Genomic DNA, 144,179 nt, shown 5'->3' with positions numbered 1-144,179 from the left:
CGAATACAAGGAATCCTCAATAAGAACAACAGCCAATTTCTCATCACAAACCACGAAGTCAAGAAAGCAGTGAGATAACATATTTAAGGTGTTAAAAGAAAAATAAAACATGTCAAGCAAGAATTCTAAAAACAATATTTCATAAATGAAGGATGAATTAAGACATACCCAGGTAAACAAATGTTGAGACAAAGTTTATTGCCAATAAGTCTGCCATATAACAAATGTCAAAGGGGGTCATTTAGGTTCAAATAAAATGACACCAGACTTCATTAAAAAGACTAGACTTGATTTAAAATACAAATGCATAAAAAATAAATCAGTTATTGATTACACAATGTAGAAAGATGTAATTTGTGATGAGAACAACAAGATAAAGAGGGGAGATGACAGAGCTATATAGGCGCAAAGTTTTTATATGCTACTGAGGACAAGGTTATATCAATTAAGACTACATTGTTATAAATTGAGAATGTGAATTATAATTCCCATGGTAATCACTAAGAAAATATTTTTTAAATATACATGAAAGGCAATGAGAAAGGAATCAAAATTCCCTATAATACAATTAAAAAAAAACAAACAAAAACAAATGAAGGCACTAATGAAGAGATGAGGGACAGAAATGCTATAAAATTTATCAAAACAAAAACAAAAATGTCAGAGGTTTTATTTATCAGTAATTACTTCTAAATGTAAGTGAATTAAACTCTCAAATCAATAGGAAAAATTGGCAGAATGGATTAAAAACATGGTCCATCCGGGCGTGGAAAAATGGCTGACTAGAAGTGGCTAGTCTGAGTCACTTTCACGGAGAGATGAAAGAGTGGCAAATAAACACTAGCTCTTTGCCGGGCGCGGTGGCTCAAGCTTGTAATCCCAGCACTTTGGGAGGCCGAGACGGGCGGATCACGAGGTCAGGAGATCGAGACCATCCTGGCTAACACGGTGAAACCCCGTCTCTACTAAAAAATACAAAAAAACTAGCCGGGCGAAGTGGCGGGCGCCTGTAGTCCCAGCTACTCGGGAGGCTGAGGCAGGAGAATTGCGTAAACCCAGGAGGCGGAGCTTGCAGTGAGCTGAGATCCAGCCACTGCACTTCAGCCTGCGCGACAGAGCGAGACTCCGACTCAAAAAATAAATAAATAAATAAAATAAAATAAACACTAGCTCTTCAACTGGAACATCCAAGTGGACAAAATGGGATTCATCAAGGAAACAAAACAATCCACAGAGAACGGAGAAGAGTAAGACGGGACAACTCGCCAGGGAATGGCATCCTTGGGCTCAGGAGATCCCGTGTGAGCCCCCACCCCAACGACCGACCCACCCCCCCACCCCCACGACCCACCCCCACCCCCACCCCCACTCCCAGGCCTCCAGATCAACACAGAGAGCTACCAGGACTCTTGGCAGGGCTGCTGCTCAGGCGCACATGGAGTTCCAGAAGCCTTGGATCCCTAGGAAGCCTGGAACCAGTAGCTGCAGCTCATGCAATGGAGGAGGGCAGGCTCTCTCAGACACACCCAGGAAAGGGGCCAAATCCATGGGGTTGAGCAGGGACAGACTGCAGGCCTCTGCCCGGCATCTTGCAGAATAAGAACCACTGGCCTGGATGCTAGTGAGGCCACCCCAGCCCTATATAAGTCTTTGGGCCAAGAGCTCCGTGCACTTCCCTGGGACAAAGCTCTCAGAGGGAGAAGCAGGCAGTCATTTTTGTTGCTCTGCAACTCTCACTCCTGTTGCCCTCAGGCTCAGGAAGGTGTGCAGTGATTAGGGACTAATATGGATCCCCCAGCACAGTGCAGCTGCCTTATGGAAAAGTAGTCACACTGCCTTCCATGTGGGTCCCCCACACTGCTACTACTCACTGGGAACGGCCTAAGGACCTGGGACCCGAGCCACATCCTGCCTGGGCTCTCCGGCTGTTAGTAGTTCTGCACTTCCCTGGAACAGAGCTTCCAGAGGGAGAAGTCAAGGAGAAGCCAGCCTGCAATTTTGCTTCTGCAGCCCTTGCTTCTGTTGCCCTCAGGCTTGAGAGGGTACACAGTGATTACAGCCTAATGGATACCCACAGCATAGCACAGCTGTGTCAAGGAAAAGCAGCCAGACTGTTTTGCCCGTGAGTCCTCCACTTCTGCTACTCTTCACCAAGCAGTGCCTCTCTACCTAGGCACCAAGCACAACCACCCTGTCCCGGCATCAACACTTCAGTCGGTGGTGCCTCTGCATTTATTTGAGGAGAAAATTCCAGAAACAACTCACAGCCACTCTGCCATTGCAGCTGCTTACTGTCCTTCCTTACTGTAAGCTTCCTTACTGTCCTTGGGCTGGGGAAAAAACAAAGGGCCTGATTGCTATGCTGGAACCCCCAGCATGCCATGCCACTATATGGAGAGAGGTCCAGTCTCTCTTCCCTGTGACCCTCCAACCCCCAGTCCTCACCAGGCAGGGCCCTCAACACAGAACCATAGAATTGTCACCCCACTCCTAGCTGAGCATTCAGCCACTGTGATCCTGACCCGCCTCTAGTGGCTTTGTGTTTCCCTGGGGACAGGCTCATAGAGGCAACCAACATCCAGCAGTAGGTCTGCCCCTGATACCCTCAGACTAAAGAAGAAACAGAGCCTGAGAGCTTTGATGGTGCTTCCAGCAAGACACAGTCACCCCACAGGGAGAGGAGCCCAGTCTCTTCTCCCTGTGAGCCCTCAGCTCAGGCCAGCAGCACAGCTGCCCCACTCCTGGCTGAACATGCCCAGTAGCAGTGGCTCTTCATTTTTCTGAGGTGGAGTTTCCAGAGGCACCCCAAAGCACCTCTGCACTGCTGCCAATGGTACTGCCCTTACTACCCTTGGACTGGGGAAGGAGAAAAGAATCTGCATGCTTTAACCACACCTCCAACAAGCAGCAGCTGCCCTAAGGAACAGAGGCCAGTTTGTCTCCCCATGAACCCCCCAACCACTGCTTATCATCAGACAGGGCTCTCCAGCTTGGGCCTACAATGCAGCCTCCCCACCCCAGGTCAGTCACACCTATTGACAGTAGCTCTGCATTTCTCTGGGGTGAATCCCCAAGAAACAAGCAAAAAGCCCTCTGCCACAGCCATTGCCAAGTTCCCTCTCCCTGCTGGATCAAAGCTGGGAAAGAAACATAAACCCTATTCGCCCCAGGGCTGCAGTGTGCGGCTCTGGACTGCCAAGCCAAGATCTGGAGTCAGCACTCAAGTGAGAGAGGAGTCCACACTTTCAAAGAATCTGAAAGGGAGAATGGCTGCAATTATGAGGAAATGCATAGGAACCACGTAGCTGAGCAAGAGCCTACCTGCTGGCCATTACACTTAAGTGTTATCACTGGATCAAGCCTGCCTTTAAACACCAGAAACACTTTGCTATTATGACCCCCTGTGAAGCCAAGGAAGATAACTCAGCAACAAATAAGGACGCCACACAAAGCTGTAGCCCTCTGAAAATATCGAGAAAAGAAGTTAATAGACTGTACTCAAATTATACCACACTGAAAGGAACATCAGTCCACACCGATGAGAAAAAACAAAACAAAACAAAACAAAAACAAAAAACAGTGCGGTAACTCTGGCAACCCAAAAAGCCAGAGTGTCTTCTTCCTTCCAAATGATTGCACTACTTCCTCAGCAAGGGTTCTTACCCAGGCTAAAATGGCTGAAATGTCAGAAATAGAACTCAGAATATGGAGAGGAATGAAGATCACTGACATTCAGGAGAAAGTTGAAACCCCATCCAAAGAATCTAAGGATTAGAATAAAAAGATACAGGAGCTGACAGACCAAATGGCATTATAAGAAAGAACCAAACTGATCAGATAGAGCTGAAAAACACACTAAAAGAATTTCATAATGAAATCACAAATATTAACAGCAGATTACAAGATGAGAAAAGAATTGCAGACTTAAAGACGGGTTTTCTGAACTAACTCAGTCAGACAATGGTAAAGAACAAAGAATAAAAAATGATTAACAAAACCTCCAAGAAATATGGGCTTATGCAAAGAGAGCAAATCTATGACTCATTGGCATCACTGAAAGAGAAAGAGAAAAAGCAAGCAACTTGGAAAACATATTTCAAAATATTGTCAATGAAAATTTCCCCTGCCTCACTAGAGAGGCCAATATTGAAATTCAGGAAATGCAGAGAACCCTTGCAAGATATTACCAAAAAAGACCATCCACAAGATACCTAGTCATCAGATTCTCCAAGGTTGAAATGAAAGAATAAATGTTAAAGGCACCTAGAAAGAAGGGACAGGTTACCTACAAAGGGAACCCCATCAGGATAACAGCAGACCTTTCAGCAGAAACCCTAAAATCCAGAAAAGTTTGGGGACCTATATTCAACATTCCTAAAGAAAATAATTTCCAACCAAGAATTTCATATCTAGCCAAACTAAACTTAATAAGTGAAGGAGAAATAAGATTCTTTTCAGACAAGCAAATGCTAAGGGAATTTGTAACCAAAAGACTTACCTTAAAAGAGGCCCCTAAATGAGTGCTAAATATGGAAAGGAAAGACTATTACCAAACACTACCAAAGCACAGTTATATACATAGACCATTGAAACTATAAAGCAACCACACAAAAATCACTGCATAATAACCAGCTGACAAACTGATGACAGGATAAAATCCACACATGTCAACATTAAACTTGAATATAATTGGGCTAAATGTACCAATTAAAAGGCACAAAATATCAAGCTGTAAAAAGAAGTATGACCCAATGGTACGCTGTGTTCAAAAGACACATTTTACATGCAGTAATACCCATAGGCTCAAAGTAAAGGGATGGAGAAAATTACACCAAGCAAATGGAAAACAGAAAAAAGAAGGGGCTGCAATTGTAATTTCAGACAAAACAGACTTTAAACCAACAAAGATAAAAAAAGACAAAGAAGGGAATTACCTAATGGTAAAGGGTTCAATCCAACGAGAAGACCTAAGTATCTTAAATATATATGCACTCAATGCAGGAGAAGCAAGATTCATAAAAAAAAGTTTTTAGAGATCTTTAAGGAGATGTAGACTCCCACACAATAACAGTGGGGGATGGTAACACCCCACTGACAGTATTAGACAGATCACTGAGGCAGAAAATTAACGATATTCAGGACCTGAACTCAGCACTGGATCAAATGAAACTGAGACATCTATGGAACTCTCCACCCAAAAACCACAGCATATACATTCTTCTCAATACCACATGGCACATACTCTAAAAATGATAACATAATCAAGTCTTCTCAGCAAGTGCAAAATAACTGAAATCATAACAGAGAATCTCTCAGACCACAGTACAATCAAATTAGAAATCAGACTGAGAAATTCACTTAAAACCATACGATTACGTGGAAATTGAATAACCTGCTCTTGAATGACTTTTGGGTAAATAACACAATTAAGGCAGAAATCAAGAAATTATTTAAAACGTATGAAAATAAAGATACAACATACCAGAATCTCTGGGACAGAGCTAAAGCAGTGTTTAGAGAGAAAGTTATAGCAGTATACAGCCACATCAAAAAGTCAGAAAGATCTCAAATTAATAATCTAACATCACACATAGAAGAACTAGAGAAACAAGAACAAACAACACCAAAGCAGGAAGAAGACAATAACCAAAATCAGAGCTGACTTGAAAGGAATTGGGACACAAAAACATACAAAAGATAAATGGATCCAGGGACCAGTTCTTTGAAAGAACTCATAAGATAGATAGATCACTAGTTAGACTGATAAAAAAGAAGAAAGAGCCAAATAAACACAATTGGAAATGACCAAGGGGACATTTATCATTGACCACACAGAAATACTAAAACCCTCAGAGACTACTAAGAACACAAGTATGCACACAAGATGGAAAACCTAGAAGAAATGAATACATTCCTGGAAACATACAGGCTCTGACTACTGAATCAGGAAGAAATTGAAACCCTGAACAGGCCAACAAGTTCTGAAATTGAATCAGTAATTAAAAACCTACTAACCAGAAGCCCAGAACCAGGGAAATTTACAGCCAAATTCTACCAGATGAATAAAGAAGAGCTGGTACCATTCCTACTGATATTATTCCATAAAACTGTGGAGGAGAGATTCTTCCCTGAGTCATCCTATGAGCCCAGAATTATCCTGATACGAAAACCTGGCAGAGAAACAACAACAACAATGAAACTTCAGTCCAATATCCTTGACGAACACAGACACAAATTCCTCAACAAAGTACTAGCAAACTGAATCCAGCAGCACATAAAAAAGCTAATCCACCACAATCAAGTAGGCTTGATCCCTAGGATGTAAAGTTGGTTCAACATACACAAATCAATAAATATGATTCATCACATAAACAGAACTACAACCAAAAATGACCTTGTCATCTCATAGATGCAGAAAAGGAGTTTGATAAAATCCAACATCCCTCCATGTTAAACACCTTTAACACACTAGGCATTGAATGAACACACTTCACAATAATAAGAGCCACCTATGACAAACACACAACCAACATCATACTAAATGGGCAAAAACTGGAAGCATTCCCCTTAAGAACTAGAACAAGAAAAGGATGCAATCTCTCAACTCTCTTATTCAACATAATACTGTAAGTCCTGTCCTGAGTAACCAGGCAAGAGGAAAAAAATAAAAATAAAGGTCATCCAAAAGGGAAGTCAAACTATCCCTGTGTGCAGATTATATGATTCTATATTTAGAAAACCCCATAGTCTCTGACCAAAAGCTCCTTGTAAAGATAAACAACTTCAGTAAAGTTTTGGGATACAAAATTAATGTATAAAATTCAGTAGCATTCCTATACACCAACGACATCCAAACAAAAAGCCAAATCTAGAACACAATCCCATTCATAATAGCCACAATAAATGGTGCTGGGATAATTGACTAACCATATGCAGAAAATTCAAACAGGACTCCTTCCTTACACAATATGCAAAATCAACTCAAGATGAATTAAGGACTTAAATGTAAAACCTAAAACTATAAAAAGGCTAGAAGATAACCTAGGAAATACAATTCTGGACATAGGACCTGGCAAAGATTTCAGGAAGATGTGAAAAGCAATTGCAACAGAAATACAAATTTATAAATGGGACCTAAATAAAGAACTTCTGCACAGCAAAAGAAACTATCGACAGAGTAAAGAGGCAACCTATTAAATTGGAGAAAATATTAGCAAACTATGCATCAGACAAAGGTCTAATATACAGAATCTATAAGGAACTTAAATTAACCAGCAACATACGTCCAGGTGCTGTGGCTCATGCCTGTAATCCCAGCACTTTGAGATGCAAAGGTGGGAGGATCCCTTGAGCCCAGGAGTTTCAGATCATTTTGAGCAACATGGTAAAATCTGGTCTGTACAAAAAATACAAAAATTAGCCATGTGTGGTGGCCTGCAGTTGTAGAACCAGCTACTCAGGAGGTTTATGTGGTAGGGTCACCTGAGCCCGGGGAGGTGGAGGCTGCAGTGAGCCAAGATCACACCACTGCACTCCAGTACTCCAGCCTGAGCAGGAAAGTAAAACCCTATATCAAAAAAAAAAAAAAAAAAAAAAAAAAAAAAAAAGGCAAAAACCAAACAACCCTATTAAAAGGTGGACAAAGGACATGAACAGAAATGTTTCAAAAGAAGACATACACATGGACAATAAGGATATGATGGAAAGCTCCACATCACTAATCAGTAGAGAAATGCATATCAAACCCCAAATAATATTCCATCTTGCACTAGTCAAAAAGGCTATTTTTAAAATGGAAAAGAAAAAATGATCCTATATCTAGAAAACCCCATCGTCTCAGCCTAAAAACTCCTTAAGCTGATAAACAACTTCAGCAAAGTCTCAGGATACAAAATCAATATGCAAAAATCACAAGCATTCCTATACACCAACAACAGACAAGCAGGGAGCCAAATCATGAATGAACTCCCATTCACAATTGCTACAAAGAGAATAAAATACTTAGAAATAGAGTGAAAAGGGGAAATGAAAGACTTCTTCAAGGAGAACTACAAACCACTGCTCAGGGAAATAAGAGAGGAAACAAACAAATGAAAAAAGCATTCCATGATCACAGATAGAAAGAATCAATATCTTGAAAATGGCTGTACTGCCCAAATTTATAGGTTCAATGCTATTTCCATTAAATTACCACTGACATTCTTCACAGATTTAGAAAAAAAAAAAAACTTTAAAATTCATATGGAACTAAAAAGAGCCTGTATAGCCAAGACAATCCTAAGCAAAATGAACAAAGCTGGAGGTATTATGCTACCTGACTCAAACTATACTACAAGGCTACAGTAACCAAAACAGTATGGTACTGGTACAAAAACCAGACACATAGACTAATGGAACAGAATAGAGATCCCAGAAATAAGACCGCACATCTAAAACGATTTGATCTTCAACAAACCTGACAAAAACAATCAATGGGGAAAGGATTCCTTATTTAATAAATGGTGCTGGGAGAGCTGGCTAGCCATTTGCAGAAAACTGAAACTGGACCCCTTCCTTAAACCTTATTTTAAAGAAAAACCTCAAGATGGATTAAAGACTTAAAAGTAAAACCCATAACTATAAAAACTCTAGAAGAAATTCTAGGCAATACCATTCAAGACATAGGGAAGGGCAAATGTTTCATGGCAAAGACAACAAAAGCAATTGCAACAAAAGCAAAAATTGACAAATGGGATCTATTTAAACTAAAGAGCTTCTGCACAGCAAAATAAACTATCATCAGAGTGAACAGACAATCTACAGAATGGGAGAAAATGTTTTCAATCTATCCATCTAACAAAAGTCTAATATTCAGAATCCACAAGAAACTTAAACAAATTCACAAGAAAGACACAAACGACCCAATTAAAAAGTGGGCAAAGGACATGAACAGAACCTTCTCAAAAGAAGACATATATGCAGCCAACAAACATATGAAAAAAAGCTCAACATCACTGATCATTAGAGAAATGTAAATCAGAACCGTAATGAGATATTATATCCCGCCAGTAAGAATGACGATTATTAAAGAGTCAAGAAACAACAGATGCTGGCGAGGCTGCATTTCTCTATGTTTTACTTTATCTCTGGCTAAGATATCTATTTTTTAACTGATAAATAAAAATTATATATATTTATGGTATATATGATGATTTCTTAAAGATGAATTTTCTGGTTTGGTTCTGGGTTTTCTGGAATTTTTTCTCTAATCAAATTAAAGATATCACAGACTCTCTTTCAAGTGGTAAACAGGGCACTCTGTCCATGGCATGATGTGTCAATAGAGATATGCAAAATTTGACCATTGGATACTTCTAATTAAATACTTATAAAGGCAAGGTTCTGGGTTACCTTGTATTTGATAGCTTAGGACATTTTTTGTCAAACTAGTGGTTATAATGACATTGACAGGCTACTCCTAACTGCACTGGAGAAAGTAGGACAAGCAAAAAGAAGTTTCATTAAATTTATTTTCCAATTACAGTCTTTATGGGGAGATAGATATACATGCTTATAAATACGTATATAGTGACTGATGTAGATAAAGTCTTATATACTTATAGATCTATATTTACTTATTTATTGAGTCATGATTTAAGGTACACTTCTCACTGGAGATCATAACCAAAAAGTTTGAAGGCCATTATTATAATGGGTTGAAAATAAATGACTCAAGTTAAGGCTACTTTACATTATTTCAGATTGTGTACGTGAAGGGTGTGACAAGCTAAAGAACATTTGGGACCCGGAGTTTTCTGACTCCCTCCCTTCTATGTCAAGAATACTTAGCTGAGACTTTATTTCAGGTTAATTTTGAAAACTAATAGCGTTGTGTACAGCATATCTAACACAGAATAAGTGCTTGTAATGGTAGCAGTCCAAAGGATAAATAGTATATTTCATTTATTTATCCATAGATAGTCTCTTGTAGTATCACTTGCCTGATTTAATGATCCAATATGAAATCTGCTTATTTTAAAGTACATTAAAAATGAATCACTAGTTTGTTATATATATGAAGTCCATTGGCATAGTTCAGGGAAATATCAGTCTATGACACTTTGTGTTTGAAAAATAGATATGGTATCTGAGTTGAAAAAATATATTTTAAATTATGAATATATAATATTTACAGTTCCTTTAGGCAGAAACATTTGTTCCTCAAGTGTAATGGCTTTCAAACTGTTCTTTAAAAAGGCTTAGGGTGTCCCAAGAGTTACTTGGTGCTTGAGATGGAGTGGGGGAGAGAACAAATACACACACACACTTATTTCACTCAGAAAAGCTTCACTTACAAATATTTCATACTGGGCTTATATATTGTTCAAATAAATAACTCTTTCTGGTGTTTTCTAAGACACTAATCGTAATCAGGGTGGATTAGCATTGAAAACAGAAATGCACATTTTTCAAGAAAATCTTGAAGTATGCACTTTATAGTAATTTTCCTGTTACTTCAGAAAATTTCTCTTTCAAGATGACCTTAAAAGACATATAGTAGAAATACCACTGGATTGAGTAAGAAGTGCCAGAATTATTCTTCCTTTGCATGCTACAAGTTTTGAGTCCTGGGGTATCATTTGATTTTTCTATATTTCAGTTTCCTTGTTGGTAAAATGAGGTTGTCTAGACTAGATTGAAGTAGCAAATAGGTTTTAACTCCTGTGCCAGATGTAATGACTGGTAGCATCTTCCTAAAGTAATGTGTTCAGAAGAATTCTGAGACTCCATAGGAAAGCTCACTATAATAATTTAAACAGTATCTGGCACAGACAAGGGAATAAGTGTGGAAGCTTTTATGCAAGATATTTTATATCCCTGGGCCAGATGATCTCTTAAATTCCCTTCCAACTGTAAACAATGTAACATACTTTAAATAAAAAGAGCAAGGAACACATCAAATAAAATGTAAAGCACATTAATAAATGACAAAGAACATTTACTACTATAAGAATAGCACCAAGCCTTTCATGAAGAATCCTCCCCCATGTCCCAAACACCTTTCACTAGGCCCCTCCTCCCAACACTGCCACACTGGGGACCAAATTTCAAAGTGTTGTGGTGGGACCAAACCAATCATCCAAATGATACCCAAACCAAAGCATTCTCCCCCCTCCCCCCCGCCGCTCAACTCATGTTCTTCTCACATATGTCATTTCATCTCAGTAGTCTCAAAAGTCTTAATTTGCTCCAGCATTAACTCTAAAGTCCAAAATCCAGTCTCACTCAAGACTCAGGCAAGTTCCTTCCAGCTACGAGCCTATAAAATAAAAAGCAAGTTTTTCGCTTCCAAGATATAATGGTGGGACAGACATTTGGTAGACTTTCCCATTCCAAAAGGGAGAAAAAGGCCAAAATAAAAATGATAAGCCCCATATAAATCTGAAATCCAGCAGGGCAGACACGCAGAAATAAATCCCCCCCCCCTTTTTTTTTTTTTTTTTTTTTTTTTTTTTTTTGAGACAGAGTCTTGCTCTGTCACCCAGACTGGAGTACAGTGGCATGATCATGGCTCACTGCAGCCTCAATCTCCTGGACCCTACTGACCCTCCTACCTCAGCATCTTGAGTAACTAGGATCACAGGTGTGTGCCACCATGCCAGGCTAATTTGTTTTACTTTTCACAGAGACAGGGTCTCCCCATGTTGCCCAGGATAGTCTTTAACTCCTGGGCTCACGTGACCTTATCGCCTTGGCCTTTCAAACTGCTGGGATTACATTACATCCTAAAGCTCCAGAACAATCTCCTTTGACATCGATGTCCTACATCTTGGGCACACTGGTGTGAGGGGTGGGCTCCCAAGACCCTGGGAAGACCTGCCAACATAAGTTTCCAGGATGTAGCCCACGTGACTGCTCTCACAGGTTGGAGTGTTGAATGCCTGTGACTTTTCCTAGCTGGTATTGCACACCGCTTGTGGCTCTATCATTCTGGGGGCCCAGTGGTGGCTCTGCCCCTATGGCTCCATTACGTAGTGCCCTAGTAGCAGTTTCCTGTGGTGGCTCCACCCTGTAGCGAGTTTCTGGATGGGCTCCCAGGCTTTCAGATACATCCTCTGAAATCTAGGTGGAAGCCACCTGGCCTCCATGACTCTTGCATTCTAGGCACTTGTAGACTTAGTACCATGTGGAAACTATCAAGGCTTACTACTTGGGCCTTCTGGAGCAGTGACCTGAGCCATACCTGAGGCTGTTAAAGTGATGGCTGCTCTACCCAGAGTGGTTGAGAATTGGGGAGCAGCATCGTGAGTTGATGTAAGGCAGTGGTGCCCCAGGATTATCCTAGAAAACCATTCCGCCCTCCCAGGCCTCTGGGCTCGTGTTGGAAAGGACAGCCATGAAGATCTTCAAATGCCAGTGTAGCCTTCTTCTAATTGTTTTGACTATTTGCACCTGTCTCCCTTTTAGCCATGCTAACTTCTTTAGCAACAGGTTGCTCAGCCAGTCTTGATTCCTCTCCTGAAAATTCCTTTTTATTCTCTACCACAAGGCCAGGCTATGAAATTTCCAAATGTTTATGATCTGCTTCGTTTTTAATTATAAATTCTGGCTCTTAGGTCATTCCTTTGCTGCCTTAACTAATCATAAGCTATTAAAAGTAACCACACTAATTCTTGAGCACTTTGCTGTTTAGAAATTTCTTCCATCAGATATGCTAGGTCATAATTCTTAGGTTTCGCCTTCCACAAAGCTGTAGATCATAGACACAATGCAGCCAAATTCTTTGCAACTTTGTAACAAGAGTGACATTTGTTCTACTTTTCAAATAAATACTCATTTTTATCTGAAATCTCATCAGAATGTCCTTTATTGTCTATCACTACCACTTACCCAATCTCTAAAAAGTTGCAAACTTACCCTCATTTTTTTAGTCTTCTTTTGAGTACTCACCAAAAGTACCCTAATGCTCCCATCGCTGCAATACCATCTCCTTCTAGCCTGCTCTTTCAAACTCTTCCAACTTCTGCCCTTTACCCAGTTCAAAGCCACTTCCCCATTTTCAGGTATCTATAACAACCCACTCCTTGGTACCAATTTTATGCCTTAGTTAATTCATTGTTGCCATAACAGAATACCTGAGGCTGAGTAATTTATAATGAAAAGAGGTTTATTTACTTCTCAGTTTTGCATGATGGGAAGTTCAAGGGCGTGGCTTTGGCTTCTGTTGAGGGATTTCATACTATGTGGTCATAACATGGCAGAGAAGGTCAAAGGGGAAATAGACATGTACAAAGAGGCAAAACCCAAAGGACATTATGGCTTATATTAACAGCCCAGTTTTGAGGTAATGAACCCATTTCCATGAGAACTAAACTAATCCATTCCCATAAGAAATAATTCAGTCTCACCAGAGAGAGAACTCATTGACTACTATCAAAATGGCACTAAGCCATTCATGATGGGTCATCCCTCATGATCTAAACACCTCTCACTAGTCTCCACTTCTCAACACTGCCACATTGGAGGTTAAATTTCAAGATCAGTTTTGTTAGGAACAAACAAACCATATCCAAACCATAGCAATCAGTTTCTAAAAGTAGACATAATGTTTTGTTCACAATAGTATTCTCATTCTCTAACAAAGTGCCTGCTACATAGTATACAGTTAAAAATATGGGTGAAATCAGTGAATAATTATAATCACTATTGACAGTAGCACTTTACAGCTTAAACGTTACAAAATGTACAGAATTTGATTTTTAGACTGAGTTTTTTGATGACCCAGAATGTCTTCTTCCTTAATTATATATTCCCAAAGCATAGCATGGTGGCAGATACATTGTAGGAAACAACAAAGAAAAGTAGAATTGAGTTGAAATGTCCATTGGCCATTAACCAATATCCCATTTGCTGAGGAGTCAGTCATTAAACCAGATGCTAATTTGTGTTTTTCCCACCTCCACTCCAAGCTAGTTATTATAAATTTAGTAAACACACGCTTCCCCAATTCTTCCACTTAACACTTTACTAACACTTAGAAATAGTTTATATCACATGTGATCTGTATATATTTCCAATATATATAGTAAAAAAAAAACTGAAAGGAAATAAAACTATCCATTATTTCGTTCAAGTATCATCAACATAAACAAACCTGTTTGATTATTTTAACTGACTTCACCTCTTCTAGCCAGTCCAGAAACTGCCAGTCCAATTCTTCATTTCACTTATTTTTACTGATGGAGCTGATAAAACCAACATAAGTATCAAAATTCTTTGTGAATAAAGAGCTAGATTAAAATTATACAAGATAAATAGTTGAGGTAAAATATGTACCTTCTCTGCTTTGTTTATCTAATTTACTTGCTTGTAGTATTTGCCTTAAAATTCTACTTCAAAGTTTAGACTTTCTGCTGCCACAGAAACTGCAGCATTCAGTAAGACCAGGATGTAATTTTTAAATTTAATTAAAAAAAAGTGTTTGTGCCCAAAAATTTGACTTTATAGTCAGTGTTCAGGAATGTATTTATTTTATATATGGTCATCTAAAGAGAATTCAGGGGTAGAGAGAGGCAGGAAAAATGGTTCCTTTCAGCCTCACTTTAAGAGGAATGGCAGTGAGTGGCAAAAACATAGATTTTAGAGTTATTAATATTTAGAGAACTACTATTTCCCAGCTGTGTAACCCTGGGAAGGTTGCATAATTTCAGTTTCTCCATCAAAACTGTAGAGATAATAAAATCTACAGTATTAGTCAAGGTTCTCCAGATAAACAGATAGATATGTAAATAGCTATATACATATAAATCTCTCTCTCTATATATAAATATCGATATCTATATATCTATGGGAATAGATATATAGAAAGAGATAGCTATATCTATCTTCATATATGTGCTATACGCATATCTATGTTCATATAGATATCTATGCATCTATAAAGACATACATCTATGCATCTATGTATATTGATCAATATCTACATATCAAAAAGGATATATATTTATGTAGATATACATAGATATGCATGTATTTCTATCTGTATTTTGTATACATGTCTATATATACATATATAGCAAGAGAGAAAGAAAAGAGTGATTCACATAAGAAATTAATTTAAAAGACACATTTTAGGCAACTGGCTTACACAATTGTGGAGGCCGGCAAGTTTGAAATCTGCAGAGCAAGCTGATCAGCTGAAAATTCCAGAAAGAGTTTATGTTGTAGTCTTGAGTCTGTAAGCAGTCTGGAAGCAGAGTTGCTGCTTCCTCACTGGGCCTCAACCTTTTTCTCTTAAAGCTTTCACATGATTGAATGGGGTCTGCTCACCTTTATGAAGGGTAATCTGTTTCACAAAGTCTATTAATTTAAATGTTAATCATATCCAAAGAACACCTTTACAGGAACATCTGGACTGGTGTTTGACCAAACTACTAGGCATCGTAGTCTAGTTGGCACATAAAATTAACCCTTGTACCTACTTTTCAGGGCTATTGTGAAGATTAAGTGAAATTACGTATGCAGAGTACCTAGCAGAGTGCCCAGAGTAGGCGCACAACTTTCGTGATGCCCATTCACGATAACACAATTGGGAGTTGGATTTTAAAAAATGGAGAAGAGAAAGGTGTTCTATATAAGTTCTATAGCCATTGTACTTTACTCAAAAGTAGGAGAAGGAAAATGAAAGTGCTAAAAACATGTGCCCGTTACTGTCTCTCCGCCCCTTCTGCTACATTACTCGAGTAGTAATACAAATTAAAAGCTCAAAGATTTTTAAAATATCAGTCAGTTAAATGATTTTGTAGGTCAAAACTTTTAAATTTGTATATAAAATAAGATTTACTTTACTGTAAAAGGCAACCATGCTGAGCTTTTGTAATGGAAGAGTGAGGAACATGGCAGTCTTTGATACAACAAAACAATTCAACAATGAAAATTATTTAAAACATAAGTTAAAGTTTCTGGAAGTTTTCCCTAAGGGTGTAGAGCAGTGCTGTCATAAGGAAATGACACAAGATGGTAACTCAATTCCACAGAAATAAATGGAAAGCCAAAAGGGTAAATAAGAGTATACATATTATAAAATCCCTATATTTGTGTTCTGCTCTCTTCTCATAGTCTCTTTAAAAGACATAATATATAATGCTATAATTAAAACAATGTACTTATGGATTTGTAATATATATAGATGCAATATGTATAATTATAATAGCATGAAAATGGTAAAAGGGGACAGAGTTTATAGGAGTAAACTTTCCATACTTCACTGAAATTAAGTTAATATGAATCTGAAGGAAATTTTGATAAATTAAAATGCATATTGTAAGCCCTAGACAGAAACACTAAGAAAATAACTAAAAATATAATTTTAAAATAATCGACAGAATTAAAAGGTTACACTAAAAATATATCCAATTAACTTAAAAGAAGACAGTAGAGAAGAAACAAAAATGACATGAGACAGAAAACGAAAAGCAAAATCACAGATGTCAATCTGACTATATCAATAATAACATTAATGTCACCAGATTGAACAATCCAATCTAAAAGCAGATAACATCACAAAAAAAACACAACATCCAATTTTATATTTCTATGACACACACTCTAAATTCAAAGATAATAACTGGTTGAAAGTGAAAGGATGAAAAACAACAATAAGATGAGTGACTATACTTATATCACAGAAGATAGATTTTAAACTAACAATAAAAGTTATTTAGAGAGAAAGAGGGACATTTCATAATGGGTTGTTACATAATGAAAAAGGGTTCAATTCAACAAGAAAACTTAACTATTCTAAATATATATATACCCAAATTCGGAAAACTCCGATTCATAAAACAGGTACACAGAGACTTATGAAGAGATGTAGATTATGATACAATGATATTAAAAGACATCAACACCCCACTGACAATGTTTCAGACCATCAAAGCAGAAAACTAATAAAGATATTTTGGATTTAAACTCAACGCTTGAACAACTGAATATAATAGACATCTACAGAATATTCCACCAAATAAGAATGGGATGCACGTTCTTCTCATCTGCATGCAGTACATGCTGTAAGATTGATCACATGCTTGACCATAAAACAAGTCTCAACAAATTAAAAAAAAAATCTAACCATATCACCCACATTCTAAGACCAAAGTAGAACAATAATAGAAATCAACACTAAGAAGATCTCTCAAAAACAAACAATTACATGGAATTAAACAATGTGCCTATAAATGACTGTGGGTAAAAAACAAAATTAATGGAGAAATCAATAAATTATTTGAAACTAATGAAAAAAGAGTCACAACATACTAGAATTGTTGGAACAGAGCTAAAGCAGTGTTAAGAGGTAAGTTTATAGCACTAAACATGTCAAAAAGTTAGAAAGATCTCAAAGTAACAACCTACCATCAAACCTGGAGGAACTAGAAAAACAAGAGCAAACCAACCCCAAAGCTAGCAGGGGAAAATAAATAACCAAACTCAGAGGAAAACCAAATAAAACTGAGATGCAAAAATTCATACAAAGATCTAAAAATCCAAAAGTTTGTTCTTTCAAAGAATATGCAAGATTGATAGTCTGCTAGTTCAATTAACAAAGAAAAAAATTAGAGAAGATAAAAATAAGTTTGATCAGAATGGAAAAAAGTGACATTACAACTAATCCCATAGAAATATGAAAAAAAAATCAGAGATTATAACAAACACTTCTATGCACATAAATTAGAAAACCTAGAAGTCGTTTCTGGAAACACACATCCTCCCAACATTGAACCATGAAAAACTTGATACCCTGAGTAGACCAATAACAACTTCTGAAATTGAATCAGTAGTAAAAAAACACCTACCAAGCAAAAAACAAAGCCCTAGATCAGATGGATTTACAGCTGAATTTGACCAAATGTGCCAAGAAGAGCTAGTACCAATCCTACTAAAATTATTCCAAAAAATCAAGGAGGAGGGGCACCCCTCTAACTCATTCTATGAAGTCAGCACCATTAAGATACCAAAACCTCGCAGAGACACAATAATAGAAGGACACTTCAGGTCAATACCCTTGATGAACATACACATAAAAATCCTCAACAAAATAGTAGCAAACCAAATTGAGCACCACAACAAAAAGTTAATACCTCATGATTAAATAGGCTTCACTACTGGGATGCAAGGTTGATTCAACATATGCAAATCAATAAATGCGATTCACCACAAAACAGAATTAAAAACAAAACCACGTAATTATCTCAATAGATGCAGAGAAGACTTTTGATAAAATACAACATCACTTCATATTAAAAATCCTCAACAAATTAGGCACTGAAGGAACATACATCAAACTAATTACAGCCATCTATGAAAAACCCACAGTCAACATCATGCTGAATGAGCAAAAGCTGGAAGCATTCCCTTGGAGAACTGGCACAATGCAAGGATACCCACTCTCACCACTCCTGCTTAACACACTACTGAAAGTTGTAGCCAGAGCAATTAGGCAAGAGAAAGAAATAAAAGGTACCCAAATAGAAAAAGAGTAAGTCACACTATCTCTCTTTGCAGATGATTTGATTCCATCACTAGAAAATGCTAAAGACTCTGCCACAAGGCTCCTAGAACTGAAAAATGACTTCAGTTGAGTTTCAGGATACAAAATTAATGTACAAAAATTAATAGCGTTTCTATATGACAATAACATTCACGATGAGAACCAGATCAATAATGCAATCCCATTTGCAATAGCCACAAAAGAATAAAATATCTAGGAATACATCCAAACAAGAACATGAAGGATCTCTACATTGAGAATTACAAAACAGTGCTGAAAGAAACAATTGGAAAACACAAACAATTGGAAAAATATTCCATGGTCATGTATGGGAAGAATTAATATCATTTAAATGGCCATACTACCCAAAGCTATCCATATATTCAATGCTATTCTTATCAAACTACCAATACCATTTTCCACAGAAGTATAGAAAGCAATTTCAAAATTCACATAGAACCAAAAAAGAGCCTGAATAGTCAAAGCAGTCCTAAGCAAAAAGAGCAAAGCCATAAGCATCACACTTACCAACTTGAAACTACACTACAAGGCTAATGTAACCAAAGCAGCATAATACTGTTACAAAAATACATCCATGGACCAATGGAACAGGAGAGGGAACCAAGATATACAGCTGTACACTTAAAACCATCTGATATTTGACAAAGGTGACAATGGCAAGTAATGGGGAAAGGACTTCCTATACAATAAACTGTGCTTTGATAACTGGATAACTATATGCAGAAGATTAAAATTGGACCCCTTTCTTTAACCATATACAAAAATCAACTCAAAGTGGATTAAAGATTTAAGCATAAGACCTCAACCTATAAAAACCCTAAATGAATACCTAGGAAATACTTTTCTCAACATAGGCCTTGGCAAAGATTTTACGACTAAGTCCCAAAAAGCAATTGTAACTAAAACAAAAATTGACAAAACTAAAGAGCTTCTGCACAGCAAAAGAAACTATCAACAATGTAAACAGACTACATACAAAATGGGAGAAAATATTTGTAACTATGCATCTGACAAAGGTGTAATATCCAGAATCTATAAGGAACTGAAACAAATCAAGAAGCAAAAACCAAATAGTACCATTTTAAAAATGGTCAAAGGACATGAGCAGACACTTCCCAAAAGAAGACTATTTAAAGCAGCTATTAAATATATGAAAACATTCACAACACCACTAATCATCAAAGATCTGCAAATCAAAACCACAGTGAGATACCATCTCACACCAGTTAATATGGCTATTATTAAAAAGTCAAAAAATAACAGATGCTGCCTAGGCTTGTAGTGAAAGGAAATGCCTATACATTGTTGGTGGGAATGTAAGTTAGTTCAGCCACTGTGGAAAGCCATTTTGAGATTTCTTAAACAACTTGAAACAGAACTAGTATTCAAACCAGCAATTGCATTACTGGATATACATCTAAAAGAAAATATATCATTCTACAAAAAAGGCACATGCACTCATATGTTCACTGCAGCATTATTAACAATAGCAAAGAAAGGAAATCAACCTAGATGCCCTTCAACAGTGGCCTGGATTTAAGAAAATGTGGTACATATAGACCCTGGAATACTACACAGTCATAAAAATAATTAAATCATGTCCTTTGCAGAAACATGGATGCAGCTTGAGGACATCATCCTAAGTGACCTAACACAGGAACAGAAAACCAAATATCACATGTTCTCACTTGTAAGTGGGAGCTAAACACTGAGTATACAAGGACACAAAGTTGAGAACAACAGACACTGAGGACTAGTAGGAGAGGATAGTGGAAGTGGGTTAATAGTTAAAAAACTAATTATTGTGTACTATACTCACTCCCTGAGTGACAGAATAATTCCTTCAGCAAACCCAGTTAACATGCATTTTACCCAGGTAACAAATGGGTAAACCACATGTAGCTCCTGAACCTACTTTAAAAGTAAAAAAAAAAAAAAAAAAAAGAAAAAGCTTTCAGGTAAAACCAACTTAATACATGTGGAAAACATATATGTCAAACTAATATTTCACTTAACAGCAAAAGATTGACATGAGTAAATAAATAAATTGGGAACAAGACAAGGATTTATGCTCTAGAAACTTACTTTCAACATTGTAATCGAGGTTCTAATCAGGCCAATGAGGCAAGAAATACAAGTATCCAGATCAGAAAGGAAGTAAAAGTTTCTTCCTTTGCAGATGACAGGATTTTGTATTAATGTATAAAATATCTTAAAGAATCCACAAGAAAACCTATGAGAAGTAATAAACCAATTCAACAATGTTGCAAGTTACAAAATGAAAATACAAACATCATACGTAAAAAAAGTGATCACGTGCGTTTATGTACACTGGATAGATATGAAGAAACCTAAATTAATATTAATAAAACAATTCTACTTATAATAGCAGCAAAAAGAATAAAATGTTTAGAAATAAATTTAACAAAAAAAGGTGAAGTATAAACTCTGCAAACTAAAAACCATTGCTGAAAGCAACATAAAAAGATGCAATTAAATGGAAAGGCATCCGTGCTTATGAATTAAAAGAGTTAATATTTTAAAGAAGACACTGCTTCCTATGTTCAACTAAAGACTCAACAGAATCTCTATCAAAATCCCAGCTGGGTTTTTTGCAGATACGGTGCTGATCCTATGAGTCATACAGAAATGCAAGGGATGCCAAAGAAAAAAAAAGAATTTAAAAAGAAAGAACAAAATTGGAGGACTCACACTTCCAAGTTTCAAAATGCACTACACAGCTACAGAAATCAAAACTGTGTGGAACTGGCAAAAGTACACATATAGTACACTGACTTACAGACCATAGAAAGAGAACCGAATGCCCCGAAATATACCTTTACAGGCAGCATTATTTACAATAGACAAGTTATGGAATCAACGTAAGTGTCCATCAATGGATGAATGGATAAACAAAATATAATATGTGTGTGTGTGTGTGCGCGTATATATATAGCATTATAAATAAGAATTATAAATAATTCTTTATAAAGATATATGTTCTTTATAAAAACATATATAAAGGAACATATATATATTCTTATGTTCTTTATATATGTTCTTCTTATGTTCTTTATATATGATCCTTTATATATGTTTCTTTATATGTGTTTCTTATATAACGTTTCCACTATATATGTGCGTGTATATTTTATATATATTACAAATACAACATGGTCTCGCTTATATGTGGAATCTAAAACAATGTTGGTTAGCAGAGGCTGGGTGGGGTGGAATAGGGTGATGTTGATCAAACAGTAAAAAGCTGCATCTGAACAGTAGGAATAAAGTTAAGTTACGGATATATTAATTAGTTTGATTAGATCATTTCACACTGTGCATATATACACATATATAATATATATTATACATAATGGCATCACACTATTTGTAGTTGCAATTATAATTTGTTAAAATCATTAAAGTATCAAATATATAACTACATATTTACGATTATCTTATTTTTGACAAAGCTGTCAGGAAAATTTAATGGGGAAAGTGTGGTCATTTCAGCAAATGGTGCTTGGACAACTGAATGAACTTAAATCCTTATCCCATATCATATACAAAAAGTAACTCAAAATAGATCACAGACATAAGTGCACAAGGTAAAACTATTAAATGAAAACAGAGAAGTAAATCTTTATGATCTTGGATGAGGCAATGTTTCCTTAGCAAAAACAAGACAGTAAAAGTAAAATATAAGCAACAACAACAAAAAAGATGAATTTGTCAAAATTTTAAACTTACATACTTCAAAGCATACCCTCAAGAAAATAAGACAACCCATAAAATGGTAAAACATTTTCAAACCATATATATAATAACAGACTTGTAATCAGAATATATAAGGAACTGTTAAAATTGAACAATAAAAATACAAATAACCCAACTTAAAGATGGACACAGGATCTGAAAAGACATTTCTCCAAAGAAGATACACAAGTGGCCATAATCACATAAAGAGATGCTCAACATATTTAGCCATCAGAGAAATGTAAGTCACAACTGCAATGAGAAACCACTTTATAGCCATTAGAATAACTGTAATCAAAAGGATAAATAACAACAAGCATTGGCTAGAAATTGGGGAAATCAGAACAATACTCATACACTGTTGGTGGGAATGTAAAATAGTGAAGCCAACTTGGAAAAGTCTCACGTTCCTCAAATTGTTAAATACAGAACAATCATGTAACTCTTCTACATATATATCCAAAAGACACAAAAACAGGTGTTCAAACAAATTGGTACACCGATGTTCATAGCAGCATTATGCATAATATCCAAAAAGTGAAAACGACTCAAATGTCCATCAACTGATTAATGGGAAAACGCAATGTGCTTTTATCCATACAGTGGAATGTTATTCAATAAAACGTGAAGTACTAATGCATGCTACAACATGGATGAAGCTCAAAAATGTGGTAACTAGAAGACACAAACCACAAAAGACCACATATTGTATGATTTTAGTTATATAAAATGTCTAGAATAGGTAAATCCACAGAGACGGAAAGTAAGTTGGTGTTTGTATAGTGCTGAGGGAGTGGGGCATGGGGAGTGACTGCTATTGGGTAGAGTTTACTTGTTGGGTGATGAAGCATTCTAAACTTAAATTGTAGTGATGGTTGCACAATTCTGTGAATATACTAAAAGCCACTGCCTTATACACTTTAAATGAGCAAAGTTTACAGTATGTGAATTGTATTTTAATAAAGATGTTAAAAGGACAATCATGTGAAAATAGGAATTATGGTAACATTGTAGTACTGTTTACAAAGGATTTCAAAATTTTGTTTGCTAAATAAAGGAAGGTGATAATAGATACAGGAGAAGAATGACGGATGGGAGCAGAAGACTAGAAGGTTCAAATTAATCAAATGTGAGTTTCTTAATCAATTTTGTTGGAATTCTTCAAAAGAAAGAAATACGTATTTTACAGTAAAAGATTAGACCAATGTCAACCTTTCAATATTTTTCAGCATCCATACCTGGGTAATAAAATCCATGTGAATTCTCATTTTTCCTTTTGCTGAATGAATGGAATATGTGCAATGAAATCTGACTTCACCAAAATTTTCTGTAAACTTTCCCAAGCAAGTAATTAACAACTTCTGTTTTAAAATTCTGTTTACCCCTACACTCAGATTCCCAAAGAAATGTTGACATTTAACAATGCAATCAACATCCAATTTGCATTGTTTGGTCAAAATGAAAATCTTCCCGAGGGTCAAATATTCCCAAGAACAAACCAGCTCAATAATTGAACATAACAAATAAGCAAGTCTGATTTACAAACAGAAACAATCTGAATGAAATATAACAAGTAGCAAAGATTATATTTTCCAGCCAAATATTTTGAAAGATTTTTTAAAATAAAATTCACCTTAATATTCAGAATTTCACTTGCATTTTTGTATCTACCAAACATATTTCTCAGCTGACAAAATAAAATATTTCAATTTAGAAAGACTCAATTCAGCCTTTTACTTTACATATGCTATGTTAATTTTAAGTTATATAAACATGGCAAAAAAATACATCCATTTTTAAAGAATGCCTGTTTTGCCAGCGTTGACTTATTTGACATTAAAAGAAAAGTTAAAATGACCACATAAAATATTGCAAGTATCATCAGCGACATTTAATAAAGCTTAGGAGAAAATATTGACTAATTTTTTTTTTTTGCGTTTTCTGGAGTGTATTACAAAGCACCCTGTTTTCTCTAGAGTTCTTTATATCATATTTTTGTAAACCCAATGAAATTGTTCATTTGATCCCACGTGTATTGTGAGAGTCCTAAAAAAATATAGAAAACGAAAAACTGGAATTGAATTCAAATAGTTTTCTTTCTATTATTTTCTCTTTTTGCATATACAACCCTCTAAAAAAAGATATTACTCATCTAAAATTACTATTATATAAACTCCAAGAACACATAAGTTATGTTTCTAAAAGTACTGAGTTTATTTTAAAGCATAGCATCAAGTTTGAATCTCATGAAACAAAGCCATCTCTTCATTGTGTGTTGATTTTGGCAAAAAGTACAGACCAGCATACAATAGATATCTATGATAACGTAGTTTAAAGTAAGAGGTGTTTGCTTTTGGTAATAAAGTAGTATGAAACTTACTATATAAATCTGTGCAGTTATTTAGGCCATATTTCTTGTCTTTTTAGAAGTCTTCAGACTTAATATTTTAAAAGTTGCCCTTTTTATTTGATACTTCTACTTTTTGCTGGAATAGAGGCACAGAAAATATTCTCACTGCTGAGACTAATACACTCATACAATACATGGCTAAACTGAAATTAAAAGGTAAGATATCTTAGGAATAGTAGCATTTACGATTGTGAGTTGTTTTAAACGGGCAGCACTACTAAGATTTGTTTTAGCAAAAACTCAAGGGAAACCAATCTTGGAAAATGATCGCCAACCTGTTTTATAAGAGTTATTTAAAAGTCGAATCTCTTTGCTAGAGAATGCCGTTTTAAGCTTACTTGGCATCCCACTTTCATGATATACATATGCATATTTCACTGAGGGAAGGAACTTGGATATATCATTCCATCATAGCTGTGTAGTTAAACAAGGAAATTGTCCACTGAATGAATCTATTGCTTTTGTGTGTGTAGAAAGATATCTATTCTGATCACTGAAATGTGCAATGAAAGGCTACATTTAGAAGCTCGGAAAATCTGTGGTTCAATACATAGAAGTTTCATCTACAAAAGAATGGGAATGTTATAATTACCATAGGAAATCACAATGTTTAACGTATCATAAACATTACCTGCAAGTACTTTTTAATCACAATAATATAGCATCAAAAAGGTACATATTCTTGTTCACCAAAATTAATGAGGCAACTTAGGAATGAAAGATAGGTTATTTCTCTTTCTCCTTTTTAATGTAGAGATGCAGATACACTTAAGTTGCCATAATAATGGCAAAAAAGGAGGGAAGGGTGTTTCTTTGTAAAATCAATGGTGTACACAGGATGCCTTGGCAGGTAGCAACACTATTTCTATGACATCTACTTACTAATATAATTTTGTGTTAATATACCATTCTCCTCACCATAATGTTCAAATTTTAATTTCATATTCGTTTTGAATGTTTGCATGTGAAAACACCAACTAATCTATTATTTCAACATTAAGCCTATTTCTTTTGAAGCAAAGCTGATTCTGCTATTTTAAAAAAGCAATGGAGACTCATTTTTCAGGACGTTTAAAGCACAGTGCTTAAGGTTCATGCTTGCTGCTTTGCTTGCACTTCTGCTTCCTGAAATGAAAAACAAACAAAAAAAGATAAGTTTAAACATCACAAAGCAGACATGCATGTGTATTTTAGTTAGACTACATTAGTTCCAACTACTAAGAATATACAAAAGCCCCCAGAAGAGATTTCTTTAAAAATTTTAGTAGAAAAACTATATAATACAAACAGATTTCTAGAAACAGATATACTAAAAGACTACCTAATCATTCCTAATGATTTGGAATACTTCCATGAAAGCAAGTGATATACAGTTATAATTGATATTTTACTTAAAATAGTCAGCTAGTTTCCTTTTTGTGTGATTTTTCATGAAAATTGAGTATATAAAAACATGGTCACTTAAGTTTAAAATTAGTTGAGTTTTGGTTAATTAAGGTTTAAATTACTTAGAAAATGTGCTATCCATTAAAATATTGTAGTTTTCATGTTTTATGATGGTATACACACCAAAAACTCAGGTTGTCTTCCTTCTCCTCTGGATAGTGAGGTACTCACCTCTAGCACAGGAACTCTGACCTACATGTGTGCTCTGGTGCTCAACATAATACTTGACATAAAATAAACTTCAAGGAAAGTTTGTTGAACTAAAGATGAGTGGCAAGACTGACTCTGGAAAAGGAAACATCAGACTTTTTTTTTTTTTTTGAGACGGAGTCTCGCTCCGTCGCCCAGGCTGGAGTGCAGTGACCGGATCTCGGCTCACTGCAAGCTCCGCCTCCTGGGTTTATGCCATTCTCCTGCCTCAGCCTCCCAAGTAGCTGGGACTACAGGCTCCCGCCACCTCACCCGGATCGTTTTTTGTATTTTTTAGTAGAGACGGGGTTTCACCGGGTTAGCCAGGATGGTCTCGATCTCCTGACCTCGTGATCCGCCCGTCTCGGCCTCCCAAAGTGCTGGGATTACAGGCTTGAGCCACCGCGCCCGGCCAGGATCTTTTGTATTTCAGTGGTGTCAGTTGTAATATTTCCTGTTTCATTTCTTAGTGAAGTTATTTGAATTTTCTTTATTCTTTTCTTGGTTAATCTTGCTAATGGTCTATCAATTTTATTTATCTTTTCAAAGAACCAGTTTTTTGTTTCATTTATCTTTTGTATTATTTTTGTTTCAATTTAATTTAGTTCTGTTCTGATCTTGGTTATTTCTTTCTTCTGCTGGGTTTGGGTTTGGTTTGTTCATGTTTTTCTAGTTCTTTGAAGTGTGACCTTAGATTGTTCGGGCTCTTTCAGACTTTTTGACATAGGCATTTAGGGCTATAAACTTTCCTCTTAGCACCGCCTTTGCTGTATCCCAGAGATTTTGATAGGTTGCATCATTATTGTCATTCAGTTCGAAGAATTTTTAAATTTCCATCTTGATTTCGTTTTTGACCCAATGCTCATTCAGGAGCAGGTTATTTAATTTCCATCTATTTGCATGGTTTTGAAGGTTCCTTTTGGAGTTGATTTCCAGTTTTATTCCACTGTGGTCTCAGAAAGTGCTTGATATAATATCAATTTTCTTAAATTTATTGAGGCTAATTTTATGGCCTATCATATGGTCTATGTTGGAGAAAGTTCCATGTGCTGTTGAATAGAATGTGTATTCTGCAGTTGCATAAAATGTTCTGTATATATCTGTTAAGTCCATTTGTTCCAAGGTGTAGTTTAAATCCATTGTTTCTTTGTTGACTTTCTGTGTTGATGACCTGTCTAGTGCTCTCAGTGGGATACTGAATTCCCCCACTATTATTGTGTTGCTGTCTATCTCATTTCTTAAGTCTATTAGTAATTGTTTTATAAATTTGAGAGCTCCAGTGTTAGGTGCATATATGTTTAAGATTGTGATATTTTCCTGTTGGACAAGGTCTTTTACCATTATATAATGTCCCTCTTTGTCTCTTTTAACCACTGTTGCTTTAAGTTTGTTTTGTCTGATATAAGAATAGTTGCAACTGCTCTCATTTGGTGTCCATTTGCATGAAATGCCTTTTTCCATCCCTTTACTTTATGTGCATCCTTATGTGTTAGATGAGTCTCCTGAAGGCAGTAGATTGTTGGTGAGTTCTTATCCATTCTGCAGTTCTGTATCTTTCAAGTGAAGCACTTAGGCCATTCACATTCAATGTTAACACTGAAATGTGAGGTACCATCGTATTTGTTGTGCTCTTTGTTGCCTGTGTACTCTGGGTTTTTTCATTTTTTTTTTCTTTTGCTTTCAAGCTTGCATTTCTGTTTTATAGGTCCTGTGTGATTTATGCCTTAAAGACGGGTCTGTTTTGATGTGTTTCCAGGATTCCTTTCAAGATTTAGAGCTCCTATAGTGGTGGCTTGGTAATGGCAAATTACCAAAAAGATTCTTTCCTTTGTCTTAACCTTAGATAACCTGATGACAATGTGCCTAAGGCGAAAATCTTTTTGCAATGGATTTCCCAGGTGTTCTTTGCGCTTCTTGTATTTGGATGTATATGTCTCTAGCTAGGCCAGGGAAGTTTTCCTTGATTATTCCCCCAAATATGATTCCAAGATTTTAGGATTCTCTTCTTCCTCAGGAATTCCAATTATTCTTAGGTTTGGTCGTTTAACATAATCTCAGACTTCTTGGAGGCTTTGTTCATATTTTCTTATTCTCTTTCCTTTGTCTTTGTTGGATTGGGTTAATTCAAAGATCTTGTCTTAGAGCTCTGAATTCCTTCTACTTGTTCAATTCTATTGCTGAGACTTCCCAAAGAATTTCGTGTTTCTAGAAGTGTGTCCAAAGTTTCCTGAATTTTTGATTGTTTTTTTCTTTAAACTGTCTATTTCATTGAATATTTCTCCCTTTACTTCTTGTATCATTTTTTTGGATTTCCCTGCATTGGGCTTTGCCTTTCTCTGTTCCCTCCTTGATTAGCTTAATAACTAACCCCCTGAATTGTTTTTCAGGTAAATCAGGGATTTCTTCTTGGTTTGGATCACTGCTGGTGAACTAGTGTGATTTTCTGCAGATGTTGAAGGGCATTGCTTTGTCATAGTATCAGAGTTGGTTTTCTGGTTCCTTCTCACTTGGGTAGACTCTGTCAGAGGGAAGGTCTAAGGCTGAAGGCTGTTGTTCAGATTATTTTGTCCCATGGGGTGTTCCCTTGATGTAGTACTCTCCCCCTTTTCCTATGAATGTGGCTTCCTGTGAGCCACACTGCAGTGATTGTTGTCTCTCTTCTGGGTCTAGCTACCCAGTGAGTCTACCCAGCTACGGGCTGGTACTGGGGGTTGCCTGCACAGAGTCTTGTGATATGAACCATCTATGGGTCTCTCAGTCATGCATACCAGCGCCTGGTCCGGTGGAGGTGGAGGCGGGTGCAATGGACTCCATGAAGGTCCTTAGTTTTGGTGGTTTAATGCTCTATTTTTATGCTGGTTGGCCAGGAGGTGGTGCTTTCCAGAAACCATTAGCTGTAGTATTGTGGAGAGGGACCAGCAGTGGGCAGGGCCCTAGAACTCCCAAGATTATATGCCCTTTGTCTTCCACTACCAGGGTGGAAAGGGAAGGACCATCAGGTGGGAACAGGGCTGGGCATGTCTGAGCTCACACTCTCCTCGGGTGGGTCTTGCTGTGGCTGCTGTGAGGGGTGGGGATGAGATTCCCAGGTCACTGGAGTTCTATACTTAGGAGGATTATGGCTTCCTCTGCTGAATCATGCAGATTGTCAGGGAAGTCCTGGAAAGTCAGCAGTCACAGGCCTCATCCAGCTACCAGGCAAACCGAAGGGTTGGTCTCACACCCACCAAGCCCCCCTCCAACAGCCCTGAGTCTGTTTCCAGGTGGCGGGCAAGAGGGGCTTAAAAATTCCCCCAAGGCTATCCACCTCCCAGCTGTGGGAAAAAAAGGGCTTTAGTTCTTCCCTTGCCTGTGAAGTCTGCAAGTGGGATTTGCACCCTCCCCCCAGTTCTGGCCAGGAGGCTTCTTGTCCCGTTCAAATTGTTACAAAATTTGGCTAGAGAATTTCTTCTTTCTGTGGAGTTTTAACGCCTGCTCCTCTGGACACACTCCCGATGGATCCCTGTGGTGCCAGGCAGAAATGGGCTGCTTGGGGACCCAGCGAGATCCCAGGGCATTCCTATTGCTTCCTCTACCCCTGTATTTTGCTGGGCTCTCTAACTTGACTCAGCTCCAGGTAAAGTTGGAAACTTCTCCCGCGAACAGACCTTCAGTTTCTCCAGTGAGGGTATGTGTTCGGGAGAGGAGGGTCTCCCTTTTCCACTTCCTCAGTTGGGGCACTCACTGTATTTGGGGTGTCTCCTGAGTCCTGCAGGAGCAGACCGCTTCCTTGAGAGGGTCTGTGGGTCCTCTCAGGATTACTGGTTTGTTCTTGCAGTCTATCTGGGGCTGAAATTCACAATGCAAGCCTCCAGATGCTGCTCTGTCTGGATTGCAGATGCTGCAATCTAGTCCTCTTACTATCTTATTTAAAGAAAAGTGTCTTCAGTCACTTTTCTTATGGCTCAAATTACACAAAGCCTAAAATATAACATTTTATCCATGAGAAAAGAAAGTTCGGCAAGAAAACCATTTCACAATGATATAAACATAGTACTAGTAAATTTTTGTCTAGTGAAAACAGACAGTAACACAGACTTTTAAAATAGGAGAGGGAATTGGAGTTCAAAGAATCTGTCTAACATACAATTAGTTGTTAAGAGAAAAACATAAAATGACACAGCGACATAAAATGATTGAGGCAATTTGTATGAAGAACTACTATAAAAGGCAAAGGTATGTTTAAAGTTGATAGTTTGGGGACATCTCATTAGATAGACAATTTTATTGTTGCTTCCTTTATTTGGTCTGTCCTGAAAATGCTGCTACTTAAAAAAATTAATTTGTGTTGGCAGGAAAAAAGCTTCAAATTTGGCGAGCAAGTTAGTGACCAGTTTTGCAATGCAGATGCTCTTAATTAACTTGAATGGATGACTCTATCATTTGCTCTCACACAAAGACAATAAATGCCGCCAAGGAGATTACCATGAACTAAGATGCTTACTGTCGTTGTAGAACCACGCAGGACAGGACGGCTGGAATAATGAAGGCTTTAAAATTGCTAAGCACTTATTTGTGAGTAGGTCAATGAGAAATTTGCTCCCGTGGTCAGCTTGACGGGGAAATCACTCTACCTACCTGCTAAACACATAGTTTATGCATTTGGTTATGCACATCTTTCTGCCCTAATAGGAATTAAGTGGATGCAGAGAAGGCACTTTTTGCTGTAAAGGACTGTCTCTGACTTAATTTGAATACTTAACAGAAGTGAAAATCTTACTAACTAAAAAAGCTCAGCAGCAATAACATGATCTATAAAGCAGGAAAAAAAGGGTATCATACCTTTGAACCAGGTGGGGCTGTCAAGCCTAAGAAGGCATACACTGCATTATTTTCTCTGGCTTCAAAGAAGGCATCATAGTCCTTGATGAAAAGAAGGTAAGATGAATTAGCAATATGCAACCAATAAAAGAAACAAAGGAGATTTATTCGACCGAGTGCAGTGGTTCACGCCTGTAATCCCAGCACTTTGGGAGGCTGAGGCAGGCGGACCACCTGAGGTCGGGAGTTTGAGAACAGCCTGACCAACATGGAGAAACCCAGTCTCTACTAAAAATACCAAAATTAGCCTGGTGTGGTGGCACACGCCTGTAATCCCAGCTACTCAGGAGGCTGAGGCAGGAGAATCGCTTGAACCTGGGAGGCGGAGGTTGCAGTGAGCCGAGATCACGCCACTGCACTCCAGCCTGGGCAACAAGAGTGAAACTCTGTCTCAAAAAAAAAAAAAAAGAGAGAGATTTATTCAGAATGACCTGACTAGTCGACATAATCATCTGCTTCCTTAGGGACAGGCAGACTACCTTCCATAATACTAGAATTCTGGAAGGAGTAAGGAGTAATAAAGAGGCAAGGCTTCCAGATCTTATTTAATATAGGTTGAAAAGTAGGTATTCTATGGCACAAAAACTGCAGAACGGTTTATTCCACATCACATCAAATTTAAATCTGCCTGCAGCTTCCTCCACTATGCAAAACAGCCACCTATTTCCCAGTAAGAAGATACTTATTTCTGGTCAGACACTGTTGTTTCCATTCACCATATTTCTATTCCATTATTCATTTAGGTTGAGATTTTCTCAGAGCCCACAGTAGACTAGATATTAGCTAGATATGCTAAGGCCAGAAGAACAGTTAATCTTTGCTGTGTTTTGAGAAAGGCAATGAGATGTCCATGATGCATGACCAGAAGAGCAACCAAATAGTAAGAGGTTTCAACCTGGGGAATGCAAGATAATCTTCACATGACTAAATTTGGTTGGGATACCTACTGCCATCTTGTAAGCCACAAAACATTCTCAAAAAGTAACAAATAAACTTGCCTAAATTTGACTGTGATGCATAATCAATAGCAAACATATTTAGAAAATGTAGCCATTGTCTACATCCAGCCTTTGAGAGGATGCAAAGGACAAATGACTGTAAGCAAGCGATATAACTATATATATGCAGGTTTGGAGGCAGAGGTGAAAATAATGGATAGATTTGGGGCAATCTGTTTCAATAAACAAGAATTTACATTGTTTTCTTACCCCGCGATACTGGCTTTCATTGAAAATCTGAGGTGGCAGGGGATACCCTGTGGCTGGTCGACTATTTTCAGGTACATTTTCTCTCATCCACTTCCGATTCTCTTCATTGGCTGCAATATCTTTTTCCTCAAATCCTATTTTGTTGGCTTCTAGGAAACCAAGTACATCTTGCTGTTTCTTCTTAATCTAGGACCCAAAGAACAAGAAACCGTATTTTCCAATATTCGACAAAAGTCAAATGTTTGTGAGCTGGCAGAAATGAATTCAGACAGAACAAAGATTGTGGTTTCACAGAAGTTATATGATTTTCCCTCTTTATTACTGTATTGTTAATAATGCCTCACAAGTGTATTGAAGAGCTTTTGGTCCACAGGTCCTTTTATCAAGGACTTTCTCTTTTTTTTCCATTGAAAATTCTCATTATTTAATGATGTACATGCAAAACTAACTGATGCATATCAATACCTAAAAATGCAGTTAACCCCAAATTGTGTGTAGTGAAAAGTTATGTTTGCTGATCCTCTACAAGCCTCTCTTAGTTTCAGCCTTTCTAGAAAGTTTTTCCAAATGACACAAGTCTGCTTCCCATCTTAACAAGAATAGTATACGCAATAGAAATGAATCTTTCCTTGACAAACTGCACAAGCTGCAAGAGTCATTCAAGGCTCAATTTTCATTGTTCAAAACAGAAACTGAACAAGAAGATATTAGCCAATCCTACAAACTATAAAGTTTGCAATATATCTGTACCATTCATTAGCCCTTATCATGAGCTGCTAAGGTATCTTTTTTTTTTTTTTTTTTTTTTTGAGACGGAGTCTCGCTCTGCCGCCCAGGCTGGAGTGCAGTGGCCGGATCTCAGCTCACTGCAAGCTCCGCCTCCCGGGTTTACGCCATTCTCCTGCCTCAGCCTCCCGAGTAGCTGGGACTACAGGCGCCCGCCACCTCGCCCGGCTAGTTTTTTGTATTTTTTAGTAGAGACGGGGTTTCACCGTGTTAGCCAGGATGGTCTCGATCTCCTGACCTCGTGATCCGCCCGTCTCGGCCTCCCAAAGTGCTGGGATTACAGGCTTGAGCCACCGCGCCCGGCCTGCTAAGGTATCTTTTATGTGTATCATGTATTAGGTTAGTGAAAAAGTAATTGCAGTTTTGGTCATTACCTTCAATGGCAATTACCTTTGCACTAACCTAATATATTCATCTAGATAACCAGGTAGAGATGACACATGTATTCTGTCTCCTTATCACAGCTAGGAGAGAGCTTTGAAAACAGTAAAATTAATACTATTCAGTTAAGTTTCTCTTCTGATATGCATTTCTTTTAGAACCTGAATTCACACATCAATGGTAATTAACCCATATTTAAAACCATAACTTAACATTTCTGAGCTATAGGATCGTAATCAATAAGCAAGTTTCTTCATGGAATCACACTAAAAAGACACATGGAGTGTTGCCATCAAAAAATAAAATAAAATAAAATCTGTCCTGCCAATGAGAATAAAAATGCACAATAAGAAACTCACAGAACAGAGTCCTCAGAAATAATACCACACATCTACAGCCATCTGATCTTTGACAAACCTGAGAGAAACAAGAAATGGGGAAAGGATTCCCTATTTAATAAATGGTGCTGGGAAAATTGGCTAGCCATAAGTAGAAAGCTGAAACTGGATCCTTTCCTTACTCCTTATACGAAAATTAATTCAAGATGGATTAGAGACTTAAATGTTAGACCTAATACCATAAAAACCCTAGAGGAAAACCTAGGTAGTACCATTCAGGACATAGGCATGGGCAAAGACTTCATGTCTAAAACACCAAAAGCAACGGCAGCAAAAGCCAAAATTGACAAATGGGATCCCATTAAACTAAAGAGTTTCTGCACTGCAAAAGAAACTACCATCAGAGTGAACAGGCAACCTACAGAATGGGAGAAAATTTTTGCAATCTACTCATCTGACAAAGGGCTAATATCCAGAACCTACAAAGAACTCAAACAAATTTACAAGAAAAAAACAAACAACCCCATCAAAAATTGGGCAAAGGATATGAACAGACATTTCTCAAAAGAAGACATTCATACAGCCAACAGACACATGAAAAAATGCTCATCATCACTGGCCATCAGAGAAATGCAAATCTAAACCACAATGAGATACCATCTCACACCAGTTAGAATGGCAATCATTAAAAAGTCAGGAAACAACAGGTACTGGAGAGGATGTGGAGAAATAGGAACACTTTTACACTGTTGGTGGGATTGTAAACTAGTTCAACCATTATGGAAAACAGTATGGCGATTCCTCAAGGATCTAGAACTAGATGTACCATATGACCCAGCCATCCCATTACTGGGTATATACCCAAAGGATTATAAATCATGCTGCTATAAAGACACATGCACACGTATGTTTATTGCGGCACTATTCACAATAGCAAAGACTTGGAATCAACCCAAATGTCCATCAGTGACAGACTGGATTAAGAAAATGTGGCACATATACACCATGGAATACTATGCAGCCATAAAAAAGGATGAGTTTGTGTCCTTTGTAGGGACATGGATGCAGCTGGAAACCATCATTCTTAGCAAACTATCACAAGAACACAAAACCAAACACCGCATGTTCTCACTCATAGGTGGGAACTGAACAATGAGATCACTTGGACTCAGGAAGGGGAACATCACACACCGGGGCCTATCATGGGGAGGGGGGAGGGGGGAGGGATTGCATTGGGAGTTATACCTGATGTAAATGACGAGTTGATGGGTGCTGACGAGTTGATGGGTGCAGCACAGCAACATGGCACAAGAATACGTATGTAACAAACCTGCACGTTATGCACATGTACCCTAGAACTTAAAGTATAATAATAAAAAATAATTAAAAAAAAATAAATAAATAAAAATAAATTAAAAAAAAAAAACTCACATACAGTCAAGTTCCTCTCTGGATTTACACACCTCCATCTACTCCCACATACATGCATATATGCATAAAGGTCGTGTTTTTGTCTTTCTCAGTTGCTTGTGATTGTGATTCAATAGTTTTCTCTATCATCACATAACCTCAGGAAAATAATTCTCAATTTTTCCCAACAGAAACTGAAAGTTTTAAATGCTATTTCGATCAGAATACTGAATGTCCCTCTTTAAAGATCAGTTAGAATCTAGCAAAACTTGCTACACGGTAATTTTTCTACTGGGAATTCTGTTTTTTAATTGGCTTATAAAATCAAACGTTCATTCCTAAATATAACATATGCCCTCTTTTGAACTGAGAAAAATCAATGTAAAACTCAATAAATACGAGTGTCTAGTGGACTAATGCACTTGATGAAAGGTTCCATTAAATCAATGATTTTGGCCTCTGAAATACAGTACGTGGGTTCAGTCAATGTCAAGTGTGTCACATAATTTGTCGATCATTAGCATATTTACAAATTTGAGTAGATATAAAGATGTCCCATTAAGATTGTACTTTGAAGCCTGGGCACGGTGGCTCACATCTGTAATCCCAGCATTTTTGGGAAGCTGAAGCAGGAGGGTTGCTTGAGCCCAGGAATTCGAGACTGGCCTGGGCAACATGTGAAAACCCTATACTTTAAGGGAACTTGCATTCCAACAGATTTTTTTTTTTTTTTTTTGAATGAGTGAAGAGACATGCTAAGAATTTTACATACATGACCCTGGCAGAATGTCATCAGTCACATTTGCATGAGCAGAGGACCTTTAAGAAAATTATTTTTTGAGGCTTTTCCTACCTTATCGAATGCTTACTTTGTTGAGAACGTGACTCACTGTGCTAAGTTAAAACGGTCGCCAGGCCTGGTATCACTAGGCATGATAGTGTACCTTCACTGAAGTAATTACTCTCCAGCCATCAGTTGGAGAGTAATGACCAAGTATTTCGCCCATGCCCTGAGATTGCCTGATGACAAGTACACATACCTACTAGTGTGTTCCACGTCTCCATAAAGTTGAACAGAATGGGCCGTAATCACACTTTGCTAATAGGTTCTGCCATGTCAAACATGAACTTTTGTTCAGCTTTCAATCTTCATGGAAAGTTAAAAAAAAATTATTTCCTAACTTGATCAAATTTTCATGTCCAAAATTTCACATATGAAGTTTATTTCCAAGAAGGAATCTATTCCTTTAATTTTTTTTTTTCCAAATAGGGTCTTGCTCTGTCACCCAGACTGGAGTGCAGTCGCGTGATCTTGCCTCACTGCAGCTTCAAACTTCTGTGCTCAAGTGGAGATTTCTAATATACAAATAATTATTCCCTTTTTTTTTTTTTTTTGAGACGGAGTTTAGCTGTGTCACCCAGGCTGGAGTGCAGTGGCGTGATCTCGGCTCACTGCAACCTCTGCCTCCTGGGTTCAAACGATTCTTCTGCCTCAGCCTCCTGAGTAGCTGGGATTACAGGTGCATACCACCACACCCAGCTAATTTTTGTACTTTAGTAGAGATGGGGTTTCTCCATGTTGGTCAGGCTGGTCCCATGATCCGTCCAACTCGGCCTCCCAAAGTGCTGGGATTACAGGCGTGAGCCACTGCACCCGGCCAATTATTGCCTTTCTTATACACCTATAGGCACATGTTCACTCTAACACACCCTCATAAGGGAGTATCTGGTGATGGTAATTTCCTAATTTCCCTAATAAGACTTAAAATAAAGGGACACAGTGAACACATGAGACTGCAAACCATATATTGCCAGAACCAAGAGGAATAGGTGTCATAAGCGTTCATTTAGAAATAAAATTTAAATTTCTTCCAGGATAAAAATGACTTTGGAGTTAAAAGGCTATTGATACCCTTTTCAGCAAATAAATGCATTTGCAAGTGGACAATGCACTGTCCAGGAATTTAAATAAATATTTTTCAAATAGTAAACCACAACCCTCACCTCTACCCAAAGAATTCCAAGACGTTTCTGCCCGCATGTTACATTTTTGAGATTCAGGATATTCTTCTCTCCAAAGACACAGAGCAGGTAATTAAACAATTGTTTCCTGGAGTAAACAGTTGTCTTCCCACAAGCCTTAGCAGGCTCCCTTTTTGTCATGCTAAGGGTCAAGTTTCTTTCAAAGACAGGGGAGTGACAACGTTTTTGCTTTAGAAGATGCCAGTGTGAATGTTGCAAATACCAAAGAATGATCAAAACTTCACTAATCATGCTTCCAATGGGAAAATACCCTTTTTATAAAAGAAAGTGTCAACTTTTCAAAAAAAAAAAAAAAACACCCGTTTAATCAAAGTGGGAATTTTGCCTTTTGTAATGATCAAACTCTATCACACTTTCTCTACTAACAGTTAATTAACATTGATAGAAGTTCTTGACTACGATGTGCTAAAATATAAAATGATTGTCAGAAGTTATTCAACAATATTTCTTGAGTGTCTCTTAAATGACTCTCAATGAACTTTGTTAGACTCTCTAAACTAGCTAAAGATAAATAGCCGTGATCCCTTCCTAACATTACAATCTACTGGGAGAGATTAGAAATATATGTATTTAAAAGTTCAATTACAATAGGTTATTTAAATAAGAAGCTAAGACAGCAATACAAGGTGGTTAGGTGAGAGGAGCCAAGAGAAAGGCAACACCAATAGAGAAGAGAGAACAAGCATTTATTGCTATTAGCAATGCCACTTAGACTAAGCTTAATAAGGGTAGCACAAATGTTAGATTTTTAATCCTTCTATACTGCATACAATCTATAGTTCTGGTGAAAGGATGACATGCTTAATAAAATTTAATATAACTGGCCAAGGGTAAAAACTGAGCTCACAAAGTTGACAGCATATTGAACTAGAACAATGAAGATATAGTATTACAAAATAAACTTGGAAACTTTCTAAATGGATACTCACAATTTCTCCTACTAAATTATTACATATAATTGAACTCTATAAATAAATCATGGTTTGTATGTGTATTTATTTGTTTTTTTTCAAACAGGTTAAAATTTTTGACTCAGTCAACATCCTCAAAGAGAAATTCAGATACGGAGTCTCTCTTCATTTGGCTCCATTTACTTCAAATGCTTGTATGTGTATTTATTTGTTTTTTTTCAAACAGGTTAAAATTTTTGACTCAGTCAACATCCTCAAAGAGAAATTCAGATACGGAGTCTCTCTTCATTTGGCTCCATTTACTTCAAATGCTTGTATGTGTATTTATTTGTTTTTTTTCAAACAGGTTAAAATTTTTGACTCAGTTAACATCCTCAAAGAGAAATTCAGATACGGAGTCTCTCTTCATTTGGCTCCATTTACTTCAAATGCTACCCCAGGAAGGGACACTCTTCATTTTAGAAAAGTAATGAGCCTGGGCCTGGCCCGGTGGCTCACGCCTGTCATACCAGCCCTTTGGGAGGCCAAGGCGGGCAGATAACAAGGTCAGGACTTTGGAGACCATTCTGACTAACATGGTGAAACCCCGTCTCTATTAAAAACAAAAAATTAGCCGGGCGTGGTTGCAGGCGCCTGTAGTCCCAGCTACTCAGGCGGCTGAGGCAGGAGAAAGGCATGAACCCTGGAGGCGGAGCTTGCAGTGAGCAGAGATTGCGCCACTGCACTGCAGCCTGGGCGGCAGAGCAAGACTCCATCTCAAAAAAAAAAAAAAAAAAAAAAAAAAAAAAGAAAGAAAGAAAAGTAATGAGCCTGTCTCTGTCTAGTCTGTGTCAAATGATTTAAAAGTGGAGTGGACGAGGAGTGAACAAATAGCATTTAAAGCTGCCAATTCAGTCTTTTACTAAATTACTTACAAAATACCTAAAGGGAACATCAAATCTGAAACTCCAGTTAGTCAGTTTGGCAATAAACGAGTGCAGTATTGCCACTGTGTAGTCTTTCAGTAACCAAACAGATCTGTGTCCATTTTTAAATGAATACTCCCACGTCTTCCTAAACCATTGGCTTCCTTTTTTTTTTTTTTTTTTTGAGACGGAGTCTCACTCTGTCGCCCAGGCTGGAGTGCAGTGGCACGATCTCAGATCACTGCAAGCTCTGCCTCCCGGGTTCACGCCATTCTCTCACCTCAGCCTCCTGAGTAGCTGGGACTACAGGCCTCCGCCACCATGCCCGGTTAATTTTGTTTTTGTATTTTTAGTAGAGACAGGGTTTCACCATGTTAGCCAAGATGGTCTCAATCTCCTGAACTCGTGATCTGCCCACTTTGGCCTCCCAAAGTGCTGGGATTACAGGCATGAGACACCATGTCCGGCCACCATTGGCTTCTTCTTGCTCAATTTCACGGTATAACCACAGCAAGAGACACTTTTTTTTTTCAGGTTGTCTGTTTGTAATATTTTCAAAAGTGGTTTGATCACAATCTGACATGTGAAACCTGTAATTCATATCTCTTTACCAACAAGAAACAAGTCTTGGTTAAAATGTCTAATAAGAATTTTCTTATTCTCTCACTTCCACCCCTGGCTCCCTACAGTTCTCATGACAGATGTTCCAAGACATTAAAGCATAATCTAAGATTTCCTATTTTATTCCTGCTAAAGGAAAAAGAAGATCACTTCCAAGATGGCCAAATAGGAACAGTTCCGGCCTACAACTCCCAGTGAGATCGATGCTGAGGACAGGTGATTTCTGCATTTCCAATGGAGGTGCCTGGTTCATCTCACAGGGCTGGTTGGACAGTGGGGTGCGGAGGGCAAGCCAAAGCAGGGTGGGGTGTTGTCTCACCGGGGAAGTGCAAGGGATCGTAGGATTTCTCTTTCCTAGCCAAGGAAAGCCGTGAGTGACTGTACCTGGAGGAGCAGTACACTCCTGCCCAAATACTGCACTTTTCCCAATGTCTTAGCAACTGGCAGACCAGGAGATTCCCTCCCGTGCCTGGCTTGGCGGGTCCCACGCCCATAGAGCCTTGCTCGCTGCTAGTGCAGCAGTCTGAGATTGACCTGGGACATGGGAGCTTGGTGGGGGGAGGGACGTCCGCCGTTGTTGAGGATTGAGTAGGCAGTTCCATGCACACAGTGTAAACAAAGTGGCAGGGAAGCTCGAACTGGGCAGAGCCCAACCCAGCTCAGCAAGGCGTACTGCCTCTCTAGACTCCACCTATGGAGGCAGGGCATATCTGAACAAAAGGCAGCTGACACCTTCTCTGGACTTAAAGTTCACTGCCTACATGGATGAAGCTGGAATCCATCATTCTCAGCAAACTATCACAAGATCAGAAAACCAAACAACGCATTTTCTCACTCGTAAGTGGGAGTTGAACAATGAGAACACATGGACATAGGGAGGAGATCATCACACACTGGAGCCTATGGCAGGTGCGGGACTAGGGGAGGGATAGCATTAGGAGAAATACCTAACGTAGGTGACAGGTTGATGGGTGCAGCAAATCACCATGGCACGTGTATACCTAACTATGTCAACACCGCACGTTCTGCATATGTAATCCAGAACTTAAAGTATAAAAAAAAAAAAGAAAGAAAAAAGAAAAAGAAAAAAAAGCTTTACTCTGACTGTTTTCTTTTTTAGTTGCACTTCTACCATTCTAAAGTCATTCCTGCAGTACCTTTTCTAAAAACATGTTAAGGTCTAAATAATTTCAAAAATAGAGCTTAGAGTGAAAAGTAAGTAGATCCTTAAAGGATGTTTCTCAACAACTGCTATGTCTTCAGGTGTTATCATTAAATATATATATATATACACAGTCATTCCCAGTTTCTGGGTTAAAAGGGTTTTTCTTCTTGACTATGAAATCAGTTCCGAATAACTTCATCTATCCATTTCTTTTTTATCTGGAATTCCTATCTGTCTATACTTTTTCCTGGAGTCAGAAAGAATACTATTTAGTCAGTTTCCCATTTCTTCAGAGATGGCTTCATGAGGCTGTGAAATAAGGAGCACTGATAGTAACATCCTACACTAAAGGCAATTCTACTCTCGGAGCCTGAAAACCTACCATTACTGATTCCCTACTTTGGTCTTCACAGAAAGGGCAGACAGTGAGCATATTTGAAGTAGAGGGAGGGACTGCCTAGAGTGAATCAGGTAATGAAGACAGTGAAGTTTCTTTGTCTCAGAACTTTGCCTAGAGTTGCCCCTATATATATTCTAACAGAGGGTCACATAATAAAGGAATAGGAAAAGCCTCCCCAGATAATCCCAAAAGGAAATTTCCATGCCTTACTGTATGTTAGCAGCGAGATATGCACAGGATAAAATCGTTTACAGACAGAAGACTAACATTTGTTGAGTGCTTGTTAAGTGTTTTCTGAATATCAAACCCTTTTTGGGCTGGCTATCCATTTCACGGCAAAGGAAACAGAGGCTCAGAGATGTTAAGAAGCCTGCTCAGTAAGATTGAGCTATTAATGGTCTTTAAATCAAATGACATGTCTAAATTTAGCTGACTACAAAGCCTTGTTTTTGTTTTGTTTTGTTTTGCTGTTTTGTTTTTCATTACTTACAGTACACTACTTCCATGGGGGGATATACTAGATATACTCCAAATTCAGCTGGAGACTGACATATGAGCGAGTTCCTTCTAAAGTATGTAACTAAGTAAAACACCAAAGGTTGAGACATCTTATATTCTGTCCTAAATATCCCTTATGAGTGAACACCAATTCCTAGTTATAATCTCCTTTCTCTTGACCAGCCTAAACTGACTTCAACAAAGTCCTAACCCCCTATTATGTGGGCTTGCATGAACACAAGCAGCATGCACACAGGAGAACCGAGTAAAACACCACAAGGCCTCTGGTTTCCGGACCACACCGAGAACAATGCAGCACATGCCTCCACTTTGTCAAGAGTTCAGTTACCTAACAGTTTTGAGTGAGCAAAGTTAGTGTGGAAGATATAATTTCTGTACTTCAAATTTACAAAAAAAAAAAAAAGTGCAAAAACATCAGACCCCTTCTGTTCTTTTTATTTTTCTTATTAAACACTGCACCCATCACTTTGAAAAAAAAAAAAAAAAAAAAAACTGCCCAAGGAACTTTTTTAAGAGCAAAATGATCTAATTACGATGTATTCCTTTTGAAAGCAGAAACAAGCTTTGACTGAGTCAGTAACAATAAAGGGACTAAAGTTCCTTCTGACTCTGGAAAACAGCATGGACAGAGAAAAGTTCCAGACAAGAAAGGTCTGGATACATGAGATTATTCAGAAGTGATATTTCATTTAGTTAAGAAAAAGCCTTTTTAATCCAGAAAGTGGGCATGGCTGTACTTTCACCTCTTGCAGGTGAACATCATCCCCACATAGTCTTATCAAATGTACATGCCAAGACAGTTGTTAGCTGATTAATATATGACAGTCATAAATTTGGCCAAAGGCTGAAATTCAAATAATTGAGACACATACGGTTATCCAACTGCTACTGAGGTTCCCTGTGGCCGGTTCCAACCCCTACCCTCTCTGACTGTTTAACTTTCAACGCCCTGCATAATGAGGCCCTGCTTCATCTGCCTCTGTAAAAGTATGCAGCCCCCTCTCTCCCAGATCAGATCAGGCTGCCTTTATTCTCCTCCGAACATGTCATGCCCAACACTCCAGTGCTTTTTCTCACTTTGTTCCCTTCATCTGCAAGTCTCCCCTCTCTCCACTGAGTATCCACTGAGAATCACGGAGTAGATTCTTCCAGATCTACTCCGTGAAGTCCTCTGTGGCTGCTCCATCAGACCTCCTGCAGTTTTTACCACCCAGTTTGGAGCTTAATCAAAGAGTACCAATGTTTGCCAATCATTTCGTGTCAAAGTCACATCTCTTCAGTTAGTTGATAAACTATCTGGAAGTAGGGACTATGCCTTTTGCTGTTATCCTCCCATATAGTGCTCACCACAGGGCTGGACACAAAGTAGATACTAATACTGATTGATCTCACAATTTTATTTTAAATTCAGCACCACCAAAATGTTTTCAGATTTTAATTATAATAAACTTTAATTTTGGAATGCAATTTACATTTACAGAAAAGTTGCAACTCTAATAAAAAGTCTCCACATATCACTAACCCAGTTTCTGCTGTTGTTAACATCTTACCTCATAGTGGCGTATTTGTCACAACTAAGAAGCCAACATTGGTATGATACTACTAACTAAACTCCAGCCTATTTGGATTTCATCAGTTTTTCTAATAATGTTCTTTTTCTGTTCCTTTCCAGGATGTGTCAGTACACTTCTTTGCCATGTCTCCTTAGTCTCCTCTGGGCTGTAAGAGTTTCTCGGACTTTTCTTATTTCCTGTGACCTTGACAGTTTTGAGGGGCCCTGGTTAAGTATTTCGTAGAATGTCCCTCAGGTCAAGTTTGTCTTATATTTTTCCAGTAATTATACTGGGGTTATGGATATTTAGGACAAATACCACAAAGAAGAAATGCCTTTCTCATCACATCATGTCATAGGGCATATTATAGCAATTGACTTATTGATGGTGATATTAACCTTGATTAACTGGTTATAGTAGTGTCTGCCAGAGTGCTGCACTGTTTATCCCTTTTCCTCACTGTATATTTAGAACAAAGTCAATAAATCCAGCCCACACTCAAGTAGTCAAGGTGCTTTTATAAAAGCTCCTACTGCATAGTGGGAGTCTGACCATACTTTCTAGAGTTTCTGGGAAGTTTGAGAAAAGTAAGGTGGCTGTAATCAGCAACCCATGACCGTTTATTAAAAAGTAATAAACATCAGTCTTTGAGGTTGACTGGGCAGGATTTTTCATGGTTCGATTCTTATTTGGAAATATTTATTCAAAATAAATTTCCTGGATTAAACATCTCATGTACCAAATTAAATTGATGGGTTCTCCAAAATTGATTGGAGAAAACTCCATTTATTAGTGGGGTTTACTTATGCTTTTAGCCACTTTTTTGATGCCAGATATTCCTCCCACCCTTTAAGTACTAATGCCTGTGGAATGTACAATATGACTACATGCATTCTTTTTACCTAGGATTTGAATACAGGGAGACATTGTTCATAGTTACTGTTTGCACACAGATTCTTATCCATTCGCAACTAGCAAAGAACTTCCTTATTCTCCAAATCCTAGAACAAAGCTGATCAGAAGTAGGAGTCCTCAAAAATGCCCAGAGCCCTACAGAGTATCCTTCTAGCATATCCTATGATAAAGAGATAGCATCTGCTTTACCAAAACACAAAAAGGTTAAAGCACAACATTTTTACAAGATTTAGGGCTCTGGCCACACATATGTTATGGGCTTCTCCACCATAGAGAGACACTTTAGGCTATCAGAAGGTGCTCTGTAATTATTTCCAAATTCAGGAGGATTTCAATTTGAGGCTGTGTTCTGAAAAGACTGGAAGACAGATACTGTCTTCTTATAATTCATATTAGTAAGAGCTACCATTTGTAGAAGGTCAATTAAGTGATAATAGCTATAGTGGGCACTTTGCATATATTATTTCATTGAATAGTTATAGTAGCCCAGCAAGGTAGATATTATTATCTCCATTTTGCAGACTAGAATACTGAGATTCAAACAGGTTAAGTAAATTTATCCACAGTCACAAAGCAACTGGGTGTCAGGGCTGGAATTCAAACTTAGATATCCCTAACTCTAAATCTTAAGTTTGTTCCACTATGTTTCACTGTCTAGCCTCATGATATTTTATATGGCTTTTTTCTTGATTTTTATAGAAGGTTGACAATCTTTTACAAAGAATATCACTTTTGATGTGTTCTTGCTAAATAATTTAAACCTAACTTCTACTTACTGGACTGTGATTTTGCTTCCTTTTTTATCCAAATGAGTATGTACACAATTTAATCAATCTCTACATCATTATAAACAAAATCAATGGAATACCCAATTTCAACTCTAAGATCTTCTGCTTCTAGGGAAGGATCAGTGTTCGACTCCTGCCTAACAATGTTAGGAGCTATAGTTCAATCAAGATTAGAGTCCGAGTACACATTGAGCCTAATGGCCACTGTTCTTACCCCAATAGAAGTAAAAATAAAATAAAGATAGTAGTTATGGTCTGAAGGAACTTTAATCACAATTATAAGGTCACATGTTCCATACTAGTAGATAATTTAAATGATGGAATCTAACAAGCCCTTAATCAAAGTTTGGCGTCTTTCTGCTACAGGTAAGTGGTTATATTGGGGCTGGGCTCATAAGAAGAAACAGTGAGACACAGACCCCACTTTAGAATGTGCTAGCAATGGGTTATGGAATTCTATATGTATTAAGTCTCTCTCTGCATTGCAGATATAATTGTATTGTAAAGTATAATACAACAATTATTATTTATTAAGTGCTTCCTATGGGCCAGGCACTGTGCTAAGCTCTTTACATGCTTATTTTGTTTAATTCTAACAATAATCTTATGAGACAGCTGTTATTATTTTCATTCCAAATTCATAGACAAAGAGACAAATGCTCAGATGGATTAAAGAACATGTTCCAAGTTACACAGTTACGCATGCTCTGTCAGACTAAAAAGCACCATTTGAACACCAAGCCTACGAATAACAAAATCATGCACTACAATGTATGTTGTCTCATGCTAATTAGGCTGTCCGCCAACTTAATGAAGCCTACCTGAGTGCAGATATGACTCATAATACGTTTATATCACGCTTAATTCTAAAGTTTGGCCTAAGAAAAATCAAGAATCCCTGTTGGTTATTTTGAGTATTTTGAAGGTTTTATACACTATAGGTTTTTTTAGGTAATCATTTTGTCCTTTCCCAGTCTGAGATCATGTGATAATGAAACAAAGAAACATGCCAGCAGCAATAAAAGCCTCCTGGATCTTTAAGATTCTGTAAGAAAAAGTTTCTGGGAAGAAGCAATGATTCATATGAATTACAATGACTTGACCAAAAGAAAGTCCTATCTCCATTTGGAATTGTTTTCATGTATTTAGTCAAATAAAGTGTGACGTTAAGAACATTGCACAACAGTGCTTCCACAAAGTGTTTCCACAACAGTGTCAGTGGCTTGTGACCATAGGTGGCTACAGAAAATCAGTAGTAAAAGGGAATAGAGGAATAGGTACTTTAGGTTGTTCTGGGGGCTTTGGGAGTAGGTGCCCTTAAAGCAAAAGCCTTCCTTGAAGCAAATCACACTGTCATAAGCAAGTACCAAAACTAAATATTTGTGACAAGTGCTAGCCTAATATATGTTGACCTTCCATTTCAAAAATTTCTGCCTAGAGTTACACTAAGATTTTGAAAGCAAACAAACCAGTTCATTCCGGCCTCCACTTCCCTGCTCTTATCACTACCACTATCAATTCGGTACAGTGAGTTTCTATATAGATTTCAATTCTCTCTAGGGGAACTTTGTCAAGGGACAAGTTCAAGAATCTAGAGAATCAAGGGAATCTGACTAGTTATAAGGACCATTAAGAGCTATGAAACGATGATTATTTTATAGTCCATAAGATGTTCTCCAACTCACCACCTTCTCTATGCAACAAAGACAATCCACATCCTAAAACCACACTTCCTACAAATGCTACAGTGCTTCTAATTTTGGTCAGACAGATTCTCCAGGCAGCCTTCCCATATAAGGATAAGCACAAATACACAAACCTTCAAACAGGCTGATGTGAGGTCACAGGGCAGGCATATGCAAACCAAATTTGGTAGCTAAATTCTCCAGCTCACAACAGATACTTTAAAAAAAAAGACTGTAACTCCAAACTCCAAACTATCAGTTCTTGAATCACAAGAAAAGTAATAATCAATTAATCTGTTCTTGTTAGTGTTAACTGGATGACAACTATGATCCAGTCTACTGTGTGTAACATTAGCTTTTTTTCTTCTTTTACTTTTCTACTGCAGAAAACCCTACTGTAATATGTGCTGCTAAAGTGGATACATACAATAGCAGAGTACTGCATCTGAATAAATAAATTAGTCTAATCTGTCCCTGTACACAAGGAAATACAGATTTCCCAAATGTCCTGTGAGAATAGCCTCTGATCCATTGTAGGAAAGGCACTGTCCTACACTGAGACCGGGAAAAACATCCATAGACATGACATCATTTGATATGAAGGGTAAGGCAGTATCCTGAGGGTATCCATGTCTTCCACTTGAACTCCAGGGTAGAATAAGACCCTTAGAAATGGCCCATGGCCATGAAGAAAAGATAATTCTCCCCACTTCTCTCAACCAAAACACTTGGATTTAGGACAGGTAAAGATAACTGTCTTGCCAGTGATCAAAGAGTTCCTAATAGCACTATCATATGCCTTGGCAATTTTGAAGGCTGTTAATTAAGTCAGTCATATAAAATCAGAAGTATTTTGATAGCATGCACCTAGAGTCATGGAAATGTTCATGTTATTTGATCCAGTAATTTCACTTCTGGATTCCTAGTTTAAGTAAATAATACAAAAGACGGCAGAATTCTGAGTCTGAAAGTAGTTATGCAACTGTGTTCTGTTGTTTTTGTTCATTCATTTGTTTTCAGTAGTGGAAGATTGAAAGTTGCCTGCATATCCAATCATTTGGAGATAAAATAAATGTTTGATGGCATGGACAGTTGAAAGAATGTTGTGAGCACGCTGAAAATGACAGCTATATAATTTTGCAGCAACAAGAAAAAATGTTAATATCAAAAGTGAGAAAGGAATTCTGGAGAATAATGTATTTGCTCTGATTTCAGCAGTAAAAAGGAGAACTGTGCATATTTTTTAAAGACTAACAGGAAGTCAAACACCATCATTATGATGGCTTAGAGACAGCAGGCATGAGTACCTAGCACCTTGCTCAGGAGACTCATCGAACTGTGCTGGGATCATCAGATTATGGGGATTTTACCCCCAAACTTTTCTAATAGTGTTATATAGCTTTACATAATTTTAAAAAATCAATTCATAGGTATTGAGCTCTTACTAGATGCAGCATGGTATAGTGGAACGATTGTAGATTGTGGAATCTGTGACCCACTCCAATGTGGCCCCACCATGTTCCTACCTCCTGGTATTCACTCCCCCTTGTATGCTTCTCTCCCCTTGAGTGTGGGTAGGATCTGCTATTTGCTTCCAACCAATAGAATTTGGCAAAGGTGATAGGATGTCATTCTAATGATGATGTTATGTTATAAAAGACTTTTTCTAGAAGACTCACACTAGAGTCTTTCTTTGGTGGCTATGAAGAAGCAAAATGCCATGAGCACTACAGCCTCAAAGAAATGAATTTTGCCAACATTCACATGAGCTTGAAAATTGATTCTGCCATAGTGGAGCCATCAGATAAGAAGTCAGTCCTCGCTGACATCTTGATTGTAGTTTTTCAGAGAACTCAGCTGAGCTGTGCCAGGACTCCTGACCCATAGGCACTGTGATGTAATAAGGGTGTGCTGTTTCAAGCCACTAAGTACTTAGTATTTGTTACACAGCATAGAAAACTAATACAGAACTTGACTGACTTGCATTTGAATCTCAGATCCTCCATTTATCTGTGTGACTGAGCAAGTTGATTAACTTCTCTGAGTCTCAAATTCTTCATCCATCAGTTGAGAGTCATAATACCCATCTCTTAGAATTGTTGCACAGAAAATTATATAACAGATGCAATATGCCTATTGCACTTCCTGTCAAAAAATAAGCTATATTGCTAATTATAAGTTCTCTCATGGCTCATCATGTTATCTAGCACCTGCTGTCGTATCTGACCCATAGCAGATATTCTATAAATATGCAGAGAATAAATAAATAAATAAAGGATAATAAGTGCTCAAGGATTGGTAGCTAGTATTTTAAATATACATAACGAACTAGAGATATATAGAGTTGAGAGAAAAATCCCTCCCCTCAAGCTATTAAAACTAATGAACGACAGAATAGTGCATCAACCATAATATAGGAAAGTCTTTCTAGGGCAGTATAATAGTGAAGGTATGTAAATGAAGAACTGGACTTTGGGATCAAACATAAGAAAACTGTATCTGCACAATTCAATAAAATGTGTCTTAAGTTGCTGTCAATATCAATAGAAACAACAAATAAGGCTGATAAAGTGTTTAAAGAAAGCAATATAGTTGCTAGGTAGCACTGTCAGCCAAGTAGTTTACAATATGCTGGGCTGATGCCTGAGCATTAATGAAGCCTAATGACTTTCCTCACTCACATCATGGGGCTCTGAGAAACAAGATAGGCTGCTTTGTATGCCCAGTAAATGTTTAAAGGATCACTGGGAGACTGTAAATTTCTCCCTGAGAAACTTAAGAAGACATAACAATTTATTGAATTACAGCAAAACTCCAAAAGTGTTGTGCTTAGAAAAACGGCTGACCAAAGTAAGAAATTATATCTTGATAATGATCCATTAAAAAGGAGCTTCTAAAGTAAGAGAATCTAATAAGAAAGTTGACTGGCAGTTAAATACTGTCGAGCAATATATTTCTTGAGCTCTAAGTCAATTCCCATCAAAGAACATCCTGCCAAATTGTAAAATTGCTATTTTCTTAGATTGACTGCAGTATTTGGCACCTATTAAATTGTTTCAAATGCAAAAGCATTATCTCTCCCAATGAATAGATAAATCTGAAGCAGTAGAAAATGTTCTAAAGTGAAATAAATCTGAACCTCAATCCCTACACTCAAAATCTACTCAAGTACTTAGATAGTGTTCACTGTGAAAATCCACCAACATTTGTTTCTGAAAAAACGGGAAAACCAAAATCATTGTGAAATAATGAGGAGTAAGGAAGTTATTGACATAATCTCTGAAAGTCCCTCAAATCATTCTATGAAGAAGACCAATAATACCCAGAGAAACACACATGAAAATTCTCAGAAATGCAACTCCTAATGATTCTAGGTTGAAATAAATGTATTTCTCCACTTCCTTTTATTTTTCCAATGGGGAAAAAAAAAGGTTTTTTTACAAATGCCTTGCTGTATTTTCATCCCAGTAAAATGTCTCTTTGCTAGAACCAAATTTTCTCTCAATACAACAAAAATATTTTAAGGCAATGGCTTTTTTAAACTCAAAAGTGTTATTACAGTGGCAACCATAAATAACTGAACTATAAATAAAGTGAAAGAAGGGGAGCAAAACAGAAAATTATTCAAAGAACACTGACCTATTGCTAATGGCATCACTCTGACAGAATCTCAACCTAACACTCACTGTGAAGCAAGCCATCAAATCCAGGAAACAATCATAATCCTTTGGCATATTGATCAAGTTCACTGAAATGGCACACAATGCCCCAATTCAACTTATATAAATTTGTTTTATATACCCTTAATAATTATTATTCTATTAAATGTCTAATAGCAGAAGATACCAAATCTTTGCACACATTATATAACTGGGTAATTTCCACAGAAAATTCTGTCAGAATTTTAGATCACAGGATCAGCTTTCAAAACAATGAAACCCTTGTCTAACTAAATAGCATGCTTTATTAACTTCATATAATGAGACAAATAGGCATGCCTTTATTTTTTACACACTGAAAAATTAAACATAGCCACCCATTTCAAAACTAACCTTTAGTTACAGTCTATTCAGGGTAAAAGAGTTTAAATGGCCTCCCACAAACATAGGATGATTGCAATTTTGTTTTTTAAAAGAATTTGTGGCGGGGCGCAGTGGCTCACGCCTGTAATTCCAGCACTTTAGGAGGCTGAGGCAGGCGGATCACGAGGTCAGGAGATCGAGACCATTCTGGCCAACATGATGAAACCCCATCTCTACTAAAAATACAAAAATTAGCCAGGTGTGGTGGCGCACACCTGTAGTCTCAGCTACTGGGGAGGCTGAGGCAGGAGAATCGCTTGAACCTGGGAAGCAGAGGTTGCAATGAGCCGAGATCGTGCCACTGCACTCCAGCCTGGTGACAGAGCGAGACTCCATCTCAAAATAAATAAATAAATAAATAAATAAATAAATAAATAAATAATAAAGAAGTTTTAAGAATCTCCACAAAGCAATGCATATTAATAAATGTTGCTTAACAATCTAAAATCTGTTTATATCAATGCCTCTTCAAGGCTGCACAGACTTAGTAGGTAGATAAGTCTTGATCAAGTTACTTTCACACACAAAAATACTGCATTTCCCTGGTCACTCTCTCTAGGTTGTTCTGGGAAAATAACTGTTAAACATCTGTCACTGATGGTGGGTCCATATGGTAATCATCATGCCTCAAGGGCTCCCCATGACTAAAGAAAACAAACACAACAAAAGCAAATACTACCTTTTCAGACTATGTTAGCTGTAACATTGGGCTTTTTCCTCTATAGTTGGTAAAGTGATAAGATTTCATTACAAAGGAAATTAAACACTTTCTTTTCAAGGGAGCCTAGCAACTTAGATAATTGTTTACCCACCAAAACAAATTTATTTGCCATAGGAAGAAGAACTAGTCTGAAGCCACAGCAGTGTGCCCCAGATGAACATACCAGAAAGCAATGTGAACATACACTCAGACACAAGCCAAAAAAGCATGTTCCAAACTTCCCAGCTGCCATACATTACCTAATTAGTTAAATAAGACCAGAATCAATTGATCCAAGAAGTTAATCAACTAGTAAACAAAGGGTGCTAAAATAAAAGGGGCTTGGATCATATAATTCTACGGGCTCATTACTGAATTTCTGTGCAATTAATTGTTAGCATAGTTATTTGAACTATGACTATCAAGAACAAGAGTATGTCCAGAAATAAGAATTACTGTCAAGAATGGTGGAGTCTGAGATTTCATCCTACTTGCAAACTAACTTGTAAGCCTGCCACAATTTTAAGGATGCTGGCAGATAACATGAGACCCCTGGGCCACAGAAACAGCAGTAATCAGAGTATCAGCATTTTCTTTTACCTGCTTACTAACTCTCAATTTCTACATGATGATACAGAGGGAAAGGATACACAATCTGAATCCTTTATACTGGGCAGTAAGCAAATTTACCCTTTGCTCTGAAGGGTGACACTATATCTTTCAAGGATATTTGCATCTTTGAAAAGATAATACAGATCAAAAGCGGTCAGTGCCACTGCTCACAAGATGTGCGAAAAAGCAAGAGACCAGTAAAAAATCGTATGCCAACATCTACCATTTACAACTTATTTTGACTATTATAAAGTGTCCAGATTTTTGAAAAGGAAGGTCATCTGAACATCAAATGTTATGTTGGGTCATTAAAGCCTGTAATTTCACCACCTGGTTGAACAGAAAATGGTGGGTGTTAAGTTGTATAACAATTCAATTAAAAATAGGAGTCATGGATGCTTGAAGAATCCATCAACTGCCAGGCAAAGTGGCTCATGTTTGTAATTCCAGCACTTTGAGAGGCCAAGGTGAGAGGTTTGCTTGAGGCCAGGAAATTGAGGCTGCAGTGATCCATGATCATGCCACTGGGTAACAACCCAGGTAACAGAGCAAGATTGTCTCAAAAAAAAAAAAAAAAAAAAAAAAAACAATCAAACAAACAAAAAACAAAAATATTCCATCAAGCCAGACTAAACTCTTCTATCTCCAGGGATGATAATACAATTCCTTCATCACTCTCTTGTTAAGTGAGTTATTTATTTGTGAAATCAATTATCGTGATCCACATTACATCTTTACCTATTTTCACTCCAAAAGCAAATCTCCATATATTTATCAAAAGACAAAAAGTAAACCATGGCCTCATTTTAAAGTATATACCAGCTGCAAAGCATTTATTCACTCTATGAACATGCTTTTGCCTTAAGCATTTTGATCCTGATTCACAGAATCACTTATTGACATAAATCTAAAAGTATTCAAGTTGAAAAAAGAAAGTAACATGTCAGCATCCTGATTGAAAGTAAAGTGCATGAAAAAAGAACTTTAATGTCTGGTGTTATTACTCAAGTGTTGTGTAAGCAGAACTGCTTTTTTCTCTTGTTTTGTTTTAATTTTATCAATATTAGTAGTAAGTATAACTTAAAGGAAATAAAATTGTAGAAATTCAAATACTCATTTTACCCACTGATTTTTAAAAATGCTGAACTGCTTACTGAAAATGTGGCTAAAACCTGTTGAAGATCCAGTGGGAGGCCATATATTAAAACAAGCTAGACCAACCTGGGACCCGCAGGCCACATGTGACCCAGGATGTCTTTGAATGTGGCCCAACATAAATTCATAAACTTTTTCAAAACATTATGAGACGTTTTGGAATTTTTTTAGCTCATCAGCTATCATAAGGGTTAGTGTATTTTATGTATGACCTAAGACAATTCTTTTTCCAATGCGGCCCAGGGATGCCAAAAAACTGAATACCATCTTTACTGAAAAGCGAAGTTCAGTTATAAGCCAGTTTCCATGGTGAGAGAGTAAGATACATTTTCGCCATTAAAATGATGCATGCATATGCACAAGTGGAAGGATTTATTCTAAAGTATCTTAGGTGATTTATTCTAAAGTATCTGAGATACTTTATTCTAAAATATCACTTAGTGATCCAACAATAGATAATTTATCAAAATATATCTAATTTACCTGAGCGTCTGACTAACTGACAAACAGGTATAACTGACAGCAAACGGGATTCTGCCCATTATAACCTCTCTAAAATTTGAAAAGGGTACTAATCATCTCTGTGCTTCTGTACATCTCAGGTATGTTTCAGGTATATCTCAGGTAACATCTCAGGAATGTTTCTTTGTTTGTTGGTATAGATGCAGTTTCTGTAAATATTTATGGATATTTTAAAATATCTACATGATAAATATTTGTTAATGATTCTTCATCATAGAATACTGCAACTTTTTAATATTAGATTTGAAACAGACCAACACCTAAGTGACTATCTTTTTAGGGGAACAGGAAAAAAGCACTAAATATTCCCAGCCTTCCAGAATATGTAGAATTCCATATAAATAATTCAATTTTTCTTGATGTGAAAACAAGTGGAAGTGTTAAGAAATAATTTAAAAAGACTGCTGCTATGTAGCAATTGTTTTTTTGAAGTTCTAATAGATTCTCAGTTGATCGGGGTTTACCTCTTAGCTCAATGTCATACAACCTCTACACGACGCAAGCATATGGACAAAAAGGATTTTAAACACAAAACCCTTAGCTCTGTGTCATAAATAAACTTGGGTAAAAACGCAGGCCTTTCACTGAGTCATCACGGCAAAGACGGCCCATCTTCTCTGCAAGCAGCAACCTTTCTTTGGCTAGAAGGACAGACATTCCCACAAGCTTAGCAAACTCTTCCGATGTTAGGGATCCCTTTTCTGAAACTGTCTCCAGGGCCTAGGCCACCATTTCCTCTTCCTTGTGAGACTGAAGCTCAATTACCATGACGCCACTGTCAAACACACGGAGCCTGAGAGGTAATTTCAGTGCTTCCAGCATCTTGCACGCATTCACTAAATCTTCTGGTGAGAGTAATTCCATTCCTCGAGCTCGGTTTACTAAGCAGTACACCTCCGTGAGTGACATTATTCCCCCTCATTCCTCTAAAGGCACCTGCAATATTCCAGCCAGCTGTTTGGCCAATTGCATGTGGTACTGTGTGCCTGAGCCGTAGGTTTCTCTGGTAACTGGGTTAGCTATTCCCATGCTCAGCAAGTAGGATTTAAACCTGATGGTCTCATCTTCTGTGATGTCACCTTGTTTGTCTTTAATTTTATTAGCAATTGATTTTGATAACTCCACCATTTCCTTAGCCTTGATCATTAGTTTGCTGAGTTCTTCAAAGGCCTGTAATCCCAGCACTCTGGGAGGCCGAGGCGGGTGGATCACAAGGTCAGGAGATCGAGACCATCCTGGCTAACACGGTGAAACCCCGTCTCTACTAAAAATACCAAAAAATTAGCCGGGCATGATGGTAGGCGCTTGTAGTCCTGCAGCAATTTTAAAAATGATTAATACTTTTTCTATATTCTTCAGTTCATGTTTCCAAGAAATATCTTAGCAGTGGAAGCTACCCCCGAAGTCCTGTAGGTTAGTTCTGGTTCCACAGCCTTGGTTTTCAGAAAGCAAAAAAAATTAGAAAATACTATTTTTGTTTTAGAATGTTTAAAGTTTAGTGGGACATTAAAATTCAATTTGCCATACTTCAGTGAAACATATGTGAGAATTATACATTTTAAATACTTATATCATATGCCAGACATGACACTAAGCACTGTGTCTCATTTTAATTAACGAGAAAGCAGTTCTCAGAGCAGTTTAACTTTCTTGCCCAAGAGAACACAGCTAGAAAATGGTGGAACAGAGATTCAAACTAAACAGCTCAACTTTAGAACCCATGATCTTTACCACCATATTATACAAGAGGAAATTAAAGAATTAAGTCCTAAATAAAAAAAAGAATAACAGTAATTTGTTAAACAATCAGGAAATTTTTCATACTAAAAATTGAAAATGGGAAGCTAGCTAGTCAAACCAATGGGAAAAAAAAGAGTGGCTTTAAAATAATAAACAGAAAACTATAGTATTAAAATATAAAATTACTTTCTTTTAACAGTTAAAAACATATTTTAAGCAGTTATTCTAATAAATATTTTTGTCTAATACATTTTTCAGCATTCATTTCTTTTCAAGTATAGAATTGAAATCAAAAACATATTTTAAATGGTATTGCATAAAATCCATTAAAATACAAGTAATTTTCATAAAATGTCCCAGATTGCCAATTTAGTTTATGATAATTAGTAGAGAGCTGGGTGTCCCTTGACTTATGGAAAGTCTTAGGAGGTTTCTTTAATTATGCAGTCTTCATTAAAAATCAGCAGGACTTTTTATAAATATCACAAACTTAAGATTAGAAGCTATGGTATAACTTAAAGCAGTATTTTTTTAACTCTACCTGATGGTGTATTTATGAATATATTTTATTTGAGGTTTTGCTGAATACATTCATTTCCTAAATAAACACACATCTGCTAAACAGAGTACAATTCTTATCACAACTTCTGGTCAATATAATTTTGGGGTTCACCTACATGCAGGTATGATTAATGAAGGTCTGGAAATTCCAGTCTTTCTTACCCCAACATTGTGTAGCCAGTTTGACCAAAAGTTAAGGCTATAAAATTTCTTGTAACTACTACATGTGCAGACACAGATGGAATTTATTTGTAATGTTAAAATTTTCCATTCAAAGAACTGCTGCAATTATTTTGCTCTTTTCTATCAAAATGTCTGATATATTGTAGCAATCTTTCCATGTAGCCTAGCACAGAATAGGGGCCTCATCAACCCCAATAGCTTCTTGGCTAAGAAGTTATTTTCATAAAATGGTCTGGTCTGGAAAGGAAATTTCCATCGTCTTTGCTTATTCAGCAGAGTATCAGGTCACAAAATGAAGCTGTCTAGCTTTTCCATCCAACAGGGGGACCAGGTATATTTGGATACATTCAATGACTGCCTGGTGCCTATTATCTACTAGTACAATTGAAGGAAAAGATGGCTCATGACTGTGAACAGTATTTACTGAGAAAAAGAAAAGCTTAAACTAAGGTCTAAATTCTGCATTTTTATTGCACCTAGGGTGCTTTATGAATAACAAGAATTTGGCCTTGAAAGTTTGTTCTGAGGTGAAAAAAAATAATTGAAGTTGGTAAACTTTATATAAATCAGGCTACTGTATATCATTGAAGGCATAATTTCAACTATACTTAATAATTTCTTTTAAATGTGGAAAAGGAAAAAGAAGAGGATAGAGTACAACACCAAACTTGGGTTATACCAAAGTATTATGCGGGAGACTAGGAAGGGAAATAATCACCTACCATTATAGTTGGGACTATATATATATATATATATATATATTTTTTTTTTTTTTTGAGATGGAGTCTCACTCTGTCACCCAGGCTGGAAGGCAGTGGCAAGATCTCGGATCTCGGCTCACTGCAACCTCCGCCTCCCGGGTTCAAGCGATTCTCCTGCCTCAGCCTCCCGAGTAGCTGGGACTATAGTCACGTGCCACCATGCCCGGCTAACTTTTTGTATTTTTAGTAGAGACGGGGTTTCACCGTGTTAGCCAGGCTGGTTTCGATCTCCTGATCTCGTGATCCGCCCACCTCGGCCTCCCAAAGTGCTGGGATTACAGGCATGAGAGAGCCACTGCACCCGGCCAGTTGAAACTATTTTTAAGAAAGTAAAAGCAAGTGCATAACTCCAGAACATGGAGACAAGATGTTGCTTAGGATACTGCATTAAAAAAAAAGTTAAAACCTTCATTATATTAAAAATATTTTCAAATTTTATTTTAAATTATACACTGTGAAATTCACTTTTTTTGTTGTACATTTCTATGAATTTTAACAAATGCATAGAGTCATGTAACTACCATAGAGAACAGTTTAATTACTTCCCAAAAAGTTCCTTTGTACTGCCCCTTTAGAGCACTAGTTTTTAAGATTAAAATTTCTGTTCACCGATATTCTTCCTAACTACTTGCATAGTTACTTTCTGGTTTCTTTCAATCACTTTGTTGAATAAGAGTTTAGCTTTTTCACAAAAACACAAATGGATAACCGTCTGTATGTCAGGGCAACAAGTATTTATTAAGTACTCATTCTGGGCCTAGCAGTGTTCTGGGGACTACAAGAGAAGGCAAAAATACTACATAAGAAGGGAAACTATAGGCATGTAAAACTTTGCAGACATATAAGATATTATGTAATGGAATGCTTAATTGCAAGATTCACATTACAAAAGGGATTGTTAACAGGATTCATGAGTCCCCTAATATAATGTGTATGTTATAAGCAATAAAATGAGACAAGGAAATCAGTGAGGAAAATTAGTATAAGAGAAGTATGCAAGATAGGTTGAAAATAGACTGTAGTTAAGAAATTATTGTTTAATCTAGGTCTGAAAGAACAAGGGTCAAGTGGAAGATATAAGTTGTAAAAATGGAGAGGAAATTTACTCTCTAAGAGACATTATTAAAATAACTAATGAGATTTGCTGATGTATTGGTTGGGAAAGATTAAGAATTAAGAATTATTCAATCAAGCACCCATTTAACAACTATTTATTGAGCTGAGACTTTTCTTGACACTTGTTCTAGGTGTCAGAGGAAGAGAAATAAAGATAGCTAAGTTTTTTTTGTCTTTTTGTTTTGTTTTCCCAAGAAGGTGTATTAGAGCATGCCTCAGCCACTTGGAAATAACAACATAGTTCATATAGATAAACTCTGTGAGCTTTAATTCAAGAAGGAAAATGAGGATCCACCAGAATTGTGAGGAACATCCCAGATCCTTGGGAGAAGAATGTCAGCAAACAGTCCCTGTGATGGCATAGAGCTGATAAAAGTGAGAAAAAATAAAAGTGATAAAAGTACATGAGAGAGGCAGAGAGCCTCCCACTATGATTCATCTTTCCACTGGAGATCCAAGAAACTCAGGCCAATGGACAGCGCTTTCTTTCTCCCAACCCCTGGAGCTAACATGGGAAGAGGCTTGAAGACACTGTGAGGGAAAGACACCAGGAAAAGCTGCGGATATTTTCCCATACCCAAGACTAAGAGCAGGATGCGATTTTTAATCCGGGTTCATAAAAGTCAGTCATGCAACCTGGTGGCACAACCACGCAGGCATTTTAGTCCTTCGCCAGAGATTGGAAATTCTGTTCTGGAGTTAAGTAGGGGGTCTCCACAGCCAAAACTGTGAAAAGTGCCTCAGCAGTAGGCACTGGAATTGTGCTCTGCCCTGCCATAAGCCTGGGTAGGGAAGAGAGCTGCTATAGCAGCTGTCTCTTCTGGACAATGAGACTTGCCACCAGGGCCAGCTTGTTGACCTGGAACTAGTCTGTGTGGGCCAGTGCTGGGTGCCCCAGCCTGGTCCACTGAAATTGTGACACAGCAGGGCCCTCATCAAAGAGTCTCTCGGTAAACAAGAATCAAGTATATACCTAGCTGTGTTGAGTGCAGCCAGCTCTTACCTGTAAGTGCCATCTACGGGCTTGTAGGTTTATCTGCATGGTACAATATAAAACCTGCTGACAGACATACACTATCTAGATTAACAAAGATAAAAAGACATAAGATTCAAATAAGCACAATCAGAAAGGACAAAGGTGACATTACAAATGACCCCACAGAAATACAAAAGATTCTCAGGAACCATTATGAACACTTCTATGCACACAAACTAAAACATCTAGAAGATATAAATACATTCCTGGAAACACACAACCTCCTGGGATTGAATCGGGAAGGATCTGAAACCCTGAACAGGCCAATATTGAGTTCCAAAATTGAAGCAGTAATTTAAAAAAACTTTCCAACCAAAAAAAAAAGCCCTGGACCAGATGGATTCACAGTCAAATTCTACCAGTCAAAGAAGAACTTGTACCCATTCCTCTGAAAGTATTCCCAAAACAAAGCGGAAGGAAATCTCTCTAACTTATTCTAAAAAGCCAGCATTACCTTAATACCAAAACCTGGCAAAGTCACAAGGAAAAAGAAAACTACAGGCCAATATCCCTGATAAACCTAGACACAAAAATCCTCAACAAAATACTAGCAAACTGAGTCCAACAGCACGACAGAACGTTAATGCACCACAATCAAGCAGGACTTCATTCTGGGGATGCAAGGTTGGTTTAAGATATATAAATCAATAAATGTGATTCACAACAAAAACAGAATGAAAAACAAAAGCCATATAATCATTTCACTGGATGCAGAAAAAGCTTTCAATAAAATCCAGTATCCTTTCATGATAAAAACCCTCAAGAAACTAGGTGTCAAAGAACCATACCTCAAAATAAAAAGAGTAATCTATATCACACCAACAGCCAACATCATAATGAATGGGCAAAAACTAGAATCATTTCTCTTGAAAACTGCAATAAGACAAGGATGCCCAGTGTCATCACTCCTTTTCAACATAGTACTGGAAGTCCTGGCCACAGCAATGAGGCAAGAGAAAGTATAAAAACATCCAAATAGAAAAAGAAGTCAAATTATCTCTTGTCACAGACAATACGATTCTATACCTAGAAAACCCTAAACCCTCTTCCAAAAGCCTCTTGGAAATGATAAACTATTTCAGTACAAATTTCTAATACAAAATAAATATACACAAATCAGTAGCATTTCTATAGAACAATAACATCCAAGCTGAGAGCCAAGTAAATAATGCAATTCCATTACAATAGGCACAAAAGAATAAAACACCTAGGAACACATCAAACCAAAATGTGAAAGATCTCTATAACAAAAACTACAAAACAGTTCCAAGAGAAATCAAAGACAACACCAACAAACGGAAAAACATTATATGCTAATGATTTGGAAGAATAATATTGTTAAAATGGCCGCACTGCCAAAAGAAATCTGCAGATTCAATGTTATTGCTATCAAACTAAAAATAACATTCTTCAGAGAACTACAAAAAAAACTATTTTAAAATTCATATGAAACTAAAATATTTCCCAAATAGCTCTAGAAATCCTAAGCAAAAACAACAAAGCCAGAGGCATCACATTATCTGACTTCCAACTGCACTATAAGGCTACAATAATCGAACCAGCAAGGTACTGGTACTAAAACAGACTTACTGACTAAGATAAAAAAAATAGAGAACCCAGAAATAAAGTTGCACATCTACAGTTATCTGATCTTTGACAAAGTTTAGAAAAATAAACAATGGGAAAGAACTTCCTATTCAATAAACGTTTCTGGGATAACTGGCTACCCAAATGCAGAAGATTGAATCTGGGCCCCTTCCTTAACTGAAGTACAAAATTTAACTCAAGGTGAATTAAATATTTAGATGTAAGACCTCAAACTCTAAGGATCCTAGAAGAAATCCTAGGAAACTATACTGGATATCTTCCTTGAGAAAGAATTTATGACTAGGTAATCAAAAGCAATTGCAAGAAGAAAAAAAAGAAAGAAAGAAAAAACAAATAAAAATTGACAAGTGTAACCTAATTAAAGAACTTCTGCACAGCAAAAGAAATTAGTGCCAGAGTAAACAGACCAGAAGGTGAGATAATATTCACAAACTACACATCTAACCAAGGTTTAACATCCAGAATCTATAAGGAATTTAAACAAATTAACAAACAAAAACAAATTAACTCCATTACAAATGGGCAAAAGACATGAATAGACACTACTCAAATGAAGATATACAAACGGCCAACACACATATAAAACAATGTTCCACCTTACTAATCATCAGAGAAATGTTAATCAAAACCACAATGAGATACCATTTCACACCAGTCAGGATGGCTGCTATTAACAAGTCAAAAAACAACAGATGCTGGCGAGGCTATGGAGAAAAGGGAATGCTTATATGCTGTTGATGCGAACATAATTTATTTCAGCTACTGTGGAAAGCAGTTTGAAGATTTCTCAAAGAACTTAAAACAAAACTAACATTTGACCTAGAAATCTAATTGCTGGGTATATATCCAAAAGAAAATCATTCGACCAAAAAGACAATGTACTTGCATAGTCATCGCCGTACTATTCACAACAGCAAAGACATTGAATCACCCTAGGCGCCCATCAGTGATGGACTGGATACCATAAAATTATAACAGACAGAACTATCTGAACAAAAAGAAAACTAACATGGTACAGCAAAACAAGATGATATATTCAGTAATTTCTATCTTTACAAGTTAAGAGGTTTTAATTTATATATATATATATATATTTTTTATATATATATATAACCATTTTATATATATATATATATATATAATGGTTATTCACACAGTAAGGCATGAACAATCAGTAAATTAATGCAATGTACTTCTCTTTTTCCTTCTACTTCCACAGTTACCTGCTGATATAACTGCTTCTGCATTTTAAGATCTCTTATTACATAAAAGCAAGCTTGCCAAGCCTAATCATTGTGTGCAAAGGAAGAAATCTGGAAAAAAATATATACATACCTAGATATTTTTTGTGAAATATGATGTGAAATGTGAAAAAATACACTTTCATATAAAAGTCTTGTTATTTCTACTAGATAACAGAGTCTCCTCAAGGGCAGGTCTCACATCTGATTTATGTTGGTGTGCCTCAGAATACAGAACAGAGTGCCTTATACATTGCAGGTACTCAATAAATACTTTTAAGTATAGGCCTATTCAGAGCAGAAAGCCTTGTTTAAACCACAATGCACCATTTGGATAGTTCTCTCACGAGAATACTGACAAAATCTATTCTATTGATGCTGTAATCACTGTAAAATCAGTTACTAGCAGTATTTTCGTCTTTCAATCAAAGCCTGTTTTGGCCTAATTCTAAATCAGAAGACATTCACTGAAGAAAAGTAGAGTATATTGACTTTCAGGCCCAAGAACTAAACCAGAAAAGAGGGATGCAAAGTAATGAAGCAGGCAAAAATGCTCTGCTAGCATCTGACACCTTCTAGGTTTTTCTTCCTCTGCCTATCCCCAAGTTCTAAAATGACCTTTGTTTGTGGACAGGAAAGAATCTTTCTTTTACATGAACACAGGGAGGGGAACATCACACACCGGGGCCTGTCAGGAGGTGGAGGGAGGGATAGCATTTTGAGAAATACCTAATGTAGATGATGGGTTGATGGGTGCATCAAACCACCATGGCACGTGTATACCTATGTAACAAACCTGCACGTTCTGCACAGGTATCTGAGAACTTAAAGTATAATTAAAAAATAAAATAAAAAAAGAACCTTTCTTAAAGCTGTTAATCACACTTGATTCATGAGCTACTAGAAATCCATTTAAAATTGGCTTAAGTTTAAAGCTTACTATATATTAATACATACAACTGGTTTTTGTTCTCTGCCTGTCTAGTTTGAGAAAGCAAACAATTCGAAGATGATAAATACACCTTAGGGCAACAAGCATGACATTACATGTTTTTTTTTTTTTTTTGAGAGGGAGTCTCGCGCTGTCGCCCAGGCTGGAGTGCTGTGGCCGGATCTCAGCTCACTGCAAGCTCCGCCTCCCGGGTTTTGCGCCATTCTCCTGCCTCAGCCTCCCGAGTAGCTGGGACTACAGGCGCCCGCCACCTCACCCGGCTATTTTTTTGTATTTTTTAGTAGAGACGGGGTTTCACTGTGTTAGCCAGGATGGTCTCGATCTCCTGACCTCGTGATCCGCCCGTCTCGGCCTCCCAAAGTGCTGGGATTACAGGCTTGAGCCACCGCGCCCGGCGACATTACATGTTGCATGTTGGCACAATAACCTAAACTTCATAAAATAGGAGGCTCAGCTAAACTTTTTCATAGAAATGTACCCTGTCAACTAACATTTTAAATAGTAGATTAGGTGATGTCTTGTTACTTAACTACAGCCCTACAACTGATTGACAGAGACAACTACATGAACATAGTCCCAAATGAACATAATGTGTCCAGTCCTGTAATTTATGTGTTCCCCCTACCACTCCTTTTTCTTGGATTTTTTTCCTACATTTTTTGGTCTGTGTTTCCTAAAGAATTGTGAAGATTTGCATGGAAAAGACATACATTAGATACAAGGATTTTAGAAGTCAAGAAAGAAAGCCAACTTTGGTAGAAAAAAATAACTCAAAAAAGATGACTAAATAAATTAATAAAATGCTTTAAAAATGTCTGACATATGATAAGCTTTCAATTAATGTCAGTTGTCATTATTACTGCTATCATTTCAATAGGTGAGGGAGACAATGTGGTGTATTAACAATAATACTGGACTCTGAGTCAAATTTGGTTCACCATTTGGCTATTTGACCTATTAGACATGAGGTAATAAGCAAATCACTTAAATCCTCAAGGCCTCAGTTTCCTGAGGTCTAAAAGAGGGACATGAGTTCTTACCCTCATAAATTATTATGATTATTCATGTAAATATATTAGAATATATGTAAAAGACCTGTATAAATACAATCAAGTAAGAATTTACGTATTTTTTATTTTTTTTATTTTTGTGAGCACATAGTTGGTATATATATTTATGGGGGACATGAGATGTTTTGAAACAGGCATGCAATGTTAATAATCACATCATAGAGAATTCGGTATCCATCCCCACATCATAGAGAATCGGGTCTCTATCCCCACAAGCATTTATACTTTTGTGCTACAAACAATACAATTATACTCAGTTGTTTAAATATTTAGCAATTAAGTTATTATTGACAACAGTCACCCTGTTGTGCTATGAAATAGTAGGTCTTACTCATTCTTTCCAACTTCTTTTTACCCATTAACCATTCCAATCTCCTCCCGACCCCCTCACTACACTTCCCAATCTCTGGTAACCACATTTCTTCTTTCTATGGCCATGAGTTCAATTGTTTTGAATTTTAGATTCCACAAATAAGTGAGAACACATGGCATTTGCCTTATTGCGCCTGATTTATTTCACTTAATATAATGATCTCCAGTTCTATCCATGCTGTTGAAAATGACAGGATCTCATTTTTATGACTGAATAGTACTCCACTGTGCATATGTACCACATTTCCTTTACATTTAATTTATCTGTTGATGGACACTTAGATTGCTTCCAAATCTTACCTAATGTGAATGCTACAACAAATACGGCAGTGCAGAATACCTCTTTGATATATTGATTTCCTTTCTTTGGGGTATATCCAGCAGTAGAATTGCTGAATCACGTGGTAGCTCTATTTTCAGTTTTTAGAGGAACCTATGAGCAGTTCTCTATACTGGTTGTACTAATGTACATTCCCACCAACAGTGTATGGGGGTTCCCTTTCCTCCACATCCTCACCAGAACTTTTTATTGCCTGTCTTTCTAGATAAGTCATTTTAACTGGGGTGAGATGATATATCATTGTAGTTTTGGTTTACATTTCTCTGGTGATAAGTAATGTTGAGCATTTTTCCATATTTCTGTTTGCCATCTGTATGCCCATTTTTAGATTGGATTATAAGCTTTTTTTTTCCCTCTAGAATAGTTTGGGTTCCTTATATATTCTGGTTATTAATGCCTTTTCAGATGGATAGTTTGCAAATATTTTCTACTACTCTGTGGGCTGTCTCTTCACTTTGTTGATTGTTCCCTTGCTGTGCAGAAGCTTTGTAACTTGATGTGATCACAGTTATTCATTTTTGCTTTAGTTGCCTGTGCCAGTGCAGTGTTACTCAAGCAATTTTTGCCCAGACCAATATCCTAAAGTCTCCCCCAATGTTTTCTTGTAGCAGTGTCTTGTAGTACTTTCAACATCTCAGATTTAGGTCTTTAATCCATTTAAATATGATTTTTGTATATGGCAAGAGATAGGGGTCCACTTTCATTCTTCTGCATATGGATGTCCAGTTTTCCAGTACCATTAATTGAAGTGACTCTCTTTTTCCCAGTGTATGTTCTTGGCACTTTTGCAGAAAATGAGTTTATTGTAAATGTGTGGATCTGTTTCAGGGTTCTCCTATCTGTTCTATTGGTCTGTGTGTCTGTCTTTATGCCAATACCATGCTGTTTTGGTTATTATAGCACTGTAGTATAATTTTGTCATGGGATCCTTGGGGTGTAATTTTGCAAGCTAGAAAACTCTGTAGCTGGCAGGACCTTGTGCTTCAGTATTACTTACAACTTCTAGGCTTATTCCACCCATTCAGTTTGGCAGGCTGCACTTGGCTCGCACCACTGTCCTGGATCCCATACCTGCCAAGGGCAAGCCAGGGGCAGAGAAGTGAGGGGTCTGTGGGTGAGCAAGTGTGGGGACCAGACACTGTGCACAGCCAGGCATGCTGGCTTCTGCTGTTGGGCAGGCAGCTCCAGGCACTGACACAGGTACCAGCTCCATGCAAGGCTGTGACTGGACCAGATGTACCACATGTGCCTTCCACTGCAACCACCTGCGTCTGCATGTGGGGAACGTAGTGGTGCTTGCAGATGCCAGGAACTGCAGAGCCCCAAAGAGGATGTCACATCTCTGGCTCAGGGACACCCTAAGTCTGGGCTCCCCAAAGGACTGTAGCTCTTCTCTCTTGTTACCCACAACATAGTGAGCAGGGGTGCATGTGTCAGCCAGGAGATGAGCTTTATTGAGTGACAGAACACTCAGGAGACCCAAGGTGAGTAGCGCCTTCCTGCAGCTAGTAATCTCAGTGTCTGTCAGAGTCTGGCTGAGTCTGGGGTTTTTATGGGCTCACAGGGAGGAAATGGTTATTGATTGGTCCATGGGAAGCCATGGGTGGGCCAAGAAAAAACACCGAAGTTATCACTCTGGGCCATGGACTCCACCTGGAACTGGCAGCCTGGCCTCCAGGCTTCAGACTGTATCTGGCTTGAAGGTGGGGTTTCACCTGAAACCCATCCCTTTCCACCCAGGAGACTGTCTGCCTTCTGCCACCATCAACCTGCCATCCATAGCACCCAGGCTGTTTGTGCCAAGGGGTGCCTGCAGGCCCGTGCCAAGCAACCCTCAGCTTCCTTGGTATCCCTCTCAGGATCCTCAGTGCTCAAATCCAGAGGAAGCTGAGGCAGCAGGGTCTGGTGTGTCAGCACCGCTCCAATCATGCAAACACCCAGTTGGGTTGCTACAGCACCCAGACATGGCCACAACTTTGCTTCACCCAAGAGCAGGCACCAGGAGCGGAAAGAGGCCAGAGAGAGGGAGAAGGCACTTCTGAGCCTGCAGAAGCAGGGATGGCTTTCCAGCCTTGCAAGAGGGCAGGGATGCCTGGGTTCAGAACTCTGGCTGGGCATTTGCAGCTGCACACAGGAGCATGGGGCTCCCACCCTGCCAACTCAGTAGGGGATGGGGCTCCCACCAGTTACCAGCCCCTGCTGGCTCTGCACAGTGTGTAGCCCCAGTTGCATCTCCCCCACTGTAGCTGGCATCCCCACAGAGGCTGCTCCAGATAGGCCACCACCACCATCAATTTGAAGTCAGATAATGTGATTCCTCCAGTTTTGTTCTTTTTTGTTTAAGATAGCTTTAACTATTCTGTGTCTTCTGTGGTTCTATATAACTGTACAGATTGTTGTTTGTATGTTTGTGAAGAATGCCATTGGTATGTTGATATGTACTGCACTGAATCTGGAGATCACTTTGGGTAGGATGAACATTTAAACAATATTGATTCTTCCAATCCATGAAAATGAGATGTATTTCCATTTTTTGGAGTCCTCTTCAGTTCCTGTCATCAATGTTTTATGGTTTTCATTAGATCATTTACTTCTTTGTTTAACGTCCAGTTATTTAATTTTATTTCTGGCTATTGCAAATGAGATTAATTTTTTATTTCTTTTTCAGATTGTTCACTGTTGGCATATAAAAATGCTAATGGTTTTTGTATGTTGATTTTGTATCCTACAACTTTACTGAATTTGTAGATCAGTTTCTAATAGTTTTCTTGCAGAGTCTTTAGTTTTTTCCAAATATAATACCATATGATCTGCAGAGATAATTTGACTTCCTCCTTTACAGTTTGGTTGCCCTTTATTTCTTTCTTGTCAAATTGCTCTAGTAGGACTTCCAGCACTATGTTGAATAACAGTGGTGAAAGTAAGCAGCCTTGACATGTTCCAGATCTTAGAGAAAATGCTTTCAGTTTTCTCCATTCAGTATTTTGCTAGCTGTGTGCATATCACATAGAGCTTTTACTAAGGTGAGATATGTTTCTTCTATACCCAGTTTATTGGGAGTTTTTGTAATAATGAGATGGTGAATTTTATCAAATGATTTTCAGCAACAATTAAAATGATAATATGATTTGTATTCTTCACTCAGTTGATATCATGTATCACGCTGATTGATTTGCATGTTGAACTATCCTTGCACCCCAGGAATAAATACCACTTGGTTATGATGAATGATCTTTCTAATATATTGTTGAATTTGTTTTGCTAGTATGTTGCTGAGAATTTTTGCATCAGTTTTCTTTTTTTGATATGTTTTTGTCTTGTTTTGGTGTCAAGGAGAAGCTGGCCTTATAGTTTGGAAGTATTCTCTCCTCTATTTTTCAAAATCTTTGAGTAGGATTAAAAGTATTTCTTCTGTAAACATTTGGTAGGATTCAGCAGTCAAACCTTCAGGTTCAAGGTAGTTCTTTACTGGGAGACTTTTACTTATGATTTTGATCTCATTACTTGTTACTGTTGTGCTCAGATTTTGGATTTCTTCGTGGTTCAGTGTCGGTAGGTTTCATGTGTGTAGAAATTTGTCCATTTCTTCTATATTTTCCAGCTTACTGGCGTATAGTTGCTTATAGTAGCCATTAATAATGTTTTTATTTTGTGCAGTATCAATTGTAATGTCTCCTTTTTCATGTCTGATTTTATTTATTTACATCTCTCATTTTTCCCTTAGTTAGTCTAGTTAAAGGATGGTCAATTTTGTTTAGCTTTTCCAAAAACCACCTTTTACTTTCACCGATCTGCTTTGTTTTCTTCATTTTAATTTCATTTATTTCCTTATTATTTCTTTTCTTGTACTAATTTTGCTTTTGGTTTGCTCTTGCTTTTGTTGTTCTTTAAGATGCATTGTTAGGTTACTTATTTCAAGTTTCCCCTTTTTCAGATGTAGACACTTATATCTATAAACTTCCCTGTTACTACTGCTTTTGCTGTATCTCATCCATTTTGGTATGTTGTGTTTCCATTATTATTTATTTCAAAATTTTTTTCAATTTCTTTCTTAATTCCTTCCTTGACGAACTGGTAATTCAGCAGCATATTATTTAATTTCCATACATCTGTATAGTTTGCAGCATTTTTCTTGTTATTTGGTCTATAATGCAGATTAATTTCAATATTTCTTTTTTGATTTTCCATCTGGAAGATCTGTCCAATGCTGAAAGTGGGATATAGGTCTCCAGTTAATATTTTATTAGGGACTACCTCTCTTCAGCTCTAACAATATTTGCTTTATATATCTGGATGCTCCAGCGTTGGGTACATATATATTTAAAACTGTTATATCCTCTTGCTGAATTGACTCCTTTATCATTATATAGTGACCTACCTTGTCTCATATAGTTTTTGTCTTGAAATCAATTTTGTCTTATATAAGTATAGCTATTCCTGCTCTTTTTTTGTTTTCCATCGACATGGAATATGTTTTTCTATCCCTTTATTTTCAGACTATGTATATGTACATATGTATCAGTCTATATCTATCTTTAGAGGTGAAATATGTTTCTTACAGGCAACAGATTAATTGCTTTTGTTTTTAATATCCATTCATTCACTCTTCAACTTTTGATTAGATAATTCAGTCCACTTATATTAAATGTTGTTGTGGTAAGTAAAGACTTCCTCCTGCCATTTTGTTATTTGTTTTCTTGTTGTTTTGTGATCTTTTCTTTCTTTCTTTCCTGTCTTCCATTAGCGAAGGTGATTCTGTGATATGATCTAGTTTGTTGCTTTTGTATTTTTTGTATATCCACGGTATATATTTTTGAGGTTACCATGAGGCTTGCAAATATTATCTAATAACCCACTATTTTCAGCTAATAATAACACTGTTTGCATTAAGAAACAAACATGCAAAATAAAACTAATAAAAACTTTACACCTTAACACCATCCCCCTGCTTTTTAACTTTCTGTTGTTACTATTTACATATTATTGTACTGTCTATGTCTCCAAAAGATGCTGTAGTTATTGTTTTTGATTGGTTTATCGTTTAGTTCTTCTACTTAGGATAAGAGTGTTACACACCACAGTCACAGTGATATAATAATCTGTGTTTTTTTCTGTGTATTTCCTCTTACCAGTGAATTTTGTACTTTCAGGAGATTACTTTTTGCTCATTATCATTATAATGCCTTTGGCACTTTAAATATTTCGTCCCACTCTCTCCTAGTCTATAAGGTTTCCACTGAATAGTCTGCTGCCAGATGCATTGGAGATCCATTTTATGTTATTTCTTTTGCTGCTTTTAGGATCCTTTCTTTATCCTTGATCTTTGGAAGTTTGATTATTAAATGCCTTGAGGCAGTTTTCTTTAGGTTAAATCTGCTCGGCGTTCTACAACCTTCTTGTACTTGTTTACCGATATCTTTCTCTGTTTTGGAAGTTTCTCTGTCAATTTTCCTTTGAATGAACTTTCTACCCGTATCTCTTTCTCCACTTCCTCTCTAAGGCCCGTAACTTTTAGATTTGCCCTTTTCCACCATATCTTAGATTCTGTATGCATGCTACTTTTTTTTATTCTTTTTTCTTTTGTCTCCTCTGACTATGCATTTTCAAGTAGCCAGTTTTCAAGACCACTACTTCTTTCTTCTGTCTGATCAATTCCACTATTAAAAAACTCTGATGCATTTCTCAGTATCCTCATTGCATTTTCTGCTCCAGAATTTCTGTTTGTTTCTTTTTAATTATTTTAATCTCTTTGTTAAATTTATATGATAGAATTCTGAATTCCTTCTCTGTGTTATCTTGATTTCTTTTGAGTTTCCTCATCACAGCTATTTTGAATTATCAGTCTGAAAGTTCACATACCTCTGTTTCTCCAGGATTGGTCCCTGGTGTCTTATTTAGTAATTAATGAGGTCATGTTTGCCTAGATGGTGTTGATGTTAGTAGATGTTCTTTGTCATCTGGGCATTAAAAAGTTAGGTATTTCTTGTAATCTTCAATGTCTAGGCTTGTTTGTACCTCTCTTAGAAAAGCTCTCCAGATATTCAAAATAAATTGGGCTTGTGATCCAAGCTGCAGCTGCTTCAGAAGGCATGCCAAGTCCATTAATGCTTTGGCTGTTGCATACTCATAGAGGTATCACCTTGATGGTGTTGGGCTATTTCCAGGAAAATTCTCTGAATTACCAGGCAGAGACTCTTGCTCTCTTCCCTTACCTTCTCCCAAGCAATGGAGTTTCTCTCTCTCTCTCTCTCTCTCTCTCTCTGTTCTGCACTACCCAAAGGTAGGAATAGAGTGACACAAGTACCAGTGGCCACCACCACTATGACTGCACTGGGTCAGACCTGAAGCAAACAGCACTGTGTCTCACCCAAGGCCTGCTGTAATCACCCCCTGGCTACTGCCTGTTTGCTCAAGGCCCCGGGGCTCTACAATTAGCAGGTGACAAAACCAGCCTGGCCAGTGTTCTTCTCGTCAGTATGGTGAGTTCCCCCAGATCCCAGGTAGATTCAAAGGTGCTGTGCAGGAGGCAGATAATAGAGTCAAAAATCTTAGCAGTCCACCTGGTGTTCTACTATACTGTGGCCGAACTGGCACTCAAGCCACAAGAGGTAGTTCTTTCTACTGTTCACTCACTTTCCAAAGGCAGAGGTGCCTGAACCCATGGCCACTTCCACCACTAATTTCCATGGTTTCAAGTCTTTAGACTGTGCCTTCTTTCTTACTGAAGGTTCCCTGCTACTTAGAAGTCACACCAGGGCCTCCTTGCACTGTCATCCTATTCTCTCTCTCTCTCTCTCTCTCTCCCTCTCTCCCCCCCCCCCCTCAGTCTCTCTCTCTCCCTTCATCCTTCCCTCACACACACAACAAAACTTACTGGACTTTAGATCAGATAACTTTCTTTTCTTCTAGAATCTTGTGGATTATAACTCAAATGGTATCGGTTCCGTAGTGTGAGGCAAATTGCAAATGCTGCCACTTTTTTATAGAAAGAGAGCATTCTCTAAACTATATACTTTTCAGCCCTTTCAGAAATACATGGCTCAATCTTCTCAAGTCTTCAACTACATATGCTTCGTTACATATAGCTACTTGATGTTTTTTGATGGTGCGCCTGTTGTTGAAAATGCAGACTGTTGAGTCGCATTCCCATGGATCCAAATTTAATAAGTCTAGAGCACCCATGAATAAAATTTTAAACAGTTACCCTCTGAGACTTTTGAAGCAGGCGTTACTCATACTGCACCGTGAGAAACAATGGAATGTTTATAGAAAACCTAACACTGAGTCATTTACCAGTCCTAAGTCATGTATTTGCTCTTACTGTTACCTCTCACAGGAGTGTCCTTTCTCTTCATCTCTAATAATAAAATTATTGTTTATTTTTTGAGATTCTGCTTAAGTGCAGAATCCTTGTCCATTTCTCCACACCTAGCACATGTGCTTTTGCCTTTTCAGTTAGATATGGACATGATCGGCACTGGGGTACAAAGAAGTATTGGGTGAATATAGAATCTGTAGGCTATACACTCTGGAGTTTTGCATCTGAGCCCATACCCTTGAATTAAGTTTGCTATCGGGGCTCTAAATTGGGTAAACTTATAAAAAACAAACAACCCTGGGCATCAGATTGGTCAGGGTAGTAACTCAGACCACATAGAAACTAGGGAGAAGAATTGGCAGTCATGTCAGGACCAGACATTGTGGATGAGAGGTAAGGAAATTAAAAAAACAGCTGTCAGCTAGAAAACTGTACAAGTTCAATAGGGGGAGCCAGTGATAGCACTCCAATGGTTTAAGACCAAATGATGGCATGTTACACAACTATCTAATTGAGTATGTACAGTTAGTTGATTGAGTTACATAATAACAAGGAGAAAAAAAGGCTAGAGTGGTAAAAGCAGAGTTGGAGTGGAACATAAGAAGTACAGGAGCCATGGATACAGTTAATAAGTGGAAAAATAAAATAAAAATTTGAACTCATATCAACCTTATTCTGTTATACCAGGAGATTTTCAAACCTCAGTATGATTGAAAATATACTTCAGAAAGTCAAGACCTGGGCCTAGGAATCTGCATTAAAAACACTACTCTGGGTAGAGATGGGTAGTCTATATATCATACCTGAAAACCAGTAAACTATTGCTCTTACTTGTTTGGTTGAGGCACTATGTCTCTTTCCCTATCTTACATTCTACTTTTGTCAACTGAGGCAAGTTTCCATATTCATTTTTCAGATACTCAACTACCTAGCAAGCCTAAGCATTAAAAATACAAATTATCTGATCCCTTTTCTCTCTCCCCAACCCTTCCAAACTCTGGGTTGTAAGACCTGGAGACTTCCTAAAAGAAAAAAGCAACTACTTTTTGGGACAGTTTGGTAGTGGTCTCTGCCAGGCATACTATATCCTAAATCTTTGAGCTCATAAGCATGTTTTCTTTGCTAACATTAAAATAATATTCATCATAATTTTGTTAGTTTTACCTTTAATTGAGTGCTTTAATTGAGTGCCTATTATGTACTAAGCACAGTGTGAAGCATATAACATTATCTCTAAATCCTCAAAATAAATCTATGATGTTGGTATTATTATCTTCATTTGACAGATAAAGAAAGGAACTCTCTGAGAAGAGGGTAAACGTGAGTAACCTACTCAAGACAACCACCATTAAATGATGGCTTGATCCATTACATGAGATTTAAAAACATGTATCCTGAATCCAAAGTTTGTGCTTTTAATTGTTCAACTTTACAGTGTATGGAGACCCAGATGTCTCATAAGTACTTGCTAGCTCATAAATATCCACAATAACTACTGGCATTAGTCCAAGACACAATCACAAAAATCTAAAAGGCAAAGGAAAGGGACATAGCTCAAAACCCAGAATTACAACCCTTTCTGATATTAAAACATGTTTAGTAAACTTCTATTAACAGGTACCTACAGTCAAAGTGAAGAATTCATGTCTCAAGACACAGAGAGCCTTAATGATTTTAGTGGGAGATGAAAAAGTAGAATATTTCCACAGTTAAGCTTCATCTAAGAACTTTAAAATTTCCATAAGTTCTCTTGCCGTTCAGTAGTACATACACTTTCACAACAGAAAAGTTTTCCATGTTACACCAAAAAACTCAATGGAGAATGTTTTGCTATAATAAAAATCATTAAAAAAATGTAATTAATATTCACATCTCCTGGCCATATTTGAATGCAAAATAATGGAAAACTTGGAAGAATCATTAATACCTTAAAAACGAAAAGCTGCACTGAACTGTTCATAAATTCACTTTGTAAAAATCATGAAAGAAAACTAAAGAGAAAATGAGGAAAGCCATTTCATCATCTGTAATGCATTAATGCGTAATGCAGAAATGATTTTTTAACATTTGCCTTATTACTTTGAGAAAGTGAGCAAGTCGAGGTGTTTCTATATTGATGCAACTTATTTGTAATTGTAATCTACTTTTTAAAATCCAATTTGAAGAATTTAGAAAGGGCCAGTAAAGGAACTATCTATGTTTTTGCAACTTGTTCGAGATAGCCTGTGAAAAACAGACTATTCTAGACTATGTAAAGAGCCTAGAGAGTAGAGGTAAATGTTAATAATAAATCAATGAAAGACAAAATAATCTGTTGAATAACGGCCTAGAAAAACACACAAACTTCCTCAACAGGACATTTAAAAACACCTAGGCAGTTAAGATGGGCCTGCCAAAAGAGGAAAGTATAAAAGCAAACAACTAATTTCTGTATACTCCTGACTTACCAGTTTAAATTCAAACTTTTTTTTACCAGCATTAACAGTAGCTGACTTCTTCCTCTCTTAGTCGAACGACGAAAATGTAAAATCCTGGATACGGATCCTGGCTCTAAAATTATTGACTATAAGACCTTGGGCAAGGTATTCAAATGCTCTGAGACTCAGTTTTCTTAAATGTAAAATGGGCGTAATAACACCTATTTCATAGACTACATGAAAGAGGAATGCAAAGTGCCTGGCTTTGAGCTTGGCACCCAAACGGCACTCAATAAATAGAATGTCTTCCCACATCCATTTACTCCTTTTCTCCTACTCATTTTTCAAATTCATGCCAAAGTCATGTCAATGTAAAATCCTGGATATGGATCCTGACTCTGCTAAGTTATTGGCTGTATAATCTTGGCCAAGGTATTCAAATGCTCATGGATATCAAAGTCCTATATTCTCTAAACATATTTTAGGCACACTGATTTTCCTTATATCTGAATTCTTACAGCAGTGGTTTCTAATCCGTGGTCCAGAGATCTCTGTCGGGATGAACAATAGGGAGGGAGAAACAGAGTTAGGGTTTGTAACTCTTTGTAGACCCATTGTAAAGGGTCTACAAAGCTCTATATATGCAAAGCACTGTCTATAGACTGAATAAATAAGTCTTGCACTTAAACACACATTTTTTTTCAATATGTGTAGATGCTGTTGTTTAAACTAAAATACAAATTCATTTCAAAGTGTTATCAAATTCATGATAGCTTCTTGTTATTATTTGTTCTCCAAATCAATAGATAGTAAAAATTCAACTACTATTATAGATTTCCATATTCATACTCAGAAAAGGTGAATCCCACAATTGCAAGTTGTATTTATATCACATAGTTGTATATGATATCCTCCAGTGAGAGGAATGAGGCAGTAGTCATCCCTAGCATAAAATTTAAGAAGGCACCAAACCACAATAGTAAAGATTAAAATACTTTAAAGAAATATTTTTAAAATAAAAACTAATGCAAAAACATATAAAGAACAAAATACCAAAAGTTTAAATAAAGACATGATCTGACAGGGTCAAGATACAGGTGAAGTGACTGAGGTGAGTCATAAAAGTTCAAGATCAGACGCTGTTTCATAAAAATAGTGAGGATTTCACCCTACATGTTTTAAGAAGGAAAGACTGGATCATTATTCCACAATATGAAAAGTGTTCATTAAAATGTACAGCTGGACCTAAAAAATAGTAAGCTCAACTATGTCATGGGTGCTTTCACAAAGAAACAGCTTGCTTTGGCATGCAAGAGTGAGAGAGAGAGAGAGCGTGAGAGAGAAGGCATGAGAAAGGACAGCAGGATAGGCATGTTAAAAGTGAATTTAGTAATAGAAACAATTCTGGGAGAGCATCAACTAGTAGTAAAATCCTGCTATTCAGAAAGACTAGCAGCTAGCCTACATTTCTTTTCCAGAGGACAGGTGACAGTGACATCATCTTCCTTATCATCATCATCATCATCGACATCATCATCCCTAATTCACTACTATTTATTGAATAGTTACTGTATCCCAGATCTACATTGAGAATGTCACCCCTATTTATGATCTAAATTTCAGAGGGAATTAAATAACTTGCATTAGGTGCTATTTATATTTTAGAGATAATAGAGTTTAATAAGGTATACCTGTAATAATAATAATAACAATAATAATATATAGTTATAGAACAGTTACTGTTTTAAGCACTGTGCTAAGCATATTATCTCACTTAAACTTTATAACAGCCAAGTAAGTATTATTATCCCCAGTTTTACTGAGGCTTTGAGGCGTGTGTGTGGGTGTCTGTGTAGACACGCACACCTGTACATACATAAACATTTATGTGTGTATATATACATATATATACATATACACATAGAGAGAAAGAGAAACACAAAAACATGCATATAAATATATATGAACATGCATATATATTCAGTATCTACTATGTGCTAGTAATGATGCTAAGTACCACACAAATGATTTTATTAATTTCATTTGATAGCACCCAGAAAATATTGCTACAGCAGCCTTGGACCCAAAGCTGCCACTTTTACAACAAGGGTTTGCTAATGGCTTGCCATGAGTCTATCTGAGTAAGCTGACTGAGCTCCAAAAGGTTCTCCTTAGAGTTATTGCCACTATAACCTATGAAAGCTGATAAAGGCTACAACACCAGAACTGAAGAAGATGCTTGGAATTTAAATGGAAAAAATTCTTTCTTTTATTGCAAAGCAAAGTAGCTGGCCAGGATGGTGATGTGGTTTTTTTCCTAACACTTAAATATGTGTCATCTTTCCACACCAACAACCAATTCTCCATTCTCCAACACCGAGTGAGTGTCCCACAATTTGATTCTTGACACTATCTTTATGGAATTAATGTTAGATTGTTAAAAGGCTCAGTCCCAAAAGACTGTTCCCACTTCAGACGCCAGCCAAAAGTGGGATCCCATAGTGACCCACAGTTCTAACTGGTTAATTGAAACTTCAGGAGTTCCCACTATCAGCTCTCAGGATTGACAATTAACTAGAACAATTCGCAGGACTCAGGAAGTGCCCTACTTGCTATAGTTTGTTATAAAAGATAACAAATGAGTAGCAAGATGAATAGGTACATATGGCTTGTCCCAGAAGGGTCCCAAATGCAGGAGCCTCTGTACTTGTGAAATCAATTTGCACCACCTTCCCAGCATGTAGATGTGTTTACCAGTACAGAAGTTCCTGGAACACTGTTGTTTAGGGGTTTCTATGGAGGTTTCCCCTCTGGTAACCAGCCTCCATCCTGCAGCTCTCTGACCTCCCCACCTCCAAGAGTCACCTCATTAGTACAAACTCAGATGTGATTGAAAGAAACACTCCTCTATCTCGCTCAGGAAATTCCAAGGGTTTTAGACTCTCTGTGCCAAAAACCAGGGACAAAAATAAAATGTATCTATTTTTATTATATCACAGTGGTATTCTAAAAAATAAGTAAGTCATTGTGAAAACTGTTAGCTCACATTAATTTTGCATAAATTGGACACTCTGTTTTGACTGTAACTATAATTTAATTTTTCAGCACAATTTTGACAGGTTAATCACAAAGTTGATCATCACCATTTAACAGACAGCAATTAAGTTATATTGATAATAGCTATTGGTCAGTAAGAGTTAGGAATCTCCCTTCCAATCAGCTACATACAGCAACAAACTGACTGCTTTCCAGCAAAGGACAAAATCCTATAACATAGTTTACTACTTTGTTTAGATAACTAGGTTCAGAGGGAACTGATTTAAAAAAGAAAGTAACCAAAACGATATCCTAATTTCTCTCTTCTAAAAGTGATGAATATGAATACTGACACCCTCAAAGGCTAACATTATAGAGAAAATAAAATTGAACTCTCTTTAATTAAAAAAGAAGCCTAATGACACCACATTTCACAACTCTTTTAAGTGATAAACTGAGTTAGGAGTGATGAGTATTCCCTTGACTCCAAATTTACAAATAGAACTTCACCTGTAAGTCCATCTTTTTAGATACGCGTCTGATGAAATGTGTGATTCTTATTGGCAGAATCTTTTGTTTTCCTAAGAGATTAAGAGTGAATAAAGCTTTTACTGACAGGCTGCTACTAAAACAGTATTTAAATCTATCTCTACACAAACATTTTCCAAGGTCAGTTCAACGTGGTTTTTCTGACTTCTCTCCTTGAAGAGCCACAGACCACCAAGTGGTGAACATATATGTTTTACTTCTGCACATCAACATATTGTTCTAATGAGCACTGATTCAGTGACCCAATTAGGAACCACAAGATATGAAAAATCTCATTTGGGGGAAAGTAACTACAGAAGAAACCTAAGATTTTTTTTTTTTTGGTCTTAAAGAAAGTTAGGGGAATCCAGCTTTCACCCAATTTAGCTCAGAGTCAAACCATAAAAACAGGAGTCCACAGACTTATCTTCATGCGTCAAGAGTCAGTTGGGGCCACACATTACAAGGATGAAAGAACTCAGCAATGTTATATTGATGATAATAGTGCCAATCATACCACCACCACTTTAAACTTGTATAGGATTTTACAGTTTATAAAGTTTACCACTGGCTTTATTTGATCTCTCCTCTGACTTCAATTCCAATTTTATTGCACATTATTCAGTCTGTTCTAGCCACACCAGGGATCACCTGTGTTCCTCAAATATGCCAAGATAATTTCCTCATCTAGGTCCTTTCAGTTGCTAGCCCCCAGCCTGAAATGTTATTTTCCTTGCACATCACATACCTGTTTCTTCTTATTTCCTTTGGAACTCAGTTTAAGCATCACCTCCGGAGTGGCATCCTCCCTGATCACATTATCTAAAGTAAGTCTTTTGTTACACTCTCACTCTAAACTCTGTCCTCTTTCTTCTTGGTACTTATCAGAAGTCATAACTACATATTTATTTATGCATTTACTTCTTTAACGTCTGTATTTTCCAGTAGAATGTAACCTTAACGGAAGTAGGGACTGTGTCTATGTCGATCCTGTTCACCGCTGAATCCTCAGGGCCTAGCACAAAATCAAGCACACAGAAGATGCTCAAAATATACTTGTTGATGAATAACTGAATTATGAATATATAATCTTTTTCATTATGACAACCTTATGGAATAGGTAGGGGAGTAGTATTATAATGTATAGTCATTTTTTAGTTGAGGTCACCGAGGTTCACAAAAATGAAGGGACCTGTAACACAGCTATGAATGGTGGAGTTCATACACAAGCTCTGAACTTCATACTCCAAGTTCAATGCCCCTTCCACTATGACATACACCTCGAATTGATACAGAAGGGGAGCATGGAAGTGCTGGGAAGGGAAGGTTGTGGTCCCTGGCTAGGGCTCCATCCCTGGGACTGTGCCCACACACCTAGGTGAGGACAGGTATTTCTGTTTTCCTGCCAAATGCTGCATTTCCCAAGACCACCTTGGCCCATTATGCCCCCATCCCGTACCCATAAAAACCCTAAGACCCTACTGGGCACACACACAAGTAGCTGGACATCAAGAGGAACACATAGGTGGAAGAACACACAAGCAGCTGGATGTCGAAAGGAACACACCAGTGTAAGAGCACACCAACAGTCGCTGGCAAGCCACCAACCACCACGACGTGCAGTTTGGCCAGGGTGGTCAGAGGACAGCCCGGCCACTGAGCAGCCTGAATCCAGGTGAAAACCACCTTCCCACTCCATCTCCCTTGTGGCTCCCCAACCATCTGCTGAGAGCCACTTCCGCTCAATAAAACCTTGCAATCATTCTCCAAGCTCATATGTGATCTGATTCTTCTGGTACAACAAGGCAAGAAACCCCGGGATACAGAAAGCCCTTTGTCCTTGTGATAAGGCAGGGTGGGGTCTAATTGAGCTGACTAACACAAGGCACCTACAGATGGCTAAACTGAAGGAGCATACTGTAACACACGCCCACTGGGGCTTCAGCTGTAAACATTCACCCCTAGACACTGTTGTGGGGTCGGAGCCCCACAGCCTGCCCATCTGCATGCTCCCCCCAGAAGTTTGAGCGACGGGTCACCGAAGAAGTGAGCCATGCCCCCACGGCACATCCTGTAAGGGGTATAATGGAACTTTTCCCATTTCAGAATCTCCTTGATTACTATTAACTCCATGTCATTTAATCATGGACACTTGCTCCATAGCCCCTGGACACGAATTCTAGGGAGTAGAGACATTAATGGATCACAGACTTCCTTAAAAAGGTGCTATTCAATTTTCCAGGTTCTTTGTAAAAGAGGACTGTCATTCTACTCAGGACACTCAAGATTTCCAAACTTCAGTAATATCGAATCTTAAACCCTCTAGATGCTGTGTATAACTCACAAGCTGTAGCTCATATGTCACAGCTATAAGTCATTTGTGGCAAAGAGCTCTTAATGTCACTGTATTGAGAAATGAATTTACATTATATACCCAAAACATATGAACAAAGTAATGTGAATTAACTATATACTGTATAACAAAAATAAAATCCAAAGCCCCCCAACCATCTAAATGGACCCCTCCTCTTGGCTAGGGGCATTCCAAAGTTAACCTGAAAATCTAGTTCAGGCTATGATGGGAAGGGAGAGCTGGACATGCCTCATTATACCTTCCTCCCTTTTATATTTACCAATAGAACAGGCTCTTTAGGTTTGATAAGAAACATTTACAAGCTATTCTCTCTGAAGCCTGCTACCTAGTGGCTTCATCTGCATGAAAAAACTTTGGTCTCTACAACCCCTTACCTTAACCCAGACACTCCTTTCTATTGATTCCAGATCTTTAGATAGTAACTCTTTCAATCAATTGCCAATCAGAAAATCTTTGAATCTGCTTATGACCTGCAAGCTACCCCCCTCCCAGCACCTGCTTCCAGTTGTTCTGCCTTTCTGGACCGAACCAATGTACATCTTACATGTACTGACTGGTGTCTTATATCTGCCTAAAATATATAAAACCAAGCTGGAGTCCAACCACCAACATGGGCACATGTTTTCATGATCTCCTGAAGGCTGTGTCATGGGCCATTGGTCACTTAGATATGGTTCAGAATAAACCTCTTCATAAATATTAGAGTTTGACATTTTTAATTGACAGTGCTATGGCTCCTTACATGGACCATTTTTTCCATTTAAACCCATTAATATGAACCACCACTAGAAAAAGACTATACATATTTACATAAAATCACTATAATATTTTTAAGCCCTGGTATCTAAAACTGCATACAAACTGCAATATATGAGAGAACAAGAAGCAACGTGATCACAGTTTATTTTGTAATAACTTGTGCAAATTCATCAGACAGTGCAGAAATCCAAGAACGAAATGAAGTATGTTATCATACGGGTTAATACTTAAGGCATTAGTTCACCAATGTACTTATCTCATTCTTGGTTTAGGCTATGTAACAGCGCATTCAGCTTACAAGAATTGAAAAATAACAAATAAAAATAGATAAAATTATATTACTTGAAAAAGTATTTGCAAGTAAATATTATTATTTAAAACTTAAAAAGCAAATGGAATCATTATGTCTTTCAGAGACTTATCAAGATAGCAAGCAAAAAAGAAGTCATTTCTAAAGCAAAGGTAAAAACATAAGACAACTGATTTCCTTCAGGCTAGGAAGCAGTCAGCAGTCCCAACAGTACAAGAATTTTTGCACATTCTTCACACAGACTTGAACTCCAAGGTTTTGCAACTTATGAGACAGGCCCTCTGTTCTCAAATAGAACCGGCAAAGTAAGGGCATATGGGTTAGAAACCATGCAGAACAGAACATTTTGTTTGTTGTTAAGTAAAATTATGAAAATGCAACTGTTAAATAGGAAACTAATTGATCACTTTAGCAATGGATCTGGAAATCTTCTGTAGATCAAAATAAAATGTGGCCATTTCAAATCCATAAAGTAAGTGAAAAATTTCCACCATGTTTCTAACTGGTGTCGAGTCTAACAACCAATGACTCAATAACTGGTTTTTGATGCTCCATTTTTTCATAAGAATATCATTCTTTAGAAAAGTCCAAAGTATTTATTTCAGGTACAACTTCACAATTCTTATGACAACCTCAAAAGATCTGTAATGTGTGCAATGTTAAACCCAACCTTATTTAAAAGGAACAAAAGCAGTGACAGAGTTAGGTGAACTGCACAAGGATACATGACTTAACAATGGCATAGTCAACAACTCTATTAGTTTCCTATTGTCAGTCTAACAAATTACCACAAATTTAGTGGCTTAAAACAACACGATTCTAAAGGTCAGAGCTTGAAATTAGTCTGACAGGGCTGAAACCAAGGTGGTGGTAAAACTCCTTCCTTCTGAGGGCTCTAGAGGAGATTCCATTTTCCTTGTCTATTCTAGTTTTCAAAGCCCATCTACATTTCTTGGCTCATGACTTTTTCCTCACATCACTCCAACCTCTTGTTTACATCATCATACCTCCTGTTTCCCTTTATGTCAAAAATTTTCCCTCTGCCTTTCTCCTAAAAAGACTGTCGTGATTACATTTAGGGCCCACACAGAGAATCCAGAATAATCCATCCTTCTAGTTATACTTAATTTAATCATACATGCAAAGTCTATTTGCCATATAAGGTGCATCTACAGATTCCTTAGATGGGAACCTGAATATCTTTGGGGGCCATTATTCAGCCTATCTCAGTAATAAAACTGAATCCAAGCATATTTATTCTTGATTCACTATGCCAAGGGTGACTTGCTCACAACTATACAGCTGCCATAGGTGGTTGTTGGTTTTCTGTGTGACCCTGAGATTCTGAAAAAAGAAATAATTTCTGTCTCTCTCTCACACACACACACACACATGCACACACAGACACACAAACACACACACATATATGCACATTATTAAGCCAGAATATTAATGTCATGGCTTAAAAATGTTCTTTAGAAAAACATACAATAATAATAAAAATATAGATAAAAAAGTATTTTAGTCAATTTGTAACAGAGCAAATTATTTTTATGGTAAAAAACAAATTGTTAAATTATAGCTGCAACAATGCCATCAATAGACCAAAATGTAGAGTAAAAGCTAAAGCCAGGCCTACAACTGAAGAAAAGAAAAGGAGGTCTGGTAATCATCTAGTGAATTCAGATATTGCAAATTACAAAAATCTAGTTAAACTAGATAATTCATTATCCTTATCCTACCCCAATCCACTCCACAAAATATTCTTATCTCCATAAATAATTTGGAAGATTACATTTAAATTATGAATTTTAGCTTTTAGTTTACTTTCAGCAATTTATGTAGAACTGCATGTGATCTCCTAGTGACGTCACCGGTGAGCTTTGTGACCTTGATCAAACTCCTTTTCTCTGACTCAGTTTTATGTATGAAATGAGTTTAGACAAGATCACATCAAAAGTTCCCTTCAGGTCAAAAGTTATTACCATGAATGACGTAAATCATCACCTACAAATATATTTCCTTACTCTAGTGAAAGACAGTACAATCTAAAATACACACTGAAACCAGCAAAATTCTAATCTTCACTCTGTTACTACCTCTCTAAGAATTTCAGGAATAGTCATTTAATATCTATCATTCACTGATGCCGAACTAGCTTCATATAAATTAAATTTCCCTTGGCTTATCTTCTTCTAAAGCTTTGAGAAGAACTAATAAGACAATTATTACACAGCATGCTAATTGCTTTAGATAATGACAGATATGACACACTAGTTTATTCACAAAGATCTTAGGTATAAAAAATCAAGGAGACTTGCTTAAAATCTCCTTTGAGGCAGAAAATCATTGGAATTAGCCTTCAAAATAGGCCTGTGTTTTGTTTCTTCTGCCGAACTATCTCTAGCACTATCTCTGTTACATAGTTCACAAGCATTCATTGAGAGATTAAGTCATACTGATAAGTCATAAAATACTGACTCTGCCCAGAGTGATGTGCCTCCCTCACAAAAACAAGCAGAAAGGCACAATTCCTTTGATGTCAAATTAGATATTCTTGAGTTCCGTTCATAGTCCCACCGAAACAACTGCAAAATGAGCAAATCATTGGAAAAACGTTCAATTGTTCCCTATGGAAATATCATCCTCTTTTCATTACTGGCAACATTCTAGGACTGCCTATTTTCAGTTCCCTGTAGTATATCCAGGGAAACTGAGACTAATTTGAATACTGGTGTATTAGTTTCATACTGCCTCTGTCACAAATTATCACAAACTAAGTGGCTTAAAACAACATAAATTTATTATCTGAAACTTCTGGAGGTCAGAATCCTATATGTGTCTTACTGGGATAAAACGAAGGTGTTGACAGTGCTCAGTTCTGTTCTGGAGGCTCTAGAAGAGAATCTTTTTCCTTTCTTTCTTTCTTTCTTTTTTCCACTTGCTAGAGGCTGTCTGCATTCCTTAGCTCATGGCCCCTTCCACCATCTTCAAGCCAGAAATATCTATGGAATCATTCCTATTTGGTATCACTCTGATATTGATTTTCCTGTCTCCATCTTTTACTTTATAATGAACTTTGTGATGACACTAGACTCTTCCAAATAGTCCAAGATAATCCACCTTCTTGAAGTCATTAATTTAATCACATCTGCAAAATCTCTTTTGCCATATAAGGTAACACATTCACAGGTTCCAGGGATTAGGATGTGAAGATCTCTAGAAGGCTATTTTTCCGTCTACCACAATTGACCCTAAAACTAATAATTAGTCCACTGTGATTGCACACAGGTACTCACCTGTGTAAATTCATTCAATGAATTCACCCAGTTAATGTAGTCAGAGTAGGCCACTGATCATAAAAATACTCCTCCCCAGTCTTTCCTACTAGAAATCAAGGGATTTGAAAACCATTTTCCACTTAACTATGAATCAGAAGCACAGCTCCTCCATCACATTTACTCCAGGTGCCATTGCCATCAGAATCTCTCTCAGTCATAAGGAAAATCCAAGTACAACACTTATTTTAATATATACATATATAAATATATGTATATTTATGTTTATATATATTTATATGTATATATAAATTTATATGTGTATATTTATATGTATATATAAATTTATATATGTATATTTATACGTGTATGTAAACTTTGTATATTTATGTATGTATATTTTCATATGTAAATGTTTTACACATATAATATAATATATAAACAAAATATAATATAAATATCAACATAATATAAATATAAATAAAATATAAATATATAAAATAAATAAATAGATAAAATATGAATAAAATATAATAAAAACTATATATATACACACACATATATACACACACATATATCCAAGACGGCATTGAAGACTTACACTGAATGCTTCTGGATTAAACACTTTAAAAATATTAGGGAGGCTCAAATTAGAAGCTGGCAGCCAAGATGGTAAAGGGCATAAAATATATGCACCATACAGAATGTTTGAAAGAACTAGGAATGTTCAGTCTTTAGACAGATAATCAAAAGCTATTTTCAGAAAACTGCAAGGAGATATGACAAGGATCTTATCTTAGGTGAAGAGCTCTAATAGCAAGGAGAAGATTTACTTCAGAATACAAAAATCCCAACCACTGGATAGATGTTAGAAAGAACCATATTTTGGTTTAATTTTAAATCAAATTTAAATCTTTTGTACTAACTAGAGTTGTCTAACAATGGAACAGCCTATCTGAATACCCTATATTAGAGGTGTCAATGGGAGGTGGTTGGCGTTGGGGTCAGCGTGTTTCCTAAACAAAGGAATGAACACACAAGACAACACAAGACAAGACAAACATGGCGGCCGCCTTGAATGGCACGCTCTGCTTTATTTTATACAGTCGTTTGTGGAATGTTGCCAAGTCACAAGACACATTGTTGTTTTTCTGACCTTTCCCTGACTTTCTGGATTTTCAAGATGTTTATACATAAACAAGCCCCCAGGGTCTGCTGTTAGCAGCTGGCTCCTTTGTCCTCCCTGTTTGCAGGGAAGGAACGCCCTCTTCGTTTGCAAGAGCAGGACTTATCGGGAACGCTCTGCTTCGTTTCCAAGAGCAGGTCTTATCGGGAACATCTTGTTTGCGAGCACGTAGTCCTCTACAGGTTGGGGAGTTGTTGGTCAAAGGACACAAAACTACAGTTAGATAGGAAGAGATCTATTGTACACAGCATAGTGATTACAGTTAACGATGATATATTGTACTATTAAAAAATGATGAGAGTAGATGTTTAATGTTCTCACCGCAGAAATGAAAGCTATGTGAGGTAAAAAGAAACCATTCTTCAGAAGAAAAAATAATGTACTGCCAACACTTAGGTCAAGGTATCATTCTTCTTTCGGAGGCCTGGGATTTATTTACAATATAATTTGTAGTGACTCATAATACTGGTTAACATTTCAACTAGGATCACTGTGTTTTCTTAGTCTTAATTATACAAAATTAATTGTATCTAGCTATTGTGTTATTCACAATAGCCAAGTCACAGAATCAACCTGTGTCCATCAATGGATGATTGGATAAAGAAGCTGTGATAAAAATATACACCATGGAATACTACTTAGCCATGAAAAAGAATGAAATCATGTCCTCTGCAGTAACATGGATGCAATTTCCCATTATCCTAAGTGAATTAACACAGAAACAGAAAGTCAAATACTGCATGTTCCCACTTATAAATGAAAGCTAAACAAGGAATACGCATAGTCATGCAGAGTTAAATAATAGGCAATGGTGACTATTAAAGGTGAGAGGGTGGAAGGGGGGTGAGAGATGAAAATTTATCTATTGGGTATAAAGTACACTATTTAGATGATGGGTACACTATGTTATATATCCATATAACAAAACTGCATTTGTACCCCCTAAATTATAAAAAAAATAAAATAAAATAATTTCCTGCTCTATGCTAAAACAGTTATTCCCCTAATACTGAAGATTTAATCACATTTTATTTTTGTTGAAAGATAAAATTAATGTTTTTCCATGGTTAAAGAGCTGGTTAAAAAAAAATAAAATTGGTACTGGAGATGGCAGAGCTCACCTCAGGCTTGAAAGGCTTGAAAGAAGGCCTGAGTCTAGAGTGAAATATAGTCTCTATTTGTCCAGGGTTTTTATGAGAAAGTCATCTTAGTTTCACATATCATTCATCAAGCAATTATCTGAATCATCACCTTTTTTTAGAAAACACTGAGGCTGAGTTAGCTTTTAATCAGCAAACTCCAAGAAGAAATATCACCTCCTTGATGATTTCTCTAGTGACTTAGGGAAAAAAAAAAAAAAAAAAAGTGTTCCCAACTCCAGAATTGAGGAAAATGGACAAAAGACTATTGACAGAAAGAACAACAAAAAAATGATTGAACAAAGGATGATTCATAATCCATTTATTACATACTATGTCCAAAAATGTAGTTTAAGAAAAACGCAGTGGAATCATAAGTGAGGCTCAAAATAAACTTTTTGTACACAACGAAGTTAGAAAATACAAACCATCTTAATCTCACAAGGTAATTGTGACCTGAAATAATGCCTTCTAGTATCTATTTTTGATTTACTCTTAGTATTGCCTCCAATTTTATGGTTTTGGGTTTAGCACATAACTTGTGCCTCAGCTTGTCTTCCTGACTCATAAATTGTGTTTTAAAGAAGTCACATTAGGGTTTTAACCAATTATTTTGGGCTGCTAAGGAAAAAAAAAATCCTTTATTTCAAAGAAATTCAAAGTACTTGCTATTAATCACATTTTAAAAATCTAACTACCATTCCTAGGAAGTAGGTTTAAGGTCATTTCTATCTTACCTGGTGACTGGGGTTGGGGAATGGGATGAAACAAAGGTTAACCCATTTCCCTAAGGCCCTTTACGCCCCAATACAGAGTTTCCTGGCTGATTAGCATACTGATGATGACAAAGATTTCTAACAAATTAGCATTAAACTACATTAAAAAGTCGCAGCATTCAGTATAGAGTTCTAAAACAGTGATATTTCTTCTACAACAACAAGCAGTATAATAATTCAAAGTTTTATGACAAAATTTTTCTGGAAATTGAACCTTTTAAAGCATTGCATTGGGTATTACGTTAGCCATGCCATGTAATTTTCTTCATTTATAGCACAATCGACTATCATGAATGAACAACTCCCAATACTTGAGCTTTATGGAATTATTGATTAAAGAATTTGGCCAGGTGCGGTGATTCACACCGGTAATCCCAACACATTGGGAGGCCAAGACTGGAGGATCACTTGAGACCAGGAATTCAAGACCAGCCTGGGCAACACAGCAAGATCCTGTTTCTAAAAAAAAAAAAAAAAAAAATTAATCAGGCAGGCCTGGTACTAGGGAGAGTATTGAGATGGGAAGATTGCTTGAGCTCAAAATTTGGAGGCTGCAGTGAGCTGTGACTGCACCACTGCAATCTAGCCTGGGCAACAGAGCGTGACTTTATCTCAAAGAAAAAAAAAAAAAAAAGGAACCTTTAAAATTAGTTTTAATTCAGTACGTCTCGAGTTTCCTATAGGAATATTCCGCTTATCACATGATCTTACAGTGTACTGATCCACAGGCAGGAGCAATACACAGAATGCTTCCTAAAAAGAGAAGAGAGGTAGAAAAGAAAAAAAAAATCAGACTTATTTTAAGTTTTTCAAAACAAAATTGGTTCTTTCAGAACTAAGGCCTTGTTCTCTACAGAGCTGAGTATTTGATCAGTGGGTACTTAGGAAATATATATTAAATTGATAACTACTGGCTTTCCATGTGTTGTACAGTGCTTGATTTCCTCTGCTTCCACAGTTTCAATAATCTGATCTCTCACTTCACCACAGGAAAAAAAAAGGTAAAAAGAAATCCTTCAGTGATCAGCCAGATTTCTGCAATCTCAGACCCAGAGTCTAGGACAACAAAAAATAGAAAGTATTACTGCAGCATATTACCAAAGGAGGTTGTATATTTCTTTCCTTGGAGAATTCACTAAGAGAAAATTGATAATAATATTTCTGGGACAGTTCACAAACAGTCCTTACATGGATGGACTAGATGATTTCCCATGATCCCTTCTATACATATGCTTCTAACATTTTATTTGCAATATGTTTGATGGTGATGAAGGTGGGACAGACTAAAAGTCATTCTATACAATGGAGAATGAACTGTCAGTGTTATGCTCAAGCTTTCTTAATAACAATTGACATTAATAACAAAAAAGAGTAATGTTTTATTCCATGACCCTTCTACCTAGAAATCATTGTTTTAGTTCCACCTAAAGCACCATTACAAAATGTGGAAAGCCATAGTGTTGTTTTAAAAAGAACAACTTTGATGCTAGGACAAAATTTATCCACTAGAGCAACATGGCCCAAATGGATTCTGATGCTTATTAACTCCTGGTAGTAAGACAACCATTTTGCCAGAGTTCAAATGTTTGCAGTGGGGATTGTTACAAATATCCTGGGGAGAAAGATAAAGGGGAAAGGTGGAGCAAAAATTATGTTTACTTATTTAGTAATCTGATGGAAACCTAAGGAGAAATAATTACTTTAGCACTTAGACTTTTTGCCATACAGTTGGCCAAAGGCAAACATTGAGCAGCCACAGCACTGAAAATTCTGACACAATAGGTGATTCTTATCAAATTTAATTGTAGCAGCAGCACGAATTAACTCCAAAGTAAATAAAGCAGAAGGGGGAGAAGAAGACACATGCAACAATCACTGGAACACCCAGATATATAAGGCAAAAATTATTAGAGCTAAAGAAAGAAATAGACCCTAACACAATAATTGTTGGAGGCTTCAAGACCCATCATTCAGCACTGGACGGATTATACAAACAGATAATCAACAAAGAAATATTAGAATTCATTTGCCCTGTGGAACAAATGGATCTAATAGATATTTACAGAACATTTCATTCAATGACTGCAGAATACACATTCTTCTCCTCAGCACATAGATCATTCTCAAGAATAGACCATATGTTAGGACACAAAACAAGTTGTTAAAAATTCCTCAAAAATGAAATTATAAGAAATATATTTTCTGAACACAATGGAATAGAACTAGAAACCAATAACAAGAGGAATTTTGGAAACTATCCAAACACATGAAAATAAGACAATATGCTCCTGAGTGAACAGTGGGTCAATGAAGAAATTAAGAAAATTGAAAAAAAATCTCTTAAATCAATAAAAAGAGAAACAGGATATACCAAAACCTACGAGATACAGAGAAATAAATAGTAAAAAATAAAAGTTTATAGCTACAAGGGTAACTTCAAAACGTTCTTAGAAAAACTTCAAATAAACAACTTAAAGATGCGTCTCAAAGAACTAGAAAAGCAAGATCAAATCAAACTCAAACATAGAAGAAAATAAATAAATAAGAGAAGATCAAAAATAAATTAAATTGAAATTAAAAAAACACTAAAAAAGATCAATGGAAAAAAAAAGTGGGTTTTTTGAAAAGATGAAAAGAATGGACAAACTTAAACCCAGAATAAGAAAGAAGAGAGAAGACCCAATTAAATAAAATCAGCAATTAAAAAGGTGATATTACAGCCAATACCACAAAAATTGAAAAGATCATTAGAGGTACTATGAGCAACTATATGCCAATTAATTGGAAAACCTAGAAGAAATTGATAAATTCCTAGAAAATACAACTTACAAATATTGAAACATGGAGAAATCCAAAACCTGAGCAGACAAAAAACAAGTAATGAGAACAAAGCTGTAATACAGTCTCCCAGCAAAGAAATGTCAGGACCTGATGGGCTTCATTGCTCAATTTTATCAAACATTTAAAGAAGAACTAATACAAATCCTACGTCAAAGTATTCTGAAGAACAAAAAAAGCAGGAAATACTTTCCAACTGATTCTACAAGGCCAATAGTACACTGGTACCAAAACTGGACAAAGACACATCAAAAAAGAAAACTATAGGCCAATATCACTGATGAACATCGATGCAAAACTACTCAACAACATACTAAAAAATTCATGAACACATTAAAAAATCGTTATTCATGATCAAGTGAAATTTATCCCAGGGATGCAAGGATGGTTCAACAGATACAAACCAATCAATGTGATACATCATATCAATGGAATGAAGGACAAAAACCATATGATACTTTCAGATGATGTTAAAAAAGCATTTGATAAAATTCAACACACCTTCATGACAGCAAGTCTCAAAATACTGGGGATTGAAACATACCTCAATATAATAAAAGCCATATATGAAAGAATCACAGCTCGTATAACACTTAATGGGAAAAAAAAACTGAAAGCCTTTCTTCTAAATCTGGAACACCACAAAGATGTCCACTTTCACCACTGTTATTCAACATACTACTAAAAGTCCTAGCTAGAGCAATCAGACAAGAGAAAGACGTAAAGGGCATCCCAATTTGAAATGAATAAGTGAATTTATCCATCTTTGCAGATGATGTGATGTTACATTTGGAAAAACCTAAAGACTTCACCAAAAAATCCCATTAGACCTAATGAACAAATTATGTACAGTTGCAGGATATAAAATCAACACGCAAAAATCAGTATCATTTCTAAATGCCAATAGTGAACAATCTGAGAAAGAAATCAATAAAGTAATCCCATTCACAGTAGTCACAAACATAATAAACTACACAGGGATTAACTTAAACAAGTGAAAGCTCTCTGCAATGAAAACTATGAAATATTGATGAAAGAAACTCAAGAAGGCTGAAAAAATGTACACATATAAATGTACATATATATGTAAATATATATATATAGTTATCCGATGCTTTTGCCTCACAGCTCTTAAGATTCTTTCCTTTGTCTTGACTTTAGATAACCTGATGACCACGTGCCTAGGTGATGATCTTTCTGTGACAAATTTCCCGAGTGTTCTTTGAGCCTCTTGTATTTGGATGTCTAGGTCTCTAGCAAGGCCAGGGAAGTCTTCCTCAATTATTCCCTCAAATAAGTTTTTGATTTCTTTCTCAGATTGTTCACTATTGGCATTTAGAAATGTTACTGATATTTGTGTGTTGATTTTTTATCCTGCAACTGTACATAATTTGTTTATTAGGTCTAATGGGATTTTTTGGTGAAGTCTTTAGGGTTTTCCAAATGTAACATCACATCATCTGCAAAGATGCACAAATTGACTTTTTCATTTCAAATTGGGATATATCTATATCTAGATACAAATAAATAGATATAGATATAGATACATAAAACCTGTCAGATTAACAGTAGATTTCTCAGCAGAGACCTTACAAGTCAGAAGAGATTGGGGCCCTATCTTTAACCTCAGTAAACAAAAACAAAAAATATATATATAAGCTAAGAATTTTGTATCCAGTGAAACTAACCTTCATAAATGAAGGAGAGATAAAGTCTTTTTGAGACAAACAACTGTGGAGGCAATTCCCCACTACCAAGCCAGCACTGTAAGAAATGCTAAAAGGAGTTCTAAATCTTAACACATAACCCTGAAATACACCAAAATAGAATCTTCTTAAAGCATAAATCTCAGAGGACCTATAAAACAGTAACACAATTTTTAAAAAAGTATTCACACAACAATTAGCATGATGAAAAAACAGTACTTCATCTCTCAACACTAACACTGAATGTAAGTGGTCTAAATGTTTCACTTAAAAAATGCAGAATGGCAGGATGGACAAAAATCCTACCATCAATTATTTGCTGTCTTCAAGAGACTCATAAGGACTCACATAAATTTAAGGTAAAGGGGTGGAAAAAGATATTCTATGCAAATGAAAACCAAAAGCAAGCAGGAGTAGTTATTCTTATATCAGGCAAAACAGACTTTAAAGCAACAAAATTTTAAAAAGACAAAGGGGCATTATATAATGAAAAATATCAGTCGAACATGAAAATATCACAATCCTAAATATATATGCACTTAACACAGGAGCTCTCAAATTTATAAAACAATAACACTAGACATAAGAAATGAGCGACACAGCAAAACAATAATAGTGGGGAAATTCAATACTTCACTGACAGCACTAGACAGGTCATCAAGACAGAAAGTCAACAACAACAACAATAACAAAAACTGACTTAAAGTATACCCTAGAACAAATGAACTAAACAGATATTTACAGAACATTCTACCCAACAACTGCCGAATATACATTTTTTATCAGCACATAGAACATTCTCCAAGATAGATCATATGACAGGCCACAAAACAAGTCTCAATATATTTAAGAAAATCAAAATTACTATCAAGTTCTCTCTCAGACCACAATGGAATAAGATTGAAAATTCACTCTAAAAGGAACCCTCAAAACTATACAAATACATGAAAATTAAATAATCTTCCCCTGAATGATCTTTGAGTCAACAGTGAAATCAAGATGGAAATTTAGAAAATTCTTTAAACTGGATGATAATAGTGATACGAACTATCAAAACCTCTGGGATACAGCAAAAGTAGTGCTAAAAGGAAAGTTCCTAACATTAAAGGCCTACATCAAAAAGTCTGAAAGCACAAATAGACCATCTAAGCTCACACCTAATGGAACTAGAGAAATAAAAACCAAACCCAAACCCAGCGGAAGAAAAGAAATATCAAAGATCAGAGCAGAACTAAATGAAATTGAAACAAAAAAAAATTAAAGATAAATGAAACAAAAAGTTGGCGGTTTGAAAATATAAACAAAATTGATTGACCATTAGTGAGATTAAGAAAATAAGAGAAGATACAAATAAATATATATAAATAAAATGGCTTTAATCCAAAGACAGACAATAACATGCTGGCAAGGATATGGAGAAATGGGAACCCTCGTACACTCTTGGTGGTAAGGTAAATTAGTACAACCACTATAGAAAACAGTTGGAGGTTCCTCAAAGACACTAAAAATAGAGCTTACATATATGTGATCCAGCCACCCCACTGCTGGGTACATATCCAAAAGTAAGACAATTGATATATCAAAGAGATAGCTGCACTCCTGTGTTTATTGCAGCACTATTCACAATAGCCAAGATTTAGAAGCAACTTATATGTCCGTTGCCAGACGAATGGATAAAGAAAAGATGGCACATATACACAATGGAGTATTACTCAACTATAAAAAGAATGAGATCCTTTCATTTGCGACAACTTGAATATAACTGGAGGACATTATTTTAAGTGAAATGAGCCAGGCACAGAAAGACAAACTTTGCATGTTCTCACTTATGTGTGGGAGCTAAAAATTAAAACAATTGAACTCATGGAGATAGAGTAGAACCATGATTACCAGAGGCTGGGAAGGATAATGCGTAGGGAGGATGGGGATGGTGAATGGGTACAAAAATATCGTTAGAGTCAATGAATAAGATCTACTACTTAATAGTGTAACCAGGATGACTGTGGTCAACAATAATTTATTATACATTTTAAAAACTGAAAGAGTATAATTGGATCACTTGTAACACAAGGAAAAGATAGATGCTTGGGTTAATGGATTCTCTATTTATCCTGATGTGATTATTATACATTATGTGCCTGTATCAGAGTGTCTCATGTGCCTCAGAAATATGTGCACCTGTGGTAAATGACAGAAACAGACAATGAAGCCACAAATCTTTAATTTATTATGACTGCAACATTTGGCTTTAATCAGAACTGTATAATAGTCATGTCTTTGTGGAATGTTCCAGTATAAAAAGGAAGTGCAAACTGTGCTTAGGACCTACTTTCCTCACTTTTCTGCACACACAAAAATTAAAAATTGAAAATTAAAACAAAAACAAAGTAAATAAGGCATATTGATACATAGAATACTGAACTAAACTTCAAACCAAACTGTCAGGAATTCTATAACCCTTGGAAAAGAAAGGGGAAAAGCCAAGGAGAGCAGAAAGAGTGACAAACAGAAAACGGTTGAGATTATAAATAAAGGAATGAATACAATTCAGATTTTTATAAGACATAATTGTTTGCACAAAAGATCAAAGCTAGGGTGATCTCAAGGTGAGGGAATTATAGAAAAGTCTAAAAGGCATTTTTCAGATAATGAAAAAGGGAATTTAGTGGGCTTTGTTCCATAATCCCAGGGTAAATGATAGAAACAGACAATGAAGCCACAAATCTTTAATTTATTATGACTGCAACATTTGGCTTTAATCAGAACTGTATAATAGTCATGTCTTTGTGGAATGTTCCAGTATAAAAAGGAAGTGTAAATTGTGCTTAGGATCTACTTTCCACACTTCTGTCTAGTGAAATGGCAAGAAAATTGGGTAACAGTTCAACTGAAGTAATAAATTATCACTTTTCAGAACTGTCATTCAATAAGAAGATCATTGTCAGGGTGACTGGAAAGGGTAGGCAGAATATATTTGCACACTTGTTGGGGGACAGGACAATGCTAATTTCTGTGAGACAGCTTACCAACAGGCAGGCAGGGAGTCCCTAAAGTACCTCTGCCTTGACTCCCTTCTTATTTGCAGGCCATGTAACTTAGTCCCTCACACTGACATCTCCATACTTTCTCCCTCACTCTGGCTCAGGGAGGAGGCTGAGGAAATCTTTATTCCTGGCCTTTTCTCATCCTTGAGAACCTAGGTCCAGAGTTTAGTCCAGTGACTGGCAATAAGTATTTTCTGAATGAATGAGTGGATCTGAGGGTGAAAGCAAGATAATTCCCAAGCACAAATCATAGATTCAGAATTGGCAGGACCTATCTACATAACCTATTCAAATTGTCCACCCTGCACAAGGCTCTGCACTTGAACATCTCTGCCAAGTGCTTATATGGTACATGTATGTGTACCTACTATCAAGTTAGTTCAATGTAGAAGTATTGAATGTAGAAGTATGAAATTCTAGGGGAGAGAGTTTATGGAACCAGAGCTCCATAAACTCTCTCCTCTAGAATTTAACAATGTCATTGATATGGAATCCCAAACTTCTGATTTAATTCCATTTACCTTTCTTTATTTTCTTTCTTGAATAGTATTCACCAGATCCTAAGTCAGCCCAGAAATCTTAAAGGAAGTGGTATGCCTACCAATTTTCTAACCGTATACTCTTTCCAGCCTCCTAGATTGGCATTAGGAAGCTCCTAGATCCAGAAGCTAGACTGGCATTAGGAAGAAGAGAAAATAAGTGTAAAGTATTAGATCAGTTACACTTTCTTATGACTAAAATAATCCATCCCATAGCCAGAAGTCAAAGTGTAAAAAGCAATATGTTCTTTCCTATTCTGTGAAGAAAGACATTTGTAGCTTGATGAGGATGGCATTGAATCTATAAATTACCTTGGGTAGTATGGCCATTTTCAAGATATTGATTATTCTTATCCATGAGCATAGAATGTTCTTTCATTTGTCTGTGTCCTCCTTTATTTCATTCAGCAGTGGTTTGTAGTTCTCTTTGAAAAGGTCCTTGACATCCCTTGTAAGTTGGATTCCTAGGTATTTTATTCTCTTTGAAGCTATTGTGAATGGGAGTTCATTCATGATTTGGCTCTCTGTCGGTTATTGGTTTATAAGAATGCTTGTGATTTTTGCACATTAATTTTGTATCCTGAGACTTCGCTGAAGTTGCTTATCAGCTTAAGGAGATTTTGGGCTGAGACTATGGGATTTTCTAAATATATAATCATGTCATCTGCAAACAGGGACAATTTGACTTCCTCTTTTCCTAATTGAGTACCCTTTATTTCTTTCTCCTGCCTGATTGCCCTGGCCAGAACTTCCAACACTATGTTGAATAGGAGTGGTGAGAGAGGGCATCCTTGTCTTGTGCCCATTTTCAAAGGGAATGCTTCCAGTTTTTGCCCATGCAGTATGATACCGGTTGTGGGTTTGTCATAAATAGCACTTATTATTTTGAGCTACATCCCCAAAATACCGAACTTATTGAGAGTTTTTAGCATGGAGGGTTGTCGAATTTTGTCAAAGGTCTTTTCTGCATCTATTGAGATAATCATGTGGTTTTTGTCTTTGATTCTGTTTACATGCTGGATTACGTTTATTGATTTGCATATGTTGAACCAGCCTTGCATCCCAGGGATGAAGCCCACTTGATCATGGTGGATGAACTTTTTGATATGTTGCTGGATTCGGTTTGTCAGTATTTTATTGAGGATTTTTGAATCGATGTTCATCAGGGATATTGGTCTAAAATTCTCGTTTTTTGTTGTGTCTCTGCCAGATTTTGGTATCAGGATGATGTTGGCCTCATAAAATGAGTTAGGGAGGATTCCCTCTTTTTCTATTGATTGGAATAGTTTCAGAAAGAATGGTATCAGCTCCTCCTTGTACCTCTGGTGGAATTCAGCTACGAATTCTCTCTGATCCTGGACTCTTTTTTGGTTGGTAGGGACGTTGTCTGCAGGCACTCAGAATGGTCCAGCATTTGATATACTGATGTAGGCTTTCCTACAATACAGCTTCTAACAAAAGCAGGCTGTCTCGAATCCCTGGTAATAGAATTGTTTACCTTTTTACCAAGAAGGTTGGGAAAGCACCAAAATCTGCATGTGGTGTGTGCCCAGGCAGACTTTGAGGGGTTCGTGCTGTAAGACCTAAAAGTTCTTATGAGAATGTCCAAAACAAAGAAACATATTAGCAGGGCCTATGGTGGTTCCATGTGTGCTGAATGTGTCTGTGATAGGATCAAGTGTGCTTTCCTTATCGAGCAGAAAATCATGGTGAAAGTGTTGAAGACACAAGCACAGAGTCAGAAAGCTAAATAAAAAAATGAAACTTTTTTGAGTAATAAAAATGAAAAGACAAAAAAAAAAAAAAAAGAATAAGAGAGGAGACCACCCCTCATATTGTCTTATGCCCAATTTCTGCCTCCAAAGAAAGAAAAAGTAAAAATTAAAAGCCAGAAACAAAATCCACAAGCAGACAGCCCGGCGCCACACCCTGGGCCTGGTAGTTAAAAATCAACCCCTGACCTAATCGGTTATGTTATCTATAGATTATAGACAGTGTATAGAAAAGCACTGTGAAAATCCCTATCCTATTTTGTTCTGATCTAATTACTGGTGCATGCAGCCCCCAGTCACGTACCACTTGCTTGCTCAATTGATCACGACCCTCTCACACACACCCCCTTAGAGGTGCGAGCCCTTAAAAGGGACAGGAATTGCTTACTTGGGGAACTCGGCTCATGAGACAGGAGTCTTGCTGATGTCCCCGGCCGAATAAATCCCTTCTTTCTTTAACTCGGTATCTGAGGAGTTTTGTCTGTGGCTCGTCCTGCTACATTTCTTGGTTCCCTGACTGGGAAGCGAGGTGATTGGCGGATGGTCTAGGCATCTCCTTAGGCAGCTTAAGCCTGCCCTATGGAACATCCCTGCGGGGGACTCTGACCAGCCTGAGCATTGCGCATCCTGAGAGCGCTCCTGGGTAGGCATTTACCCCGGTGGGATGCCTCACCAGAGCGGTGTATGGCAGGCCCCCGTGGAGGATCAACGCAGTGGCTGAACACTGGGAAGGAACTGGTACTTGGAGTCCGGACATCTGAAACTTGGTAAGACTAGTCTTGAGAACTTGCCCACTCCATTTCAGTGGAAGCGTGGCCTGATCACCCAGGGCGTGCCTCTATCGGCACTTTGGTTTGGTTTTGGCTTTGGTTTTGCCTTGGTTTGAATTGCGTGACAGGACCGGTCTTGGGAACATGCCCACTCCATTTGAGTGAAAGCGTGGCCTGATCACCCACAGCATGCCTTTATCGGCACCGTGGTTTTGGTTTTGGTTTTGATTTGGTTTAAACTGCTTGACAGGACTGGTCTTGGGAACTTGCCTACTCCATTTGAGTGGAAGCGTGGCCTGATCACCCACAGTGTGCCTGTACCGGTACTTTGGTTTTTGTTTTTTATTTGACTTGGATTGCTTGATACTTTGGTTTTGGTTTTGACCTGGCTTAGATTTTTTGATACTCTGATTTTGGTTTTGATTTTGGTTTGGCGTAAACTGTAAAAGTGTGTGTGTGCCCTTTTTACCTGTTCTTTGTTTTGTGGTGTGCATGTGGTGTGAGCGTGGTGTTTTGTCTCGAGGAAACATGGGTCAGGCACAAAGTAAGCGCACCCCACTAGGAACTATGTTGAAAAATTTCAAAAAGGGATTTAAGGGAGACTATGGAGTCACCATGACACCAGGAAAACTTAGAACTTTGTGTGAGATAGACTGGCCAGCATTAGAGGTGAGCTGGTCGTCAGAAGGAAGCCTGGACAGGTTCCTTGTCTCGAAGGTATGGCACAGGGTAACCTGTAAGCCAGGGTACCCGGATCAGTTCCCATATATAGACTCTTGGTTACAGCTGGTTTTGGACCCCCACAGTGGTTATGAGGACAGGCAGCAGCAGTACTAGTAGCAAAGGGACAGTTAGTTAAGGAAGGTCCTCGCTCCACCCACCGAGGGAAGTCAGCACCAAAAGTCCTGTCCGACTCAACACCAGAAGAATCATGGCAGGAATTGGTACCAGCAATATCCCCTCCTTATCAGGAGGAATGGCTCCCCACTCCTGAACCCACAGCACCTCCACCTCCACCAGATGACCACACCCCTAGACCACCCAGAGTAGACAAGAGAGGAAGTGAAGCCACGGGAGAAGCTCCTCCCTTGGAAGCTCACTTATGGCCCAAGACTGGAATCCAAATGCCCCTGAAAGAGCAGCTATATACTGGAGTAGATGAGGACGGACACATGGTGGAAAGGCGTGCCTTTGTGTATCAACCTTTCACCTCTGCTGATCTCCTCAATTGGAAAAATAATACTCCATCTTACACTGAAAAGACTCAAGCTTTAATTGACTTGCTCCAAACTATTATACAGACTCATAATCCTACTTGGGCTGATTGCCACAAGCTGCTCATGTGCCTCTTTAATACAGATGAAAGGCTAAGGGTGCTCCAGGTGGCAACTAAGTGGCTAGAGGAGCACGTCCCAGCCGATTACCAAAATTCCCAAGAATATATAAGAATTCAACTGCCAGAAACAGACCCCCAAAGGGACCTGAACGAGGGATCAGACATGGAGAAGCTAAGACGGTACAGTGAGGCATTACTAGAAGGTCTAAAGAAAGGGGTTCAAAAGGCTACAAATGTAAATAAAGTCTCTGAGGTCATCCACAGAAAAGGGGAGAGTCCAGTGCAATTCTATGAAAGACTGTGTGAGGCTTATCGTATGTACACTCCTTTTGATCCTGATAGTCTTGAAAATCTGCGCATGACTAACAGGGCCTTAGTTAAAGCGCAGAAGATATCAGGAGAAAATTGCAGAAACAGGCTGGGTTTGCAGGTATTAATACCTCACAGTTACTGGAAATAGCCAGTCAAGTGTTTGTGAATAGAGATGCAACAAGCCACAGAGAAAGTCGTAAGGAAGGCGAATGCCAGGCTAGGCGAAATGCCGACTTACTGGCCGCGGCCATTAAGGGATTCCCCTGAAAGGAGAGGGGAAGGGGGGTTCAGGGAAGAATACCCAGTCTAATCGCCCATGCTTGCAATGTAACCAATGCGCCCATTGAAAGGAAATAGGGCATTGGAAAGATAAGTGTCCCCAACTGAAGGAAAAGCAAGGTGGTTCAGAACAAAAGACCTCAGATAAAGACGAGGGAGCTTCGTTCAATCTGGTTGAAGGGTTATTGGACTGAAGGGGACCGGGATCAAGTGCCCCCAAGGAGTCCACAGTCAGGATTACAATTGGGGCAAGGACATTAAGTTTTTGGTCAATACTGGTGCTGAACACTCAGTAGTGACCACCTTGGTCGCTCCCTTATCCAAGAAAACCATTGATATAATTGGAGCAACAGGAGTTTCCACTAAGCAGGCTTTCTGTCTACCACGGACCTGCTTGGTGGGAGGACATGAGATAGTTCACCAGTTCTTGTACATGCCTGGTTGTCCCTTGCCCTTGCTGGGAAGAGACTTGCTTTAGCAAGTTGAGAGCTACCATCCCCTTTACAAAAGAGGGCTCTTTACAGCTAAAGTTACTGGGAACAGGAGTTATCATGGCCCTTACAGTCCTCCGGGAAGATGAATGGAGACTTTTTCTAACCGAGCCAGGCCAAGAGATAAAACCAGCTCTAGCTAAGCGATGGCCCTAAGTATGGGCAGAGGATAATCCTCCGGGACTGGTGGTCAACCAAGCCCCTGTACTCATAGAAGTTAAGCCTGGGGCACAGCCAATTAGACAAAAGCAGTATCCGGTTCCCAGAGAAGCTCTTGAAGGAATCCAGGTTCATCTCAGGTGCTTGAAAGCCTGTGAAATTATAGTTCCTTGCCAGTCTCCATGGAACACCCCTCTCCTGCCTGTCCCTAAGCCAGGGATCAAGGATTACTGACCAGTACAGGACTTGCGCTTGGTCAACCAAGTTACAGTGACTCTGCACCCAACAGCTCCTAACCCTTACACATTGTTAGGGCTGCTCCCGGCAAAGGACAGCTGGTTTACATGTCTGGACTTAAAAGATGCCTTCTTTCGCATCAGAATAGCTCCTGAGAGCCAGAAGCTGTCTGTCTTTCAGTGGGAAGATCCGGAGTCAAGTGTCACTACTCAGTACACTTGGACCCGGCTTCCCCAAGGTTTCAAGAACTCCCCTACTATCTTCAAATAGGCCCTGGCTCAAGACCTGCAAAAGTTTCCTGCTAAGACCTAGGCTGTGTCTTGCTCCTGTACGTGGAGGACCTTCTGCTGGGACACTCCACGGCAGTCAGGTGCACAAAAGGGACTGATGCCCTGCTTTGGCACCTAGAGGACTGTGGGGATAAGGTGTCCAAGAAGAAAGCTCAGATCTGCAGACAGCAGGTACGCTACCTGGGATTCAGTATTCGGAAAGGGGAGTGCAGCCTGGGGTCAGAAAGAAAGCAGGTCATCTGCCACATACCGGAACCTAAACCATAAGGCAAGTAAGGGAATTCCTAGGAGCTATGGGGTTTTGCAGATTATGGATTCCAAACTTTGCAGTACTACCCAAACCTTTGTATGGGGTTACAAAGGGGGGTGATCGGGAGCCTTTTGAATGGGGGCCTCTACAACAGCAAGCCTTTTGTAAACTAAAGGAAAAACTTATACTGGCCCCAGCCCTAGGACTACCAGATTTGACAAATCCCTTTACACTCTATGTGTCAAAAAGAGAAAAAAATGGCAGTTGGAGTTTTAACCCAGACTGTGGGGCCCTGGCCAAGGCCAGTGGCCTATCTGTCAAAACAACTAGACAGGGTTTCCAAAGGCTGGCTCCCAGGTCTAAGGGACCTAGCAGCAACAGCCCTGTTAGCAGAAAAAGCAAATAAACTAACCCTTAGGCAAAACCTGAATATAAAGGCCCCCCCATGCTGTGGTAACTTTAATGATTACCAAAGGACAGCATGGTTAACACATGCTAGATTAACCAAGTACCAAAGCCTGCTATGTGAAAATCCCCACATAACCACTGAAGTTTGCAACAACCTAAACCCCACCACCTTGCTCCCGGTATCAGATAGCCCCGTTGAACATAACTGTGTAAAAGTTTTGGACTCAGTTTATTCTAGCAGGCCCAAACTCTGAGACCGTCCTTAAACATCAGTAGACTGTGAGTGGTATGTGGTAGGGAGCAGCTTCTCCAACCCCTGCAAAGTGACTCTGAAGACGACGACAAGCCCTGCTCCAGTCACACCTGGAAGCTGACTGGTCCACGCACGGCTGAGGCATGAGGAAACTCATTGCAGGGCTCATTTACCTTAAAATGTGGACTTTTACAGTAAGGACTTCAACTGACCTTCCTCAGACTGAGGACTGTTCCCAGTGTATACATCAAGTCACTGACGTAGGACAAAAGGTTGCTACGGTTCTATTATTTTATGGTTATTATAAGTGTACTGGAACTCTAAAAGGAATTTGTTTGTATAATGTTATTCCATACAAGGTACGTAGCCCAGGAAATGACCAACCTGATGTGTGTTATGACCCATCTGAGCCTCCCATGACCACAGTTTTTAAAATAAGATTAAGGATTGAGGACTGGTGGGGGCTCATAAATGATATGAGTAAAGTGTTAGCAAAAACAGAAGAAAAAGGGGTTCCCAAACAAGTCACCTTAAAATTTGATGCCTGTGCTGTTATTAATAGTAGTAAGTTAGGAATAAGGTGTGGTTCTCTTAATTAGAAAAGAGACTATATGGCAGAAAATAAATACATCTGTCATAAATTAGGACTGTGTGGAAATAAATGTAAATACTGGTCTTGTGTCATTTAGGCCACTTGGATAAAAAAAAAAAATGAAAAGGATCTAGTCCACCTTCAGAAAGGAAAAAAATGGCCTTTCCTGTACTAAGGGACAATGTAACTCCTTAGAGCTAGTAATAACCAATCCCCTTGATCCTCGCTGGGAAAAAGCGGAGCGTGTGACCTTAGGAATCGACAGGGCCAGACTGGATCCTCGAGTAAATATCTTGGTTCGAGGAGAAGTTTACAAATGCTCTCCTGAGCCAGTGTTTCAAACTTTCTATGATGAACTAAATGTGCCAGTACCAGAAATTCCAGGAAAAACAAGAAATTTGTTTTTGCAATTAGCTGAGCATGTAGCCCAGTCTCTCAATGTCACTTCATGTTATGTATGTGGAGGAACTGTAATAGGAGACCAATGGCCATGGGAAGCCCGAGAATTAGTACCTACTGACCCAGTTCCTGACGAATTCCTGGCTCAAAAGAATCACCCTGATAATTTCTGGATCCTAAAAGCCTCAATTATTGGACAATATTGCATAGCTAGAGAAGGAAAATAATTCACTCATCCCGTAGGACGACTTAGTTGTCTGAGACAGAAACTGTATAATGGTATCACAAAAACAGTCACTTGGTGGAGTTCAAATCACACAGAGAGAAATTCATTTAGTAAATTCCCAAAGTTGTAAACCGTGTGGACCCACCTGGAGTCCCACTGGGACTGGACAGCCCCCACTGGATTATACTGGATATGTGGGCATAGAGCTTATGCCAAATTACCTGACCAGTGGGCAGGTAGTTGTGTTATTGGCACTATTAAACCATCTTTCTTCCTACTGCCCATAAAAACAGGCGAACTCCTGGGCTTCCCTGTCTATGCTTCCCGCAAAAAGAGAAGCATAGCTATAGGAAATTGAAAGAATGATAAATGGCCCCCTGAGAGAATCATATAATATTATGGTCCTGCTACTTGGACACAAGACGGTTTGTGGGGATACCGGACCCCCATTTACATGATCAACTGAATCATACTGTTACAAGTTGTCTTAAAAATAGTCACTAATAAAACCGGCAGAGCCTTGACTATTCTGGCCCGGCAAGAAACTCAGATGAGAAATGCTATCTATCAAAATAGATTAGCTCTCGACTACTTGCTAGCAGCTGAAAGAGAGGTCCGTAGGAAATTTAACCTAATTGCTGCCTACACATAGATAATTAAGGGCAAGTAGTTGAAGACATAGTTAGAGATATGACAAAACTGGCCTATGTGCTCGTGCAAGTGCGGCATGGATTTGATCCTGGGGCCATGTTTGGAAAATGGTTCCCAGCGCTAGGAGGATTTAAAACTCTTATAATAAGAGTTATAATAGTAATAGAAACCTGCTTACTGCTCCCTTGTTTGCTACCAGTACTTCTTCATATGATAAAAAACTTCAACACTACCTTAGTTCACCAAAATGCTTCAGCACAAGCGTACTATATGAATCACTATCAATCTGTCTTGCAAGAAGACATGGGTAGCAAAAATGAAAAGTGAGAACTCCCACTACTGAGTGAGAGTCTCAAGTGGGGCAGGGAATAAGGGAGGAGACCACCCCTCATATTGTCTTATGCACAATTTCTGCCTCCAAAGAAAGAAAAAGTAAAAACTAAACGGCAGAAATGAAATCCATAAGCAGACAGCCCGGTGCCACACCCTGGCCTGGTAGTTAAAGATCAATGCCTGACCTAATCGGTTATGTTATCTATAGATTACAGACATTGTATAGAAAAGCACTGTGAAAATCCCTATCTTATTTTGTTCCAATCTAACTACCGGTGCATGCAGCCCCCAGTCACGTATCCCCTGCTAGCTCAATCGATCACGACCCTCTCACGCACACCCCCTTAGAGTTGTGAGCCCTTAAAAGGGACAAGAATTGCTCACTTGGGGAGCTTGGCTCTTGAGACAGGAGTCTTGTTGATGTCCCGGCCGAATAAACCCCTTCCTTCTTTAACTCGGTGTCTGAGGAGTTTTGTCTGCGGCTCGTCCTGCTACATTTCTTTGGCTCCCCACAGATCTCCTCTTTTGGTTTCTGGGCCAGGTGCACGAATGGCTTTGCAGGGAAGAGTGCCAGTCCCTTTCGGGCTGTTCAAGTCAGGGTCATTGAGGATGGAGAATTATGAGTCAAATACAAGTTCCAGTTTATCTTTATGGGTTTCATTTTCTCCTGCAGGTTCTAGTTTGCCCTTGCTCAGCTCTACTTCAAATCCAGCTTTTCTTCCCAGTTGCCAGCTCTGCTAACCTATGATGACTTTAGCTCCATACCGGATGTGAAGGCAACTGCAAAGCTCCCACAACTGTGCAGGTCTAAAACTGAAAATAAATCCATTATTCCATATTACTATAGTAGTTCTGCTTCTCTAAGTGATATGGATTCCAATAAATCTTTCCTATTCAGAATACATACTTGGTTACAAATATTCTTTTGTGCATGCCTTTCTTTTTTTAAAATTTGTGATATTTTCAAATGAAATAGTACTAATGTACTGAGCCTAACTATGTTATTTTATTCTCCCTTGTTTTGGGGATAGGGACTTGGAATATGCTCTTTCACACAATTCCTCTCAAAACTGGTAAGCTGAGGAATTGGGAGTCTGCTCCATAACCAGAGAATGCAGAAAAACTAACAATTAATTTGAACTTCAGTGTAATAATGAGTTAAAAACTACCTGAGTGAATTAGCTGTTTCTTTGAAATATGTCTTAATGTGACACTTGGAAAGTTATATCACTCATGATGAACTCTAAATATTAAAATGTTGATAACAGGCTGGGCATGGTGGGAAAAAAAGCAATATGTTCTAAATAATCAAACTGATCTTTACTAAATTTAAGCAAATAAATGGTGGTAATAAAAATTGTCCAGCTGTTCTTCACACATTTTATGAAAATTTTGACTTTGCTGCTTATTTTTTACAAGGGAATTAAATGCTTTTGAAATAATATGCATTTGTCTGATAAAATTATTCGTTGGGCATTCACAGATAGAACAACATAAAAATATTTATTTGCTATCATTCTTTCCTATCACAAATATTCATGTTCTCTCTCTGTCACAATTTCCAAATATTAATTGTTGAATATTCCAGCCACTAGACACTGAAGTAGATTAAAGTTGATTCTATGGTGAAATTAAAGAATCAACAATGATCTGATAAATCTAGGCTGGGAAAACAGACAAACAGGATTTTTCTAGGAAAAATTCCAGTTCACTTAATTTTCTTCTTTTTTAATAACTCTGGAATAATATCATTTTGTTTTAACTATTTTCAGCAATCTTCTTTTTCCTTTCCTCTCACCAAACTAGTCAAATGTGAGTCTACATACTCATCTCTTCCTCATTATTTGTTCCAGTTCTTAATCTTTCCCAATCAGGCTGTTGTTTTCACCAATCTACTGAAACCGCTTTTCTCCAAGGTCACTAATAATTTCCTTATTTTGAATTCAGTGACCTTTTATCAGTTTTCACAATTCCTGTATGGAACTAACAAACAATGTTCATTCTCCTTGAAAATTCTTCTCTACCATGGTTTCTATTACAAGATGCTACTCTGACCTTTCCTAATGAATCCACCTGTTTCCTGCTGTTCCTGTTTCTTTCACCTCCTCCGAAATGTGAACATTCAGCAAAGTCCTGTCCTTGGTTTGAGCTCTCTTCTCATCTCATGCTATAATTCCTTTCTCCTAGTGAGCTCATTCTTTTCCACCATTTGAAGTAGCACCTATACATGAATGACTCCCATATCTACTCTCCATCCACCATCTTTCCCAAACTCTAGTCACACGTTTCCAACTAGCAACTGCAAATCTCCACTTGGGTGGCCTGTTTTGCACTTGAATTTCAACAGGCCATCCACTCATATGTGAACAAATATTTATTTAGAAACTTACCAATTTATAATTATATTCTGCGTAATAAGAAGTGAAAGGGGTAGATGATAAGTTGCTACTCATCACTTTGTTGAATTTTGAAATAGTACTACCATTCTACAGTAGAGGTCTACAAAGTATTTTTAACTTTTGACGGGTCCATTAATAAATGAGGAGGAAAGTTAAAAAAATAAACTGTAAAAATATTGACCTTGCCTCAAAATCTGTTCATTAGGTTCAGAAATCTGCCTTATATGACTTGAAGCAGTTGCTAAGAGGCAATTGCTAAAGCTTAAGAAAATATTTAGAAAAAATGCATAATGCTATTATATGCAACATGCCATCTATCTTTTTATCATATGCTTTTACATAGAATAATGACTCAATCATTAATCATACGAAATATAAAGTTCTATATATTTTTACTAAAACATACACAAATTAATGTCCACCATTCCAACTTCAAATATTTGAAGAAATTGTATGACATCAAGTGGTGGTTCTTTGTGGAGGTGTGGATGTAGAATTCGGTCATGATTACCTCAATCACTGGGAGATAGTCAACTATTTTTTCTTATAATTGCTTTTGGAGAAATCCATGTTTTGACAATTCAAGGTTTCAAATTTCATTTTTTTTCCTTCCCCAAAATCTCTTCTATGAGCTGTCGCACAAGATGGAATCTCATTTTTTGTGCTAATAGCTCCTTTTGCGGCATTCTTCACATATTTTAAGAATATAATGTTTATGCACTGTATCGCTAGTTTTATACTTTAACCAAAAAGTACAGTTATAAGACTTTCCTACTCAACCACATTATGAAATGAAAAAAAAATCAATTCAATCTCTGTAAATGAATAATTTTCAAAAAGTAATTAGACATTGATTTACAGTAAATCCACTTGGACATGTAGACATAATTTTGACAAGATCGTATTAGATGCTTTGGGTTTTCATGAAACCTAGAGTGACTGACTTTGGAAAGTACACACATGCTGTGTGTCTGCTGGGACCTGTCCCAAGTGGCCCCTGACATTTGGGCAGCATAAGGATCCCCTGGGATGTGTACTTTACTTCTCGAGTTCACCTCTTAGGTAGAGCAGATTAAATCCCAAGTGAGACATGCACTCCTCTCTTAAGCTCCCCATACAGAGCCTAATCATAGTCACACAATTTCTAATTGATGTAAACACACACTAACAAAACTCGTTCTTCAACTTTAACTTAAAAATCTAATAAAAAATCCTAATCTGATCTGATGGGCAATCTGTAAATGTTTAGTCACATTTTTTTCACAATATTTTTTACTTGCCTTTCAACATCCTCTTTTCAAAAAAAAAAAATCGCATGAATTCAAAGTTGGGCATAAAATTTTCCTTACTTTGGGTCTTGTCACACTTCCATTTTGCTCACTTTAAAACTCACCAGGTGTTTGTCTTGTTATCTGGCAAATTGTCTCATCACCACCACCAACCCTGATTGTCCCCTCAACATTGTTTAGAAAGTTTAAATTTAACATCTTTATTCTTTGTTTTTATTATTTTTTATTTTTTGTAGACACAGGGTCTTGCTTTGTTCCCCAAGCTGGTCTCAAATGCCTAGCCTCCAATGATCGTCCCCCTTGGACCTCCCAAAGTACTGGGATTAAAGACATGAGCCATTGTGCCAGGCCTACCTTTACTCTTAAGTTTTAAGTAGAAATTCACTGAAAATACGTCACCCCAACTACTGCATCTTTTGAGAAGTTAAAACTATTTACCTGAATCACATGACCAATTGTTTTTTCTGAAAGTGTGAGATCAGATTTCATCATTTTTAGTAATGAATTTCCAATAACACTTTGTATTAGAGTTCTCTTAGAGGGACAGAAGTAGTAGGATATATGTATATATACATATGGGGAGTTTATTAAGTATTAACTTACATGATCACAAGGTTCCACAGTAGTCTTTCTGTAAGCTGAGGAGCAAGGAGAGCCAGTCCAAGTCCCAAAACTGAAGAACTTGAAGTCCGATATTCGAAGGCAGGAAGCATCCAACACAGTAGAAACATGGACTGGGAGGCTAAGCCTGTCTCTCTTTTTCACGTTTTTCTACCTGCTTTATATTTGCTGGAAGCTGATTAGATTGTGCCCATCAGATTTAGGGTGGATTTGCCTTCCCCAACCCACTGACTCAAATGTTAATCTCTTTTGGCAACACCCGCACAGACACTACCCAGCATTAATACTTTGTATCCCTCAATCCAATCAAGTTGACACTCAGTATTAACCATCACACACTTCTAGAAGCTTTCTTTCATGATACTCTTCTTTTCTTTTCTTTTTTTTTTTTTCTTTTTTTTTCTTTTTTTTTGACAGAGTCTCTCTGTCGCCCAGGCTGGAGTGCAGTGGCGAGATCTCGGCTCACTGCAAGCTCCGCCTCCCGGGTTCATGCCATTCTCCTGCCTCAGCCTCCCGAGTAGCTGGGACTACAGGCGCCCATCACCACGGCCCAGCAATTTTTTATATTTTTAGTAGAGACGGGGTTTCACCGTGTTACCCAGGATGGTCTCGATCTCCTGACCTCGTGATCCGCCCACCTCAGCCTCCCAAAGTGCTGCGATTACAGGCCTGAGCCACCGCGCCTGGCCTACTCTTCATTTTAAGTTACTCATATTCAGTTTGTGAGAATGATGAGAGGCAAAGAAAGTTTTATGATCTACTCAAATCACACAGGCAATAGCCAATAAAACATATCTCACCCTTGCAGCTAAAAAAGCTTTAAAATCCCTTCAAAAAGCAATTCATCTTATCTTCTTTTCATTAGATTGCAATAAAATGATTTTCTTAAATTGAGATTAAGGTACATGTTCTGCATTCTAACTAATAGTATATGCTGAGCTCTTATAACTTTGATTTTCTCCTCTGATAAACTCAAGTTCTCCACTTGATAACAGACCACCAGAATTATCCTTAGTATTTCTATAGACCACCTATTGCTATAGACCAATTAATTAAGAAGTATTTTTCATGGTTTTTCAAGTTCATCAGAAAAGAAGTATTACAATGACTTGTAAATCAGTTTCAGAGCTGCATTCAGAGTGGGTAATTAGTGAATATCATCAAGTAGGCAGAATAGCATAGGGCTTCAGATGAGGGTCCCTGGAATCAGACAAACCTGGGGGATGCTTTGCTAGCTCTGTGACCTTGCTAGGTCTCTGAGCCTCTCATCTTAAAAACAGAGCTAATAAGAGTACTGGCTTCACTGAGTTGTCAGAAAAATGAAATAATACATGTAAAGTTCTTACCAGTGTGCCTGACTCAATGAATTATAGTTCTTAATATTATTATCCACTAAAGCTGACAATTTGCATGAGAAATTAAAGTAAGATGATTGATCATATGTTTAATAAATTAAGTACTTGTATATGCTTGTGTTCCTTCTAAATCAAATTTGATATAACATAATGAAGAGAACGGTCTCCAATATCATACAACTACTATTAAATATATATTTACTCATAATTTTAACAGAAAAATATGCTACACTTATAATGAAACAACTGGCTGAAAGGTGATGGTGAAACAGACATTTTCTCATGTAGTAAATGTTACCTAAGATGAATATTCTCTGGTGTTTGAAAGGTGAAATTTTATTTGTCTTGACTCACTTTTGGAAATCCCCCAAGCAGAAAGGGTTGGCTCGACCCTAACTCTAGGATAGGTCTCATTTCCAAAAAGGACTAAACCAAAGGGACAGAAATCAAAGACTAGAGTCTAAAACCAGAGTTTACAAGTTATAGCAGTACTGCCTTCCTGGTTAATTTAGATTTACAGAATCATAGAAACCACCTTTTAATTATGTTGGTCTATAACCACATAACATGGAAGAGAATCAGTCATAAAAATTCAGTATGTAACACAGGCCAGCATAAGAAAGTAAAGACAAATATTATTTTTAAGTGTGCCCTCGATTAATTCATTTGATTTAAAAAAAAAAAAGAACTAAATTGTAAAAGAACATGGTGCTACTATCCTCCCTACACCCAGCCTGCCCACCAATGCCAACTCTCATCTCACTCTCGAGTATGGGTTATGAATGAGGACACATTTGCTACTTAGACATCATCACCTCTTAAATGACAATTGTATTTAAAACTCATATTAACAGGATTTTTATGTAGTATTGACAATTTCTATTCAATAACTATATACAGAGGATGTGTAAATAACACAGTGTTTAGGAGTGGGTTCGGAAGTCCGAACAACCGGAGTTCTAATCACAGCCTTGCCATTTCTAGCTCTTCGGTCTTGACCAATGTACCTATGTTTCTGGATCTTAGAGATACCCCCTCCAATTAGATAAAATGAATCTAATAGTAGTTATTACTATGTTAAAATGTTATTGTAAAGATAAATTAAATAAAATAATGTAGGTAAAGCCCTGGGCACCTTACCTGACATATTCAATGCATAAATAAGTGTTGTCTTTACTATTACTAAAGTCAAATCTTAGCGGCTGAGCTCAGTGGCTCACGCGTGTAATCCCAGCACTTTGGAAGGTCGAGGAGGGTGGATCACTTTAGCTCAAGAGTTTGTGACCAGCCTGGGCAACATGGTGAAAACCCGTCTCTACCAAAAATACAAAAGTTATCTGGGCCTGGTGGCGCATGTCTGTGGTCCCAGCTACTTGAGAGGCTGAAGCAGGAAGATCACTTGAGCCTGGGAGGCAGAGATTGCAGTGAGCCAAGATCATGCCATCACACCACAGCCTGGGTGACAGAGTGAGAGTCTGTCTTTAAAAAAAAAAAAAAAAAAAAAAATTAGTTATGCTAACAAAAGGGCAATACAGCAACAAAAAACCTAGCGTCATTGAATACTTTAAATATACAGTCTTTGAATTTGTTATGATATTTTTAAACTTATATTTGAATTTTTTGCCTGATGTTCTGGCAATCTGCAAGACTTCAAACAAACTAATAAACCAACATGCAAGACCTGGGCTAGAAACAAATCCCCTTGCTTAAAATTCTTCTCTGCAGCCCAAGTGTAAAAAGTCAGCTTTGTCTTTCATATTAATCAAAACAGTCATCATAAATGAACTGCCTCGTCTCTCTAAATGTACTTTTGTTTAGCCTTGGTCTGGATTGAAGAAAGTAATTAAAGACTGGGTTTAAAAGGCCTCCTAGTGGGCTGCAAAGTAGATCTGAAAGGAAACAGATGGTCAGATAGTTAACCAACAGCTTCTCTCTTAATCTGTTTACTTTTATCAGTAAGAAATGAAATACAAAATTCAACCTTGATAATTCCATTAAAGCAGGAAATGTTTTTGTAAATGATACATGGTTAATTGCATAATATATATTTCATAAAATATTTTAAAGATTAGCTACAGAGAATATTCAATCTGATTGATATTTGAGGTTTTATTTATTTTTTCCCCAGGCTAACCCTGGTGGAGGGTTTATTGATCAAAACCCTTTCTCAACAAAGTAACTAGTCTTTGTGCTAGAAATAAGTCCATTTTATCTTTCTCTTCTACCAAATAATGAATTTTTTTTTTTTTTTTTTTTTTTGAGACGGCGTCTTGCTCCGTCACCCAGGTTGGAGTGCAATGGCACGATCTCGGCTCACTGCAACCTCTGCCTTCCGGGTTCACGCCATTCTCCTGCCTCAGTCTCCCAAGTAACTGGAACTACAGGTGCCCATCACCACGCCCGACTATTATTATTACTATTACTTTTTTTTTGCATTTTTAGTAGAGACGGGGTTTCACTATGTTGGCCAGGCTGCTCTTGAACTCCTGACCTCGTGATCCACCTGGATCGGCCTCCCAAAGTGCTAGGATTACAGGAGTGAGCCGCCGCACCCGGCCCAGATAATGAATCTTTTACTAAACTTTCACAATATATTCTTTCCTACAACCATTCAACATTTAAGCATCTTTCTAAATGCCCAAGAATCACCATCACTGATCACTGATCAGCCTCTTTTGGGGCCAAATTCTTCCAATGTTTCTGTGAAATTTAGGAAATCAGCCATCAAACACTAAGCATCAATTTGAAAGCACTGATCTTGAGTCTCTGCATTTGCCATATGAAAGCTGCCATTTTCCACTGTTAGCGACCTCCAAAAAGCATGTCCCAGTCATTTGGTGAACAGTTTCTAATTTTAGTCTTCTAAGTGAACGTTTTCTATGAACACCTTTAAACAACATTCAAACAAACTTTGGAAGATATGACAAAAATCTTTGCATACACAAAATCAATGTTTAATGTAAAAATACAGAGAAAGAGCAGCAAAACATTCTGCACCTAAAATACAATTATTTGAGAATCACATAATGAAGAACTGTGTCTTGCTCTTCTATATTATCCAGATGAAGAAAATACTGTGACTAGTGACTAATGATTACACAATCAAGAATGTTGTTTTATCTGTTGTTATAAATTGTACAGAGTACAACCATAGAGGAAAATTATGTATATTTAATTTATGGACAATCCAAGCTACAACCAGCTTCTGTTTTATCAGTTATATAAAATATATCAATTTTTAAAAGTTACTTCACAATTAAAACCCTAAGAAATCTATTTCCCACAATCTTAAAATTCCTACAACAAGGCACAAATAGAATGCATAGATGCCATGAAATGGAGATCATTATGGGTCGTGGGGAAATAAGTATGGGGAAAAACTCCCAAACCAGTTAAAATTCTCCAAGCTATCATCACTCTAGCAATTCTCATCTTAGGCCAATGTTGATTTTTGTTTAAAAAAGTTATTGCAATCTATTAAGTTATGTAGGCTCTGGGATTCCTGTTTTCCATTAAATGTAAATTTACAAGGCATTACAATTTCAAGAAACAAAACGTGGCATATACCTCTGTGTCACAGTGAGTTAAAACATGCATAAACAATTCTGAACAGGCAGAAATCACTTCATATAGACAGACAACTTGGAAGCTGCATTCGTGTTAAATGGTTCCCATCAAACTAAACAGTATTAAGGCCTGAATTTTATACCTTGACCTATACCAGACCAGTTTAGGCTTTCCAACTGTGTAGGTCTTCTCTATCTTCTTGGCCTTGGGTGAACAGTCACTTACCCTTCTTACTGACATTCCCTTTTAGACATAATATCCCTCCTACACACTAGCTGCCCATTTCTCTATTCCCCTATATGTACATGCCTGGGCAACTCTTCTTCCACTTACAGGACTTACTTCCTCCCCTACCTCTTACCTCATGTTCAAATTTATCTCCTCATGCCTACTAGTTGCCATAAATCACTGGGAGGATGCATTTCTTTGTGGTTGAGTATATATTCTTTGGATTCAAACATGTTGCTTGGATTCAAGCTCTATGGCTTACTAACTGTGTAACCTTGAGAAAGTTATTTACTCTTTGAACCTGTATACTGTATTTCCTTCTCTGAAAAACAGAGATAATCATAGTGCTTAATTCAAAGGATTATTTTTTTTTAAATGAGATAGTATCTGACATACTTAAGGGTTTCTACTGACTATCATTATTATGGTTACCATCAAGAAGTCCATTACTTTGGTCTGAGCAAAGATTTTTTGGGTAAAACCTGAAAAACAGGCAATGAAAGTAAAAATAGACAAATGGAACTACATTAAGCTAAAAAGCTTCCGCACAGCAAAGGAAACAATCAATAAAGTGAGGAGAAACCTAGAAATGGGAGGAAATATTTTCAAACTATCCATCTGACAAGAGATTAATATGTGCAATATATAAGGGAGTCAGTAGCAAAAAAGAAACCCACAAACAAACAAATAATCCAATTTTTTAAAATGGCAAATGATTTCAATAAACATTTCACAAAAGAAGACATACAAATTGCAAACAGGTATAAGAAAAACTGTTCAGCATCACTAACCATCAGGGAAATGCAAATCAAAACCATAATGAGTAACATCTCACTCCAATTAAAATGGCTATTACCAAAAAGATAACAAATGCTGGTAAGGGCACTGAGAAAGCGGAATACTAGTATACTTTTGTTGGGAATGTAAATTAGTACCGCTGCTATGGAAAACAGCACAAAGATTTCTCAAAAAAGCAAAAATAGAACTACCACATGATCTAGAGCTGCCATGGAAAACAGCATAGAGGTTCCTCAAAAAACAAAAATAGAACTACCACATGATTTAGCAATCTCACTTTTGGGTATATATCCAAAAGACAGGGTATCAGTATATCAAAGAAATATCTGCACTCCCATGTTTATTAAATAACTATTCAAAATAACTATGATATGTGGCTAAGTGTCCATCAATGGATGAACGAATAAAGGAAATGTGATATATATATTATATATATAAAATATATATACACACACACATACATATACACACACAAAATAAAATATTATTCAGCCATAAAAAAATGACATTCTGTTATTTGTGACAACATGGATGAGCCTGGAGGACATTATTTTAAGTGAACTAAGACATAACACAGAAAGGCAAAAGACATATCACACGTTCTCACCCAAGTGGGAGCTAAAAAAGTCGATCCCATGAAGATACTGAGTAGAATGGTGGTTACCAGAGGCTGAGAAGGGTAGGGGGAAAGAGGGATGAAGAGAGGTTGGTTAATGAGTACAAAACTACAGTTAGATAGAAGGAATAAGATCCACTGTTCAATTGCACAATAGGGTGACTATAGTTACCAATATAATTTACTGTATAGCTAGAAAAAAACAGCTAGAATATTTGGAATGTTCCCAACACAAATAAATGATAAATGTTTGCAGTAATGGATATCCTAATTACCCTAATTTGATCATCACACATTGTGTGCATGTATCAAAATATCATATGTTCCCCATAAATATGGGCAATTATGATATATCAATAAAAATTAAAAATGGAATCCATTGCAAAGACCAACATACTTGTTTTCATTTCTAAACCTTTAAGAAGCAAATGCTACTCTTCACTATTAGGCCACTTTTTTTTAACTTTTTTTTTAATAAGGCTATGAGGTACAAAGACTCTTGGGATATAGACAAAATAAGTTAACATTGTCTTGCCAATTATCACAGATCCAGATCCCCCAGTCTGCCCAGTATAACCAGTATAACATCTATTATTGTTGTTTTTTTTTTTTAATGACAATCAGTAGGAAGATTAAGAAACAGTCATTATATATTTATAAATTGCTACTACCAATCCAAAGCAAAGAAGCTTTTAACTGTTCTTCAGACAACTAAACTTAGTCACTTCAAATTGAAGTATCTCACTATCTTCAATTGTAGGGTTCCATCAGGATATTTGCTCAAAACTTTCTAACTTATGTATTAAAACAAACAGGGCATCAATCTTAAAGGAAAACTTTAGTACAGCAAACTGAAAAGTGCCTTTCTGAAGTAAATAATCACCACTCCATTGATGTTACAAAGAAGTACTCACTTTACACTGTTTTAGCATTATTTAAAAGTGTTGTAATATTATAATAAAGCAAGGATTTATTTTGGTATTATGAAGTAGAATTTTGATAACAGGTTCATATGAACTGTAATTACTACAGTAGATAAATTTCTAATTACCCATGATTAAAAAACTGAAATAAAATACAAATACCATAAACATCTGCCATTTGCATGGTCTTCAACAATAGAGTCCAACAAAGATGGGAACAATAGACACTGGAGACTACAGAGGAGGGAGGGAGGAAGGCAAAGGTTGTAAAATTACCTATTGGGTACTACACTCACTACCAGGGTGAGAAGTTCAGTGGTACCCCAAACTACACTCACTACCAGGGTGAGAAGTTCAGTGGTACCCCAAACCCTGCACAGTATACCCATGTATCAAACCTGCACATGTACCCTTGGAATCTAAAATAAAAGTTGAAATCTAAAAAAAAAAAAAATGGAATCCAATAAAGGAAATAATAGAAGACAGCAGCCATTTCTAAGGCTCTTGGAAACTTAAGACTTAACAAAGAGAGGTGCAGTTATTTTTACTTGAACAGAAATTCTGAAAGCAGTTTCTTCTTGAATCTACTTTTGAAGGAGGGGTAGAGGAAGGAGAAAGCAAAGGATAAATAACAGTATTGAAACTGTATGACTCCCAAAGCAAAACTAACTGCCTGATCTGTTCAGTCTCGTTAGGGGTTTAACTAAAGGCATTAAGCTGGACTTTACAATTATTGGATTGAGTTGAGACTCTGAGCAACTCAAATTTTACTTTGAAGTATTAGACAATATGTATGGAAAATAATAAAGCAAGAGGCTCATAAAATGAAGTCCAAAGGCAATATAAAAGTTGTTCTTTTTTTCAACCTAAACTTGTTCAAAAAATGTAAGTTTAAATTTTCTGACATTCCAAAATTGCATAAACACATTCACACACGGTGGACAGAGAAGACAAAGTTCAAATATCAAGGTTCTTGTGATTTAACATAACCTCCAGTTCTATTCCACATCCTCTCAGGTGTAAATAAACAAGCCAAAAAATAAAAACACACAACAACCTGGATTAGCTCTGCTCTGCAGCTCAAGAAGAAGGAAGGGGTTCCTATATCCTACACCCTGAGCCCACACATCTGTTCTCGCCACTGTCTGCCTTTCTCTTGAGTTGTGAAAAGCAGAAGTACTTTCATTTATCACGAATATGCACTCATCTTGCACCCCAGTTTATCATATTCTCCCGACAGCTGCTGAAAATTTGTTATTCTAAATTAAGAGTAAGTGAATCCATGAAGGAGAAAGTCCTATCATTTGAAGCAGCAGCCACTCAGCCTGCCACTACACAAGAAGCAACTGAGTTCTCAATATATTTGAAGCAGTGAGGGAACTTTAAAAGTAAAATCTTTTGAAAAAATAGAAAAAGTCAAAATAAGGGACAATATGGGGGGGGGGAGAGTGAATCTCTTGTCACATTAAGTTAAAAAAAATTTACGTCATTGTTCCCAACTTCCCCTCCCAGTTTGTCTAGTTCTAACAGGCCTTTAAGCTCAAGTTAACCACTCTCTTCTACACACTCTCAAAATAACTCTATTACCAGGGTCTCACTCACCCAGAATAATCACAATGCCTCAGTAGGCCTCCACTCAAACCCCACCAGTTACAGCACGTGTACCCCCATCATTTACAGAAGTGCACTCCTCCTTGCCTCAGTACTTAGGGCGTATTCATCAAATGTCTCACTCTTGAAACTCACCAGTGTGCGATTTTACTTGACTTCACGTAACCCTAAAGACCGTATAGCACCAACTCCCATCTCCCAAAACTTGGTAGCTTTCGTTTTCCTTCAAAGGAGAAATGTGCCCCCCAATGTCACGAAGCAAACAAAGCTGAACTCTATGGGGGGAAAAAAATGAAATCGATGCAACAAAGGGAAAAAAGGGAAGAAGAGGGGAGGGGTGGGGGATGCATGAGTCTTCCGAAGGAGAAGCTGCCAGAGGAACTTCTGCATTGTAATGGTTCTGGGGCAGGAGAGGACTGGTGTGTAGGAAAACAACAAAGGTGGACTCCCCACTCTCCTTACCGCCGTAGAGCCAGAAGAAGATGCAATATATACACGGATCACCATCCTGGGAACAGCGGCTGCGGTTGTTTGGGTCCTGAAAAGGGCTGTGGAGCAGCTGCAGCAATGGCTGGAATCCAGCTAGGGGCTGAAACAGCGGTTGGCAGAGAAGGGTGGGGGAAGGTGGAAGGGGAACTCGCCAGAGCCCCGCCTCCGCCTTTAGCAGCTTCCACCGGGCTCTCAAAGCGCTGCAGTTCCAGCCCAAAACCCCGGAAGGAACTGGCTGTTTGCATCAATTCTATTTTTTTTTTTTTAATAGGGAATCTCGAATAGCACCGCGAGATCTGTTGAAACATTGATTTTTGACGATTCCTTCCCTGAGAAGAGGGCGAGGAGAAGAAGAAAGAAAAAGGAGAACTGAATTGAATTAGATTAGCATGAAAGACCTTTTCACGCGGAGACTAAAAGTGCTGCGCATAACTTCCTGCTCAGAAATGTATGCAAATAAGAAGACAGATCCTGAAAGAGCAAGCTGTATGTTGAAAACCCATGTTCTCAAAGCCTTGCGCATTTTGAGATTCCTATTATGTAGTGATTTTTCTGATCTTAGCTCGTTGTAGGAATTAGGCACTAAAGTACTGAGCAATGCCACAGAGTTTTGAAGGAAAGTTTCAGGTTTCCTTAAGCCCAGAAATGGCAGGATTGGTTTTCTTTTTGAATTTTGTGTTTTGTTAATTAGGGAACCCTGCTTCCGTGGGAATTTGCAGGAGGCCTGATTGGCAAGTTTAAGAATGAAGGAAAAAATTACAAAGAAAAAATTGAAAATATTGTGTAAAACGATGGATAATTTTAGTTTTGTTTTGCTTTTTAACTGACTGAAGTAAGGTATTTGGGAGAACATATTGCAGATGTTGAAATGGTGAAGAGAGAGAGTAGATGGTTATTTGTAGCTCTAAGGAAATGAGCAAACAGTTGATAATGTCCAGAGACAGACTATATACTTCAAAGTGTAATTTTAGGTTCCCAGATCATGTTAAATGAACAGAAAAAAAGGAATTTGCAAGATGAATGAGAATGGAGAGAAGGAGTGAGTCGCTTGTCCTACTTCTTTACCTTTGCTGTTTTTCCACTGTCTCCAGTCTATGGTTTGCTATCTTTGTCTAGGCTCAGTAATTACAATAGATTTGTAACTGTTCCTTATCCACAGGTTTTTGCTTCTCCAATCTGTCTTAAATACTAATTCCAAATTGATCTCTTTACATGTTGTCTTTAAAACAACCTCAAGAGGTAGGTACTATTACATTAATTTTACAGATGAAGAAACTGAAACTCAGAAAAATAATTTTCCTAAACTCATATAATTAGTAAATTCTAGAGTCAGGACTAGAATCAGGTCCAACCAACTCCAGAGGCCACTTTCTTATTATTAATATTGTTTTAATTATACTTTAAATTATAGGGTACATGTGCACAACGTGCAGGTTTGTTACATATATACATGTGCCATATTGGTTTTCTGCACTCATCAATTCCTCATTTACATTAGGTATTTCCCCTAATGCTGTCACTACCCCAGCTCCTCACCCCTTGACTGGCCCCAGCATGTGATGTTCCCTGTCCTATGTCCATGGGTTCTCAGCGTTCAACTCCCACCTATGAGTGAGAACGTGCAGTGTTTGGTTTTCTGTCCTTGTGATAGTTTGCTTAGAATGATGGTTTCCAGCTTCATCCATGTTACTGCAAAGGACATGAACTCATCCTTTTTTATGACTGCATAGTATTCCATGGTGTGTATGTGCCACCTTTTCTTAATCCAGTCTATCACTGGGATATTTGAGTTGGTTCCAAGTCTTGCTATTGTGAATAGTGCTATAATAAACATACATGTGCATTTGTCTTTATTGTAGAAAGATTTATAATCCTTTGGGTATATGCCCAGTAATGGGATTGCTGGGTCAAATGATATTTCTAGTTCTAGATCATTGAGGGATTGCCACACTGTCTTCCACAATGGTTGAACTAATTTACACTCCCACCAACAGTGTAAAAGCATTCCTATTTCTCCAAACCCTCTCCAGCATCTGTTGTTTCCTGACTTTTTAATGATTGTCATTCTAACTAGCATGAGATGGTATCTCATTGTGGTTTTGATTTGCATTTCTCTCATGACCAGTGATGATGAGCATTTTTTCTTGTGTCTTTTGGCTGCATAAATGTCTTCTTTTGAGAAGTGTCTGTTCATATCCTTTGCCCACTTTTTGATGGGGTGTTTTTTTTTTGTTTTTTTTTTTTCTTCTTGTAAATTTGTTTAAGTTCTTTGTAGATTCTGGATATTAGTCATTTGTCAGATGGGTAGATTGCAAAACTTTTCTCCCATTCTGTAGGTTGCCTGTTCACTCTGATGATAGTTTCTTTTGTTGTGCAGAAGTTCTTTAGTTTAATTAGATCTCATTTGTCTATTTTGGCTTCTGTTGCCATTGCTTCTGGTGTTTTAGTCATGAAATCTTTGCCCATGCCTGTGTCCTGAATGGTATTGCCTAGGTCTTCTTCTAGGGTTTTTATGGCGTTAGGTCTTTCATTTAAATCTTTAATCCATCTTGAGTCAATTTTTGTATATGGCATAAGGAAGGGATCCAGTTTCAGCTTTCTACATATTGCTAGCCAGTTTTCCAGCACCATTTATTAAGTAGGGAGTCCTTTCCCCATTGCTTGTTTTTGTCAGGTTTGTCAAAGATCAGATGGTTGTAGATGTGTGGTATTATTTCTGAGGGCTCTGTTCTGTTCCATTGGTCTATATCTCTGCTTTGGTACCAGTACCATGCTGTTTTGGTTACTGTAGCTTTGTAGTATAGCTTGAAGTCAGGTAGCATGATGCCTCCAGCTTTGTTCTTTTGGCTTAGGATTGTCTTGGCAATGCAGGCTCTTTTTTTGGTTCCATATAACTTTAAAGTGTTTTTTTCCATTTCTGTGAAGAAACTCAATGGTAGCTTGATGGGGATAGCATTGAATCTATAAATTACTTTGGGCAGTATGGCCATTTTCACGATATTGATTCTTCCTATCCATGAGCATGGAATGTTCTTCCATTTGTTTGTGTCTTCTTTTATTTCATTGAGCAGTGGTTTGTAGTTCTCTTTGAAGAGGTCATTGACATCCCTTGTAAGTTGGATTCCTAGGTATTTTATTCTCTTTGAAGCTATTGTGAATGGGAGTTCACTCATGATTTGGTTCTCTGTCTGTTATTGGTGTATAGAAATGCTTGCGATTTTCACACATTGATTTTATACCCTGAGACTTGCTAAAATTGCTTATCAGCTTAAGGAGATTTGGGGCTGAGACAATGGGGTTTTCTAAGTAAACAATCATGTCATCTGCAAACAGGGACCATTTGACTTCCTCTTTTCCTAATTGAATACCCGTTATTTCTTTCTCTTGCCTGATTTCCCTTGCCAGAACTTCCAACAGTATGTTGAATAGGAGTAGTGAGAGAGGGCATCCTTGTCTTGTGCCGGTTTTCAAGGGAATCATCCCAGTTATTGCCCATTTAGTATGATATTGCCTGTGGGTTTGTCATAAATAGCTCTCATTATTTTGAGATATGTTCCATCAATACCTAGTTTATTGAGAGTTTTTAGCATGAGGGGCTGTTAAATTTTGTCAAAGGCCTTTTCTGCATCTATTCAGATAATCATGTGGTTTTTGTCATTGGTTCTGTTTATGTGATGGATTACGTTAATTGATTTGCATATATTGAACCAGCCTTGCATCCCAGGGATGAAGCCAACTTGATTATGGTGGATAAGCTTTTTGATGTGCCACTGGATTAGGTTTGCCAGTATCATCGGAGATATTGACCTAAAATTATCTTTTTGTTGTTGTTGTGTCTCTGTCAGGCTTTGGTATCAGGATGCTGCTAGCCTCCAGAGGCCACCTTCTTACCTATTACTGTTAACTCACTGCCAGGAAGAAGGAAAGTACTAAAAAAAAAGTTAGCTACTTTTTCATCCTAAAACACCACTTTCTTATATCACTGAAGACGATGTAGGCAGAAATACTTAAATTAGCTCTCCATTAACCATCAAACTAAACCTAAATTATGTTGCTAAACAGTTTTCGCCATAATCTAGGCCCACACTATTCATACAATCTTACTTATTGCTCTCTCAAACTAACTTCCCTAGGTATGCAATCATTGTTGGCTACCCGCTGCAATTATCATGCTTATGGTCACTCTCATGCCTTTGCTCTTCCTGTTTCTTTCTTCGCCTTCTCCCCACATTCTCATAACCTTTTCTGCCCTCTCCACTTATCCAACTCTTGCCTTTTCTAGACACAACTCAAAATCTTTATACAAATAATCAGGCAAAAGTAAGTCAGCATGATCTAGTCACCCTCCTCATTGCCAACATCAGGGCTTCTGTTATTGCACTTTTTGGCCTATTCAACAGGAGACTCTTTCTTCTGGTTTTTTTTTTTTTTTTTGCAAAATGAACATAATTTGTCTTATACTATCGTAGTACGACCTCCCTTTCCCTTCTCAAGTGGACACTGCTATGCTCTCACCCGTCACTCAGAACTAAGAGTCTCCAGGTGAGTAATTTTCATTCGCCACACCAAAAGTAGCTGAATTTTCTTGATCAGCAAATGCCCCCTCAGCAGAAGCACTCTTTATCATCACTGAGCTCTTTGGAGTTGTAATTCACCCTCTTTTCTTGCCCTGATAATTCCTCACTTTCCTCTTGAGGTCTTTGATATTTTTCATGTATTATAAAATACCGGCCGGGCACGGTGGCTCAAGCCTGTAATCCCAGCACTTTGGGAGGCCGAGACGGGCGGATCACTAGGTCAGGAGATCGAGACCATCCTGGCTAACACGGTGAAACCCCATCTCTACTAAAAAATACAAAAAAAAAACTAGCCGGGCGAGGTGGCGGGCGCCTGTAGTCCCAGCTACTCAGGAGGCTGAGACAGGAGAATGGCCCGAACCCGGGAGGCGGAGCTTGCAGTGAGCTGAGATCCGGCCACTGCACTCCAGCCTGGGCGACAGAGCGAGACTCCGTCTCAAAAAAAAAAAAAAAAAAAAAAAAATACCTTCCAACATTTTAAATTCCCTTTATCAAGAGAGTTGTTCCAGATCACCTAGTCCCCACCATTTCCAGAAGCAGAAATTTTGCCTACTTTTAAACTTTTGAAAAAATTAAAATATTATTTACCTACAAAACACTACAAAATTACAATGTAGAAATGTTTAATGAACTATCTGAAAAACATTATCATGTCAACTTCATTGAATATTAAGTTTACTATTTGTAAAAATTTCATTTCATTTGAAAACAATTTGGAGTTTACATTTTTATCTCACATAAGCAGAATTCCTGTTTCTGCAGAGAAATCACTGTCAAGCATATTTTAATGAATTGTTTGTGGCTGACAATTTTTAAATTTTAAAACAAAGTTATACAAATCTTAGAATATGTTTGCTTAATATTTATATTTAAGAAGGATTATAGGTACATTTGCATTTTTATGTTTGATACACTGTGAAGTGGTGTGTATTAGTCTGTTTTCACACTGCCATAAAGAAATACCAAAGACTGGGTAATTTATAAGGGAAAGAGGTCTAATTGACTCACAGTTCTGCATAGCTGGGGAGGCCTCAGGAAACTTACAATCATGGTGGAAGGCAAAGGGGAAGCAAGCTTGGACCTTCTCACATGGCAGCAGGAGAGAGAAGAGGGAGGAGCAAGGGGAGAAGAGCTCCTTATAAAACCATGAGATCAGCCGGGCTTGGTGGCTCATGCCGGTAATCCCAGCACTTTGGGACGCTGAGATGGGCAGATCATGAGGTCGGGAGATCGTGACCATCTTGGCCAACAAGGTGAAACCCCGTCTCTACTAACAATACAAAAATTAGCCCGGCGTGGTGGTGGCCGCCTGTAATCCCAGCTACCCAGAAAGCTGAGGTGGGAGAATTGCTTGAAACCGGGAGGCAGAGGTTGCAGTGAGCAGAGAGCGCGCCACTGAACTCCATCCTGGGGACACAGGTAGACTCAAAAACAAAAACAAAAAAAAAACAAAAAAAAAAACAAAAAAAAAAAACCATGAAATCTCATGAGAACTCTTTCACTATCACTAGACCAGCATGGGGGAAACCACCCCCATGATCCAGTCATCTCCCACCTGGTCTCTCCCTAGACGTGTGGGGATTATGGGGATTACAATTCAAGATGAAATTTGGATGGGGACACAAAGCATAACCAAATCTTCGTGTTTCCAAAATAAGAATGCCTGGAGTCTTGGTGGTCTTCAAAGAGCCTTGATTTTTGGAAGAACCACCAACATCACTCAATGATGCCCTGGTGCCCACCTTCCTGCCTGTTCTGGCAGATGGGAGATCAGTAATATAACATTTTTTCTCTATTAACACACAACACATTAACATATAAATATGTAAATCACATACAAAATTACCACACATTGGAAGATATACTGTTGTTCTCCTCAAGTACCAGCAGAAGGGGAGTATAGGCAGAGGAGATAGGGTAGGTTAAGTAACAGAGTGTTATGCTTAAGAATTCTTAGGCTGTCTCAGTCACCTGCTATGTAGCGATGGGCATCAGCAGGAAGCAACTTTTACTCCTTACCAGAGGGAGTCCTGGAAGTATTGTGTTTAGAGGTCTGATCTCACCCCAGATGGTACGTTCATAATTAGAGTCACTAGAGGGCGCCACTCACCTATAGAAAATAAATGTGCACGGCTTTGAAAAGCCAGACTTAGAGATGTAACTTTAGGTGGGAACTGAACAATGAGATCACTTGGACTCGGGAAGGGGAACATCACACACCGGGGCCTATCATGGGGAGGGGGGAGGGGGGAGGGATTGCATTGGGAGTTATACCTGATGTAAATGACGAGTTGATGGGTGCTGACGAGTTGACGGGTGCAGCACAGCAACATGGCACAAGTATACATATGTAACAAACCTGCACGTTATGCACATGTACCCTAGAACTTAAAGTATAATAATAATAAAAAATAAATAAATAAATAAATAAAAAGAAAAAAAAAAGAGATGTAACTTTTATTAGCTCTTTACAGAATTCCAACGGAGGGATAGAATGTCATTTCATGCGTTGTTCCTGAGCAGTAACAGTAAATGGTCTCAAGGAACAATAAGGCTCTACTCAAGAGCAACAGCTATTTCCAAAACCTTTTGATAGTTTGAGTAAGGGTTACTGCCCCACTCTTCCCTTAGGTATCACTGACTCCAGAGGAGAAGCCAGTAAATGTGGTTATCATTAGAAAGAGACAAGATAGGATAGGGTGGAATTTTAAACCCCTTAAAACCTCAGAAGTCAGTCTCATCCTCTGTGATGGTTAATATTGAGTGTCAACTTGATTGGATTGAGGATGCAAAGTATTGTTCCTGGGTGTGTCTGTGAGGATGTTGCCAAAGGAGATTAACATGTGAGTCAGTGGACTGGGAGATGCTGACCCACGCTCAGTCTGGGTGGGTACCATCTAATCAGCTTCCAGCACTGCTAGGATAAAAGCAGGCAAAGGAACGTGGAAGGACTAGACTGGCTTAGACTCCCAGCCCACATCTTTCTCCCTTACTAGATGCTTCCTGCCCGTGAACATCGGAATCCAAGTTCTTCAGCTTTGAGACTCTTGGACCTTCAACCACAGACTGAAGGCTGCACTGTCGGCTTCCCTATTTTTGAGGTTTTGGAACTTGGACTGGCTTTCTTGCTCCTCAGTCTGCAGACGGCCTAATGTGGGACTTCACCTTGTGATCATGTGAGTCAATACTTCTTAATAAATTCCCCTTTATATATACACCTATCCTATTAGTTCTGTCCCTCTAGAAAACCCTAATATGCTCTCTATCTTCCCCCTACATCCTACCAGTAATAACTCCATAGAGTGGTTGTCCAGAAATTACTTATGAACACCTCCAGTTACAGTGAGCTGAAAATTCCAGAGGCATTTCCATTCTGCTTTTAGTCAGCTTAAAACATTAGAAAATTATTTTCTGAGATTAAGCTGAGATCTGTTTCCTTTCATGTTTCTTTGATTCTAATAATTACCCATCATAAACTCATCTTTATCCTTGTAATATGAAGCCTTCTCTTCTCCAACTTAATATTTCCTGTTTCTCTAACCATTTTTCATATGTTGTGATCTCTAGAGATGTCTCTAAATATGTTTCAGTTTGTCCGTTTCTCTTTTCTACAAAAGGTCGTCCCAGAATTGAATGTCATAATTCAAGTATGGTATGACTAGCATTGTATAAATTAGCATAGGGTCCTCATTCTGGACACTGTGTTTCTCTTTTAGCCCTTTTATTTTCCAAGGAATAGTATTTCATTGTGGTTTTAATTTACATTTCCCTGATTACTAAGAAGTTGTGCATCTTTTCATATATTTATTGCCATTGATATATTTTTTTTGTGGAATATCTGTTAAGAATTTTTTCCATTTTTCTAGTTTTTTTTGTCTTTGTCTCTATTCCTAATAGGAGCCTTTTGTCCCTTATGTGTTGCAAGTAACTTTTATCCTTAGGCTAGCTTTTTTTTTTAACATTTTTAATTAGTCATATGTAAAATATTTTTCTTTATGGTTAATGCTTTTCTGTGAGTTTTTTTTAAGAAATCTTTCCAGACCCTGAGAACATGAAGATGTTATCTTATATTTATTTACAAAAGCTTTATTGTGGTGTTTTTTCCATTTAGATCTACAATCCACCTGGAATTGATTTGTGTGTAAGGTTTGAGATATACGTCAAGTTTAATTTTTTTTTTCAAATAGATATCCAATTATTCTAGCACCAATAATTGAAACTACACCCTTTTCCCACTGTTTTGCAATACCACCTTTGTCAAAGATCTAATGATTATACATTCATGAGTCTGTTTCTGGTGTCTGTATGCTGTTTCATTTGTCTATTTGTCCACCTTTGTGCCATTACCACACTATATTAATTACTAGAAATTTAAATATCTTGAAATGTAACATGGCAAGTTCTTCTACTTTGGTCTTCTTCGTGAAGTGTCCTGACTATTCATTGCCCTTTATATTTCCTTTTAAAAAGGTAGAATGTTTATAACTGCTATATAGAAATACAATTGATTATAGTATGTTGACCTTGTATGAAGTAATTTTCTAAACTCATGTGTGAATATTAATAGTATAATCTGTATATTCTTTTACATTTTCTATTTACACAATTATATCAACCATAAAAAATTGCAGCTCTATTTTTTCCTTCCAATCTTACACTTTTTATTCATTTTCATTTCATTATTTCCTTTGACACCTCCAAAACACTCATTCCTTTCACCATTGTTATGTAACAACCCCAAGACTTAGTGACATGAAGCAACCATCTTATTATACTCACAGATTCTGCAGGTCAAGAATTCAATCAGGGCACAGAGGTGACTATTTGTCTCTTCTCTACTGTAATTAGGACCTCAGCTGGAAAGCCTTGAAGGCTGGGAGTCACTTGATGGCTGCAGGCTAAAACCATTTGGAGGTTTCTTTATTTGTGTGTCTGGTGCCTGTGTTGAGATGAGTCAAACATTAAGCTCAGTTGTAAATGCTGACTAGAGTGCCTGCATATGGCCTCACCACATGACTTTCTCATGGCATGGCAGCTTCGGAGAGTTGATGTTCTCATACTGCAGCTTACAGTCCAATGAACAAGGCAGAAACTAGATCATCTTTTATGACCTTATCTCGGAAGTCACATACCATCACTTCTCCAAACAGCTATAATCCAGGAACAAGAATAAAACAAACAATGGAATGGACTCCAAAGGGACCTTTAAGGTGACTTGGATAGGCTCAAAAAGCAACAGTTATATGTCTTTGAAAAAAGATAGCATCATCTGGAGCTTCATTATTAGTACCACATTTTCATCACAAGGTCTAGCACTCAATTGAAAATAATCTTACCTAAAAAAATGGATGTGACTGAAAACTAAAGACTAGAAAAGCACACAAAAATTAAAAAGACATATTACTATAAAAGGAGCAGCAAAAAAAAAAAAATTATTACTGACTGTATGTCAGAGCAAATGAGAGGCAGAAGACAATGGAAACAGGGCTTCAATATTCTAAAAGAATATAACTGTCAGCATAGAATATAACTGTGCTAAAATAATAACTGTCAGCATAGAAATCTAAAGCCAACAAAAATATCCCTTACAAACTAGTGTGAAATAAAGACACTTTCAGATAAACAAAAGAGAATTATTCACCAGAAGTTTCACACTAATTGAAATGCTAAAGGATGTATTTCAGGTAAAATAAAAGCTTATAGCCAAGAGACGCAGCAAGAAGTGAAGAACGACACAAATGTCAAATATCTGAGTAAATCTGAATGAGCAATGTGTGAAACAATAATAATGTGTCTTGTGAGTTTAAAATATGTACAGAACTAAAAAACATAAGAAAATTTTAAAATTGTATATATAATTAAAAACCTTCCCACAAAGTAAACCATAGGCCCAGATTGTTTCATTGGCAAAATTTACCAAACATTTAAGGAATAAATAATGCCAATTTTACCCATATTCTTCAATATAATAGATTAAAAAAGATATTTCTCAATCATTTCAAGGGCAGCTTATTGTTCATTCCAAAGCTTGATGAGTACATTTCAATAAAAGAAATTCACAGGCCTATCTCATCTCTTGAAAAATAGAAGCAAAGTTGCTAAACTAAGTAGTATCAAACCAAATCCAGTAGCATATAAAAAGGATAGTACTTTATGACCAAGTTGGATTATTCTAACTGTTAAGCAGAACATTGGGCATCACTTACTAATCCCTGGAATTGACTCTAATAGCATATGCCCATTGCATTGCTTTATCAGAGTCACAAAGAACATAATGCAGTCAAGCCCTGGATAAAACAACACTTTACTTACATAGAAAAAAGACAGAGCAAAATCAGCTTCAATGGTGTGTGTTGGTACCCCCAATGGCCAGCCAGTACCCCCTAGCAACAAACACAAAGCAATTGGATAAGCATACCCTTCTTGTGCCTTAGAAGAAGGACCCTTATCCACACCCACCCCAACCCAGTCTGAAAGACAGAAGGCTAGGGCATGCCTGAGAGCCATTGATGCATACACATAGTAAAACAAAAGAACACTTAGTAAGTCTGAAACAGAAAAATATTTCCAGCCTGGAACAGGGTTTGTAGGCTGCTTATCTCTTGCTAAGGAAATGTTTTAGTCCCAACACCTATTTTAAATGGCCAAGTGGGGGTCAAAAGACTGCATGCACAAGACTGCCTTTCCCAACACTAAGAAATCATGGTTGGTTCAACATTTGAAAAGCAATCAATGTAATATGCCTCATTAACTTAAGAAAGAAGAAAAATCACATGATCATCTCAATAGATGAAAAAAAGTAATGTGATAAATTCAACTTCCTTTCATGATTAAAAAATTAGCAAACTAGAAATAAAAAGGAGCCTCTTTAATCTGTTAAAACATGTATATAAAAAGCTAAAGCAAACACTGTACTTGGTGGTGAAATGCTAAACTTCTTCCTGTGACATTGGGAATGAAATATGAATAACTGCTATTACCTCTTCTACTCAACATAGTGCTAGATATTCTAGGCAATCTGATAAAAGAAGAAAAATAAAATAAAGTTATAATTATTGGAAGGGAATAAATTTAAATGTAGCCAATTGTAAATAATATACATGTATATAGAAAATTTAAAAAAAAACTAATAAACTATTTTTAATAATAAATGGTTTGAGCAAGATAACTGCCTGCAAAATCAATATATAAATAGAATGGTATTTGAAAATATTAGCAATAGACATGGGAAATAAAAATGTTTAAATATACCATTTAAAATAACCTAAAACAATATTGAGGGAAAAGAACAGAGTTGGAGGACTGACACTACCCAATTTCAAGGCTTACTATAAAACTACAGTAATCAAGACAGTGTGGTATTGGTGAAAGAACAGACAAATAGACTAAGGGAACAGACTAGAGAGCCTATAAATAGACCTACATTAATATAGTCAAATTACCTTTAATAATGAAGGCAATTGAGCTAATGAGATAGTTCTTTTAACAAATGGTGCTGGAATAACTGGATATCTGCATGTAAAAAAAAATGAGTCTAGACGTGAGATTTTACACCCATTGCAATAATTAACTCAAAATGGATCACTGACCTAAATTTAAAATGCAAAACTATAAAACCCCTAGAAGATACCATGGGAGAAAATCTCGGTGACCCAGAGTTTAACAATGACATTTTAGGAACAACACCAAAGCCACAATCTATAAAAGAAATAATCAATAACCTTAACATCATTAAAATTAACAAATTTCTTACACAGAATATGCAAATTTGCTTAGATAGAAAGTAGATTGGTAGCTGCTAGGGGCTGGTGGTGAGGGATTGGGAAGAATAGAGGGGTTGAGAGGTGAGAACTAAAGGGTATGGGGTTTCTTTATGGAGTTGTGAGAATGTCCTAAAATTGATTGTGGTGATGATTACATAACTGAGTATAGTGCAGATAAAAACTACTAGATTGTACACTTTAAAGGAGTAAATTGTATCATATATGAATTATATTTTAATAAATCTGTTACCAAATAAAATGTAAAAGTTCATCTCTGCAGAAGATACTGTCAAGAGAATAAAAAGAGAAGCCACAGACTGGGAGAAAATGTTTACAAAAGACATATCCGATAAGGGACAGTTTTACAAAATATACAAATACTTAACACTCAACAATAAGTAAATATACAAATACTTAAAACTCAATAATAAGAATGCAAACAACCAACTAAAAATGGGCCACAGATATTAACCAACACCTACCTCATTAAAGAAATTATACAGCTGGCAAATATACATTTGAAAAGATGCTCAACTTCATATGTCATGAGGGAAATGCAAATGGAAACAACAATGAGATATCACTACACAACTATTACAATAACCAAAATTCAGAACACTGACAACAGCAAATGCTGGTGAGAATGTAGATCAACAGGAACATCATTCATTGCTGGTGGAAATACAAAATGGCACAGCCACTTTGGAAGTCAGTTTGGTGGTTTCTTACAAAATGAAGCATACTCATACCATATTACCCAGCAATCATGCTGCTTGGTGTTTCTCCAAAGGAGTTAAAAACTTATGTCTACAGAAACCAGCACATGGATGTTTATAGCAACTTTATTCACAATTGCCTACTCTTGGAAGCAAATAAGATGTCCTTCAGTACATGAATGAACAGATTAACTGTGGTACATCTAAAAATGAAATATTATTAGGTACTGAAAAGAAATGATATATTGAGCCATGAAAATACATAGAGGAAACTTAAATCCATACTATTAAGTGAAATAAGCTAGTCTGAAAAGGCTACATACTGTATGATTCCAACTATGGGACATTATGGAAAAGGCAAAACTATGGATAGAGTAAAAACATCAGTGGATTCCAGGGGTTGGGGGTAGGTAGAGACAAATAGGTGGAGCTATTTGAAAATACAGTCTATTTGAAAACACACAGGCAGAGGAGACAAAATAAAAAAACAATGAAGTACATCTACAAGATCTAGAAAATAGCATCCAAGGGAAAAATCTTAACACACTTATTGGCCTTCAAGAATAGGTAGAGAGAGAGAGGTTCTTGGGCAGCAGACTTTTTAGTGGAACGCTTACAGTCCAGCCAACTGTGGCATGCTATATTTAAAGTGCTGGAATAAGAAAACTTTTACTCTAGAATAGTATATTCAGCAAAAATATCCTTGAACATAAAAGAGAAATAAGACTTTCCCAGGCAAACAAAAGCTGAGAGATTTCATTGACACCAGACCTGTCCTACAAGAATTGATAAAAGGAGGACTTAAGTCAGAAATAAAAGAACATTAATAAGCCATGAGAAATCATCTGAAATACAAAGTAAACTGGTAATAGTAATAAGTACACAGAAAAACAAACAAAAATTGTAGCACTGTGATTGGGGTGTGTAAACTACTCTTAAGTAGAAAGGCTAAATAATGAACCAATCAAAAACAATAATTACAACATTTTGGCTGGGCACAGTGGCTCATGCCTGTAATCCTAGCAATTTGGGAGGCCAAGGCTGGTGGATCTTTTGAGCTTAGGAGTTTGAGACCAACCTGGAAAGTGTAGCGAAACCCCGTCTGTATAATAATAATAATAATAATAATAATAATAATAATAAGCTGTGCACAGTGGCACATGCCTGTACTCCCAGCTACTCAGGATGCTGAGGTGGGAGGATTGTTTGAGCCCAGGAGGCAGAGATTGCAGTGAGCCATGATTTTGCCATGGCACTCCAGTCTGGGTGAGAAAGTGAGACTCTGTCTCAAAAAAAAAAAAAAAAAAAAAAAAAAAAAAGGAAAAATAAACAATAATTACAACTTTTCAAGACATAATACAATAAGATATAAGTAAAAACAACAAAAAGTTAAAACGAGGAATAAAGTTAATATGTATGATTTTCAATAATTTTCTTTTTGCTTGCTTGTTAGGTTTTTTATTCAAACAGTGTAAAGTTTCTAGCTAAAAATAATGGGTTATAAGATAGTAACCTCTTGTAAGGTTGTAAGCTTCATGGTAACCTCAAATCAAAAAGCATACAATAGATACACACAAAAAAAGCAAGAAATTAAATCATACAACCAAAGAAAATCACCTTTAATAAAAGAAAGACAGAAAGGAAGGAAAGAAGAAAGAGGAAACACAAATCAACCAGAAAACAAATAATAAAAAAGCAGGAGCAAATCCTTACAATCAACAATAACACTGACCAGAAATGAACTAAATGCTCCAGTGAACACACATAGACTGGTTGAATGGCTTTAAAAAATACCCAATTACCTGTTGCCTGCAAGAAACACACTTCCCCTGCAAAGGTGCACATGGATCGAAAATAAAAAGATATAAAAATACATTCCATACCAATGGAAACAATAAAAGAGCAGGAGTAGCTACACTAACATCAGACAAAATAAATTTCAAGAAAAAATTCCATAAGAAGTAACAAAGAAAGACACTATATAATCATGAAAGTGTCAATACAGTCAGAAAATATGACAATTTTAAATGTAAATGCACCCAACACTGGAACACCCAGATATATAAAACAAATATTATTAGAGCTAAAAGGAGAAAGAGGCCCCAATACAATAATAGCTGGAGACATCAAACACCCCACTTTCAGCATTGGACAGTTCTTCCAGAAAGAAAATCAACAAAGCAACATTAGAAATAATCTACCCTATAGACCAAAGTGAATTAACAGAAATTTACAGAACATTTCATGCAGTCCCTGCAGAATACACATTCTTCTCAGCACATGGATCATTCTCAGGGATAGACCATATGTACAGTAACAAAATAAGTCTTTAAAAAATAAAAAAAATTGAAATAATATCAAATATCTTCTCTAACCACAATGGAATAAAACTACAAATCAATGACAAGAGAGACTTAGGAAACTGTAAACACACATGGAAATTAAACAATATGCTCCTGAATGACTAGGGGATCAATAAATAAATTAGGAAGGGAATTTAAAAATTGATTGAAACAAATGATAATGGAAACACAACATACCAAAATCTGTGAGATACCACAAAAGCACTACTAAGAGGGAAGTGTATAGCTATAAGTGCTACAATAAATAAATAAATAAATAAATAAATAAATAAATAAATACTTCAAATAAGCAACCTAATAATTTATTGTGAAGATGCACTTATTTTACATTGCATGTCTATATCAAAACATCTCATGTGCCCTATAAATATATACAAATATATACACCTACTATGTACCCAAAAAATTAAAAATTAAAAAATTAAAATTAAGTAAAGTAAAAGAACGAGAAAAGCAAGAGCAAACAAAACACAAAATTATTCAAAGAAATGATAAATATCAAAGCTGAAATTAATAAATATGAAATGAAAAAATAATACAAAAGATCAATGAAACAGAAAGTTGGTGTTCTGAAAAGGTAAATAACAAACCTTTAGCCAAACTAATTCTGAAAAAGAGAGAAGACCCAAATAAAATCAGTGTTGAAATATGTGACATTTCAATTGATACTGAAGAATTTCAAAGGATTATTAGTGGCTACTATGAGCAACCATATGCCAATTGGAAAATCTGGAAGAAATTAATGAATTCCTACACAAATACAAGTTACCAAGATTAAACCATGGATAAATTCAAAACCTGGACAGATCAGTAACAAGTAATGAAATTGAAGCCATAATAGAAAGATTTTCAGTAAAGAAAAGCCTGGCACCCAAAGATTTCACTGCTGAATTCCACCAAACATATAAAAAAAGAACTAATACCAACCTACTCACACTATTCAGAAAAATAGAAGAAGAGGGGACACTTTTAAATTCATTATATGAGGCCAGTATTACTCTGATACAAAAAACAAGACACATAAAAAAAGGAGAACTATAGGTGCATACCTTTGTTGAATATTGACACAAAAATACTCAACAAAATACTTCCAAACTGAATTCAATCACACATTAAAAACATCATTCATCATCACCAAGTAGGATTTATCCCAGGAATTGAAGGATAATTCAAGATATGCAAATCAGTTATTGTTATATATCATATAAAGAGAATGAAATACTAAAATCATATGATTATTTCAATTGATGCTAATGAAGCATTTGAAAAAAATCCAACATCCCTTCATAATAAAAGCCCTAAAAACACTGGGAATAGAAGAAATATACCTTTACATAGTAAAAGCCGTATATGACAGACCCATAGTTAGTATCATAGTTAATGAGGAAAAACTGAAACTCTTTTCTCTAAGATGAAGAACATGACAAGGGTGCCAACTTTCACCATTGATATTCAACATAGTACTGGAAGTCCTAGCTAGACTAATCAGAAAAGAGGAGCAAATAAAGTGTACCCAAATTGGAAGGAAAAATAAAAGTATCCTTGTTTGCAGATGATGTAATCTTATATTTGGTAAAACCTAAAAACTCCTCCAAAGAGCTATTAGAACTAATATACAAATCCAGTAAAGTTGCAGGATACAAAATCAACATATAATAACTACTAGCATTTCCATGTGCCAACAGTGAACAATCTGAAAAATAAATCAAGAAAGTAACCCCATTCACAGTAGTTACAAATAAAATAAAATAACTGGGAATTAACTTAAAGAAGTGAATGATCTCTACAATACAAACTATAAAACATTGATGTAAGAAATTGAAGAAAAGAAAAAAATTGGAAAGGTATTCCACAATCATGAAAGAATTAATACTGTTAAAATGTTCATGGTACCCAAAGCAATCTACAAATTCAATGTAATATCTGTCAATATAACAATGACATTCTTAACAGAAAAAGTCTAAAAATTTATATGGAACCACAATAAACCCAGAATAGTCAAAGCTTTTCTAAGAAAAAGAACAGAACTGGAGGAATCACATACCTGACTTCAAATTATATTACAAAGGTCTAGTAACTAAAACAGCATGGTAACACCATAAAAACAGGCACACAGACCAATGGAGCAGAATAGAGAAACCAGAAACTAATTCACACACCTAAAGTGAACTTGTTTTCAGCAAAGGCACCAAAAACATACACTGGTGAAAAGAAAGTGACTTCAATAAATGGTGCTGAGAAAACTGGATACTCATTTTCAGAAGAATGGAACTAGATCCCTCTTTCTTGCCATATAGAAAAATCAACTCAAAATGGATTAAAGACTTCAACCTAAGATATCAAACTAAGAAACTACTGAAAGAAAACATTGGGGAAACTCTCCAGGACATTAGACTAGGCAAAAATCCCTTTGAGTAATAACCCACAAGCATAGGAAACCATAGCAAAAGTTGACAGATGATATCAAATTAAGTTAAAAAGCTTCTGCATAGCAAAAAACAAAAACAAAACAAAACAGAAAAATCAATAAAATGAAGAGACAACCCACTCAGTGGGAGAAAATATTTGCAAACTACCCACCTGCATTACTCAGTTCTCACACTGCTATAAAGAATTACGTGAGACTGGGTAATTTGTTTTAAAAGAGGTTTATTTGGCTCACAGTTCTGGAGGCCATGCAGGAAGCATGATGCTGGCATCTGCTCAGTTTCTGGGAAGGTCTCAGGAAACTTTCAATTATTGAGAAAGGCAAAAAGTAAACAAACATGTGTTACCTGGCCAGAGCAGAGCAAGGGGGCAGAAGGTACCATACACTTTTAAACAACCAGTTTTCACAATAATTACTATTGTGATGACAGCTCCAGGAGGGATTGTATTAAACCATGATAAACTGCCCCCATAATACAATCATCTCCCACCAGGCCCCTTCCCCAACATTGGGGATTACAATTGAACATGAGACTTGGGTGAAGACAAAGATCCAAACCGTATCATTCCACCCCGGCCCCTCCCAAAACTCATTTCTTTCTCAAATTGCAAAATACAATCATGCCTTCCCAACAGGCCCCCAAAGTCTTAAATCATTTCAGCATTAACTCAAAAGTCCAAATTTAAAAAGTCTCATCTGAAACAAGGCAAGTCCTTTCCACCTAAGAGCCTGTAAAATCAAAAACAAGTTAATTATTTCCAAGATACAATGGGGATATAGGCATTTAATGAGCACTCCTGTTTCAAAAGGGAGAAATCATTCAAAATAAGGGACTACAGGTCCCACACAAGTCTGAAATCCAGAAAGAAATTTATTAAATCTTAAATCTCCAAAATAATTTTCTTTGACCCCAATATCTCACATCCAGGGCACACTGGTGCAACACTGCTCCAACCCCACATTCCCCTCCATGCTGCCCTAGTAGAAGTTCCCTATGAAGGCTCCACCCTTGCAGCAGGCTTCTGCCTGGGCATCCAGGCTTTTCCATACGTTCTCTGGAATCTAGGTGTAGGCTACCAAACCTCAACTCTTGTACTCTGCACACCCACAGGCTTAACACAACATGGAAGCCGCCATGGCTTATGGCTTTCACACTCTGAGGCAGTGGCCCAAGCTGCTTCTGGGCCCGTTTTAGCCACAGCTGGGGTTGGAGCAGCTGGGATACAGAAAGCAGTCTCCTGAGGCTGCACAGGGTGGCAAGACCCTGGGACTGGCTCAGGAAATGATTCTTCCCTCCTAGGCCTCCAGGCCTGTGATGGAAGGGGCTGCCAATCTTGGCTGTCAGCACTTGCTTTTCTCTAAGTTATGCAAATTTCTGCAGTCAGCTTGAATTCCTCCTCTGAAAATGACCTTTTCTTTTCTACCACATGACCAGGCTGCACATTTTCCAAATGTTTATGCTTTGCTTCCCTTTTAAATATAAATTCCAGTTTCAGTTCATTTCTTTGCTGATTGGAAATTTCTTCCATCAGATACCCTAAATCATCTCATAACAAAAGTGACCAAAACATTTATTATCTTCATCTGAGACCTCCTGAGACTGGCCTTCATTCTCCATATCACTATCAGCATTTTGGTCATAACCTTTCAACCAGTCTCTAGGAAGTTACATACTTTCCTTCATCTTCCTGTCTTCTTCTGAGCCTTCCACACTCTTCCAGCCTCTGCCCATTACCCAGTTCCCATTACCCAGTTCCACTTCTACAATTTCAGGTGTCTTTATAACAGTACCACACTCCTTGATACCAATTTGTCATATTAGCCAGTTCACGCACTGCTATAAAGAATACCTGAGACTGGGTAATTTATAAAGCAAAGAGGTTTAATTGGCTTATGAGTGGATAAAGAAATTGTGGTACATATACACAGGCAGGCGTACAGGAAGCATAGCAGCATCTACTTCTGGGAAGGCCTCAGGGGGCTTTAACTCATGGCAGAAGGCAAATCAGAAACAGATGTCTTACGTGGCAGGAGCAGGACCAAGGAATGTGTGGGGGGTGGGTGCCACACACTTTTAAACAACCAGATCTCACAAGAATTCATTGTCATGACAACAGTTCCAATGGGAATGATGTTAAAGCATGAGAAATCACCCCATGACCCAATCACCTGCCACCAGGCCCCACCTCCAACATTGGGAATTATGATTGCACATGAGATTTGGCTGGGGACAAAGAACCAAACCATGTCACCATCTGACAAGGGATTTATAACCAGAATATATAAGGAGCTCAAACAGCTCTACAGGAAAATACCTAGTAATCCAATTCAGAAATAGACAAAAGATTTGAATAGAGATTTCTCAAAAGAAGACACACAAATGATAAACAGATATATGAAAAGGCGCTCAACATCATTGGTCATCAGAGAAATGTATATCAAAACCACGATGAGATATCATCTCACCCCAGTTAAAATGGCTTTTATCCAAAGACAGGCAATAACAGATGCTGGCAAGGATATGGAGAAATGGGAAACCATATACACTGTTGGTAGTAATGTAAGTTAGTACAAACACTATAAAGAACAGTTTGGAAGTTCCTCAAAAAACTAAAAATAGGGCCACCATATGATACAGCAATCCCACTCCTAGGTATATACCCAAAAAGAAAGGAAATCAGTATATCAAAGAGATATCTGTACTCTCATATTTATTACAGCCCTATTCACAATAGCCAAGATTTGAAAGCAACCTAAGTGTCCGTCAACAAATGAATGAAGAAATTGTGGTACATATACACAACTGACTACTATTCAGTCATAAAAAAGAATGAGATCCTTTCTTTTGCAACAACATAGATGGTACTGTAGGTCATTATATTAAATAAAATAAGCCAGGCACAGAAAGACAAACATCACACATTCTCACTTATTTGTGTGTGTTAAAAATTAAAACAATTAAACTCATGAAGATAAAAGCTAGAATGATGGTTACCAGATGCTGAGAAGGGTAGTGGCTAGACAGGGAGAAGTTGGAATGGTTAATGGGTTCAAGTAACAGAAAGAATGAATAAGACCTAGTATTTGCTAGCACAATAGTGTGACTATGGTCAAAAATAATTTAATTATACCTTTTTCAGTAACTGAAAGAGTATAATTGGATAGCTTGTAACCAAAGGATAAATACTTGAGGTGATGGATACCCCATTTACATGACATGATTATTGTGCATTGCATCTCTGTATCAAAATATATTATGTAACCCACAAATATATGCACATACTATGTACCCACGAACATAAAAAATAAATAAAAAACAAACAAAAATTTAAATTTTAATTAATAATAAGTAACATTTGGTGTTAAAGATGTGTGAAGGGATATATAAATTTTCTTTTTTAATTGTTTTTGTTATACAGTAACTTCTACAGTACATGTGCACAATGTGCAGGTTTGATACATTGGTATACATGCGCCATGTTGGTTTGTTGCACGCATCAACTCGTTGTTTACATTAGGTATTTCTCCTATTGCTATCTCTCCCCCAGCCTCCCACCCCTGACAGGGCCCTGTGCATGATGTTCCCCGCCCTGTGTCCAAGTGATCTCATCAGTCAATTCCCACCTATGAGTGAAAATAAACGGTGTTTGGTTTTCTGTGCTTGTGATAGTTTGCTAAGAATGATGGTTTCCAGCTTCATCCATGTCCCTGCAAAGGACATGAACTCATCCTTTTTTATGGCTGCATAGTGTTCCATGGTGTATACGTGTCACATTTTCTTAATCCAGTCTATCATTGATGGACATTTGGGTTGGTTCCAAGTCTTTGCTATTGTGAATAGTGCTGCAATAAACATACTTGTGCATGTGTCTTTATACTAACATGATTTATAATCCTTTGGGTATATACCCAGTAATAGGATTGCTGGGTCAAATGGTATTTCTAGTTCTAGATCCTTGAGGGATCACCACACTGTCTTCCACAATGGTGGAACTAATTTACACTCCCACCAACAGTGTAAAAGTGTACCTGTTTCTCCACATCCTCTACAGCATCTGTTGTTTCCTGACTTTAATTATTGTCATTCTAACTGGTGTGATGGCATCTCACTGTGGTTTTGATTTGCATTTCTCTGATGGAGAGTGATGATGAGCATTTTTTCTTGTGTCTGTTGGCTGCATAAATGTCTTCTTTTGAGAAATGTCTGTTCATATCTTTTGCCCAATTTTTGATGGGTTGTTTTCTTCTTCTATATTTGTTTAAGTTCTTTGTAGATTCTGGATATCAGACCTTCATCAGATGGGTAAATTGCAAAAATTTTCTCACATTCTGTAGGTTGCCTGTTCACTATGACGGTAGTTTCTGTTGCTGTGCAGAAGCTCTTTAGTTTAATTAGATCCCATTTGTCTATTTTGGCTTTTGTTGCCATTGCTTTTGGTGTTTTAGTCATGAAGTCCTTGCCCATGCCTATGTCCTGAATGATATTGCCTAGGTTTTCTTCTAGGGTTTTTATGGTTTTCTGTCTAACATTTAAGTCTTTAATCCGTCTTGAATTAACTTTTGTGTAACATGTAAGGAAGGGATCCAGTTTCAGCTTTCTACATATGGCTAGCCAGTTTTCCCAGCACCATTAATTAAATAGGGAATCCTTTCCCCATTTCTTGTTTTTGTCGGGTTTGTCAAAGATCAGATGGTTGTAGATGTATGGTGTTGTTTCTGAAGCCTCCGTTCCGTTCCATTGGTCTATATATCTGTTTTGGTGCCAATACTATGCTGTTTTGGTTACTGTAGCCTTGTAGTATAGTTTGAAGTCAGGTAACGTGATACCTCCAGCTTTGTTCTTTTTGCTTAAGATTTCCTTGGAAATGTGGGCTCTTTTTTTGTTCCACATGAACTTCAATGTAGTTTTTTTCCAATTCTGTGAAGAAACTCATTGGTAGCTTGATGGGGATGGCATTGAATCTGTAAATTACCTTGGGCAGTATGACCATTTTCAAAATATTAATTCCTCCTATTCATGAGCATGGAATGTTCTTCCATTTGTTTGTGTCCTCTCCTATTTCACTGAGCAGTGGTTTGTAGTTCTCCTTGAAGAGATCCCTCACATCCCTTGTAAGTTGCATTCCTAGGTATTTCATTCTCTTTGAAGCAATTGTGAATGGGAGTTCACTCATGATTTGGCTCTCTGTTTGTCTGTTATTGGTGTATAGAATGCTTGTGATTTTTGCACATTGATTTTGTACCGTGAGACTTTGCTGAAGTTGCTTATCAGCTTAAGGAGATTTTGGGCTGAGACAATGGGGTTTTCTAAATATACAGTCATGTCATCTGCAAACAGGGACCATTTGACTTCCTCTTTTCCTAATTGAATATCCTTTATTTCTTTCTCTTGCCTGATTTTCCTTGCCAGAACTTCCAACAGTATATTGAATAGGAGTGGTGGGAGAGGGCATCCCTGTCTTGTGCCAGTTTTCAAAGGGAATGCTTCCAGTTTTTGCCCATTCAGTATGATATTGGCTGTGGGTTTGTCATAAATAGCTCTTATTATTTTGAGACACATTCCATCAATACCTAGTTTATTGAGAGTTTTTAGCATGAAGGGCTGTTGAATTTTGTCGAGGGCCTTTTCTGCATCTATTGAAATAATCATGTGGTTTTTGTCATTGGTTCTGTTTATGTGACTGATTATGCTTATTGATTTGTGCATTATGAATCAGCCTTGCATCCCCAGGATGAAGCTGTCCTGATCATGATGGATAAGCTTTTTGATGTGCTGCTGGATTCGGTTTGCCAGTATTTTATTGAGGATTTTCACATCTATGTTAATCAGGGATGTTGTTCTAAAATTCTCTTTTTTAGTTGTGTCTCTGCCAGGCTTTGGTATCAGGATGATATTGGCCCCATAAAATGAGTTAGGAAGGATTCCCTCGTTTTCTATTGATTTGAATAGTTTCAGAAGGAATGGTATTGGCTCCTCTTTGTACCTCTGGTAGAATTTGGCTATGAATCTGTCTCCTCCTGGACTTCTTTTGGTTGGTAAGCTATTAATTATTGCCTCAATTTCAGAGCCTGTTTTGGTCTATTCAGAGATTCAACTTCTTCCTGGTTTAGTCTTGGGAGAGTGTATGTGTCCAGGAATTTATCCATTTCTTAGATTTTCTAGTTTATTTGCATAGAGGTGTCTATAGCATTCTCTGATGGTTATTTGTATTTCTGTGGGGTCGGTTGTGATATCCCCTTTATCATTTTTTTATTGCATCTATTTGATTTTTCTCTCTTTTCTTCTTTATTAATCTTGCAAGTGGTCTGTCAATTTTGTTGATCTTTTCAAAAAACCAGCTCCTGGATTCATTGATTTTTTGAAGGGCTTTTTTTGTGTGTGTCTCTATCTCTTTCCATTCTGCTCTGATCTTAGTTATTTCTTGCCTTCTGCTAACTTTTGAATTTGTTTGCTCTTGCTTCTCTAGTTCTTTTAATTGTGATGTTGGGTATCAATTTTATGTCTTTTCCTACTTTCTCTTGTGGGCATTTAGTAATATAAATTTCCTTCTACACACTGCTTTAAATGTGCCCCAGAGATTCTGGAATGTTGTGTCTTTTTTCTCACTGGTTTCAAAAAACATCTTTATTTCTGCCTTCATTTCGTTATTTACCCAGTAGTCATTCAGGAGCAAGTTGTTCAATTTCCATGTGGTTGTGCAGTTTTGAGTGAGTTTCTTAATCCAGAGTTCTAATTTGATTTCACTGTGGTATGAGAAACAATTTCTTGTGATTTCTATTCTTTTACATTTGCTGAGGAGTGCTTTACTTCCAATTATGTGCTCAATTTTGGAATAAGTGTAATGTGGTGCTAAGAAAAATGTGTATTTTATTGATTTGGGATGGAGAGTCCTTTGATGTCTATTAGGTCTGCTTGGTGTAGAGCTGAATTCAAGTCCTGGATATCCTTGTTAACCTTCTGTCTCATTGATCTATCTAATATTGCCACTAGGGTGTTAAAGTCTCCTATTATTATTGTGTGGGAGTGTGAGTCTCTTTGTAGGTCTCTAAGGACTTGCTTTATGAATCTTGGTGCTCCTTTATTGGGTGCATATATATTTAGGATAGTTAGCTCTTCTTGTTGAATTGATTTCTTTACCATTATGTAATGGCCTTCTTTGTCTCTTTTGATCTTTGTTGGTTGAAAGGCTGTTTTGTCAGAGACTAGGATTGCAACCCCCACTTGCTTTTGCTTTCCATTTGCTTGGTAGATCTTCCTCCATTCCTTTATTTTGAGCCTATGTGTGTCTTTGCATGTGAGATGGGTTGCCTGAATACAGCAGACTGATGGGTCTTGACTCTTTATCCAATTTGCCATTCTGTGTCTTTGAATTGGGGCATTTAGCCCATTTACATTTAAAGTTAATATTGTTATGTATGAATTTGATCCTGTCATTATGATGTTAGCTGGTGATTTTGCCCATTAATTGATGCAGTTTCTTCCTAGCATTGATGGTCTTTATTATTTGGCAGGTTATTGCAGTGACTGGTACGGGTTGTTTCT

At 37.3% G+C, this 144,179-nt stretch overlaps 1 protein-coding gene and 2 pseudogenes across 1 annotated transcript; 1 reads left to right on the top strand and 2 right to left on the bottom strand.

Annotated features, from left to right (window-relative positions):
- Positions 1-24,514: 24,514 nt before the first annotated feature.
- Positions 24,515-119,047, bottom strand: SH3BGRL (SH3 domain binding glutamate rich protein like). The gene is given in 4 exon segments (NM_001266350.2): positions 24,515-25,838; positions 31,170-31,250; positions 32,417-32,602; positions 118,763-119,047. Coding segments are annotated over 4 exon segments (345 nt in total). The 5' UTR covers positions 118,808-119,047; the 3' UTR covers positions 24,515-25,805.
- LOC144338787 (vacuolar protein-sorting-associated protein 36 pseudogene) lies at positions 54,384-59,284 on the bottom strand (annotated as a pseudogene).
- On the top strand, positions 97,513-97,889 carry LOC100425629 (large ribosomal subunit protein eL34 pseudogene; annotated as a pseudogene).
- Positions 119,048-144,179: the final 25,132 nt, after the last annotated feature.

The sequence above is a fragment of the Macaca mulatta genome, chromosome X (assembly GCF_049350105.2).
Source record: "Macaca mulatta isolate MMU2019108-1 chromosome X, T2T-MMU8v2.0, whole genome shotgun sequence".
Classification (NCBI taxonomy): domain Eukaryota; kingdom Metazoa; phylum Chordata; class Mammalia; order Primates; family Cercopithecidae; genus Macaca; species Macaca mulatta.
This window is presented reverse-complemented; position numbering and strand designations above follow the sequence as displayed.